The following is a 125,863-nucleotide window of genomic DNA, read 5'->3' on the forward strand; positions in this document are numbered from 1 at the left end:
CCTAGCTAATTCTTGGGCTTCCTGCCACGATTTTCCTCTATTCTGCAATATTTCCATCACACTTGTATTCCACGTTTTCCTTGGTCGGCCTCTCCTGTTTTTCCCTATCGGCCTCGCTTCCCATGTCATTTTAACCTGTCTGCCGTCGTTCGTTCTAAATAAGTGCCCAGTCCATTTTAATTTCTTTTCATGAATTTCTTCCTTTAATGATTTTACTTTTAATTCTCTTCTAATATCTTCGCTACGTCTTTTATCGATTCTCCTAGCTCCTACAATATTTCTTAAATACCTCATTTCCTCTGCTTGCAATCTCTTTTTCGAAAATCTGCTGCAGAGTGAAGATTTGGTCCTGGACGCTATGTGCTAGCCTAAACCCACTTTGAATATCTGCTAATCTAGGCTCTACTAGATTCCGAAGCTTCCGTTCTAGGATAATTTCGTAGACTTTTAATGTTGAACAGAGCAACGATATGCCTCTGTAATTTTCCCATTCTCTCGAATCTCCTTTCTTGCTTTTTTGTATATAGGCAATATTATAGCCGTGTTTCAGTCACTCGGTATTTTTTAGTTTTCCATGTTAAGTTTAACATTTCATAAAGTTCCTTTTTGCCCAATTCTCCCAGATATTTCAACAACTCGGCATCTAATCCATCTATACTTGCAGCTTTGCCTATTTTTCGTTGGGTTAAGGCATCTTCCACTTCATTCATTTGTATTTTATTGTCCCCAATTACATCTTGTTCTTCTGTGGTTGTATAGTTTAACGTTACTGTTTTGCTGTCTGCTATTGTCTTGTCTTTGCTTAAAAGTTCCATAAAATATTCTCTCGATCTTTCAATAATGTGGTCTTCTTCAGTTATTATATTCCCATTCCGATCTTTAACCTGCTGAAGCTTTATATGTGGATCATTTCTCATATTTTTTAGGACTCGGTAAAATAATTTATTGTTATGGGTTCTATTTTCTTCCATACTTTTCACAAAATCTCCCCATGTAATTTGTTTTTCTTGTTTAACCATTGTTTTAACTTTGTTTCTGTGTATTGTTCTCTTTATATTTATCGTAGACCAACTGATTTCTGTTTTGTAGATACAGTTTCCATAAACGTTTCTTCTCTTTCACTTCTCTTTTAATATCTGCATTCCACCAATTTGTCTGTTTTTTCTTGTTGTTTCTTCTTGTAAATCCACAAACGTTTTCTGCCGTTGTCAAGGGTATTTTTTTAAATCTAGTCCATTTAACTTCCACATTGTTTATATGTTCACTTTTATCAATCTGTTCAAACTTTTTTTCTGTTTCTTTTACATACTTATTCCTGGTTTCGATATTCCTTAGTTTGTATGTCCCAATTCTTCCGCTGTAGTTTCTTGTAGGTTCCTGAGTCTTATCAACTTCGTTTCTGCTTATTTTAATTTTTCGTTCTAGTAAATAATAATCACTACTTATTTCTAAGCTTCTCTTTACTCTAACATCTTTGATTCTAGTTCTTGTTTCCCTAGAAACTATGATATAGTCTATTATTGATTTTTCATTGCGTTGGGGAACCTCTCTGGTTATTTTATGTATTTCTTTATGTTCGAAGAAAGTGTTCGTGATGATTAGGTGGTTACCAATGCAGAATTCTAATAATCTTCTCCCATTTGTATTTATTGTTGTTTCTCCTTGTTTTTCAATAGTTCCTTGCCATTTCTTGTTTTCATTTCCTACTCTTTGAATTTGTATCATTGTTTTCCTTTTTAATCGAGCAGGTTACCTTATCCCATTTCCATATTTCATTATTTACAATGATCTTTTGATATCTGACTTTGACGAATTTTCCTTGTGCTCTTTGTTGTTTTGCAACTTCTCTTAATTGTCTTTGTACGTCCCTTTCTTGGGTTGTGCAGTCATCATCTATAAAAATCTTTGTTTCTTTAATATGTCCTAGGAATTTCTTGCTTTTCAGTATTTCTGCATTATCTTTAGATAAACATAGTTCCACTTTACACATTCTTTTGTTTAGCTTGGTTATTTCTTTTATCTCACATTTTGCGTTTAGCAATGTTGTCATTTAACCTCTACTTCTTATTTCAGGAGTTTTATGTTTTTAGTAGTTTCCAAGACAGTTATAATTATATTCTTTTGGCGTTCCTTCTTTTCCATGCTTTCCATTTTATCTTCCAGAATTTTAATTTGAGATCTCATTTGTTCATTTTCCCTGCCTAATTTTTTTATTTCTCCCAGGCTTTGCTTCCATTCATTTGTCATTTCTTTAACTAGAGCTACTAATTATTTTCGCTCATTACGCATTTCTTTTATTTCTTTTGAAAGTTCTTCCATAAAAAACTTAAAGAACCTTAATAAAACACAATAAGGTAAATTCCATGATCCACACCACTGGTTGATTACCTAATCTTCGCGTGACCGTAAAATTCGGAACTTCACTTCTTAATATACTTACATATGAAAAATGAAGTAACATGAAGATACTACGTATATATAAGGATAAAAATGATTTAATGAGACTACTTCATTTCCAGACATGAAAATATTCTTTGTTGACTTTTCATTTTAGTGCTCGTCTCAAATTTCCAAGCCATAAAAAAGGGATTTGTTTAAAAAGTTCTCCAGAGGGCCATTAAAGCTATTGAAGCAAGAATCGCGCTCTGAGAAATTTATCTTATATATTATATTATATTATATTATATTCATGGGATATATAATTTTATGGGAGTATAATTTTATCTGATTTTTAGTAAGGTGAAGTTTACGTTTGGATGCATAAGAAATTACAAGGAAAGCTAATAGGGGAGTGCAATTAGAACGAAAAGATACAATGTTTCGGAAAAAATCAAACAAGGTTATATTTTTCTAAAACTTTTTTTGTTAGTTTATAAATATGTTAAAGTAAACCGTTCTACTCACAAATTTCGCCGCTAATTGTTTATTAATTGTTTAAACAATAACAATTGTTTTGTATAAATAATGTTAAGAATATGGGTGAATTCAACATTTTATTTTGATAAAAAATGTTTTTATTTTAGTTTTGATTATGCTGAACTCGAATCTGACATTACAATTTGCAAATTCAAAATGGCGGATTCAAAATGGCGGATTTTTTCCTAAAAATCCTTAAAAAGTAGTTGTAAAATCCGAATTCTTTTTATAAAACGTGTTTGTTTACATATATGTGGATATTTTTGAGAGGTTGCCGAACCTGAATCAATTTTTTTATTAATTTAAATTATAAAATGGCAGATTCAAAATGGCGGATAACTTAAAAAATGGTTGTAAAAATAATTTCTACACAAAATGTATTTATTTCTACATATATTTATTTTTGAGAGCTTTGATAAACCCAACTTAAATGTTAACATTATAAACTATAAAATGGCGGATCCAAAATGCGGATTTTCTAAAAAGAACATAAAAAAGAACATTTTTCTAAAACATTTATTGTCTTTATTTTTAACAGGTTGTTGAATCTGAATTAAAGATTAAAAATTTAAATTTCAAAATGGCGGATCTAAAATGGCGGATATTTAAATGAAAAAGAAATAGAATCCAATCAAACAAATTTCAGTTATGAGTAAAATACCTATATTTTTCATAATACTGAAAATTGTTATTATGGAAAGTTGTTCAGAATTAAAAACGATGTGTCAATATGCAATTACACTCTTCTAATCGAAATATTGTGAACTATGAAGGTACATATTTATTGCGCGAAATATAATTTTTTTACATACCTCGTATAATATTGATAAAATATAATATTTTATATTTGCATATTAAGTGTTCGACCATGCACAGCTATTTATGACGAATAACTTTCTTCGTAAAATTAATAATAAAACAGTTATCATAAATAATAGGTGAAAATTTAATGATGGGTATAATTAATTTGAAACAATATTAAAAACAAGCTGAAAATGCGAGCATTATCATAACGAAAACTTTGTCTATATACCTATTTAAATTCATAATATAGAAAATTGCTATTACGAAAAACTGTTTAGAATTAAAAATTATGTTTTAATGTGCAAGTACATCATTCTAATTTAAATGTTGTGAACTATAAAGATACTTTACTCGAAATTTATATTTTTTTACATACCTCGTATAAAATTAATAAAATTTGATTCATGATAACTTTTCTTCGTCAAATTAAAAATACAAGAGTTATAAATGAAAATGATGTTGGTATCCATAATTTGAGAAAATTCGTCAAATATTTTTTTCCATTAGAAGGATGTAATTTCATATATCAGAACATACTTTTTTTATTCCAAACCACATTTTAAATAACAATTTTCCAATATTGTAAAATAAATAATACATACATGATAAAATACTTTTACTGATGAACTTTACTTGGATCTACAGACCTAGCGAGTCTCGTAAATTCCACGGCTTTGCGCCACGCTTCACGCAACCGTATTTGCGTACTTGTGCTTTGAGTTGTGTGCGCTGGTCACTGGTCGAGTGGAGTTATAGATAATTTACCAAATTTAAATATAATCGTTTCTACTGATTCATTATTAATATAGTATAATATGTATTATTGCTTTCAAAATATACTTAAATTGTATTTTTATACATTTATTACACATATTATTTTATATAATAATTAAATTCACTATAAAATGTCATTTATATTTTATTAATAGCTAAATAATTTAAAATTTAGTTTGACATTCACGAAGTGTCAAACTCAAATGTAAATAATAACATTTGCTTTGCTTAACAAATTCAGGTTAAAAAAGTAGCCTACTTCCTAATCAAAGATTTCAGCTGACGTTTAGTGCCTGGTAGGAGATAACCGGATTGTGACGTCACATTTTCGATTTTGAGGTCGATTATCTCGAAGACGGTTAGAGATATCAAAATGCCGTTTTCAGATTTGGATTCAGAAGACAAAACTACATAAGAATCCATCGATACGTCTGCTCTAAGTATTGCAGGAGCGGCGACGCAATAACACACAGACTTTTGCAAATTTATAAACGAAAAGTTTCCGTTGAAAAACAAATTTTCGATTAGAAGGATATAATTACATATTGGAACATAGTTTTTAATTCCAAACAACTTTTTTTTATAAAAATTTTCGATATTGTGTAATATAAAGGTACTTTACTCTTGAGTGAAATTCATATTTTTTGACATACCTCGTACAAAATTAACAAAATTTGATATTTGATGGTTGCATCTTATGTTATATACGATGCAGAGTATTTTATGAAGAATAACTTTTTTTCGTAAATCTGATATTAAAAAAGTTATCAATAGGTTCCAGGTTACGCAGACATAAGTCGCAGGTATAAGAGCTAAAAAAAATTTTTTTTGTTGAACATTTATTATTGTTGAAGCTTATTATTAAATGTATTTTAGGTAAGTCTTACAGAAAAAAGTTTTGATCACTCTGTATATACATTTTTTCAGCTGGTAATTTTCGGTTTTTGTATTACATTTTTGTTATCTTTCTTAATTTTCTCTAAAATAAATTGTTTATTTTATTTTTGAACTAAAATAATTCAGTGTTTTTTTAAGATCACATCCTAAGATTTAAAAAATATCAAAAAAATTGTATTAGATTTATTCAAACTTGAGTAATACCGTCTTAAATTGGTGGGAATTCTGTAAAACTACGAAGTTTCCAAAAATTACATTTTTTGAGACATCGTATTATTTGAATTAAATTTTTGAGATTTTTTTGAACAAAGCATCGTTTAGTAAGATTATTGAGAGGTAAGTTGTGCAAATTTGAGAGTTTTATAAGTAAAATTGTAATAGTTACAAATTTTTAAATCATTTTTAAACAAAATTCATGTAAGGCTCACTTTCCGCCTACACCGTACTTATGTCCATATATTTTATTTCTTTTTATTACAACCATAAGATAGCTTATTTCATCTTCTTTCATGTCCAATTTGTAAAATTTCTTTTGATCCATTAGTTCAAGAATTACATTAAAAAACTCAACCATGCACTTCTTCCAACGCTAGTTTACAGTGCGCCAATGTGTGTGAGAAGGGTGACTTTAGCGTTATAAATAAAAAATTACAGCAGCTAGAGATTAAACTTTAGAAAAAACTTTATATAAGGTTTTTTTTGTAAAATTTTCTCAGTTTTTTAATGGTCAAGTCAGTTTTTTTCTAAAAATTATATTTTCGGAGTTATCTAAAAAAACATCTAACTTCGCTGTTCATTAGTTTAATAAAAAATGAAGCACCCACTTCTCGAGTAGAACTTTTTAATATGTTGTTTATTAAACATTTCTTAATGAAATTACAGAAAGTTTTATCTTGTTTGATTTTTTCCGAAGTGAAAATCTAAATGCACTCCCCTATAAAGGAAAAACAAGTAATAACATACCGCACCGGCACAATAAACCGCACACCTTTTTGAAAGATACGGTGAAAACTACTTTGGAAGAAGAGACAAAAATATAATTATAAAAAAAAAGTCGCCTAATGAGGGATGCTTATACATTATACAGGGTGTCCCGAAAAGATTGGTCATAAATTATCCTACAAATTCTGGGGACAAAAATAGGTTGATTGAACCTCACTTACCTATATCCAATAGTGCACACAAAAAAAGTTACAGCCCTTTGAAGTTACAAAATGAAAATCGATTTTTTTTTCATATATCGAAAAGTCTTAGAGATTTTTTATTGAAAATGGACATGTGAAATTTTTATGGCAGCAACATGTTAAAAAAAAATTAAAGTGAAATTGATGCACCCCAATAAAAATTTTATGGGGGTTTTGTTCCCTTTAACCCCCCAAATTTTGTGTACGTTCCAATTGAATTATTATTGTGGCACCATTAGTTAAACACAATGTTTTTTAATCTTTTTGCTTCTTAGTACTTTTTTGATAAGCCAGTGTTTATCGAGATATTTTGAATAGTTGTCGAATCCACCACATATATGTATATGGTTAAGTATGATTAGAGACACCTGTTAATAATCTGAAAATTTATTTATAACTCACATTTTTAGGTATATTTTGAAAAAGAAGCCACATCTCGATAAAAAGTGACATCAAAAAAAAAACTAAGAGGAAAAAAGTTTTAAAAACACTGTGTTTAACTAATGGTGCAACAATAATAGTTTAATTGGAACGCACACAAACATTGGGGGGGTTTAAAGGAACAAAACCCCCATAAAAATTGTAGGTAAACATATTAAAAAGAAGCCGCATCTCGATTAAAACTGGCTTATCGAAATAATACTAAGAGGTAAAAAAGTTTTGGAAACGTTGTGTTTAACTAATGGCACCACAATAATGAATTAATTGGAACGTACACAAAAGTTTGGGCGGTTTAGGGGAACAAAACCCCCATAAAATTTTTATGGGATGGACAAATTCCACTATAATTTTGTTCTAAGATGTTCCTGCCATAAGAATGATACATGTCCATTTTCAATAAAAATTCTCCAATAGTTTTCGATATATTGAAAAAAATCGATTTTTATTTTGTAAATTCAAAGGGCTGTAACTTTTTTAACCTTTTCACTGCGACTAGTTTTAAAAGTAGTATGGTCTCTGGTACGGCTGTTTCATGCCTGTGCTGATCAATCCGGTTGCCGCAGTCAGTCGATGTAGTACTATGGCGTATAAATACGGTTCGCGCAGTGTATCAATACAGTGTATTCAGGACTGTATTTGCAATTTTGTAGAAGTAACTGTTAATCTGTTGCTGTTAGATTCTTGAAAACTAATAATTTGTGGACGTAATAGACCTTATACAACTGATTCAAAATTTTATTTTTGAGGATCTTTCCCACTTTTATTAGGAGTGGCAAAACTGGATATAATATGTTCTGCAATTTTCGGCCCTCATTTGCAATCATTTTGATGTTAAATGCTACACACACAAAAAATCTTAAAAATGCAACCCAAAAATCTCAGATTACTTACTATTATTGTTGTATTTTATTAAATTACCGATCATAACGCTCTTGTAATTTTTTCAAAGTCAATAATACTAGGTTGTTCAATAAGTCTTGCGGTTCGATAAGAGAGGGCGTTGCTACTTACCTAATTTTTTTTGTTATGTTGGTACACTCTTCATATGAACGTATGTGAAATTTTATTTCAATCTGTCAATTCATTATTTTTTTAGAAGCCATTTAGTATCAATGTGTCACAGTATTTTTTACAATGGAAATAATCAAGTATCGTGCAGTGATTGAATTTTTGAAGTTTTACTTCTTTAGGCGCGATTTCATTGAGGGTGAAATTTTATTAATCTGCGCGCATGCGCACATCGTCAGCATGGTATTAGTCGTTATACGGGCTCTGATTGGGTGTTGAAATCATCTGTCAATAATTGTTCAATATGGAGTTTATCGGTAAACAAAAATATTGTATATATTAGTTTTTATTGTTGTGAGGACAGAAATAAAATCAAATTTATAATTATAGTGAGTTTTTAAATAGTTTTGAAAAGCCACAGGTACGTAATTCTAAATGTTTCAGTTGTATTCCAATAAAAAATTATCTTCATACCCATCTATTTGGAAAATGTAAAAAAAAATAATGTAGTTACCTATTAGTAGGCAATGCTTTAATTTACATAATCTGATTACGAACAAACTTTCTACAAATCTTCATCTAATATATCGTTTTCTTACTGTATTTTAATTTGACAAAAATCAAACTAATAATTTGCTTAAATTCATATAAATAAACAAAATGTCAAAAAGTTTATGGTGTAAACGTTTAGTTTGTGTATATTCCCACATGACGTATACGCGAATGTGGTGCAGTGGGAAATCACTTCGACTTTCGTACGGCGCGATAGACGTGAAGTGGGTTCAAGCCCCAAGCAAGTTGTTATTTTTTTATTTTTTATATAGATTTGATGATTGTAAGTATATTATTATATAATTTTTTTCAGAAAATACGTATTTAATTAAAATTTTTGGCAACAATTATTGTTCAGAAATCATTTGTGGCATTTCAATGTGTTTGTGTGTGTTTTATTCTTTTATTTTTTTAATTTTTGGTATTGTTTTAATAAAAATGTTTGGAAAGTAGTAGAGAAACTGTTTAAAGTATATTGATTTCGTTGAAATCATATAATAGAAGTATAACTTCTTATGTGCGTACAAAGTACACACATACTTTTTTTTTATTTTTTGAAGGTTTAAAGGCAAACGAAATTTATGAACGAATGTTAAAAGTGAATACGGACTCTTTGCCTTCAATTATTACTGTAGAAAGTGAGTTAGTCAATTTAAACGTGGTCGTTCAAGCCTTGAAGACGATCCACGTCAAAGACGCCCAAAAACAGCAAGACCACCAGAAATCGTAGAAAAAAACACAGGATATGGTATTGGAAACTCGTCGAGTAACTGAAAACGATTTAGTAGGATCCCTACGCATCTCATTTGGCAGAGTAAGCAATATTTTGGCCGAAGTATTGGGTTTCAAAAAGCTGTGGTCACAATGGGTGCCGCATTTGCTTACAACAGACCACAAACACATCCGAATGCGAATTTTTCAGAAATATTTATAGTCCATTCTTTCACGGTTTTTGCTCTAAATTTTAAAAAACCGCTTGGATTGACATGAAATTTGGCATGCGTATAGCTTACATGTCAAAGAAAAAAAGTGATATTGTGCCGATGTGTGCTTTTGCCCTGGGGGTGACTTTCACCCCCTCTTGGAGGTGAAAAAATATATGTCCAAAATAAGTCCGGAAATGGGTAAACTAACTAATTTTAAGTAACTTTTGTTCTATAGAGCTTTTTCGATAAGTCAACACTTTTCGAGTTATTTGCGAGTGAATATGTTCATTTTTCAACAAAATAACCACATTTTTAAAAGGTTTTTCGCAAATAACTCAAAAAGTAAGTATTTTGTCGAAAAAAACGTTCTTAAAAAAAATATAGCCTATAAAAAAGTTAAAAAAATGGTGTACGCGTTAGGTCTCTGGATCTCGTAGAACTAGAGTTATAGCCAATGAAAAATAGATTCATATTCACCAAATTTCAAATAAAATATTTCGACGTGAAATATCGAAAAAATTAAGCACTTTTTGGGGAAAACTCATTATAACTTTTTTAAAGTGTTTAAAAAGAGCTTTATTTTTGATTTTACAAAAAGTTTCTAGCATTAAATTTAAGCAAGTTACGTTCAAAATAAAGTTGGTCCCTTTTGTTTTTGCAAAAAAAAAATTGGGAAGACCAAACCCTAATTAGCAACTTACATGAAATTAAATCGTTACCGCTCCACAAATTATTTTACTTATGTTGTGTTTATATGATCTGTAAGTTTCATCGATTCAAAGTGCTTATTTTTGAAAAAAATTGGTTTCAAATAAAATTTTTAAAAACTAAAATTTTGAAAAATATGATTTTTTTCGAAATAACTTAAAAATTGTTAGAGATACCAAAAATCACGATAAACAAAAAAAGTCAGATTTGCTTTTCTGAATATGACGCATTTTTTTGTTTTTCTGTTAGACAAAAATTGATTAAGATTTGGTGTTTCTAAAGTTGCATACATTCGTGATCAGTGACTCGTTTAACCCCTTTTAACTACAGCCCTTTCAATAGTAAGGACTTTGAAGCGATGAAACTTACAGATCATATAAACAATATATACACGAGTCAAGAAACCTGTGAAGTCATAACGATTAAGTTCATTTAAGATACTAATTAGGGGGTGATTTTCTCGATTTTTTACCAAAACCAAAAGGGACTAACTTTATTTTGAGTGTAACTTGTTTAATTTTGGTGCTAGAAATTTTTTTTATAAAACAAAAATAAAGATATTTTTAAACACTTTAAATAAGTTGTAATGAGTTTTACCCGAAATGTGCTTCATTTTTGGTTATTTCACGTTAAAGTATTCCATTTGAAATTTGACGAATATGAACCCATTTTTCATTAGCTATAACTCTGCTTCTACTAGGTGTAGAGACGTGATGTATACACCATTTTTTTTTAATTTTTTACAGGCTATATTTTTGTTAAAAATGTTTTTTCGACAAAATACTTACTATTTGAGTTATTTGCGAAAAACCGTCTAAAAGCGCGGTTATTTTGTTGAAAAAATGAAGATATTCACTGCCAAATAACTCGAAAAGTATTGACTTAGTGAAAAAACTCTATAGAACAAAAGTTACTTAAAATTAGCCAGTTTATCCATTTCCTGACTTTCTTTGGACGAATATTTTTTCACCCACTAAAAGGGGTGAAAACCACCCCCACGGCAAAAGCACATATCGGCACAATATCACTTTTTTTCTTTGACTTGTTAGCTATATGTGTGCCAAATTTCATGTCAATCCAAGTGGTTCTTTAAAATTTAGAGGTTTTGCAATATTTTACCGTTAAAGAACGGACTGTTAGGGCGTTTTTGAAAGGATAAAGTAGATTTTGTGCGTCCACTCATCACAATGGATGACACTTGGTCTATCACCATGATCCCGAATCAAAACAAAAGGTAAAAAGTGGTAGAATCTGGTTTTTCGGCTCCCAAACGAGTTTGTGTCCAGAAATCGACAAAGAAGATTTTAGCATCAGTTTTTGGGATGTGAAAGGAATTTTTTTTTGTGGATTACTTGCAAACTGATAAAACAGTACATTCTGGATATTATTGTAAACATTTAGACCAGCTGAAGGAAAAAAAATCGTGAAAAAGAACTCGGTTTGCAAAAGAAAACAATCCGTTTTCACCAGGACAATGCACCGTGTTATATGAGTTTTTTACCAATGGCTAAAATCCATGAATTAAAGTTCGAATTGTGAGAGCATCCACAGTATTAATCAGATTTGGTTCCTAGCGACTTCCATTTGTTTCCATACCTAAAAAAATGTATGCGTGGAAAGCGTTTTTCATCAAATAATGAGTATATAACAGCTGTGGAAGCGTATTTTGCAACCCTGCCTGAATCTCCCTTCAGCGATGGAATTAATAAATTGAAAATCTCCTTGGAATAAGTACAGTCGGAAAAATGAAAGAATACCCATGAACGAACATATAAAACACGCTGTATTTTCCTGTCACCTTGTCACAAAAAAAATTGCCCAGTACATGTAATAATAATTATTACATGTACTTGCGCTGGCCAATTTTTTGTATGACACGGTGACAGGAAAATACAGCGTGTTATGTTCGTTCATGGGTATTCTTTCATTTTTCCTACTGTATATTGATGTTCAGTAAGACTATACTGAATAATAAGGTGTATTTCAAGTCATAAAATTGCGTTTTTCTTATCGAACCTCAAAACTTATTGAACAACCTAGTAGGTTTATCAGCAGCTGTAATTCGCACAATTGAATTTTTAAACTAAAAGTTGATAAACACAATCCTGCATAAATACAGCGAAGGGAAATCCTAAGGTTTTACAAGTAAATCCTCCAGAGTGCGTGCCTGTATAAAAAGGTGCGGATTTATACGGCTCCCGCAGTAAAGTATAAAATTTTTAAAAGAATTGTAAATTTTATCTCTCTTCAATGGGCAACATACAATACGAAAATATTATCTGATTCATACGCTTGCCGCAGCGAATGCCGAAAAAGGTTACGCGTATTTATCCGGTTCCCGTTGCACGGGCACGAAATAATTTTACGTATATATCCGGTTCCCCCAGTAAAAAGGTTAATGAGCACATTTGTACTAAGGTAAGTTAGGTTCAATCGAACTATTTTAGGCCCCAGAATCTGTGGTATAATTTATGACCAATCTTTTCGGGACACCCTGTATAATATAAATAAAATCTACCGTTCCTCTGTTATTTCAAGTTGAATACACCGATTTGAGCATGCACCAAAAAAACAAACTCCTTTCACCTACCATACCTCTTTTTGTATTATAAATAGAAGATTTACTAATGAACAAATTCTCTTTGTTTTTTTGTGAGCTAAAAAATGTTTTATATAAGTTTTTAGTTAGATGCATATTTTTTAAGGTATTCGCAAAAAACTATCCGAAAAGGTGTCATTTTACAATGAAAATGGCCAATTTTAAACTACGCATAACTCAAAAAGTATTGAGTTTAAAAAAAAAAAATATAAAATATTTTTTGCTCAGAAATAGGTTCTCTAGCCACTTCCGTGGTTATTTTGACCAACAAATGTTTCACCACCTTGAAGGGGTGGGAACCGCCCAAGATAAAAAGCGCCATAGCATATAGGGTAGACTTTGTTTCTTAAGCTATTCCCTACTTACTGTGAAAATATCAAGTAAATCGATGTTGTAGGATGGAATTCGGAGCCAAATACCTTCATTGACTGCCCTATATGGTCTGCTATGATCGCGCTTATACAGTGTGAGAGATGACTCATGAGATTATGGCAAAATCCACAGAGAACGACAGTTCTCACCAGTGGCGCACAACACCCCTACAAGCGACACTATATATACACGAAATTTTCGATTTTCTAAACCTGACTGAATTGAAAATTGGGCCAAATCCCATCTTAAAGTTTAGGAAAAGACTCGTCCATCCATCCAGAGAGAACGACAGTTCTCACCAGTGGCGCACAACACCCCTACAAGCGACACTATATATACACGAAATTTTCGATTTTCTAAACCTGACTGAATTGAAAATTGGGCCAAATCCCATCTTAAAGTTTAGGAAAAGACTCGTCCATCCATATGTTACCTCTCCATTTTGGTCCAAGGGTGTGGATTTTACGGCCCTTCCCATTTAAAGCCTGTTTTTCGTTCTCGTCCCCAAAACTCCCAAAAATTTCAAAAATTTAAGCCCGACCTTTGCGGCTTCTGATAGCACAGATCATTACCTTTCCAACGCGCAGTTCGCAGTTCACAGTTGTTTCTAGAGCTCCGAGCGATAAGCACGTAGGTGACCTTATAGCACAGACGTTGACGCGACCTGCCGATTAGCTACAGCTATCCGCTTGTCGCAAGTTCAGCGTGCTGGGTCATACAGCGTGACTCGTTCCGTCTTATAAAACAACCCGCGAATAGTATCGTACCAGCGAAAACAAGAGAAAAAAGCGTTGTAACCTGCTACAAAGGTTACGAAGACGTGTGCGCTGTGATTTTTATCACGGCGTATACCGATCGGTGTGGTATTTGGCTCGAATCGAACAAGTGGATATTCCCGCCCAGGGCTTTTCCACTACCGGTATTTTTCCGTTCAGCGACACACTGTTGTTAGCGTAGGTCGGTGGACTGCTCCGTAAGAAGGCACGTCCACTTAAGCCGTTAGCGTTCAGCAGTTGGTCGTTTCGACGGGAATTGGCCGCGGTTCGGACTCAAATAGTATATCGCGAGAATACACACATCGTGGGACCCTACAGCCTAACAAAAACAGTTTGTACAGTCCGGTGGCCCTACCTAGCTATACATTGCACCACGTATAGCTGAACAGGTGTCTTCAATAAACTCTGACCTTCGAATAGCATCATGGAGACCCGATCACTAAGGTCCACTTCAAAATTGCCCATCGACCCAAACAAACCACCCGACCCCCCAAATATAAACGACACCGACTCACAAAACAATGATAACGAAAACAACGAACTACCCACAAATGACAACGACTCCTTTAACGACATTGCAACACACGACGATTCACATTCTAGCTCTATCAACACGTCTAACATAACTGAAACATCTCAATATAGTACACAACCTACAACAGACGAAGTAATTGACACGTTTCTCAACTCTTTAGACAAAATCTCGGACGACAAGCTGGACCTCCTGATATCAGCACTGCTGAGAGTTAAGGGTTCAGCTGGCCGTTCGACGTCAACAACAAACAATCAAGTAAACAATAACAACCAAATGCTAAATCAACCCACAACCAACCAACCTTCTATCAATACATCTAACAACAATCAAACAAACAACCAAATCACACACACAATAAACAAACAAACAACGCAACCCTTAAACAACCATTCAACACAACCTTTAAACAACCAATCAACACAACCTTTAAACAATCAATCAACACATCCTTTTAACAACCACCCAACACAACCTTTAAACAACCATCATCCAACCAATATTACTACCACTATACCACCTAGGCACCCACTAACCTCACAACCTAACAACAACCAACCTACCTACGCCTCTGCTACCCGTCAAACAGCCTCCACATCCAGTAACGCTATCCCTCAACCTCATCCTAATTCCTTTGAATACATCTTCAATAACATCCCTGTGGAAAAGTGCAATCAGCGTGATTTCCACAGAATAATAAACACCCAAGAAATCCTCCTAAATCAAATTATCCAATGCAGAGTCCTTCCAACACAGATAGCATACCTCACCACCAGAAATCCCATCAATCATGTCGAAATACAGCGCAAAGTGCGTGATAAATTCGGCGACTCCCAAATCACACTAACCCCCAAACACAGATTATCCAACCGCACTCAAACCACCTATAAACCAACCTTCATGATCGTCTTGAAAGGCATAGCTAATTACTATACTGACGATGAAGTCAAAGTCATCCTTTCCGACTTAGGTGTTCCAGTGATCCGTCTCTGGCGCATCGTATCTCGGGAAGGAGTATACACCTCGTTTATTAAACTAATCACAGATAGTGAGGAAAAATATACAGAACTGCTGACAAGAGGCTTTTATCTTGACGGCATTTCTGTACGAGGTGAACTTCCCTTAAACTCTAATCCCATCCCACCCATACCTAAATACTGCAACAGGTGTGCTCGAAATGGACACACTATCCAGGAATGCACCCTGAAACAGTTCCGCTGTCCCACATGCGGTGAGGAACATCGTTCTTCAGCATGCACAAAACAAACCTCACCCAAATGTCCTAACTGTGACGGACTTCATGCGGCTTACTCGCCAAAGTGTCCGTTACGGAAAGAGGCCCCTCCCACTCTCCAAGAAACTCAGCCCATTACTACCCAAAAAAGAATCCCACCTTACACTTTCACCTCCGATATGCAAACCACGCTTGAATTCATTTCCTTACTAATGGTAAACGTCCTCCCAGACCGAAGACAGTCGGTACTGGACTGCGCCAACAACCTCACCTGCTCTATGTTTGGACACACGAGTACTATCGTGGCCCATAACAATAGAGCCACAGTCACATACACCCCACAATTCATTTAAATGGACAGTACAATAGGTGCGGTTAACTGTCAGGGTGCCGGTAGGAAAAAACCGTTCATCAAAAACTTACTTGATACCCACAATATTCAAATACTTGCCCTTACCGACACCCAATTAAAAACCTCTCCATCTTATCCTGGCTATAGCACTCACCACCGTCCAAGATGCCGAATATCTCATGGTAACGGCTTCCTTATTAAATATGGTATACCCTTTTCCCCTCATACTATCCCTATTCAAGTAGGTATTACTGATGAAGATGTCTTGGCAGTTGACATACACCTAAACAACAACACGACGCTGACAATAGTCTCTTATTACAAACATCCACAACAAACACTCTCAGATACACTTCTGGAATATGTCTCTGGGCTGAGCAAGGCGATTATTCTGGGTGATTTTAACGCCAGAAACACGCAGTTCGGTGATACGTTCACAAATGTGGCGGGTAACCTGCTGTCTGATTGTCTCCTTGAACTGCCCATTCACAGAATCAGAAACACTGAACCTACGTTATTTAATCACAATGGCACCTCTATTGTCGACCATGTCATATGCACGTATGACATGATAGACGTATTGGACGATGTTTGCATCATCGGTGATTCTATAACGTCGGACCACCTACCTATACTCATAAACGAAAACATATTAAATCCGAACCAACAGGCACATATACGAGTAATGAGAGACTATAAACATGCCGACTGGAACCTATATAGACACTATCTAAATCAGAATATTCCTCAGTTAGGCAATTTAAACACGCAAGCTGACATCGATAACGATATCACGGTCCTTCAAACACTGATAGGACAAGCAATTGACCTATCAGTCCCCAATCGGGTTATAAACCCAAAGAGACCACCACTCCCTCAACACATAGTAAATCAAATCAAACACAAAAGACGTCTCCTACGTCAATTCCAACGAACACGCGATCCACTTCTCAAGGCAGAGTATAACCGTATCTCGGCTAGGATCAAGCTAGAGGTGAAAAACATGCAAGCGTCACAATGGCGTGATGCCACCGCTGGCTTGGACTAGTCCTAACTAAACAGAAACAAGCAAATCCATCTCATCTAGTCATAAATAATCAAATTATAAATTCAGACCAAGAGAAAGCCGAAGCTTTCAAGACACACCTCCAAAACACATTAGTCACGCCCCACGACCAGAGGTTCGATCAAGACTACTACGAGGTGGTCGAGAGAGATATAGTACGACTGCTCGCAACCCCATTCGATCCACGGTTTCGCCGTGAGCACCCGCTTACGGCACCCGTGAGTCAACAAACATTGGAGGATTACTGCCAAATTGGCAACTCCAATGCACCAGGTCCTGACAACATCAACAGGAACTGCGTAAGACACCTCCCACCGAGCGTCGCACAATATATGACGAACATTGTCAACGCCGCTCTAACTCTCTGCTACTTTCCAAAAGCTTGGAAAGTAGCACACACCATCATGCTCCCTAAAAAGGGCAAAACAAAGACAAATCTAAACTCTTACAGGCCGATTTCTCTACTAAGTGTTCTTGGTAAGGTCTTCGAAAGGATCCTTAAGGAGAGAATCGTTGACTTTACCACCGAAAATAATATCATTCCCTCCTACCAATTCGGCTTTAGAGAAGGTCTGTCCACAAAAACGGCGTTGACAGAAATCGTCACACATATAACTCAAACTCTCAACGACAAAAATCTAGCACTTGGCATATTCCTGGACGTGCTGAAGGCCTTTGATCAGGTTTGGCACGCCGGCCTGACAAAGAAACTCTGGGACGTCGGCATGCCCATTCCTTTCATAAAACTCATTCACTCGTATCTCTCGGATCGCACCGTCATGGTTAAGATCAAATCACTGCTGTCTACCTCTTTTACTCCATCAGCAGGAGTACCTCAAGGTTCCGTGTTGGCACCCATACTATACACAATATACAACAGCGACTTTCCTAACCCTAGAAACACCAATACACTAACATTACTGTATGCGGACGACACTGCACTAATAACAACATCGAGAGATATTCACGTTTTGAATAGGTGTGCTCAAAATCACCTTAACACCGTCGAAAGATGGTGTGGAAGATGGCGAGTAACACTTAATCCAAACAAAACACAAACCATACTATTCAGACACCCAAACCTAAGCGCACACACTACACGTAATGCAGAAGAGAGAGTCGTCCTGGACCTGTGGGGCGAGAGATTACAACTTCGTGACCAGATTGAGTACCTAGGCGTCATTTTTGATAGAACGCTAAACTGGGACAGAGATCTGGCTGAAACCCGCAAAAGGGTGAAACGGAGGGTTAATCTGCTCAACAGTCTCTGTGGAAGATTCGGTCGGACGCATAAACACACACTAACGCACACATACAAAACATTCATACGGCCAGTAATCGAATACAAATCAAACATCTACACATTACTAAACAAACGCAACACAGAAAGATTACTGGCCACAGAACGCAGCATACTCCGCAAAATAAACTACAAACGAAGAGACTACCCATCTAGACTCATACATCATCTAGCAAGGATCCAGCCACTAAACGAGAGAATCTCCTCTCTGAGCAGGAGTTTTACTACAAAAATCATAAACAGCCAAAACATCAGAGCTCAAAACGTCCTTAAAACTACCTGCTCATCCTTTGGTAGTGTATTCACCAGAACACCCAAACGAAAATTACCTCACCTACCAACAAAATTGCTGACTCTTGCCAGCACAGAAGACATCCCTGGTGAATATACTGATATCCTGGAGGCAACTCCACTTTATTTTAGAATTAACCGTTAGATAAATAACTCACTTAGAGTTTTGCCTCGGACAGGGAGAGTTCGGTTTTCTGTGGTTTCCCGTACTCATTTGCAAATTATACCTGTCTTTAGGGAGGATACAGCCACAGCTGCCCTCAACGCGAATTCAATCACTCTTATATACTTAAATATTCAAACAGTCAAATTAAATTTCAATTTATAAAACCTGAATTCAAACTTTAAAACTTTATCATACACACTAAAAAATTTTTTTTTTTTTCAATTTTTCATATAAACTTAAAATTTTGCATGTATTAATAATTTGTTTTAGATCAAAAATTCTGAAAAGAACCGTAGAACCAACTTTCTCCTCTGATTGCTCCGCCCAACAACAGCCTCCAAGCAGTGCACCACCACCAACGGCTCAGACTACCACCAGTGGTCCCAGTGGACATAAAACAACAGTGTCTAGATAAGACATGTCCTGAAGAGGTGTTAGATCACCTAAAACAGGACAAACACACACAAGAAAAAATAGAAAAAACAGAAATGCATCCAAACGACCCACAACGAGACGACCTTTCCAACGCATGTTTAATTTTGAAAATCGGTTATACCATTCAAAAGTTATCGAGCTCAGAAATATGACTCAATTTTTGTTTAAAAAATGGAAAATGTATGTATGTATGTATGTGTGTGGAAAAGTTACACCGATCTGAATTTTTTTTTCTGTGTTTCAAGAAGGTGTGAGGGCCGATTCAGAACCGGTCTAATTTTTGACTTCTGACTACCCGTAAGCCAGCTAGAGGACTAGGTAGATACAAAATAGCATATTTTTTGGGCGTATATATCTTAGGTTCAAGGAAAGACAGTAAAACCGCAAATACACCAAATCAATAGGGTTGAGTTAAGCTTTCAAGTGGCGCCTAAGCGATCAAGCTGAGACATACACACTGCTCGCCATAGCCAAAAAACTGAAAAATTAAACTTTGAAAATTTTGGTTTTTCGACAATTACTCAAAATTTCAACCTACGAATTGCACCAATAACTGAGCGTTTGTAGAAGGACTCAGGACGCGTCTAACAGTGTATACCTCATATCTGGGAAAATTCGAATTTTTAAGTTATAGGCTTCATAAATATAATCAAATCTATTTCTTACGAGAAAAACGGTTTTTCAAGCTCAATAATTCCTGTAATACGTTCAGTTATCATACTCGATCTTGGATGCTGGTCAGATACTACTTGTCAATACGTTTCAAATTCATGTTTAGTGATCAACATCAGGTAAACCGTTCAGAAGTTATAGAGCTCCAAAAGTATAATTAGTCCAGGAACTGAAATTTTTCACTTCGCAATTTTTACAGAATGGATAGATTTGCTTGAAAATTTGACAATAAGTAGTGGATAGTCCACGGATCAAAATCTATATGATGCCGAAAGACGCTTTTACCATGGGATTGTTGCCACCTCATCTCGAGGGTGGAAATTTTTTATTATATTTTGACCGCAAATGCAGGTAAAAATATTAATTATAAGCAAAAAATGTTCATTATACATTTTTTTGATAAAATTAATAGTTTTCGATTTATTGGTTATCGAAGCTGTTAGTTTTATATCGAAAAAATTACCAGAGAACGGTAGTTCTCGCCAGTGGCGCAGAAATACGCCCCCCTACACGCGACACTATTATATACACGAAATTTTCAATTTTCTAAATCTGACTGAATTGAAAATTGTGCCAACTCCCATCTTCAAGTTCAGAAAAAGACTCACCCATTCATATGTCAACCATCCATTTTGGTCCAAGGGTGTCGATTTTACGGCCCTTCCTATTTAGGTCTGTTTTTCGTTCTGGCCCCCAAAACTCCCAAAAACTTCAAAAATTTAAGTCCGACCTTTGCGGCTTCTAACAGTACTGATCATTACCTTTCCAACGCATGTCTAATTTTGAAAATCGGTTATACCATTCAATAGTTATAGAGCTTAGAAATGTGACTTAATTTTTATTTAAAAAAGGGAAAATGTTAGTGGATATATATGTATGTGTGTTTGAAAGTTAAACCGATTTGATATTTTTCCTCTGTGTTTGAAGAGGGGGTCAGGGCCGATTTAGAACCGGTGTAGTTTGTGACTTTTGACCACCCATAAGCCAGCTATAGGATTTGGTAGGTACAAAACGGCATATGCTTTGGGGGTATATATATTCGGATCAAGAAGAGTCAGGAGAACCGCAAATACATAAAATTAATAGTGTTGACTTAAGCTTTCACATTGTGTTTAAGCCGTCAGAATCAGACATACACACGGCTCAGTATAGCCGAAAAACTGAAAAACTAAACTTTGAAAATTTTGGTTTTTCGACAATTACTCAACATTTCAACCTACAAATTGCGCCAATAACTTAGCATTTATAGAAGTACACCAGACGAATTTAACGGTGAATTTGTATTTTTTAGGTTATAGGCTTCATAAGTATGATAAAATCTATTTCCTGTGAGAAAAACGGTTTCTCAAGCTCAATAATTCCTGTTGTAGCTTCAATTTTCATACTTGACCTTAGATCCATCAGATACTACTGGTCAATACGTTTCAAACTCATGTTTACTGATCAAAATCGGTTAAGCCGTTTAGAAGTTTTTAAGCTACAAAAGCATAATCCAATTTACGATTATTCCCGAAATGGTTTATGTAGTTGTAGTGGTTACGACTTCATTTACCGGCCATCTCAATTTTTTTTCAATCTATTTCGAATAAAAAAAAAATCTAGTGTACATTCGATGGACACTAGATCATTTGGGAGATAATGCAACAAAGGTGACCATTTATAAAGCTTGACGTGTAATAGAGGAACATTGCATTCAACTTCATACATTTAATTTATAAATAACTTTGACAAACTCCTGATACAAGAATAAAAAACCGCTAAACGCCGTAAAAGTGAGTGGCGCATAAAATATTCCAGCTACAAAAGATCTGATATGAATATTACGTGGCGCGAAAATGGATTTTCATTTGATGCAAAACAAAAGTCTAGTTTTATTTTAAAAGATTTTTCCATAATATTTGCTAAATTTGAAGTAAACGCGCCACAAAAGAGTTTCAAAATTCAAACTGTATCAAAGTTACTCTTTTGTGGCGCGTTTACTTCAAATTTAGCAAATATTATGGAAAAATCTTTTAAAATAAAACTACAATTTTGTTTTGCATCAAATGAAAATCCATTTTCGCGCCACGTAATATTCATATCAGATCTTTTGTAGCTGGAATATTTTATGCGCCACTCATTTTTACGGCGTTTAGCGGTTTTTTATTCTTGTTTCTATTTACTGTAACTTTTTGAGTTTTTACAGCAACAAGTTTTTTGTCAATGGAAAGATAATTTTGCACTATTTTAAAATTAATATTTTTTTTTCATTTCCGGTACAACTGGAAGCCATATTTTGGGTAAAATTTATTGTGAGAATAGATAAAAAAAGTACCATATATGTTTGCCAAATTTAAAATTTAAGTTAAAAAACTCATAACTCCCTTTCTATTGGAAGCTAAGAAATTTGACTAATGTGAGTCAATTAACGGACAAAACATTAAAGATATATTAAAAAATAAACAAATTTGTTGTATCCATTTTTGAGAAAACCTAGTTCAAAATTATTTCAAATTTTGACGCATAAAATATAGGCAACCCATAACTTTTTCTGAAAAACATTAATATTCTTATTACAGCCCCATCTTTAGGTTATATTATAACGACCTTCTCAAATTAAACCTATCTTAACTAAGTTTTTAGATAGGTAAGGAAATGTGCCGCGTGGGCGGTCGGCCATATTAGCCGCCATTTTAAATTCGGAAACGTCAAATTCCGTATTTCCATTCAGCTATCGATGAGCTAACTTTGCTTTAAGTTTCATTCTGTTCGGTCAAAATTAGCAAATATGGACAGTAAATAACTCCCCGATTTCGCCCCACCCCCCTTTGAGAGATTAACTTTAAAAGCTTAGTTTCTCGACAAACTTCTTTTAAACGTACTTATACCGAATTTCATCCAAATCGGTCTAGTAGTTTTTGCTGGGCGGTGGTGACATATAGTTCGTCCGCTCTAACTTTTACCATGCGGTACGATTAATTTTCAATCAACTTAAGTCAAAACAGAAAGTGAAACGTACGCCGATGTGTGTAGTATATAGTATACAGTATACAAAATGTATATACACATCGACATTCGTTTCAATTTATGTTTTGACTTAATTTGATTGAAAATGAATCGTACCGCATGGGAAAAGTTATAGCGGACGGACTATACATACGTAGGTACATACGTACGTACATATTTCCGACATGTTTTTTATTTGCTTTTTAGACTCAAGGCCACTCAAAACGTCGGGAAAAAGGAAATAAAAATATTTATTTATGAAACAGTTCGTGAACTATGCTTTTTGCGAACGCACGTGATGTTTAGAGCACGAGCGACAGCGGGGCGAGTGCAATATTCCGCGTAAATTTGCAAAAAGTACTTCACGCACAGATTCATACAAAATTTTTTCTACGATAAACAAATAAAAAAACTGTAACTCTTCGTCACTGGAATTCTTTTCTATTCTACAATTTTTGAAACTGTGAGATTTAAAAATTCTAACTTCTTTCAAACCACAAAACTGTCAAAACTTTTGTCGTAATTTATTGCTGACAATGCCATCACCATGACAACGCGAAAGTTAAGAATATTTGATTATATTATATGAAAGTGTGTCAAAAACAGTGCGAAAAAGTAAATCCCATTCAAAATACATTGCTACTTCACGCACTTTTTAAATCCTTTACGCACGGCTATCTATAATGACAGTTTTCACAAACTAAAAACTTATACATAATATGAGCTAGAGTAGATAAATTTTTTTTTTGACATGATCCTACTTTATCTATTATACTACATTTGTAGTACAATAAAGTAAAACAAGATTTCGGAGAGTCAATTTGTTTATAAAAAAATATGACAAAATCTACGGATTTTCCTTATAGGCCTTGGGCCCGCATATACAATTATTATTTATGACCACACCGTTGAAACTTTTTGTACTTGTTATTTGGGTGAAGTCGGACAAATTTTGAGCTTGGCGCATTATGGTAGTGGGGCGTTTGTCTGTCAAGCGGTGACGAAGTTGTCAACTTTATGCAAGAAAAAAATTTATTACCACATTGGTCATTCTATTTGAATCAATGGATTTTATCATATAAACAACGAAAACAATTTTGTCGGACAAAAATATTGGGGCATACGACGCGTCGGACACGCTAAATATGTCAAATTTATGAAAATAATAAATTTATTACCACATGGATAATTTTAACGGTATCTACCATAAAGCATTTTTACAATAATGTGGTAACCTTGTCGGACAATTTTCACGGGGCATATGCGCAGTCGGACGCGCCGAAGATGTCAATTTCCTGAAATTTTTTTATTTACAACCATTTTTCCGACAACATTAGTAGGTTATAAGTAATTATATTCTTAATCAAAAATCAAAGTGTCGGACAAAAATATTGGGGCAACTCGACAGTCGGACAAAAAATTTAATTTTTATTAGTAAACTATACTTTCAAATTATGCTGGGTTCGTGCATCCCTTATCTTTACAACCATTTTTCCGACAAAAGTAGTAGGTTACAAGTAATTATATTCTTAAACAAAAAATGTAATTGTCTGACAAAAATGTTGGGGCAAACGAACAGAAAACTTAATTCTTTTAGGCTATCGACGAGGAGGTATTATCAAAAAAAATTTTAAAACAGAGTTTCTCGGTTACTTTTGAATCGATTTAGCTGAAAATTGGTACACACACTAAGTAAAGCATTTAAAAGGGTATGACGTAGGTCGGAACCCAAAATTTTCTTAAAAAATTTTCCGACAAGAGGGAAAATTTTAGAAAAATTGTGATCTGATAATGTGTGTATATACTCCTTGAACAACGACAAACATCGTTCTGTATTTTTTGCTGGAATTAAAAAAAAATTTTCAGCACATGTATCAGGTTATAAGTAGTTATATTCCAAATCAAAAAATCTAAGTGCCCGACATAAATAGTGGGGCACATCCAAAGTCGGACAAAAAATTTAATTTTTATTAATAAACTATACTTTTAAACTATTCTGGGTTCGTGCATCCCTTATCTTTACAACCATTTTTCCGACAAAAGTAGTAGGATACAAGTAATTATACTCTTAAACAAAAAATGTAATTGTCTGACAAAAATGTTGGGGCAAACGAACAGGAAACTTAATTCTTTTAGGCTATGGACGAGGAGGTATTATCCAAAAATATTTTAAATCAGTTTTTCTCGGTTATTTTTGAATCGATTTAGCTGAAAATTGGTACACACACTAAGTAAAACATTTAAAAGGGTATGACGTAGAGCTGTACCCAAAGTTTTCCCAAAAAAATTTCGGACAAGAGGGAAAATTTTAGAAAAATTGTGATCTGATATTTGCGTACATACTCCTTGAACAACGACAAACATCGCTCTGTAGTTTTTTTTTCTCGAAATAAAAAAAAATTTCCGACACAAGTATCAGGTTATAAGTAGTTATATTCCAAATCAAAAAATCTAAGTGTCCGACAAAAATATTGGGGCAAATCCAAAGTCGGACAAAAAATTTAATTTTTATTGATAAACTATACTTTTAAATTATGCTGGGTTCGTGTACCCCTTATCTTTACAACCATTTTTCCGACAAAGGTAGTAAGTTACAAGTTTTTAGATTCTTAAACAAAAAATGTAATTGTTTGACAAAAATCCTGGGGCAAACGAACAGAAAACTTAATTTTTTAGGCTATCGCCGAGAAAGTAATATCAAAAAATTTTAAAAGAGTTTTCTCGGTTATTTTTGAATCGATTTAGCCCAAAATTGGTACACACACTAAGTAAAACATTTAAAAGGGTATGACGTAGAGCTGTAGGTTCTTAAAAAATTTTCTGACAAGAGGGAAAATTTTAGAAAAATTGTGATCTGATATTTGCTTACATACTCCTTGAACAACGACAAACATCGTTCTGTAGTTTTTTTTCCAATTAAAAAAAATTTCAGAAACAAGTATGAGGTTATAAGTATTTATATTCTAAATCAAAAAATCTAAGTGTCCGACAAAAATATTGGGTCAAATCCAAAGTCGGACAAAAAATTTAATTTTTATTAATAAACTGTCTTTTAAAAAATACTGGGTTCGTGCAACCCTTACATTTAAAACCAGTTTTCCGACAACATTAATAGGTTATAAGTAATTATATTCTTAATCAAAAAATCAAAGTGTCGGACAAAAATATTGGGGCAACTCGACGGTCGGACAAAAAATGTAATTTTTATTAGTAAACTATACTTTCAAATTATGCTGGGTTCGTGCATCCCTTATCTTTACAACCATTTTTCCGACAAAAGTAGTAGGTTACAAGTAATTATATTCTTAAACAAAAAATGTAATTGTCTGACAAAAATGTTGGGGCAAACGAACAGAAAACTTAATTCTTTTAGGCTATCGACGAGGAGGTATTATCAAAAAAAAATTTTAAAACAGTGTTTCTCGGTTACTTTTGAATCGATTTAGCTGAAAATTGGTACACACACTAAGTAACGCATTTAAAAGGGTATGACGTGGGTCGGAACCCAAAATTTTCTAAAAAAATTTTACGACAAGAGGGAAAATTTTAGAAAAATTGTGATCTGATAATTTGTGTACATACTCCTTGAACAACGACAAACATCGTTCTGTATTTTTTTCTCGTATTAAAAAAAAATTTCACCACATGTATCAGGTTTTAAGTAGTTATATTCCAAATCAAAAAATCTAAGTGCCCGACATAAATAGTGGGGCACATCCAAAGTCGGACAAAAAATTTAATTTTTATTAATAAACTATACTTTTAAATAATTCTGGGTTCGTGCATCCCTTATCTTTACAACCATTTTTCCGATAAAAGTAGTAGGATACAAGTAATTATACTCTTAAACAAAAAATGTAGTTGTCTGACAAAAATGTTGGGGCAAACGAACAGGAAACTTTATTCTTTTGGGCTATGGACGAGGAGGTATTATCCAAAAATATTTTAAAACAGTTTTTCTCGGTTATTTTTGAATCCATTTAGCTGAAAATTGGTACACACACTAAGTAAAACATTTAAAAGGGTATGACGTAGAGCTGTACCCAAAATTTTCCCAAAACAATTTCGGACAAGAGGGAAAATTTTAGAAAAATTGTGATCTGATATTTGCGTACATACTCCTTCAACAACGACAAACATCGTTCTGTAGTTTTTTTTCTAGAAATAAAAAAAAATTTCCGACACAAGTATCAGGTTATAAGTAGTTATATTCCAAATCAAAAAATCTAAGTGTCCGACAAAAATATTGGGGCAAATCCAAAGTCGGACAAAAAATTTAATTTTTATTAATAAACTGTCTTTTAAAAAATACTGGGTTCGTGCAACCCTTACCTTTAAAACCATTTTTCCGACAACATTAGTAGGTTATAAGTAATTATATTCTTAATCAAAAAATCAAAGTGTCCGACAAAAATATTGGAGCAACTCGACAGTCGGACAAAAAATTTTATTTTTATTAGTAAACTATACTTTCAAATTATGCTGGGTTCGTGCATCCCTTATCTTTACAACCATTTTTCCGACAAAAGTTGTAGGTTACAAGTAATTATATTCTAAAACAAAAAATGTAATTGTCTGACAAAAATGTTGGGGCAAACGAACAGAAAACTTAATTCTTTTAGGCTATCGACGAGGAGGTATTATCAAAAAAATTTTTAAAACAATGTTTCTCGGTTACTTTTGAATCGATTTAGCTGAAAATTGGTACACACACTAAGTAAAGCATTTAAAAGGGTATGACGTAGGTCGGAACCCAAAATTTTCTTAAAAAATTTTCCGACAAGAGGGAAAATTTTAGAAAAATTGTGATCTGATAATTTGTGTACATACTCCTTGAACAACGACAAACATCGTTCTGTATTTTTTTCTCGAATTAAAAAAAAAATTTTCAGCACATGTATCAGGTTATAAGTAGTTATATTCCAAATCAAAAAATCTAAGTGCCCGACATAAATAGTGGGGCACATCCAAAGTCGGACAAAAAATTTAATTTTTATTAATAAACTATACTTTTAAACTATTCTGGGTTCGTGCATCCCTTATCTTTACAACCATTTTTCCGACAAAAGTAGTAGGATACAAGTAGTTATACTCTTAAACAAAAAATGTAATTGTCTGACAAAAATGTTGGGGCAAACGAACAGGAAACTTAACTCTTTTAGGCTATGGACGAGGAGGTATTATCCAAAAATATTTTAAAACAGTTTTTCTCGGTTATTTTTGAACCGATTTAGCTAAAAATTGGTACACACACTAAGTAAAACATTTAAAAGGGTATGACGTAGAGCTGTACCCAAATTTTCCCAAAAAAATTTCGGACAAGAGGGAAAATTTTAGAAAAATTGTGATCTGATATTTGCGTACATACTCCTTGAACAACGACAAACATCGTTCTGTAGTTTTTTTTTCTCGAAATAAAAAAAGAAATTCCGACACAAGTATCAGGTTATAAGTAGTTATATTCCAAATCAAAAAATTTAAGTGTCCGACAAAAATATTGGGGCAAATCCAAAGTCGGACAAAAAATTTAATTTTTATTGATAAAATATACTTTTAAATTATGCTGGGTTCGTTTACAACCTTTTTTCCGACAAAGGTAGTAAGTTACAAGTAATTATATTCTTAAACAAAAAATGTAATTGTTTGACAAAAATCTTGGGGCAAACGAACAGAAAACTTAATTATTTTAGGCTATGGACGAGAAAGTAATATCAAAAAATTTTAAAAGAGTTTTCCCGGTTATTTTTGAATCGATTTAGCTCAAAATTGGTACACACACTAAGTAAAACATTTAAAAGGGTATGACGTAGAGATGTACCCAAAATTTTCTTAAAAAACTTTCCGACAAGAGGGAAAATTTTAGAGAAATTGTGATCTGATATTTGCTTACATACTCCTTGAACAACGACAAACATCGTTCTGTATTTTTTTTTCCAATTAAAAAAATTTCCGACACAAGTATAAGGTTATAAGTAGTTATATTGTAAATCAAAAAATCTAAGTGTCCGACAAAAATATTGGGTCAAATCCAAAGTCGGACAAAAAATTTAATTTTTATTAATAAACTGTCTTTTAAAAAATACTGGGTTCGTGCAACCCTTACCTTTAAAACCATTTTTCCGACAACATTAGTAGGTTATAAGTAATTATAATCTTAATCAAAAAATCAAAATGTCGGACAAAATATTGGGGCAACTCGACAGTCGGACAAAAAATTTAATTTTTATTAGTAAACTATACTTTCAAATTATGCTGGGTTCGTGCATCCCCTATCTTTACAACCATTTTTCCGACAAAAGTAGTAGGTCACAAGTAATTATATTCTTAAACAAAAAATGTAATTGTCTGACAAAAATGTTGGGGCAAACGAACAGGAAACTTAATTCTTTTAGGCTATGGACGAGGAGGTATTATCCAAAAATATTTTAAAACAGTTTTCTCGGTTATTTTTGAATCGACTTAGCTGCAAATTGGTACACACACTAAGTAAAACATTTAAAAGGGTATGGCGTAGAGCTGTACCCAAACTTTTCCCAAAAAAATTTCGGACAAGCGTTAAAATTTTAGAAAAATTGTGATCTGATATTTGCGTACATACTCCTTGAACAACGACATACATCGTTCTGTAGTTTTTTTTCTCGAAATAAAAAAAAATTTCCGACATAAGTATCAGGTTATAAGTAGTTATATTCCAAATCAAAAAATCTAAGTGTCCGACAAAAATATTGGGGCAAATCCAAAGTCGGACAAAAAATTTAATTTTTATTGATAAACTATACTTTTAAATTATGCTGGGTTAGTGTATCCCTTATCTTTACAACCATTTTTCCGACAAAGGTAGTAAGTTACAAATAATTATATTCTCAAAACAAAAAATGTAATTGTCTGACAAAAATGTTGGGGCAAACGAACAGAAAACTTAATTCTTTTAGGCTATCGACGAGGAGGTATTATCAAAAAAAAATTTTAAAACAGTGTTTCTCGGTTACTTTTGAATCGATTTAGCTGAAAATTGGTACACACACTAAGTAAAGCATTTAAAAGGGTATGACGTAGGTCGGAACCCAAAATTTTCTTAAAAAATTTTCCGGCAAGAGGAAAAATTTTAGAAAAATTGTGATCTGATAATTTGTGTACATACTCCTTGAACAACGACAAACATTGTTCTGTAGTTTTTTTTTCTCGAATTAAAAAAATTTCCGACACAAGTATCAGGTTATAAGTAGTTATATTCCAAATCAAAAAATCTAAGTGTCCGACAAAAATATTGGGGCAAATCCAAAGTCGGACAAAAAATTTAATTTTTATTGATAAACTATACTTTTAAATTATGCAGGGTTCGTGTATCCCTTATCTTTACAACCATTTTTCCGACAAAGGTAGTAAGTTACAAGTAATTATATTCTTAAACAAAAAATGTAATTGTCTGACAAAAATCTTGGGGCAAACGAACAGAAAACTTAATTCTTTTGGGCTATCGACGAGAAGGTATTATCAAAAAAATTTTTAAAACAGTTTTCTCGGTTATTTTTGAATCGATTTAGCTCAAAATTGGTACACACCCTAAGTAAAACATTTAAAAGGGTATGACGTAGAGCTGTACCCAAAATTTTCCCAAAAAAATTTCCGACAAGAGGGAAGATTTTAGAAAAATTGTGATCTGATAATTTATGTAAATACTCCTTGAACAACGACAAACATCGTTCTCTATTTTTTTCTGGAATTAAAAAAAAATTTCAGCACATGTATCAGGTTTTAAGTAGTTATATTAAAAAATCAAAAAATCTAAGTGTCCGACATAAATAGTGGGGCAAATCCAAAATCGGACAAAAAATTTAATTTTTATTAATAAACTATACTTTTAAACTATTCTGGGTTCGTGCATCCCTTATCTTTACAACCATTTTTCCGACAAAAGTAGTAAGTTACAAGTAATTATACTCTTGAACAAAAAATGTAATTGTCTGACAAAAATCTTGGGGCAAACGAACAGAAAACTTAATTCTTTTGGGCTATCGACGAGAAGGTATTATCAAAAAAATTTTTAAAACAGTTTTCTCGGTTATTTTTGAATCGATTTAGCTCAAAATTGGTACACACCCTAAGTAAAACATTTAAAAGGGTATGACGTAGAGCTGTACCCAAAATTTTCCCAAAAAAATTTCCGACAAGAGGGAAAATTTTAGAAAAATTGTGATCTGATAATTTATGTAAATACTCCTTGAACAACGACAAACATCGTTCTCTATTTTTTTCTGGAATTAAAAAAAAATTTCAGCACATGTATCAGGTTTTAAGTAGTTATATTAAAAAATCAAAAAATCTAAGTGTCCGACATAAATAGTGGGGCAAATCCAAAATCGGACAAAAAATTTAATTTTTATTAATAAACTATACTTTTAAACTATTCTGGGTTCGTGCATCCCTTATCTTTACAACCATTTTTCCGACAAAAGTAGTAAGTTACAAGTAATTATACTCTTGAACAAAAAATGTAATTGTCTGACAAAAATGTTGGGGCAAACGAACAGGAAACTTAATTCTTTTAGGCTATGGACGAGGAGGTATTATCCAAAAATATTTTAAAACAGTTTTCTCGGTAATTTTTGAATCGATTTAGCTGAAAATTGGTACAAACACTAAGTAAAACATTTAAAAGGGTATGACGTAGAGCTGTACCCAAAATTTTCCCAAAAAAATTTCCGACAAGAGGGAAAATTTTAGAAAAATTTTGATATGATATTTGCGTACATACTCTTTGAACAACGACAAACATGGTTCTGTAGTTTTTTTTCTCGAAATAAAAAAAATTTCCGTCACAGGTATCCGGTTATAAGTAGTTATATTACAAATAAAAAAATCTAAGTGTCCGACAAAAATATTGGCGCAAATCCAAATTCGTACAAAAAATTTAATTTTTATTGATAAACTATACTTTTAAACTATGCTGGGTTCGTGTATCCCTTATCTTTACCACCATTTTTCCGACAAAACTAGTAAGTTACAAGTAATTATACTCTTAAACAAAAAATGTAATTGTCTGACAAAAATCTTGGGGCAAACGAACAGAAAACTTAATTCTTTTAGGCTATCGACGAGAAGGTATTTTCAAAAAAATTTTTAAAACAGTTTTCTTGGTTATTTTTGAACCGATTTAGCTCAAAATTGGTACACACACTAAGTAAAACATTTAAAATGGTAGACGCAGAGCTGTACTCAAAATTTTTCCAAAAAAATTTCCGACAAGAGGGAAAATTTTAGAAAAATTTTGATCTGATATTTGCGTACATACTCCTTGAACAACGACAAACATAGTTCTGTAGTTTTTTTTCTCGAAATAAAAAAATTTCCGACACAAATCGGGTTATAAGTAGTTATATTCCAAATCAAAAAATCTAAGTGTCGGACAAAAATATTGAGGCAAATCCAAAGTTGGACAAAAAATTTAATGTTTATTAATAAACTATACTTTTAAATTATGCTGGGTTCGTGCATCCCTTATATTTACAACCATTTTTCCGACAAAGTAGTAAGTTACAACTAATTATATTCTTAACCAAAACATGTAACTGTCTGACAAAAATGTTGGGGCAAACGAACAGAAAACTTCATTATTTTAGGCTATCGACGAGGAGGTATTATCAAAAAAAATTTTAAAACAGTTTTTCTCGGTTATTTTTAGATCGATTTAGCTGAAAATTGTTACACACATTAAGTAAAAAATTTAAAAGGGTATGACTTGGAGAATGGAGAAGAAGACACAATGATGAACTCCAGACAATATACGGAGATGAAAACATAGTACGCTACATTAAATCAAACAGAATACGATGGGCGGGTCACGTACTAAGATCAAGTGACGAAAGACTTCTAAACGCCACATTCTGGGAAAGGCCCGATGGAAAAAGGTCAGTTGGTCGCCCAAGAAAGAGATGGAAGGACGCAGTAGCCAGCGATCTACGCAAAATGGGAGTACAGCAATAGGAAATAGCTGCTCAGGACCGACAACAATGGAGGGAAATAGTAAACGCGGCCAAGACTCACATAGAGTTGTAGAGCCAAATGATGATGATGATGATGATGACTTAGAGTTGTACCCAAAATTAATTTTGGGTATTAACTACAGTTACATTATTAACTACTTTTTTTAACTACAGTTAAGAATTTAATATTCACCATTGGCGCGCATACGGGTAATATGAGCCGAAAAATACGTAATTTAATATGAAGTCAAAAATGTATAAAAATTAATTTTTTTTAAATTGTACCAAAACGCCCCATTATTTTTGTCCGACAAGTGATCCAATATGCATTACACATGTAAAAAAACAGTACAAAATAAAAATAACATGTGTGGTAATAAATAAAAAAATTTCAGGAAATTGACATTTTCAGCGCGTCCGACTGCGCATATGCCCCGTGAAAATTGTCCGACAAGGTTACCACATTATTGTAAAAAGGTTTTATGGTAGATTTCGTTAAAATTAGCTATGTGGTAATAAATTTATTATTTTCATAAATTTTAAGTTATTTTTCGGGTGTAACTACAATGATATTATGCTAAAAATGATGGTGTATCGCATATTTAAAATGCGTTTATCTCGAAAACGGTTGAGTTTAGGAAGATGAAAGAAGTATACCTTTTTTAAGTAAAACTAATAAGAAAATAAAAATTTTAATGTCAAAATTATACAGAGTGAGGGATAAAAAAAATTGAACGTAATAAATGAGTGCTGAAAGGCATATGTGGCGCCCTCTGGGCAATGCATAATTTTTGGTAAGGAATATAGATTTCTCGACCCAAGAAACCCGCAGATATAAAATTTCATGTTGTTATCTCATACCTATCAGGAAATATTCAATAATAAATAAAAAAAAAGTTTAACTTTGACACCCTGTATCTCGGCTATTATAAACTTTGTACTGAGGTAAGTTAGCTTATATCGGCCTATTTTAACCTCAGGGACCTGAGGTTAAGCTATGGCCCATTCTTTACCAAACACCCTGTATGCATAAAAATTACTTTTTATTTTAATTGTACCAAAACGCCCCATTATTTTTGTCCGACAAGTGTTCCAATATGCATTACACATGTAAAAGAACAGTACAAAATAAAAATGACATCTGTGGTAATAAATAAAAAATTTTCAGGAAATTGACATCTTCGGCGCGTCCGACTGCGCATATGCCCCGTGAAAATTGTCCGACAAGGTTACCACATTATTGTAAAAAGGTTTTATGATAGATACCGTTAAAATTATCGATGTGGTAATAAATTTATTATTTTCATAAATTTGACATATTTAGCGTGTCCGACGCGTCATATGCCCCAATATTTTTGTCCGACAAAATTGTTTTCGTTGTTTATATGACAAAATCCATTGATTAAAATAGAATGACCAATGTGGTAATAAATTTTTTTCTTGCATAAAATTGACAACTTCGTCACCGCTTGACAGATAAACGCCCCACTACCATAATGCGCCAAGCTCAAAATTTGTCCGACTCCACCCAAATAACAAGTACAAAAAGTTTCAACGGTGTGGTCATAAATAATAATTGTATATGCGGGCCCAAGGCCTATTATATAAAATCAAATACTTTTTAAGCAGTAATATTGATAAGGTAAACGTTTTTATCTTTTATAGCCAATAATGTATTAATTTTGTCATTAAAATATCCACAGTTATGATTATTTATGTGTTTTTCTATCAATATAACCAATCTAAGTGTTAACCGAGTTTTTCCGTATCCGAGGTAGTCACGGTCCCAGTTAACTCGGATAATCGCGAGTCCACTGTATTAAAATTGCACAGCTAAAGAAAGTCTCGGTCATCAAAATTCTTAAAACCTATTTTCCATTCGTTGGCATATTTGATCTAAAATCTGGTAAATAGTATAGTCGGCGAGTCGGCGGTAGCACGATTCGACATCTCAAACATTATCAGTGCGTACCTAGTCGTTTCCTTTTAGGCTCAAAACTTCTTGCCATCATATTATTTGAGCATTTTTCAAAGTCATCTCTTTTTGTTAATAATATCTTTAAATACGCTAATTTTTTTACACAGAAACCAATCTCGTTTATCTTGCATTGCAATACATTAAATAAATTATCTGAGAATAGAAATATTTCTGAAAAAAGCTAAGTTATAAAATAAAATTCAAATAATCTAAACTATCCAAAAATCCTCTCGAGCTATTTATGATTTCTGTATCCCACTTTTCACATTTTCACCATTTTCCAAAACACTAATACATATTTTATAATTTATTTATATAAATAATATTCTATGAATTTATTTATATAAATAATTCAATAAAATCCATCTTCATACTTTCAAAAAATCAGTCAACGAAGCCCGTCATTGTCAAATGCTGGTAAATCCCATTTAAATTCACCAAAAACATCTTCGTATGCAACTGACAAAACTGCTTATAAGCTAAAGATATACCCCAAATTTGAACTCACGGCTCACCGTGTAACCCCGGTGATTTTTACATAGGCTGGAGTCGCTGGAGAGAAGCAACTTAAAAATCAGATTATTATGCCGATATAACTCCGAATACCACCGTAGAAATACGATCATGGTCCGAGTACGGAAGGATGCAGCATGCAGCGCTGCTTATACGAGTATGAGTACCTATTTCATTGCTTTGTTATTTACTGTATGACAAAAATAGAGTAAAATACGTTTGTCTTTTCTTATTAGGTAGGTACTTGCTGCTTGTACTACATAATTAAATATTCTCGTATGCAACTTAAAATCCTGCTTATTATATGTTTGTTCAATTTTTTTTAAATTATCTCAGTTACTCAGTTGGTACGGCATTACTACGGATACCAAGGGAAGCAATGCTTCCCTTGCTTCCATGGACTGCACGCCCCTGCTTGGGAAATTGCAAAATAAAACTAAATTTCGAAAATAAAAAATTGCTGTAACTTTTGCAAAAATGAACTTAAGACTTTGATATTGCATGAAATGTTGAGTCAAATAGTCCACATAATGCACAAAAAATTTCCAGACGATTTGTCAATTAGTTTAAATTTCATTCGATTTGTTTATCACAAAGAGCTTTTTTTGCAATGTTGTTGTTCAGAAAATAATAATGATACAGCAATTCTGTGAAAACCACAGGAAAGGAGAATACTTATATTTTCAACTTATTTAAAAAATCAATAATAAGTCATTTTTACCATTCTGAAAACATTTTACGAAAGTAGAATCATTTTTGGCTTGTAAACAATTTGAATAACCATATTAACATATTGACTAAATCTGCGTTGGGATTTGAAAAGCTGATATATTTTTACACGAATTTTCAAAAAAAAAACCTTTCGCCTAGGTTAATTACGAGCAAAGTTAGCCACGTTATTTTTAAAGATATATTAACCACTATGTTCAAGTTTACTCAAACTTTTACACATAAACTATATACATACCTTGAACTTCAAAATAGCGATAGTTAGGTTTCTTAATTGTTATGAACAAACTAGCTGTGAATTAAATAAAAAAAAAGTTTCTAACTTTGACCGTAATTAACCAAGGTAAATTTTTTTTAACATTTATGTAAAAGTACACATCGAAAACAATGTGATAACTACAGGAGTATTTCCGTTACACCAACAATCAGCAAAATATACGGAAGGATCTTAAAAAACCGAATAGAAGACGAATACAAGGAAATGGAAGCAGAAGAACAAGCAGGATTTAGAGCCGGAAGATTTACAATTGATCACCTTTTTGCAATCGCACAAGTCATGGAAAAGAAAACAGCGATTAACCAAGAGATTTATTTCGTATATTATATTGATCTGAAAAAGGCATACGACAGTGTACCTTTGGTAAAGTTGTGGGAGGCAATGGTGAATACAAATATTAACATAGAAATGTGAAAAGTGAAAACTACCCCTAATTGTAAAAAATTATAAAACAACATTTTAAACTTTAATATTGTCAACATTTGGTTTTTATTAGGTACATAATGATTGTTTTATGCTTTAAGATATACTATCATAATATTTCAACCCTTAAAACCACCCTTCTTGGAGCTATATATAAAAAATTTACTTATCCTAAAAGAATCATTTCGGCTTGCATCGATTTACATAAAAATTTGGGATTAGGATCATCTCACCCTGTACTTCATATTCTATATCATGCTTAAGGGCATTGATTATTTTAGGGGTGTAACCTACCCCTTATTAACAAAAATTATATAAAAACATTGTAAATTTTATTATGGGTACAATTTGGTTTTGATTGGTTAAATAATGATTGTTTTATACTTTAGGATAAAATATCATAATATTTCAACCCTTAAAAACCACCCTTAATAACATCACAATTTTTATAAGTAGATAATTTAATAGATCTATACAGAAAAAAAAGTAGAATTAAAGAATTACAAAAACATTTATTTACACAAAAATACGAATTTACAAATATGTATAAATACAAATAGTTTTTTAGTCATCTTCTAGTATACGAACCGGTTTTGTGGTATTATACATACATTGAAAATGATCCATAAGTGGACTATTCCAATTTTTCAAAAAAATATCGGTTTTCTAAACATAGCTCCTTCATTTTGGCGATAAAAAGTTTTTTCAAAAATAATTTTGTAGGATTTTTAAAGAGTTATAAGACTGTGAAAACTAAATTCTGTAAGAGCCCTTAGTTTTTAATTGGGGTGGGTTTAAAAGAATAAGGGGGTGTTTGCTCGAAAATAGAGGTTTTAAATAGCTATAGTATCTCGCTAACTGTTCACTGTAATGAAAATCTATGCAGAAGGAAATTTTACTTATTCAATAATAAGCTACAATTTAGTATTCCATAATTTTTTTCGTATCTCCAGTATTCGTAACTCCAATTTTTCTAAAATTAGGCCTTTTAAATAGGTAACTTCTTGGGTGTATTGATAATACGAATACAAAGGGAATGACAGAAAGGTGAAGACCAATTTTTAATTAGTAGGGTAGTTAGGGGGTTTTTTTCACTGATTTTTTCATAGAGAATAGCAGGTACCGACTGTTTTGATCATAAGTCCCTTAATTTTCATGCTAGAGGAGCTTCATATTATTATTTTTTGAAAGGTCTAACAGTATACTTGAAAAAAGATTATTTAAGTTTAATTTAATTTGTGTTACCAAAAGATACATTTTTGATATCTACAGTTTTTTTTATTAAATGCATATTTTTCGAGGTATTCTCAAAAAACCTTCTAAAAAAGGCGATTGTTTCGTCGAAAAACTGTTACTTTCAAGCGCGAATAACTCGAAAAATATTAGTTTTACGAAGAAAATTTAAAAAACATTTTTTTCTTAGAATTACTTTTTACATCGATTTACATGGTTAAAATGCAATACAAAATTCCCATCCCCGAGATAGGGTGGCAACCACTCTTGGACTATTCTTGGACTATTCCTTACCTTCTGTGAAAATTTCAAGTAAATCCATGTTGGACGAAAAAATTGCGAGCCAAAATGCTTCACTACCTCGACTATAGAAGGAGGAGAAACAATCAGTAAATGTTACGAATATAAATACCTGGGTATAAAAATCACGGATGATGGAACACTGGACGGAGCCATTAAAGAACGAAACACTCAGGGCAGGAAAGCAATTAGGCTCCTAAACTAAGTACTCTGGGACAAGCAGATAAACAACCAAAACAAGAAAAAGATCTATAACGCCGTAGTGAAAAGCATTATAACATAGAGCTGAGAAGTATGGCATATGAAGGAAAAATCAAAACGAATGTTAGAGGTCACCGACATGGAGTTTTGGAGAATAGCTGCAGGAAGATCAAGAAGAGAACATGTCACCAATGAACGGATACGAGAAATAATGAAGGTCACACATACAATAAATGACGAAATCAACGAAATACAACTACGATGGTTTGGTCACGTACAAAGAATGCATGAAGACAGAATCACAAAACAAGTGCAAAACTAGAAACCGCAAGGTAGAAGAAGAAGAGGTAGACCGAGGAAAAGTTGACAGGCAGGAATAAACAAAGCCATGGATGAAAGAGGTCTGAAAGTAGATCAATGTGCGGACGGAGAGGAGTGGCGAACGGGTATCGGAAGACGGAGAACGTTATAAACCGATAATACAATAATAATGTAAAAGTACCAGCCTTTTAAATCCTAAAGTCTAGGGATGGCGGTTGAACAAAAAACCGGTTTTCGGTTATACCGTTTTTTTTACTTACGGTTTAACTTGGCGGTTATAACCGGTCAAAAACCCGGTTGTTCCAAAAACCTGTTTTCGTTTTTTTAATCAAAAGCAAATACTCAATAGGCAGGGCCCCCGTAAGAGTTACAGGCTCCTGTGTGCAAAAAAAGATTTTGGCGCCCCTTAAGTTACTTTGGATCATGTTTTTTTATTTATTTTTTGACTTTACGTAACTAGGTAAATGCTTAAAATAAAGCAAAAAATTGAACTTTTAGAAGTAATATTCATAGTCCATTCACCCACGGTCGAATATTGTAAAACCTCCGGAGTTTAAAGAACCGCTTGGATTGACATGAAATTTGGTATACACATAGCTAATAATGTCAAAGAAAAAAAAGTGCTATTGTGCTGATGTGTGCTTTCGCCCTGGATGTGAGTTTCGCCCCTTCTCGGAAGCGAAAAAACGTACGGTCAAAAAAGTCCGGAATTGAATAAAACTATTAATTTTAAGCAACTTTTGTTCTATAGAGTCTTTTCATTAAGTCAGTACTTTTCGAGTTATTTGCTAGTAAATATATTCATTTTTCAACAAAAAAACAGGTATGTATTTTATCGAAAAAAATAATCTTGGCAAAAATATAGCTCATAAAAAAGTGAAAAAAAATGGTGTATATATGAAGTCTGTAAACCCAGTGGAGTTGTAGCTAATGAAAGGTAGGGTAGGTTCTTATTCGTCAAATTCCAAATCGAATATTTCAACGTGAAATAACCAAAAAATCAAGAACTTATCGGGGAAAGCTCAACTTTTTTAAAGTGTTTAAAAGAAAGTTTATTTTTATTTTTTTTAGTTTCTAACATCAAAACTAAGTAATAAGTACCTAAGTTACGCTCAAAATAGTGATGGTCCCTTTTTTTTGTAAAGAAAATCGTGAAAATCGCCCCCTAATTGCCATCCCAAATGAAATTAATCGTTACCGCTTCACCACAAGACGCCACAAGTTATTTTACTTATGTATTGAGTATACGATCTGAAGTTTTACAGGTTAAAAGGGCTTGAACGAGCCACTAATCACGAGTTTATGCAAATTTTGAACAGCCATATCTTAAAAAATTTTTGTCCTACAGGAAAGTAAGTTTTAAGATTTTTTTTACCAAAAAAATAAGGAGTCTTTATTTTGAGCGTGCTTTTTTTTAACACTTTATAGAAGTTGTAATTAGGTTTCCCCGAAAAGTGCTTTATTTTTTGGTTCTTTCACGTTGAAATATTCGATTTGAAATTTGACGAATAATGACATACTTTTCATTAGCTACAAATCTGCTTCTACTGGGTTTACAGACTTCATACATATAGCTAGATTTTTTATAAGATCATTTTTTTCGACAAAATACTTACTTTTTGAGTTATTTGCGAAAAACTGTCTAAAACGGGGTTTCTTACGAATGAACATATTCACTCATAAATAACTCTTATAAATATACGCGCAAATAAAGTATTGACTTTGAAACTGTGAAATAACTCTATAAGAACCAAAGTTGCCCAGGGAGTCAGTTTATCCAATATTGGACATATTTTGAACGTATGTTTTTTCACCCCCGAGAAGGGGTGAAACTCACCCCAGGGCAAAAAGCAGACATCGGCACAATATACTTTTTTCTTTGACGTGTTAGCTATCTGTATGCCAAATTTCATGTCAATACAAACGGTCCTTTAAAATACACATCAAAAACAGTGAGTAAATGGACTATTATTAGCATACTAAAATATCAAAATGAAACAAACAGAATAAAATCATAATAAAATAAATTAAAATGCATGACTTCTGACATTTTCTCGCACGACATACGAATCGACAGTAACTGGATGATGTACTAATAAAATTTCGTGTGGATGTATACCTTCTTCTTCTTTAGGTGGCGTGTCCGTATTCAGACGTTGGTCGCCATCATGTTTACTAAATCCCTAAAACCTTTTTCTATGGGCTGCTGCGCGAAATAATTTTTCTACTGTGGTTTCACACCATTGTCTAATATTACGCAACCATGAAAGTTTCTTTCGACCAATCCTTCTCTTTCCCTCCACTTTTCATTGTATTATAAGGCGAAGCAGATGGTATTTAGGTCCTCTAATTATATGGCCAATGTATTCTGTTTTTCTCCTCTTTGTCTCCTATTTATACCTAATCCTATTTAATTTCCCAACTTTTATTTTAAAATTAATTTTTGTTTTTTTCTCCAAATTTTTTTGCAATTTTTAACTCCGGATTTTGGCGCCCCTAAAGGATGGCGCCCGTTTGCATTGCACACTTTGCACATATGGTAGCGGGGGCCCTGTCAATAGGTTATAATGTTACATTTATATTGCACTTCAGTTTGCTCAATTTTCCTCCCGAAAAATTTCCCAACCAATTCAACCAATAAAAATTTTCCCAGGCGCTTTCAAATTACCCTAAAAATGGGCGAAAGTACCCCAATCTCTGATTCGTAGCTCGTTGTAGACGGCGTCGGCGTATATTGCGTTGTCAATAATTGGGATATTCCCAAAAGTGATGATCCTACCGATCTACCGAAATGTCCCTTGGATCTATCAAGTTTAAAAAAAATATCCAAATTACTTATATTTTACTTAAAAATAAATTCGATAAACCAATTTATATTTACTTCTCTATTGCCATCAAAAAATTTCAGTAGGTAATATTTTTTAATACGTTCGTATAATACCTACCTTTTATATCCTAAGAATTATTTATTGTTTAAAAATTACATAATGGAGGTTCCTAATCGGTTTTCGGTATTCAAATTTCTTACAAACAAGAGTCTCAAGTCTCAAGTACTAAGTATAAACAATTTTTTAGATGGTGGTTGGAATATCAATTTCAAGCAGATCACTTACTTTTTTATGTAAATATATTATCATCTAAATCTAAAAATAACTATTCCCAAAATTGTTTCATAAAAGCTGATGTGACACTTTCGTCCAGTTCTCTATTAGTAAATAAAAGTTGAATTATGGTTGTTTGGGTTAATTACTTCGCATATTATTTATAATACATATGATTGAGATCGAAAATAGATAGAAATTTCTTCATTTTTCTCTAAGTAAATTTTTTTTCCACAGGTAACTTTTTCGGTTTTTCACCGGTAATTACTTTAAAAATAAAAAAACCGGTTATAACCGGGACAAAAAAACAACCGGTAAAACCGGTTGTTTCGAATTAAAAAAACCGGTTTTAGGTTATAACCGGTAGGTCTTTAGCATCCCTAAGTCGATTAATTTAGTTTGCAGACAATACTAACAAAGTTATTCAAATTGTTTATAAGCCAAAAATGACTCTATTTTACTAAAATATTTTCGGAATGATAAAAATGACTTTTTATTATTTTTTTTAAAACTTTGAAAACATAAGTATTCTGTTTTCATGTGGTTTCCACAAAATTGCTGTATCATTATTATTTTATGAAGAAAAGCATGCTTCATTATTGCAAAGAAAAGTCTTTTTTTATAAACAAATTGAATATAATGTAAACTAATTGACGAATCGCCTTGAAATTTTTTGTGTATTATCTGGACTGGACATGGACTGTTTGACCCAATATTTCATGTAATATCAGTCTTAAGTTTATTTTTGCAAAAGTTATAGCAAATTTTTTATTTTCGAAATTTAAGTTTTATTTTGCAATTTCCGAAGCAACAAATAATCGTACGAAAATTCAAAAACTGCCATTTTAAACCTTTGTTGATCTACTAAAAATGAATACTCTATCTGATATAAGATATTTAATTACTTATTTTTACCTGTAGCGATTTAAACGAAAAAACTGCCATTTTGACCCTTATTTGTTAATAACTAAAATTATCGTCCGAACTGTAACGGACATTTTTGTATTTATAATGTAATAGGTATATAATAGTGTCCAAAAAATCCATTTGAAACCTGGCCGGTCAAGTGTTCCGAACGTATATTTTTGATATATTTCCCTGGAGTACAATGTGTCTCCGGTTATCCATTTCTTTTCTCTTTTTTTCATCCCTATAATTTCGTTTGCAGTTTTTGCATAATGTCCTTGAAGTTCTTCCATATTTCTTCCACTGTTTCCTCATGTTGGGACAGTGCTGTTCGGTTTAATTTCAGTCTTTTTGTGAATTCGATACTTGTGTTTTCTTGTTTAAGAGCTTCGACATTGTATCTTCTTCTTGTGTTTACTTTCCGGTTTTTGTCTTTGACTAATTTCATCTTTATTTTGGCCCTTACTCGCATGTAATATTTAGTATTCGCCATAAGTGTCTCCACTTAACCTTGTCGAACACTTTACGATAATTTATAAAGCATATGTACAGTGGAATATTGAATTCCCTAGATTTTTCGATTATCTGTCTTATATTCAACAGGTGTTCTCGAGTACCTCTACCTTTGGTAAATCCAGTTTGCTCTTGTGGAATTTCTCTTTGAAATAATGTTTTTATTCTCTCATTGATTATATGTAGCACTATTTTAATTTTAATGGCATGTGATATAAGAGAAATAGTTCTATAATTGTCGCATTTATGGAAGCTGCATTTTTTATGAATTGTTGTTATTGTAGATTTTGTCCAGTCTTTAGGCCATTGTTTAGAATGCCATATTTGGTTACAGAGTCGATGAAGTAATTTTACGCCAGTTTCTTCTGTGGCTTTGAGTATTTCTGCTGTTATCATATCTGGACCTGGTGCTTTATTATATTTGAGCTAAATGATCGCTAGTCTTAATTCATTTTCAAGTATAATATCAGGTTCTTCTTCTACCTCGTCAAAGATTTGGTTAACAGGTTCTTGGCGTTGATCATCTTTATATAGGTCCCTGCAATACGATCTCCATGTCTCTGCTATATCTTCTCTGATTGTTCTCAGAGCTCCAGTGTTGTCTTCAATGGCCCAAGTTCTTTGCATATACTTTGATAGTACAGTTTTTTATCTGCCTTGCATCTTCGCTTTACTTCTTTATTGAGGTTTCTTAAACTAGCTTTTTCCCTTTCACTATGCATACGACTTTGGACAAAGATTTCTTCTATTCTCAATGATTTGAAAGGTTTCATCTGTTATCCAGTGTTTCCGTTGCACAGGATTATTTATCTTTGGATGATCAATTGGTGTTGTTACACAATGTTTAAAAGTCTCCCATATTTCTTGTGATGTTCCGTTACGAATAGAGGGCATTATTTTATGTACTTCCTGGAGAAGGTCGTCCTGCTTTCTTAGTTATATCTAATGATCTATCTGATTCTATCTATGATAAAGGTGGTGACATCATAATTGTATTATAGTATGAGAATAGAAAAATTATATAATTAAAAATATTGTAATAAAGAATTAAATCTATATATCTATAAGCGAGGTTCCTATAGCCTCTGCTGCTTCTCGCATTTCGACCGCCATCTTTTTCTGTCCATCCATTCGTCTTCTTTGATGGCTCTATCTCTCATGATGTGCCGTACATGTTCTTCCCAGGTAACTCAAGGCCTTCCCCTTCTTCTTCTTCTTCTTCTTTGTTGTGGTATATAATTTAAAGCTTTCTTTGGCCATCTATCTTCATTCATTCGTTTGACGTGACCATACCACACTAGTTGTCTCGTTTCAATTCTATCTACTCTGGAATATACAGTTTTTGTCCTCCTAATATCTTCATTCCTGATGCGATCTTATTTGGATATACCACACGCTCTCCTTAGATAATCCATTTCTACTACCTACTTCTATTCTCTTTCTATCTTTTTTCGTGATCTGCCAAACTTCTGCCCCATAAGTCATAATAGGCTCTACCAAGGTACGATAGATTGTCGTTTTTTGTCTTATCTTTTTAGACCATAGCTGAGAGCTTAGAATGTTTACCGCTATTTTACCCTGCTGTGTTCTGTTTTCGATGTCTCTTTTGCCTTCTTTAGATATTATAGATCCGAGATATTTATATTTTTTAAATGTGTTTGTGGTTCTAATTTCTAAATCTGGATCTTCTAATCAAGAATTAAGAACTAAATTCTAACACTTCTATAATATGTTACAATTGAGCAATTAGACCACCGGTTTCGGCAACTGGTTATGATAAATTCATCAATTTTAATGAACATACTTTTTAATTTTTTTTATTTTTGTAATAAAAAAATACATTGTTAATTATACAAAGAGAACATCATTAATCTGTCACAACAATAATTGTTTTAAAATACTACAATAATCATTTATAAAAATATCCGAAGTCTAAATACCAACATTTGAGGTGGCAACAGCGTAGTAGAAGCCATGAGGACATAAACTGAAATATACGGATTCCGCGACAACCTTAAACTGAATAAATATATATTTGGACGCCACCAAAACCGTTAAAGTGATTTTAGATATACAGCAAGCGAACGTGGCGCGCCTGACGGCAACTGCTCCAAGTAATGTGTATATTATTATACAGATAACGTGTCTGAGGACATCCGGCCAATATTTTGTTCAGGCATTGTAGGAAGTGGTACCTTTCACCTGCGATAAATTTTAGAGAAAATCCTCGTGGCAACCGTATATCGGAGTCCACGAAGACCTGGACGCCACGAGAGACTACAGTTTAACATGGGGGGACGTCATGAGAGGCTAAAAATAAATATATATATATATATATATATATATATATACACCCCAGTATGGTTAACTCCTCCTTTCGGAAAGCAGCTATAAGTCGTCTCCCAAAAGGAGTGAGTATATGTACTTTTCGATTTGAGTATATCGCATGAAACACCTTTATGATATGCAGTGTGGAAAAATATAAATCATTTTTTTTTGTTATTTTTTTAATCTACTATTTTTCTCTCCTCCTTACATTGTGCAATGTTTGAATCTTCCACGTGTATAATTACATTATCCATTTCTAACAGGTTTCGGTCTTCCTGAGTATATTTTTGTTACAAAATGCATTTAATAGATTAACCAACCTGTGTTGCCAGATTTAGACGTTTGTCTCGCCATGGCAAAATTTTAAAAGAACTGTGACGTCATGAAATCACCTGTTTGTTCATAGTGATGCGTTTGTTTAAGTTTTATTTTTGATGTTATACCTTTGCTTTAATTTGGTTTTGTTTTGTGGTTTTTAACATTTAAATGAAATGAATACTTGTGGTGAATCTGATAATAATTATTATAAATATATTATTATCTCTGTTTTTAAAATGTTATAGGTATATTTTGTTTTAGTTTAATTGCGTTATGTACCTACTTTTGCTAATGAAAAAGTCGATTTCTAAAATAATATTAATGTCTGTAAGGTGTAAATTTTGTTTATTCTTTTGTTATTTAACTCGGGTTCCGTAAATTTGAATCAACATAACAATAGACCAGGGCGCATCTGTAAAAATATTAGTACATTTGGACGTTGAGAGGTGACTCAATTTTTTTTGCAGATATTGCTTGAAAATAACTCAAATAATAATATTTGAGTTATCCTCCCTCTCAAAAAGGTCCGGAACATTGTTTAAATAATCAAAATGTCAAAAAATGAAGGAAAAATTCGATTTTCTTCTTGGTTTTTTGATTATAACTTTAAGAGTATTAATTTCCGAGAAAAGTTGTATTGACATAAAAGTTGTGTAATTAAATTTCCTACAATATAGAGTTGATTGAAAATTTAAAAAATAGTCACCCTTGTTGAAAAATAGCAATAATTGGGAAAAGACTATACAAAAACAAGTATTCGCATTTTACGTTTTTCAACCATTTATGCTAAACATAGGACCTTCAAATTTCACTCAGAAAAACTATATGATATAGTTAAACAATAGTGTAAATTTCATTAAGATCGGTTCAATAGATTTTGCAAAATAAATTTTGAAATCCAGCTTTCGCAAAAAAAATTGATTTTTTCAAACTGTTACAGGACTGAAAATAAAGTCTTGTCATCGTTGTCTTAACCCCCCAAACAACCCTTTAATCGATTCAACAAAGAGAAAAACGTTGGGAAAGATTAAAATATTTATCGTACCGCAGATATAATTCGTATAATAAAGTATAAGATTAAACTCTTAAAATTCGCGCATTTTGATTATTGAGCTACAACCCCCTCTCAAGAAAACCTACTCATCTTCCAGCCTTAAGAGAGAATTGAACTTAAAATGAATAAAATTATTTTATTTTATATTTTATTTATTATTTTTTAGGAAAAAGTGAAAAATAAAACAGACGCCATTTCCACTTTTTTATTTTTGGCATAAGTAATGACATCATAAATTTTGACCTGTTTATAGAGTTTTTTTTTGACACAGAACGAAATTTATGTTTCTTTGTTAGCAAAGAATTTACTTGTCTTTTTTTTTTTTTATTTTTGAAGGATACAAAATAACCGAGACAGACACACTTGAAGCCTAAATTTTACTGCGAAAACCAGGTAACCGGGGCCCTTTAATTAATCCTTTTAAAAATGTGTTTAAATTTAATGAAATTTTATAGCTAATAAAATTGCCTTTCAAATGGTTTTTGGATCAACCTGATATAATAAAAATTAACGGAGTTATGAAAAAAAAACAATAACATTTGCTTGGAAAAATGTTTGGGAGCATAAATTTGGATGCTATCAATTTCTTCTGTAGCTCAGTTAATAGGTATTTCAAAGTACTTTGACAAGTGTTAAGTAAGTGTATGTTATAAAATGCACCGTTTTCTCGTTATTTAAGCTTGAACGCTTAGATTTGAGTAGGTACTCGCCGAAAAAGAAATATACATTAAATTAACTATTCGCTCCTTGCATGACTCCACAATTTGGCATTAAACATATACACATTTAAAATATTTGACGTTAATATGTAATATTTATTTGCCATTTTTGATTAAATTTGTTATACAGACATATTCTAAGATCCGAATAGGAGGTAGAAATGTACCCACCTGCTTGCCGGATGAAACATTTTTTTTATTAAATTTCATATATAGACAAACTCGACCAGCATGAGTTGTCTATCAAAATCGTGTCATAGCAATCCCTAAGGGGGAGGGCGTAGTTTTTTGCACAAAAAGGGCGAAAATCAACATATTTATTATTGTTAAATAATAAGCATAAAGCAAAAAATATGTCGACAGCATTACCTCAAGGAATGTCTAAAAAAATATACACGCAATTCCAGGTGGGTCGGTCAAGTAGTTCTTGAGTTGCAATGTCTACAGCCTTTGAAAAAAGCAGTTTTGAGGAAAAGGCGTTTAAAGTATTGTCAACTTTTATTTTCAATTTCTTTTTTGTCTGTCAAATCGTCAAATGATGTACACCGGAATATCTTTTTGAATCGCGGAGTAATTTACAAAAGAAAATGAGAACAGCTGCTGACCGTTGTTCTTACGTTCAAGCGTGCTAACGCGAACCTGCTGCAAAGCGAGCCGAAGATAGGGATATTCAACACTATCTTCCTACCTTCGACTCGGTTTGCAGTATCTTCGCGCCAGCGCGCTTGAGCTTAGTGAGAAACGGTCAACAGCTGTTCTCATTTTATTTTGTAAATTACCCCGCGATTCAAAAACATTCCGGTTTGCATCACTATATGTTTTGACAGACAAAAAAAAATGAAAATAAAAGTTGACAATACTTTAAAAGCGTTTTTCTCAAAACTGCTATTTTCAAAGACTTTAGACATTGTAACTCAAAAACCACTTGACCAACTCACCTGGAATTTTGTACATATTTTCGTTAGACATTTCGTTAATACACTTTGTTTTATGCTTATATTTTGTTTAACAATAATAAATATGTTGATTTTCACCCTTTTTTCTGTAAAAAATTTCATTGTTTTGTCTTCTGAGTGATACTAAAAAGTCAAAGATCATTAAAACTAAAAGAAACTTGACAGCGTTACCTCGAGAAGTCATAAGCTAATAAAATCTTTTTGAATTTTTTGTCTACCATGATCCAATGATAAATTCTGATGTCCACCGTTGACTTATTTTTCAATATTTTTTCTTGAATTTTTTTTAAATATTTTTCGAATTATACTTAATATGCTTATTTAATTTAAAAATAAAATTATTCTCTCATACTTTCAAAAAAAATTCAAAAAAATGTGCTTAAAATGTTGATTTCAACCCCTACGGCCCCCCTTAAGGATAGCTATGACACGATTTTGATAGGCAACCCATGCTGGTAGTGTTTGTCTATGTATGAAATTTAATAAAAAAAATGTTTCATCCGGCAAGCAGATGGGTACATTTCGACCTCCTATTCGGATCCCGTACTATTAAGTGTGTTCGCGGAGACAGTCAAGGACTAGTCCACGACAAGTGGAGCATTCGCACTTTAAAATAATATAAATAATACCGTTGATAGATAAATATACACGATATATTTAATATTATTAATTATACAGACAATTAAAATATACGGGGCAGAAAACTTGGTACTGAACGACAGACAAAGAAAAAGATTACAAGCTACAAAAATGAGATAGTTTAGAATAGTGGTGGGAGCAAGAAGATTAGACAAAAGAAGAAACGAAGATATAAGACATGAACTACAGGTAAAATCGTTCAACGAAAAAATTAAAGAAAGACGTTAAATGGGCTGGACACATGATAAGAATGACTGGTTATATAGAAGTGAAAATGGCATGGGAGGCCAAAGCAGTGGATAAAAGCACGAGTGGTACACCAAGCAAAAGCTGGAACACTAATGTAAACGAAATACTGGAGAAAAGAGGAACATCGTGGAAAGAAGCAAAAGTTTTAGCAGCAGATAGGAAGAAGTGGCGGAAATTTGCAGAGAGCAGCATATAACCTATGGGTATAAGAGGCAATCGATTATGTATGTATGTATTAATTATTAAAATACAGGTATATTTACTAATAAACGATAATACATTACATAAATATAATTGGAATTAAAATGCCCATGCGTTTGTCGTGGACTAAAACTCACTATATTAATTTTAATTAATATAATAGTAAGAATAGCGAAATGTATGTTTTGATCTATATTATAGAATTATATGTACACACATCTAAATCAAATGTAAGATTAAACAAAATAAAACAAATATAAAAAATAACTACTAAATCCACTGAAAAACTAGAATGAACACACAAATAAACATAGTTTAATAAACAATGGAAAAAAAACCAAAACCAAAAAAAACAGAAACAAAAAACATCAAAAATAAAAAAAAACACTGAAAAATTATACACGCATTTATTTATGAAAACACTATATAGGTAGTCATAAATAAACGGTGCTAATACTTCAAGATATTAGGCGATAAACGACGCGAGAGACCAACAGTCGAATATTCCTAAAATAGATTTAATTGCATGCAGTGTTGCCCGATTTGCGGAATACCTATGCTATGTAAAAATATAAACATATATTCAGCGGAAGACCTACCATCGGAAATACCTACATTTCGTATACTGCAGTCAATATACGTAGAGCGGTGGCGCCGCCGCAACTCTCGGTCATGTCTCAAACTAAATTATACAAAATGTTAAAAAAACCATAATAAGTCGTCCCCCTAAAAAGTTGTAGAAAGGTGAAATATGATAAATTAAATCGACTTACATTGATTTCTTTCGCTCCTCCATATACTGTGGAGCTATGTCGGTCGGACGACCTAACATATGAAAAATGTCAATGAATGGAAGAGTGAAACATGGTGGGGTATATATATATATATATATATATATATATATATATATATATATATATATATATATATATATATATATATATATATATATATATATATATAAGATGGTGGTATTCTTGACTGTAGATTTATATATCAAGTAGTGACTCTTGAGGATGCAGTCAGTTTATTTGGCCCACAAGACAAAGAAAACTCTTTGACTTACTGTCAAGCTTTCGAATTATATTTAATTCTTTTTCAAGACATCTACAAAATTTATAAATATAAAAATTAAGTAATTACAATGTATATTTTGTTTACTCACTAGTCGTTGAGATTGGTTGAAAAAGTTGAAACTTTACTAGAAGGACAATCACACACATATTAAAATATTTAAATAATTTTAGTCAATCTATTACATTATGTTGTGTCCATGGTTCGTTGTTCAACATGTATGAAGTGTATACCATTTCTTTAGAAGGAAAGCAAAACCAGTAACAATAGTTTTTTTTATAATTACAGTTATTAATTTGATTGATGTAAAGTAAATTAGTCCAGTCAATGTGTCTACCAGCATAAAATGAATTTTTAATGGTGGAATGTACGATAGAAAATCAGATTATGATGTTGTGTCAAATGTTTGTTGATGTGCTAATATGTAACAATAAATGTTACTTAATTTGTCTATATCTGACTTTCTATTTATACATTTTCTATTTTTCTGGATGTGTGTCATTTCTACAAATAACCTTTTCTGTTCATTTTTCACCCTCTCTAAGATTGACGCTTGTGAAAAATTAAATGTATGATTTAGATTAATTGAGTGATCTGCTAATGCACAAGCTTGCGATTTTTTTGTATTAATATCACTTCTGTGGGAAATTATTCTGCTGTGTAATGTCCGAGATGTTTCTCCTATATAAACCTTATCGCAGTCTGAGCAAGGTATTTGATACACAACTTTTGAACTTTCCTTAGTCGTAAGTGGATCTTTAGTTTTGGTGTATAAATGTGCTATAGTTTTAACGTTTCTGGTAGCAATTTTTATGTTTTCGAGTCCTTTAAATAATTTGAGAAGTTTTGGTGTTAAGAATGGAATATAAGGTAAAGATCCAAATGTTTGTGGTGTTGTTGGTACTAAGGTGTCGATTGTTGGGCTAGTGTTTCTTTCTTGGCTTGCCATATTCACTGTGGGTGGTTTTTTATTGTTGGTATTGTCAATCAATGTGATGGAAGCTGGAGAGGTAGCAGTACTAAAAATTAATTTATTAAGTAGTCCTACTGGATAAGAGTTTTCCATTAATATGTTTTTTAGTCTCTTCAAACTCTTTTCTCTATATGTTGGATGAGATATTTTTATTACTCGACTTTTTAGTTCCAAAATTAATTTTATTTTTGTTCTTGTAGGATGTTCAGAATAGTAATTTATGAATCTATTGCTAGAAATCGGTTTTCGATACCATTCTGTTTCAAGATAATAGTCTCAAAACAGAATGGTATCGAAAACCGATTTCTAGCAATAGATTCATAAATTACTATTCTGAACATCCTACAAGAACAAAAATAAAATTAATTTTGGAACTAAAAAGTCGAGTAATAAAAATATCTCATCCAACATATAGAGAAAAGAGTTTGAAGAGACTAAAAAACATATTAATGGAAAACTCTTATCCAGTAGGACTACTTAATAAATTAATTTTTAGTACTGCTACCTCTCCAGCTTCCATCACATTGATTGACAATACCAACAATAAAAAACCACCCACAGTGAATATGGCAAGCCAAGAAAGAAACACTAGCCCAACAATCGACACCTTAGTACCAACAACACCACAAACATTTGGATCTTTACCTTATATTCCATTCTTAACACCAAAACTTCTCAAATTATTTAAAGGACTCGAAAACATAAAAATTGCTACCAGAAACGTTAAAACTATAGCACATTTATACACCAAAACTAAAGATCCACTTACGACTAAGGAAAGTTCAAAAGTTGTGTATCAAATACCTTGCTCAGACTGCGATAAGGTTTATATAGGAGAAACATCTCGGACATTACACAGCAGAATAATTTCCCACAGAAGTGATATTAATACAAAAAAATCGCAAGCTTGTGCATTAGCAGATCACTCAATTAATCTAAATCATACATTTAATTTTTCACAAGCGTCAATCTTAGAGAGGGTGAAAAATGAACAGAAAAGGTTATTTGTAGAAATGACACACATCCAGAAAAATAGAAAATGTATAAATAGAAAGTCAGATATAGACAAATTAAGTAACATTTATTGTTACATATTAGCACATCAACAAACATTTGACACAACATCATAATCTGATTTTCTATCGTACATTCCACCATTAAAAATTCATTTTATGCTGGTAGACACATTGACTGGACTAATTTACTTTACATCAATCAAATTAATAACTGTAATTATAAAAAAAAACTATTGTTACTGGTTTTGCTTTCCTTCTAAAGAAATGGTATACACTTCATACATGTTGAACAACGAACCATGGACACAACATAATGTAATAGATTGACTAAAATTATTTAAATATTTTAATATGTGTGTGATTGTCCTTCTAGTAAAGTTTCAACTTTTTCAACCAATCTCAACGACTAGTGAGTAAACAAAATATACATTGTAATTACTTAATTTTTATATTTATAAATTTTGTAGATGTCTTGAAAAAGAATTAAATATAATTCGAAAGCTTGACAGTAAGTCAAAGAGTTTTCTTTGTCTTGTGGGCCAAATAAACTGACTGCATCCTCAAGAGTCACTACTTGATATATATATATATATATATATATATATATATAATTATAATATACTTGAAGACGGGAAATTATCAAAAATTATCGATTTAATTTAGATTTATGTAGCTTTCTATTGGTCAGAATCTCCTATGAATGAAATAATCAGTAGTAATTGCACAAGAGCTCTAAAATTATTGAATTTTTCCCGAGTGTCACTTTGACAGTTTTAATTTCACGAGGCAAAGGCGAGTGAAATTACTTCAAAGTGTCACGAGGGCAAAAATTCTATATTAATTTTAGAGATTGAGTGCAATTTGTTGCGATTATTTCATGAATAAAAATGTTCAAAACCAAAATTTTATTGTAATTTATTTATGTAAGTACAGATTAGTACAATTAAACACACAGTTGTTATAAATATTTCACGGTTGAAAGTCATCACTTTTATAATTTTTAAAACATTAATTTGTCATTAATGTCACTGAATGTATGTTTTCGTAGCAACGAAGGGCATCTGACATAATATACTTGATGACGGGAAATTATCAAAAATTATCGATTTAATTTAGATTTCTGTAGCTTTCTATTGGACAGAGACAGAATCTCCTATGAATGAAATAATCATATTAATTAACTGAATTATTAATTAAGGCAATTAATTATACAAGTAACAGTTATCCAAGAACATTCAAAAGCCATCTTTAAAGTTAATGATAATGATGACATTGTCAAGTAAAGTTTACATATCCATACCAGTTGATACCAGTGTGAATTTTACAACACGTAATTTGCTGTGTAAAGACAGAAAAAGTAGGGATAGCCGTAAAATATTTGTGAATTATGTACCGATGGCCTTAATTATATATCAGACTGACAAACCCAGAATAAAAAAAGTTTCTATTCAAAAATTTATAGTATACTTTCTTTATATTGTATGTTTTGTTTATATTGTATGGTTATTTAGGTTTTTCTATTTAAATAAAGATCTATGTATCCTATCTATAGCATTACTTTTATCCATTTTCATGTTTTAAGATTCAACCAAATTCAAACAGGCAAATAGCTGAATTAATTGTATTTTTATAAAGAGGTAACTAACCTATAGTGGTAGATTGTAAATGTAGAGATGGTATGCTTCCGAACTTTATGGTTGATCCTCGTCTACCTTTACCATCAGGAATTTTTGTACTTTCGGAAAAGTGCAAATCGCATATTCTATATGATTTTCGAATGTGCGTCAGAGTTTTTCCAGCCAATTTCTGGCCATTAATTTTGGCAATCCAAATTTGACATAACTGCAATATATAAAACCATATTATTAAAATATTATTGTTTATTAATTGAGACGCTTGGAGTAACAGTGGCCTAAGCCAAAAATTGAGCATTTTTAGATTATAATATCAATAAAAAATGGACATGGGTCTTCGAAACCGAACTCCAAACTCTTACTACCGAAAATGGACACGGGTCTCCCCAAATGAGGTGACAAAAAATGAAATGGACTACTTCCTCTGCCAAAATAAACACATCTTCGAAGACGTAACTGCACTTAATAATTTCTCAACTGGCAGGGACCACCACATGCTACGAGCCACAATAGAAATAAGCAAACTAGAGACGCAGAAAGCTAGAAGAAAACCAACGGCTATTGACCGTAGCAGAATAAGACAAAATGCAGAAGAATAGACAGACTTTAAGGGAAAACTATAAAAAAAACAAGTAGCAAAGGAAGAATCGGAAATTAATAAGATTAATGAAGAAATGAAAGAAAAGAGAACTAAACCACCTAAGATATGTACGACAATGTAGTAGTAATAGCAACAAGTTTTGAAGAACTACAAACCATGCTAACCGAACTAACAAATGAATCCGAACAAATAGGTCTAAAAATGAATTTTGCCAAAACAAAAAAATGACAAACACACAAGATAATAGAAACGTAATACTAAACGACATCACAATAGAAGCAGTTAATGATTATATATATTTGGGACAGATAATAAAAACGAATAAGGCAAAACAAACAGCGGAGGTAAAAAGAAGGGTCAGATTAGCCTGGGCAGAATTTGGGAAATTAAAATGGGTCCTAAAGAATAAAAAAAATACAAAAATACTTAAAAACAAGAGTGTCTGACCAGTCCATACTCCCAATTCTAACATACGCCTGCCAAACATGGACCTTGACCAAAACAAACATGGATAAAATAATGAAGACACAAAGAGCCACGGAGAGAGCAATGTTAGGAGTAAAATTAACAGACAAAAAGCAAAACAACTGGGTAAGAAATAAAACAAAAGTCAAAGACGCAGGACAACATATAGCTAGGCTAAAATTGAGCTTCGCAGGTCATAACGCTAGACAAACGGACAATAGGTGGAATACCACGATACAACAATGGAGACCATGGACAGGAAAGAGAGCAAGAGGACGACCCCAGATGAGATGGGGAGACAACATTAAAAAGATCAGAGGAACGCACTGGAAACAGAAAGCACTAAACAGAAGTGAATGGAGGAAACTGGGGGAAGCCTATGTTCAAAATTGGACGAATTAAAGGGCAAAAGAAGAAGATATCAATAAAGGCAGCAACATTAAATCTTCGGATTAACAAGGGTCTACACAACCCACCTCTATATTTGGCTAAATGACTATTGCTCTGAGCGCCTCAATTTAGAACAAGATAATAGGATAATAATTCGAGTTTCAGTGACAACTTACCTCATCATCAATGGGAAACCTATGGAGTTGTGCTGTTTTTCCGTAATTTTTACACAAGGGTACACAACAATAAAACACCATGTTTAGTTTTTTTACACTACAACTACAACACACAAAGTCTTTCCCATAATAAGGTAACTACATAGATTTAAGAACCCATAGAGGGTTTTCTTTAATCTAAGGGTAACTAAATCTAAACTTTAAAAAATAAGGTAGGTAAATAAAACTAAACTTTAAAAATTAAGGAATTAACTTAAATTAAAATTACTAAGAAAAACTACAAGCGAAAGTTAAAGATAACATAAAAATAAAAGCTGTAACTGACAACTACTGTAAACCAGTAAAAACACGTGGAAACCGTGGAAAACAAAATACAAAACAAAAACAAAATGATATTGAAATTAATTGAAAACAAACTGTCTGTCATCAACTGTCATCGTCATCTGTATTACTTTTGACATATTGCCGAGTTAAGCCTCGTTCGATTATTTTATTTGTGACATTCAGGTATGGTGTTAACAAATGATTGGTTAAAGTCTTCGTGAGTGAGATAGGCTGTCATTTCTCTTTATTATCTGACCGTAGTCAAAGTAGCTGCGGCTAAAACTCGCCCTGATGGAATACAGTGTTGCCAGATTTACTGTTACGTTCCGTCACAAATCATCTGTCATTCAAGTCATTATGTCAAGAAAAAATGTGGTTTTGTTTTCAAAATTGTTGAAGTTCTATTTTCTATTTAGTTTGGTTCTATTTTTTAGTCATGAAGTTAAGTAGTATCGTGGGATATTTGAAGTTCTTGGGTACTCAAAATTCAAGAAGTTTTAGAAGGAAAACAAGTTTTAAACTCTGGTCATGTTATTTTGGCTGGAAAAATAGAGGAAAGTTCTGAGCATACCATCAAAATATAATATGGTTTATTCCTTCAGTAAGGTCCAATCCCCACGAAATTAAAGGAACCGTATCTTTCACAAATGGCATGAGCATTAGCCAAATGTTATGTTCTTGTAAAGCAGAAAATAGTGGAAAATGTAAACATGTCTCTACTCTTGTTAAATGTAAGTATAAGGTATGTAAAGTTCCAAAAATAAATGCAATCATGAAAGGAATATTTTTGATTTTACATTGATATTGTTTTAGGGAAAATGTGAAATTAATGGAACATTCAGTACATGAGTTGAAAAAATGTTAACAGATTGGCAAGTGAAGACCATTTTTAATTGATCTAAACATTTATAGAAACAAAGTATATGGTTGATATAAAATATTACCTGCCTGAAGTAACTTGATGTACAAATCAATAGTAACCATAATTTTTTTCCCAGGGCCAGTGAGAAACAATGTGCATTTCATTTCTAAGTGTTCTAAGGAAAGCTTGCGTAAGAATAAATAGATCTGTACAATGAAGATTAACCTAATCTGTTTAACCATCGAAATTATTGTATTGTTATAAAAATAATCTCCATTTCATGTTATTTACATTTACAAACATTAGCCTAGAATTTCATTGTGTCTACATTAGTGGCCATAGTCCCAAACCTCCCCTGGTCAACGGAGGTACTGTCTTTCGCAGATGTAGTAATGCCGGGTTTGATACATTATTGCTAAATAAACTTTGTGTATAGTAACTTTTCACAAAATAAACAGAGTTTTAATAGTTTTCACTGTACTTAAATATTTTTTACATTCAGTGGTAATAACATTATATTTTGTTTTGGTATTTAAATTTACCTAAATATTTATAGAAATATACTATACTAAATTCAAGATGCAGTAGAAATAAACAAACCAAGACACATTAAATGCTACTATGAGCACTCCCGAATCATAATTGATAATCAAATAATGATTTTCAAAGTTTATACATTGTAAGTTATGATTCGGGAGTGCTCCTAATAGTAGCATTTAACTTGTCTTGGTTTGTTTATTTCTACTGCATCTTAATTTTAAATTTAGTGTAGATGTGGCCATCATAGGACTCTTACTTATAGATGCAATAAAATTATTGGTTTATTTTCATTTTAAATGTTATACTTCCAGTATTGTATGTAGTACCTAGTATTAAAACATATATTTTTAATTAAAAATAAAAATATCTTATTTCTATAATGAACAACATTAAATTTACTTCTTGCGGGAGTAGAAAAAAGTTATAGTAAATATTTTTAACTTGTTTAGCTTTTGATGATATTTGCCATATGTTTGTGTAAGACATGTTTAACGAGTAGTCTAAGGGCATATTATTATACTTTGTTATACAAAATATACATAAAATTTTGAAACTTTCAGCTTCATTTTTTCATTGTTTCAATATTAAATCCCAAATTTAGACTCTCCACCATTTTCTCATAAAAAAGTATGTTCAGTTTTTACCCCAGGTAGACCGAAACCACCAAAAAATTGATGTTACTTAAGTTTTTAAGTACTAAAAAAATGCGTTTCATCAGATACACAAAATAAATGCAACTGATTATGTTCGGATAGTTGGGTCCCTCTTAATTTTTATTCCTAAAAACTTTACTATTAAACCAAAGTTTTAGTTAAAAAAAAAAAAATGTTTGCTTCTGTGTGGAGTTACAAAAATAAGTTGAAATGCTATTTAAGTTCGTATTATTTCCTGGTGATCCTCTGCCATACTAATTTTACACTGTTCTTACATGCAAGCATTTGTAAATTAATTTACCATTAAAGGGCGGCCCAAGGTATATTCATCTTAAATGGGTGGTTGTAGTTTTGTATATTTTATTTTCATTTTGTATTATTTTTATTTTAGTTTTGTAATATTTTTAAGAACAAATAAAATAATTATAATTATTCTGAACTGTTGTTTCTTTATCGAACTTCTTTTTTTTTTTTGAAAAAAGTGTCAACAAATCCGTATATTTAAATTCAATATAAATGTAAATTTTATAGATAGAATTTACATAAAACAAGAATTTTTCATGAATGTTTGTTCAGTTTATCTATTCTTCTTGTCTTTTTTCCTTATGCCTATTAGGGTGTCGGATTATGGTCCGTTGTTTCTTTCACCCATTTTTCTATGCTTTTCTGTTTTTGGCTAGGCTTTTCATTTCTTCTTTCGTTTTCCCTCGTACATGTACTATATCCTCTATTTGATCCCTCCAATTCTTTCGGGGATGTCCTCTTCTCCTTTTTGTTGCGTTTCCCATTTCCAGAATTTTCCTGGCCATCCTTTCTGGTTTCATTCTTATGATATGTCCATACCATTCCAGTTGTTTATTTTGGATGTGATATACTATTGGCTCTATTTATGTTCTTCTTCATTTCTTATTCTACCCCATTTTCATTTTCCTGCAATCATTCTTAAGTGTTTCATCTCCATTGCTTCTATTTTTGACTCATGTTTCTTCTGTATTGTCCAATTTTCACTTGCATAGGTTATTACTGGTCTTGTGTTATTGTATTATGCATCTTCCTTTTCACTTCCATTTGTATGTCTTTATGTCCTAGTATAGGTTTATTTAAGGTATAAAATATTCGTGTCGATTTGTTTCCTTCGTTTGCAATTTCAGCGTCTATTTTCCCGTCATGAGTTATTATATTCCCTACCTAGGTATGCATAGGTTGATACTTTTTTTAATGTTATCTGATTGCACTTTATTTCTCTGTTGTTTAGGCCTTCCTTGTTATTTATTATCATTGTTTTGGTTATCTCTTAAGCTTTCGTTTCATTTTTCTGTACGCCTTACACCTTATTACTATTAATCCATATCATGTATTCCTTTTTTGTTCTTCAGTTTTACTACATCCTTCCTGGCTCTTGGCATTTGAACACTCCAACAAAAAAATTATAGACATCAATTTCAATCCTATTCTTTAATTAATGTATGGTATTATATTATATCTCTGTTATTTATAGTCTAAAAACAATCATACAAACAAATATTTGCATATTATACATATTATAATAATTACATACAATTGAACACATCTAAGATGAACGGAATTATCAATCAGTAGCCTCCGTCCTCCATAAATACTGAAATGACTGAAAAAAATGAAAATATTATTTTTTAAATTCTACTGTCCTTGAGTGACTTCCTGAAATTTGAATTGCCCGCCAAAAGTGACATTTCTCTCAGCCAAAATTTGGCAACACTGTATTCCATCAGGGCGAGTTTTAACCGCAGCTGTCAAAGTAATGGGGCAAATTCCCAAGGTTATTCATAATACGAATATACAGGGTGTCTGCGTAACTTGGAACCACATGGGAAACTTTTTTAATATCAATTTTACGAAAAAAAGTCATTCTTTATAAAGTGCTCTGCATAGTCTAAAACCTAAGATGCAATAATCATCAGATATCAAATTTTGTCAACAGTATACGAGGTATGTCAAAAAATATGAATTTCGCTCAAGAGCAAACTACCTTTATATTTCAAAATATCAAAACATTTTATTATGAAAAGTTATTTGTAATTAAAAACCATATTCAAATATGCAATAACAGCCTTCTACTTGAAAAAAAAAAAATTCTGAAATTTTCCTAAATTACCGATTCCGAACATCATTTTTATTTATTAGACATGTGTAATAACTCTTTTATTAATAATTTTAGGAAAAAAAGTTATTCTTAATAAAAATCTGTGCATGGTCTAAACCTCAAGATACAAACATCAGTTATCCAAGTTTGTTAATTTTATGCGAGGTGTGTCAAATAATATTAGAAAGAATTCTTTCTAAATTCAGAAAAAGTTCGGAGCCGTTTTTTAATTATTAACAATGCAGTGCAAAAACGCTTATGCACTGCAAATCTCAAGATTATAACTTAATTCTTGTTCTCTATTTCGCTATTTAAGTTTTTACTTATTTACATTGAATATTAATTTGTTTTGTTGTATTGGGACCATGCAAGTTCGGCAAAGCGACACCTATTTCTACGCTCTGCAACTTTATTGCAGAGGCCATAGCCCAAAGAAATAAGAAGAAAAAATCAGATTCAGGTTATGTTATTAAATAAAACGTAAACAATTGTATGTAGTAAATAAAATTAGTTATTAAAATGCAGTACAGCAAGCAAAATACAATTAATTAAATTTACCTTTATATAATAATTGCATATCATATGCTTCTTTTCATGAGCATTTTTCAGTATGTCACAAATGATAGAAAAAAAGGTAAGTCCGTGATAATACACATTTATGACATTTATTCTAACATGACATTTTAGTTAAATCTGACAGTAGTTGTCACATTTTATTTACAATTTGGCATAAAAACAAATCAATTCTGTTTATTGCATTTATAAAATGGTATTTTCTTTGATTTGTATAGTCTTATAAATTGTACAGATTATATTCGTAGATATATTATATGATTAGTAAATAATTTTTTTTCGATTATAGCGCCATCTATTGACAACTAGAATAAATGTTATAAATGTCACTGACGAAATGTAATCAGAGACATGCGTTTTTTCTGTCACATACAATTTAATGTGTTAGAAAGAAATCGAAAAACTGTGACGCACTGAACGATCCTCATGAGAAAAAGCATATCAATATTGTGGAGTAACATAATTTTTCTTCTTCAATGACAATAGATATGAAATGTACGTCAATTTGACAATTTCAATTGACAATATGAATTATTTAAAAAAGTTTTCTCCGCTATTCGCGCACGATCGTTTTACGTATCCCTTCCGTGTACTTGCACACCGCGAATAATCCACGTTTACAATAATTATTTTTTTTTTTTTTTATTACTCCAATTTATTTAACAATCTGTTCCGTTAGGAACAATCAGTTAAAGTTATGACTTTCTTAGGCTATGACATGTAGGTAAGAATTCCAATGAAAACTTTCCTTTCTAAATTATCAACAAATGTATAGATAGTACTACTAGTAAAATAAAGTAAAACTTAAAATAGTTCTAATTTATCTAAAATCTATTTGGTAAGTCAGTTGGTTTATAACGCTTAAGTCTGCGAACTTCACCCTCCGTGTTTAATAATTCACTCGCGAAATCATTTGGATGCGCACTAAGTCTTTCTTCATACTTTTCACTGTATTTGCTGATTTCTTCTTTGATGCTGGGAACTTTCAGGTCTCTCTCTATTATTGCGTTGGGGACGTACCATGGAGCGTTTACTATGGTTCTTAATGCCTTATTTTGAAAACGTTGTATAATTTCCAAGTTAGAGTTACTGGCTGAGCCCCATAGCTGTATGCCATATGTCCATATGGGTTTAAGTATGGCTTTGTATACCACTAATTTATTTTCAATTGACAGTCTTGAATGTCTACCCAGAATCCAGTACATTTGTTGAAGTTTGAGTCCAAGTTGCTTTCTTTTGGTGAATATGTGTTTTCTCCATGTTAGTTTTTTATCTAGATGTATGCCCAGGTATTTGGTTGTATCTACTTGTAATAATTGTTTGTTGTTTATGTATACTGGTGGACAGCTCTCTCTTCGCATGGTAAATGTCATGTGGGTCGATTTTGTTTCATTAGCTCTTAGTTTCCATTTTTTTAACCATTTTTCTATTTTATTTAAGTGGGCTTGTAAGTTATGCGAAGCTCTTTGGGGGTCTGTGTGAGATGCGATAATACCTGTGTCATCCGCGAATGTTGCGACTGTTGTCAATCTAGTTGTAGGTAGGTCAGCAGTAAATAACAGGTATAGTAAGGGACCAAGTACACTACCTTGTGGGACGCCGGATTTTATTTTAAATAGTTCTGAGCGAGCATCTTGTTGTTTTACTAATGAAAAGCGATCTGTCAGATACGATTTTATAATTAAATAATATTGATACGGAAGATTTTTCTTCAGCTTATGGAGGAGTCCTGTATGCCACACTTTGTCGAATGCTTGGCTGATATCTAGAAAAGCTGCACTACAGTACCTCTTGTTTTCTAGATCATTGCTGATTTGTTTGACTATACGATGTGTTTGCTCTATTGTTCCATGTTTGCTACGAAAACCAAATTGGTGTTTTGGAATTAATCTTGTTTCTTCTATTATTGGTTCTAATCGACGTAGAAACATTTTTTCAAATAGCTTAGATAATATTGGTAAGAGACTAATGGGTCTATATGAGTTCAGTTCTTTGGGGTCTTTTCCTAGTTTTTGTAACATTATGATCTCTGCTACTTTCCACTGATTGGGAAAATGTGCATACGTAAGTATTGCATTAAATATATGTGTTATTGCCATGATTGTTTTCTTAGTTACGTTTTGCAGGATTTTTCCAGTGACTAGGTCATATCCAGGAGCCTTTTTTGGATTAATTTCATCCATAATTACCATTCGGATTTCTTTAGGTTTAAATTTTTTTATTGGGAGATCCATTTGAAAAGGTATATCAAGAAAATTTAAGATTTCATTATCTTCGTCGTTTTGGTCCATGTTGTAAGGTTTAAAGACGTTGCTTAGGTGTTCAGCAAAGGCCTTTGCTTTTTCATTATTACTTCTGGCCCATGTTCCCGCAGAGTCTCTAAGCGGAGGTATTTGTTGTATTGGTCTTTTCATTTTTCGTGTAGCACGCCATAGAGAATAATCTGTTGCTTCCGTAGGTGTTAGTTTTTCGAGGTACTCTTGTACGTTCTGATTCCTTATTGTGTGTAGTAGTCTTTTTAATTCAGATGCTGCTCTGTTATAATTCCTTTTATTGATTTCAGTTCTATTGTTTTGCCACTTTTTACGAAGTCTTCGTTTTTCTATGATTTTTTCTTTTACAATAATTGGATTATCACCTTTGGATTTATTATCGGCAACATTGGGAGTTGCGTGCCAGGCTGCTGTTTGAATTCCTTTTGTTAGATTTGCGACGGCTTCATCAATGTTCTGTGGTGTCTTGAGTGGAACGTTTAGTTCAATGTTCTCATCAAGTTTTTGTCGGAATAGCTCCCAGTTGGTCTTTAGGTTGCATAATTGAGGTTCTTGGTATTTTCTTATTACTTTTGCATGTAACGTCAATATTATAGGAGAATGATCTGATGAAAGATCATAGCTGCTTTCAATTTTTAGGTAGTTTGGGTTAATACCTTTTACGATGAAGAAGTCGATAGCGTCTGGTATTTTCGCAGGATCGGACGGCCAGTAGGTGGGCTCTCCTGTTGCTTTGATGCTTAAATTGTTACCTGTGATTGTGGTCAATAATTCTCTGCCCTTAGTGTTTGTAAGTCGAGATCCCCAATGTGTATTCTTGGCATTGTAATCACCTCCACTTATAAATTTGTTTCCGAGTGTTCCTATGTAGTTAGTATATTGTTCTTTTTTGTTGTTGTGTTTAGGTGGGCAATATGCTGCTGATAGAACCAGAGTACCAGTGCTACTTTCTATTGCTACACTGGTTGCTTGTAGGTATTCTTTTTGATAACTTTCTAATTCATAATGTTGTATACTGCTACGAATTATAACTGCTGTTCCTCCATGAGCTGTATTATCTGGATGGTTTGTGTGGTAGATGTTATATTTAGGTATTTTGAAATAGTTTTTATTGGTAAAATGTGTTTCTGAGACTAGAAATACATCAATGTTATTGCCGATGATGTAAGCTTTAATTTCATGAGCATGTAGACTCAGACCATTGGCGTTCCACTGTACTATCTTTAACAATTGAGTATCCATTGAGAAAGTTTTGAAACAAGCGTTGTGATTAGATTCATGATCGTTCCCATTTGGGTTATTAGATCTCTCATCATATTTTTTAGTTCCGTGAGATCATTTGATTGTGATTGTTGGATATTGGTTGCTCCGTTAGGATTATTTGTTACGTTTTGCATTGTAACAACTTGTGCATATGTATTATCAGCGGTTACTGTGCGTGCACTATTAGTTGTGGTCGCTGTGTTTTTCTGTCGCAGTCTGGGGTATAACTTTTGTTGTAATTCTTTGTGTATTATGTATCCTCTATAGTTTGCTGGATGGTTCTCCAGGCAGTTTACGCATTTGACTGTGTTGTCTTTTATATTTCTAGGACATTCAGATGTTTGGTGAAATTCTGTACATTTGACGCATCTGTATTCTCTTTGACAGAAGTTTTTTGTATGTCCGTACCTTTGACATCGCATACATTGTGGTATTGTTCTTCTAGAGATTGGCGGTTCGAATATTACGCTTGTATTCATGAACAGTTTGGTGTTGTATATATCTTTGTTATTTTCTTTGACCTTTAAGTCGACGAAGAACATTGGTAGTGGTTTTCTTGTCTTGTTTTGTTTCACATTCCATATCTGGACAACTTCATGGCCGAGGTCTTCTACGTTGTTTTTAATATGCTCAATGTTTGTTGAATGGTGGAGGTTCTTTAATACCACTCTAAAACTTTTGTCCTGTTTTGGTTTGTATGTATGAAATTCTGTTTTCTTCTCTTGTAGTGCTTTTGTGATTTTACTATACACTTCTCCTGTATTAGGTTGTAGTTTTATTTGTTTTTCTCCCAAGGCTTTTAATGTATACTGATTGGGACATAATTTTGTTAATAGATCGGTTAATGGATTGATATCTTCTACCTTATCTATGAATATTGGAGGAGGCTTGGGCTCACTTGTTTTTTCTAAATTACCTTCTGTGGGAGGGGCATCATCTTCGTTTTCGAGATTATTAAATATATTTCCATCTTTTCTATTCGAGCTCAGCCAGTAGTCTTTAATAGAGGTTTGTCTTTTAACTCTTGGGTTTTCTTCAGGGCTGCATAACCTTTTTCTGCTGACTGTTTGCCATTCGTAGTTTATATGAGACTGTTGTTGGGATCCACTTGCGGATGATGATATTGAAGGATACGGATTGATTTGGGATGTAGTTTGATCCATTGGTAGCACGATATTTGTTTGTTGTTGATCAGGCACTATCATTGTGTTTGGTGAAATATTTGTGGGCATAAGCTGTTGCTGTTGCGGCATCATGGCTTGATTTGTTATCATTTGTCCATTTTGATCATAGTAAACCATTTGGTTTGGTTGTATTCCATTATCATTATTACTCATTTTGTTCCTGAGGTCACCCTGTATATGGTTCTACTCGTATTTCCATTTTTAATATTAGGATTAAATTAAATTATGATTAAATAATTATGTGATCTATTTGATTTAAAATGGATTCAGCATTTTTTTATACTTTGGCAACTATGTTGACTCAGATCTCTGGCGTAGATAATGACGTGCAACGGTAAGTAAATTAGACGGACTGTCTATTTCGACTTAGATCTCTGGCGTAGATAATGACGTGCAACGGTAAGTAAATTAGCCGGACTGTATATAAGTCATGCTACCATAAATAACAAAATAGGATCTTCCCGTAGCGCAAATACGTCCGAGTTCGCGCATCGCATGACGTAACTGGAGACCGGAATCTAGGAATTATAGTCCAGGCTGTATCGTCGCCCCCGTTAGGTAACATATTCCGATTCGATTTTGTTGCAAAAACTCCCTTAAAAACTTAAAAAACTTCCTTATAACAAATACACAGAGTTCCGGGAGGTGCGCGGTGGAAAATTGTTTAAACAATTTTTTTAAGCAAATTCAAAAAATCAATTTTTTTTAGATTCTTTGGGTCATTATAGGCCAAAAAGGTCTCTAGTAATTTTTCTCTAAAATTGACTGTTGTTGAGTTATACTCGATCTAAAATTTGAAAAACGCGAAAATAGCCATTTTCAAGGCTTAATAACTCGGTTAAAAAAAATTATTATGAAAGTCAAAAAGTGACTGAATCAAAGTTGAAAGTCCCCTCTACATGACCCTGAAGAAATTTTGTCATTATTTTATTAATGAGCTGTTATTTTTACTTGTTAACCATGAGCGATTAAGTGAGGCGGCCGACAATGTGAGTGCAAGTGAGATGCACCATTAGATGGCCAGAATGGTGCATCTCTTTCGCACACTCTATATATATGCAGTTAGCGCTCATTGTTAATAATTAAAAATAACAGCTTAGTAATAAAATAACGACAAAATTTCTTCAGGATCCTCTCTCTAGGGTGAACTTTAAACTTTTATTTAGTCACTTTCTAACTTTCATAGTAATATTTTTTAACCGAGTTGTTACGCCTTGAAAATGGCGATTTTCACGTTTTTCAAATAATCGCGTATAACTCAACAAAAATAAATTTTAGAGAAAAATCACAAGAGACCTTTTTTGCTTACCCAAAAAATCTAAGAAAATTGAACGAATTGAAAAAATTAATTTTTTGAATTTGTTTAAAAAAATTGTTTAAACGAGCTTCATAATGATAATTAAATGCAAGTTGTATAAACGATTTTTTCTATGATCATTCACAACAAAAAATATTTCTATTCAAATTTATTAATTTTATAACGCAAACAAATTAAGTAGTTTGTCATATTGTTTATATATTGACACAGACATTACATATTACCTGAATGCTTACCTCTTAAAATAATATGTTTTCTTATTGGTTCTTTATCATCATCTATATGAGCAAATAGTGTAGGAACAGCATCAGACATAATATGTTTTCGCTTTTTTCCCGTTCCTACAAAACAGGGCTCTGCAAAATGCTTTTCGCATAGCTTGAAGTTTTTGGACAGTGCTTCACAAGATTTATCCAGTAAATCTTCCCTATTACAGGCTCGCAACCACATTTCTATCCTGAAAATATTTCATCATGTAGGTATTGTTTTTTATGGCGTAGACTGGATGTCAATTAGCCAGTCACAACTTTTTCTTAAATCATGTTCATATATACAGAAAGCAATGAGATCCTCAGAGTTCCAATACTGTTGTGAATATTGTTTAATAAGTATTTAATATTACAACGTAGAATGAAGTAAACACTTCTGTTGTATATAGGTATATTATAAATTTATTAAAAAATTTTTAAAATTCATCCACAAGGGAGTGGTTGTACAAAACGTTTTCGGTCAAACTGACCATCCTCAGTGTAAACCTGGAAATAAGTGAACCACTTAGATTGAAATGCAAAAGGGTGAAATTTTGACAGTTAAAAAAGAAAATGTGGTTACTTACGTCCAGTGTACAAGTAATTGAAACTAGCCACTTGAATAGGTGTAAAACCTCAAAATAACATTATTGCTACATTATGAGCTGTATAGTAATCGACAATAAGTCGATGTCTTAAGATTAAAAATGTATCACATGTGGATGTATGTCATCCTTGCTCGGAATTAGCACAAGGTTGTGATCAGGTGAGAGGTTAACAACCAACTGATTAGACAGATTGGTGCCTGAAAATTCATGACAAGATGTCAAAGAAGATAGGTGGATTTCTCAAATGTCAACCGAAAAATTTTTGACAATGTGCATTAATATTTAACTTAATTATTCAATTGTGAATATGCAACTATTAAATTTGTTTGATATGAATTCTAAATTGTAAATAAAGGTTAATAAGGTTTAATGTTTTATTTAATATTACTTACCACCAACTTTTTCTTGTCGTGTGGGATGACAAATTAGGGAGTTACGAATTGTTCGTACTAAATTTGGCGACAAGGGAGATACAGTGTATACGACGAGGTCACTATTTACTCTTCTTCTTCTTCTACGGCACTACAGCCCAAATTGAGCCTTGGCCTCCTTTATTTTTTGCCTCCACCCTTGCCTGTCTGTTTCTGCTCTTCTCCATACACGGACTCCTAAAAGGGCTTGTGCGTCGCTGTTTACTGTTTCCCCATTCTTATCACATGTCCGGCCCATTGCAATCTTTGTATCCTAATGAAGTCTGACAGGGGCGTTTCCTTATAAAGTTGATAAAGCTCGTTGTTGTATCGACTTCTGAAGATTCCGTTTTCCCTCACAGGTCCTAGTATTCTCCTAAGTACTTTCCTTTCGAATGTGTCGAGTTTGTTTTTGGATGTTTCTTTCAGGACCCAGGCTTCACTGCCATAGCATGTTATTGGTTGAATTAAGGTTTTATAGATTCTTATCTTTGTATTTCGGTGGACACTTTTAGACCGAAATATATGGGACAGGGCAAAATAAGCTCTGTTTGCCTGCGTTATTCTCTTCCGTATTTCTCCATCTTCTGATCCGTCGGCATATATTTCTACTCCCAGGTATGTAAACTTTCCAACCGTTTCAATGTCATCTTCACGTATAATGTTTTGTGGGACTATATTTCTTCTCGTCTGTTTCCTGTGCTCCTGTTGATGTTCTACTCATAATATTAATATCATCAGTATAAGCGGCCAGTTGAACCGTTCGGTTGGTCAGTAGATTTCCTCGTCCAGTTTGCATTTGCCTACCGCATACTCCAGTGCCAGGTTAAACAATGTTGGGGCCAGCCCATCTCCCTGCTTTAGTACCTGTGAAATATTGAAAAAGTCTGTCCGGTGGTTTTGTATTCGTACACATGCCTGAGTTTCATCCATTGTGGCTTTAATGAGTCTTATTAGCTTGTGTGGTATTGCCAATTCAGCCAATATATAGTATAGTTTGTTCCTTTTGACTGAGTCGTATGCCTGTTTGAAGTCTACAAACACGTTGTGTACATCAACATCGTGTTCCCATGCTTTGCTTAAGATCTGTTTGACTGTAAATATTTGATCCAGTGTCGATCTTCCCCGTCGGAAGCCCGTCTGATACTCTCCAATAATATTTTCTGCTAGTGGTTGGAGCCGCTGGTTTATAATATATGTGAGGACTTTATATGCTGTACATAGTACAGAGATTCCACAGTAGTTTTTGCACTGGAGTTTGTCTCCTTTTTTATAGATCGGGCATACTATACTTTTCTTCCAGTCGTCAGGTATTTTCTCTTCTTGCCATAAGTCTTTGATGAGAGCGTGGATGTGATTTAGTAGGTGGTTGCCACCTACCTTATATAGTTCTGCTGGTATTTCGTCAACTCCCGGAGCTTTATTGTTTTTCTGGGTCTTAATGGCTTCGAGAACTTCCTCTATGGTTGGAGCTTCTACTCCATTCTCTTCTACGTAGATCATACCCATTTCATCTTCCATGTCTACTTGAGTCCCAAGTAGTATCTGAAAATAATGCTTCCAGGTTTCTGTGACTTTCTGTTGGTCACTGATTATTTGCCCCACTTTCATCTTTACATAGACTTGTTTGAGGTTTATACCCACTTTTTATCTTTTTTAGGTATTCGTAAGCCCCTCTAATTTCGTTGTTTTTGAAATTTTCTTCCATTGTTTCTATTTGTCCATTTTCATAGGCTCTCTTTTTATTCCTACATGTCTTGTCTGCTTTCTGTCTTGCGACTTCAAATAATGTTCATCTTTCCTGTGTTCTTCTTGTTATGTACATTTTGTATGCTTCATTTCTTTCCTCTATTGCTTGTCTGCACTCGTCATCAAACCATGCTGCTCTTCTCTCCTTTCTCTTGTTTCCCAGGGTGGACGCTGCTGCTGTCAGTACTGCTGTTTTGATATTAGTCCATTTGCCCTCTATGGAATGCAGTTCTAGCGTCCTTAACTCATTTGCGACTTCTTGTTCGAACTTCTCTTTACATTCCTGAATCTTCAGTTTTTCCTGGTCCAGTTTGTTTGTTCTTTGTTGTATTTCGTTTCTTATCCTGTTAACTCTGCATCTAAATTTGGTTTATACTAAAAGATGGTCTGATCCACAGCATGCTCCTCGTTGTGTTCACATTGGAGATACTACTGGCTGCCCTTTTGTCTATCAGCACATGGTCAATTTGATTGGTTGTGGTTCCATCTGGTGAAATCCATGTCATTTTGTGTATGTCTTTATGTGGGAATTATGTGAAACTTATAACCATGTTTTTACTGGTGGCAAAATTTATCAAAAACTCCCCATTCTCGCTTGTTTCATTGTGCAGAGAGTGTTTTCCTATTGTGCCATAGAACTGCGGTTCCTTGCCTATTTTAGCATTCATATCACCCATTATAATCTTAATGTCATTTTTTGGCGCATTATCATATACTATCTCCAGCTGTTGGTAAAAGCTTTCCTTTGTATATTGCTCTTGATCTTCTGTTGGACAGTGAATGTTTATCATTGTTAGGTTGAAGAAGTGGGTGCAAATTCTCAACTTGCATATCCTTTCACTGACTGCCTGGAAGTCGATGATTTTTGACTTAACATCATTATCACTATTTACTCATCTGGTAAAAATATGCATGTGTACGTTTTTTAAACGATAAGTAAGGAGTGATTGTTTTGAAACAGATGGCAGTGAGCTTATTTTCAGAAAATTATGGAGTTACTCAGTTTACAGATTAGGACGACGATATATCAATTATTAGGATTAATAAGTTTAATATTGAAAGGTGGAAAAACATTACATTTTATTAAATCTTCCAATAGGTATTGTTAGCAAATAAAAAAAATCAATGTGATTTTCTAAGCCAGTGTTTTTCAATCTGTCGGTTAGTTAAGGGGTTGTCGACTGAAAAAAAAAGTTGAGGTTCTTAAAACACAATTTTAGTGTGAATTTTAGTTTTAATGTCTACCATTGAAGAAAATGTCAGTTCACACAAGTATGAAGTGGCGAATTGCACTAATAATTTAAGAGCTTCCCTTGCCAGCTCTGGATATTGCGAATGCAACACTTTGCGAATAAAATTCCATTGTAAGCATACCATCAGCAGCTAAATCTAGAAAACACTCTTTCATTTTTTTGTTGACATTAGTCAGACCTATTGATGTGTCCAACAAAGGGTTTAGAATCCAGCTACACCTATTGTCAGGGGCAACTCTGGAAAGTATGTCAAAAGTTGTAAATTATGCAAGCTCTGTATAATGCAAGGAATGTGAACTGATACAGCAAAACTGGTCTGTTGCATTATCTTCATCAATCTTCTGAACACATATAAAAGACTCAAATATTTTGTTTTGCAGAGAGGTTGACCACAAACAAATTTTTGCGTGAAAGGCTTTTACTTTATCTTTAGCTGTTAAAATATTCTCTTCTCTTCCTTGAAGGTTCTTGTTCACATTGTTAAGGTTGCTAAAAAGACCTGCCAAAATGCTAATTTCAGGAGCCAATAGGGTCAGAAAAACCGTAAGCATATTTAGATTTTGCATCTTGAAAGAACAGTAACAATTCAGCTCTCAGTTCCAGAACTCTTGTCAACACCTTTCTTTTGGATAGCAAAATGGTCTGACCTCTGGATGATAAAGGAGATTTTGATGAAGCGAGTCCATAGCTTCACAAACAATTCTTTGATAGAATTTACAATTTTTATTACCTCCTTGAGCATATTTATATCAGATGGTACTACCTTAGAGCCTGTCGATGAAGAAAACAGTGTGTCCAGGATATGGTTGGCATTATCGATTTTATTTTGCAACGAGTCCGCTATTTTTGCCACTCGTAGCTTTAACATCATCACTCAAATAGCGATATATTTTTCCTAATCAATATTGTAGTTGCAAGTGCTTTCTAAAAACATATCGTACAAACACTGGCCAGTAGTGCTTGTAGGAAGTGCTTTGCAAAATAAGATTTCTTCCATGATATTCCACCTGCTTCAAAGCGCACGAATACTGCAAACTGTGCACAGTCGGAAACTGTAGATTCGTCAAACTGCAAAGCAAAATGTTGGCTTTTTGGCCTGCGTGAATAAAAGATAAATGTATCAAAATAGGAAACAATTATTACCTAACGTATGTAGTTTTTAATTAAATTATTTCTTTGGCTTTCTATAACACCAGGGGGTCGCCAGAATATTTCAACTTGTAAAGGGGTCGCAAAATCAAAAAGATTGAAAAACACTGTTCTAAGCTATAATGAAAACAAAAATTCATTTCTATGGTATTAAATTGGGGTTTGAGAAAAATACAGATGAATAACGTTATAAATAAAAAACGGTCCATTAATGTGTTGCTAAACAAATTGAAAACTTACCTCTGCTGGTCCTTTGGAAAACAAAAAAGAGATATTCCTTGGCCCGTTTTCGAGGAACAATTAAAATATGCACATTTAGTTCCTCCTCTAGAAGCCATCACAATCACAATTCAATAAAGTAATCAAAAACACGTGCACAAAGTTTTATACAAATATTAATACTAACTAAACAAACACTAATAATCACTAAACAATCAAATTCAAGTTTACAAACAACTGTCACTGTCAGTCAGTTGAAAAAGTGAGGTTAGGTTGCAGTTGCACCACTTATTTAGCGCATGCGCAAGAAAATTGTGTCATATGTTTCAAACGAAACTTTTTACTACAAAAGCGATATTTACTAGGCCATGTTTATTATAACGCTGTGTCTAGGTACACGCTAACGTGTACGCAAATAAAAAAGTTAGGTACACGCGAATTAAACTTCATCAAGCCAGTGACGTCATTATTTAGCGTGCGCAGTGACTTTATATTTTGGTACACGCTATTTTGATATTTTTAGTGTTTGTTGTTTGTTTGATAGAAAATATTTTTATTAAGGAAGGGGAAGGGAAGCAAAACTATTCAGATGTTTTAAACTTAATTATTGTAACAAAACAATATGTATATTATAAAAGTATATATATTTTATTTAGGTTAGCAAAATAAATATTAGTTAACATGATATATACAGAATACTGCTAAAATCATTTTTATACGTAAGTTAATTATACCAGTTTATATTGGTGTTTATTTTTGCTGTGGTGTTTATTTTTATTTATACAGGGAGTTGAACTTGTCCCGATTTTCATAGAAAATTGGTTATAACTTTGTAAATACCCTGTATAACATAATAAACCTTTATATTTTTGTGATATGGAAGTTAAGAAGATTTCGAATATAAAATAAAATATAGGGTGTTCCATTTAAGAAACATAAGTTTGGTCTGCCACCATATTATCGAACGCCCTGTATCAATCACACTAATCAATCACCCCGTATATATTTTATCTTATTACTTCTGCTACCCTTAATCACGAATTTTTGTCTCTTATCTTTTTCATACTGTTTTAGAATGTTGTTAAACTCATTAAAAGAACTAAATAATTGTCCACACTCTATAGTTAATCAAAAAAAAAAACACTAAACAAGTAAAAAATAAGAAAACTCTTTACAAATCAATATTAAAGTTTAAACATAACGCGATTAGACAAATTCTAACCACACTCTGACACTAGCGATACTTACAGATACTTAATAACGCGGCTCAAATTAGCGTGTACCAAAAAACCCAGTCATAGTACACGCTAAATAATGACGTCACTGAGTTGATGACGTTTAAGCGTGTACCTAACTTTTTTATTTGCGTACACGTTAGCGTGTACCTAGACACAGCGTTATTATAAACATGGCAATAATGAAAAGTCACATTCTAATGTTTTGACAGTTCTCTTACGTCAAAAATTTTGACATACGTAATATCGCTTTTGTATATATAGTATTTTTACTCTTAGAATATAAAATAAATCAGGAAGGAGTACAATGCGAAATGACTACGAGCCAGGAAGGAGGTTACAACTGGCGATCAGCTGTCAGATTTGCTTTCTATCTCCAGTGACGTACCTTTGAAAGAGGGAAGAAAAGAAATTCTTAACGATTTTATTACATCTTTGATGTTAAACAAACAGCTACAGATCAAGAGAAAATACGTATTAATATAATATTTTGTTGAAACGTCAGTTAAATAACATTTTATTATACTAATAACTTCAGTTAATTGATTGCATATACAGGAGCTTTACCAGATGGTACGCCTATGCACACAGCTGATCCAATACACAAACACCTTCTACCTCGTTGACAAAAACTTATGAGTCATCCACAGACGTTCAAGATGGCCGGTTCCGCTAGAAATTTAAGGTGTTGTTGATATATGAAAGACTCCTTCCTGTTTTTTTATATTCTAAGTTTTTACTACAAAAGCGATCTTACGTAGGTCACAATTTTTGACGTATGTGAACTGTCAAAACATTAGAATGTGACTTTTCATTATTGCCATGTTTATTATACGAAGTATAATCGCCGCAAAGTGGGCGACGCCTGGTGGCGAAATTGAAAAGCATCAACTCAAGGAAAACACTGACTTTGCCATTAACTTGTGTACATATTTGCGGTCAATTTATGTTGTAATTAACAATAATTTCGACTTAAAAAAACTATTGCAGTGTTCCTCAGTATTCATTCCTATTATACTCTACGTAATGACCTAAATTAACCAATGCCAAGTCACACATTTTGTTAATTTAACGTTTGTAGTAAACGTAGTATTTTTTAATGTTTAAGCAACTGCAAACTTAAATAAATGAATAAAATGTAGTATATATTCTGTACATATAATGTACATTGTTATGAAAAATATCCCGACCACTTCGTAATTTCCAGAACACAATTATTATAAAATAAATTCACCTACTTAGTTTCCAAGTTTCCAGTTTTTATTTAATTAAAAATTGTTATCTGTCGGTGTAAAATAAACTGTAGTGCACCTATTAATTAAATTAAAAACAAAATTAGAAATCCTAAGATAGATTAATAATTTTTAGAACACTGTGTGATTATCGGGGGCCAGATTTTTTTATGAAAAAAAGGTAAAAACAAATCAGTAGTTAGCATCAAATTTTAATGAATGCATACAGATTAAACATAATTTTGAGTCGTCTTTAACTTATAAGATGTCTTAGTTGCAAAACTTAGTGGTTAATTTGGCAAAACACTCCTGTAAATGATTTTAATTAAATGTTTTAGAACTGTGAATTCAAATGACAAAATGAATTGTTTTCCTAGCGTTGTCGTCCATCTTTGAAATTTTGAGCGCCCTCTGTTGGAATTTAATTTTGCGAATAGGTGTAGGTTGTTTCGGGACAATGCGCCATAACGCCACCTAGCGACCTTAGGAAAGCAACACCTTTTAGTTGAGTCCGGGAATCTTTACTCGTGTGCCATTATTGAAAGTATAGGAAATAAGTCGGAAATTGAAATTTACTAAACGCAACAGCAAGTCACTTTTTTCTACTTTATGTTTTTATAAACATTAATATCCAGTTGCACCAACAAAAATAAAGGATTGATTTGGATTGCCAGTTTATTTTAAAATATAATTGTCAAAAGACTCTCAAATTAATAACACACAATTTTTAACGATTCTCCCAAAAAATATCAAATTTTTAACCTTTTTCGAAAGAAAAGAAAGTGTTCTATTTTTATATTTGACGGTATCAATTTAATATTTTTCGGGAGCATCGTTAAAATTTCGGTTTTTGATTGACAGTTTTTTGACAATTATTATATTTTAAAATAAACGGGCAATCTAAATAAAAAATCAATCATTTATTTGTTGGTGCAACTGGACATAAGAATTTTATATTCAACATTGGCCTGCATACAGGGTCATATTACCCGTATGTACGCCAATGGTGAATATAAAATTCTTAGTTGTATGTCAAAAAATGTACAATAACTACGTCTTAAAACCCACCAAATATCATTTGTATATCTCAACCGGTTTTAGGGCAATAAATAAATCGACAGTTTGTGAAAAAAATTCAACACCCTGTATCTCAAAAACGAAGCATTTGCGGACATTATGTTTATAAAGCAAACAGTCATGATTTTTTCATACAGAATTAACCCTTAAAGTTTGTCACGCTTATTTAGAAACACTCTGTACTGGTGAAGAACATGGCTAGCTGTTAAAGTACCTAACTTTTGTATTATATAACATAAGCGAATGAATAAAACCTGAGGCTAGTTAGGTTTTAATTTTAGCATTTTATAAATGCTAGAATAGTTCCCAGGGTGATGCGAACTTTAAGAAAAAAACACAGTTTGATTAGTACACCCGGTATACAATGAAAATTTATCTATTTAGCAACAATATTATTACAGCCATATTATTAATGAATAGGGCTTTTCATTCAGTCATTTGTTTCGAGCTTCTGTCATGTGTCACATAATATTAATATATCTACGTCATACATTATTCATGTTGTTCTGAAGCTATTTTCTTGTGGCATTTTTACACTTTTAACTATTTATTATGGGAAATAAGCCACAATATTATTAAAAAATGATTTTTATTAATGTTATTTCCCATTATAAATAGCTAAAATACATTATTCATATAACCAATGATACAAACCAAAGACATATGACGTAGATATATTAATATTGTGTGACACATGACAGGAGCTCGAAACAAATGACAATCGATAAAGGCCCTATACGCTGTGAGCTCGTACGTAGAGGGGATATTTACAAATTCGCGAACGCCATTAGTGACAAATTTGTAAACGTTTACTGGAAATTTGACATAAATGTCAAAGTGATTAATTTAAAATTAAAATTAAAAACATTAATTATAAACAATATTAGTTGGTCAAAGCTGTGGTATATATTTTTACCTTAAATATACTTACGTTTTAAATACTGAATTTAAGTTTTTTTAATGTTCCGTAATATCTAATTATAAATAATCTATTATAATCTTAGCGCCATTTACACGATTATTGTCAAAGTATCCGAAGTAAGAAATTTATATTTTATCAATAGAACGTCAAAATGATTAGAAAAATCTTTAAAAAATCGATTACAATTTAATTACTTTTTTGCGTTGTAAATATTAAACGAAAACAATTAAATAATAAATTTAAAAATTACCGGTAAAAGTTGAATTAGTGACCGCTAGGAGCGACACCAGCGAAGCTCAGAGCCAATAAGGCTATAACATGGTAAAAAAATCACTTAAATCAGACAACAGGTTTAGGAAATTCGAGACATCAAAAATGACCAAATTTTTAAGTGGATAGATTTTTTGCATCTGAGTGTAATTTACCACATAACTAATAAAACTCACCTTCCCTCCTGTGAACAGTATTGGGAAACAAAGATGGAATAGCATCACATTTCAAGGTGGACTTATTTCTCAATCCAACATAGCGGGCTTTTGATCCAAAATGAATTGTGCAAATGCGGTATGACTTTCGGACCCTGTCCATAGGCTTCACCTTCAAGTCTTCTCTGTCAATTTTATTAATCCAAATATCATAAAGCTAAAAAATAAATATTTTGTTTTTCATATTTTTTGTGAAATAACATTACACAATATGTTTCTAGAGGTGCTTTATAAAAGGACAAATAAACAAAAGTGTTGTAGGAGAAGTTCAAGTACCTATACTAAATTTATAATCAAGATGCAACAGAAATAAACAAACCAAGACACATCAAATGCTACTAGCAGCACTCCCGAATCATAATTTACAATGTATAAACTTTAGAAATCATGATTTGGGATTTACAATGTATATACATTGTAAATTATGATTCGGGAGTGCTCCTAGTAGCATTTAACGTGTCTTGGTTTGTTTATTTCTATTGCATCTTGATTGAAAATTTAGTATAACATTAAATTCGCATAAATAAAAACATTGAAGAATTGCCACATTATTGGCGATAATTTTACTTCCTACAAAACTTTTATCTAATTCTATATCGGCAACAATTCTAATACACATCATAGGTAACATAAAAGGAAAGTAGGACATCTTAAGGCAATTATTAAAAAATAAATAAAACCTTATATCAGCATTATCTACTTACCGCCCTATCTTTTGGAAAAATATGCATTTGAGCATCCTTATTGTAATTATTACAACCATTAACGCAACATTTAAATACCATAATAAAAACTAAATAACAAATAACACGAAATATGTATATCTGAAATTTTGAAATTTATAAGGTTATGGTTATGTGTTGATGTTGTGTCATGTTGTGTTATGTGTATGGAGACCAGTGATGTGGGAGGGATCACTCCCACCCACATCACTGATGGAGGGATAGATCTTACAACCCATTCCGCGATGTTGCCAAATGTTTAATCAGGATCGGAATCCTAAACGCGGCAGATTTAAAAACATGTCATTACACGTTCTAAAATTATTCAATATTTTGTCTATAATGTCCATATTTTCATATTTATTGAATAATCCATTGAATTACTACATCCTAACACTTGCCTTTTTTAATATCTTCTTCCTAAAAGTGAATAAAATGTATTTTTTCAAACTCGATAATTAATTACATTAGAAATAGAGGTATAAAATATAAGTACACATACAGAAGAGGATCTAAATTATGGAATAAATTCATTTTCTCTAAAATGGATGACTTTAGAGAAAAATCCCGAAATAGGTCGATTTTGATTTTTAAATTATAATTTTTTGCCATATATTTCATACTAGTGACGTCATCCATCTGAGCGTGGTGACGGAATCGATGATTTTTTTAAATGGGAATAGGGGTCATGTGGCACTTCATTTGAAAGGGTGTTCAATTCTCTATACAGTAATATAAACATGAATATCATTATTTATACAGGGTGGCCAAAATAATCATTTTTGTATTAAATTAATTGACGAAAAAAGAAGAATGTATGCAATTTATTTAACTCAAAATACATGTTTATTTGGCAAATAAACATTGCTTTTCGCTTAAATTAAATGTTCAAACTGCCAAGAGGTATGTGGGAGGCTGTTTGTGATTTAATTTAAGCGAAAAGAAATGTTTATTTGTGAAATAAACATTTTTTTCTATTTACTGACAGCCGTACAATGTATTTTGGCTTAAATAAATTACATAAATTCACATTCTTCTTTTTGTGTCAATTAATTTAATTCAAAAATTATTTTTTGCTAAGTATATACCAGGAATAAGCTAAATTATTGAATTTACTGAAGTTAAGATGTTAGATAACATTATAAATTTTTTTTGTGTTAAGCTTGTCATACAAGTAGAGCTATAATATATCTCATATCACTCACTACAGTAATGAGTGAGGCTGCATACACGGAACTATAATGTATATTATGGTTCCGTTTATGCAGGCTCACTCATTACTAGAGTGAGCGATATGAGATATAATATATGTATATCTATTATAGTATATATAGTATACCTCCTGGTCAGTAACAAGCTTTATGGTGAAAAAGAAGGATCATTAATATACATGTATCATTTTTTAATTTTTTATTTAATTGTCCTTTGTATAATTTAATTTGTAAATTTAATAAATCAATGAATTTTGTGTCTCTCTTCTGCCCTTTCATTTTCTCTGGCACGCTTGTGTTGTACCCTTTCCTCCTCTTTTTCTATCTGAAGCAATTGAGCTATGTTGAGTATTAGCGTTGTTCTTTCTTGTAATACATTCTCTAGTTTATTATTGGTAGCTTACTTCTGGAACTAGCTTTTTTTATTTTAAGAACGCAGGATTCCATCTTCTAGCTAGATGTTTGTCATATCTGTAACTAATTTTTTTATTTAGAAAAGTGAAAGGTATCTATTAACAAATCAATGCCTCAGAAGCCAATCAGTGTAAGTCAATAAGTGCTTAAAATGAGATACTAAGATGTTTCTGACAATAGTTGCTGACAAATACAGTCGGAAGAATGAAAGAATAGGGCTTTTCATCGATTGTCATTTGTTTCGAGCTTCTGTCATGTGTCACATAATATTATTATATCTACATCATACGTCTTTGGTTTGTGTTATTGTATATACCAATAACGTATGTTGTAGATATATTAATATTTGATGACACATGATAGAAGCTCGAAATAAATGACTGTGAATGAAAAGCCCTATACGCTGTGAGCTCGTACGTAGAGGGGATATTTACAAATTCACGACCGCCAGTAGTGGCAAGTCTGTAAACGTTTACCGGAAATTTGGCATAAATGTCAAAGTGATTAATTTAAAATTAAAAGTAAAAACATTAATTATAAAAAATATTAGTTGGTCAAAGCTGTGGTAGGTATATATTTTTACCTTAAATATACTTACGTTTTAAATACTGAATTTATGTTTTTTTAATGTTCCGTAATATCGTTGATTGAAATAAACGGTAATCTTAGCGCCATCTACACGATAATTGTGTAAGTATCCGAAGTAAGAAATTCATATTTTATCAATAGAACGTCAAAATGATTAGCAAAATCTTAAAAAAATCGAGTACAATTTATTTAATTTTTTGCATTGTAAATATTAAGCGATAACAATTAAATAATAAATTTAAAAATTACCGGTGAAAGTTGAATTAGTAATCCGCTAGGAGCGCCACCAGCGAAGCTCAGAGCCCATGAACGATCACATCAATCAGTCAATCACATATTTTGTATTTGCTGTTTTTTCCCATAAATAACAAACGAGAGAGATAGATTATTAGTAATCTGAATATGTGATTGATGTGATCGTTCATGGGTATTCTTTAATTTTTCCGACTGTAAACTGTCTTTATTTATCATAACATGGGTAAGTAACATATTCATAAATACAACAAGGAAATAATAATATTTCTATATATAATAATAAGTGTTATATCCCATAAGTCATTTTTAGGGAGAATGTGACTTACACCGTTTGACTTCTGAGGCATCCAAATATTAAAATTAGGTTTTATTCCTGTTATTGGGATTCTTCAATTTACCATGTACATTATCCAATCTTTAAAAATATTGTGTTTTGATATACATAGTTGGTTTTTAGCCCTAGTTTACTATTCAATATATCAGTTGGATGGATTATAAATCTGGAGAGTTTTGACAATGATTGATATGTCCATCTAGCCTAATTTTTCAGGAGAGAATTTGGAAACTTTGAATCATGTTTTGCCAACTCAAAAACGAAAAGTAATCAACATAAGAAATCAAGTAATATATCAAGTTCTGCACTACCTAATACAGTAGAACCCCGATTATCTGTCCTCCTCGGGACCGAAGGTGTATTGAAAAGCAGGGATAGTCCGAACATGTATTTCTTATGTATAATACATATGTACATACACATACATATGTACCTACCATAAAAAGATAACAGAAAAAAATTAATATTTCATTATGAGTCTCTCTTTCGTCATATAGAGTTTCTGTCAAGTGATTTACGATGACGCTATTTTGATAAAACCTCAAAAATGCAACTTGGGTATGTAATAGAAAATCGGATAATCGGGGTTCTACTGTAAGTTAAAAGGGGAGGGGACATATCTTTTATACAAAAGATATGTGGGACAAAGGGGGTTTTACCTTCATCATACACATACCAAACTCTACCAACTTGAAGAAATGTTACTAAATAGCATATCAAGCAAATAATCTCATTCTGGCTAAAATCAGCCACAACATCAAGTTTTGCAATACCACTACAGAAATATAGTATTGAATTTAAATAAAAGTTTTCCCCACATTAACAAATTTTTACTACACATAATTATTATGTAAACAAAATTACCACTGCATCTGTTTCATTAGCTAGATTGTCTTTATTTAAACGTGTCTTTGTCTTTTATTTTACATACAAATCAACAGTTTTCCACTAACTTAAAATGGATTTTTCCTCTTGTTCAAGCTCTCCAGTAAATTTTTCAGCATAATCAATGTTTTCTTTCTAAGACAATATTGTTCTCTGATTAAAATATGGAAATGTATTTCTAAACCTTATGACTTTGTATACTTATTTTTTAAGTTGTAATTCTTTGATTTACTTACATTTTCTTCATGCCCTCTTCCAAAATGGAAATAAAAACGATAAGATAAAATCATCTTTGAATCTAATTATGTTAGGTTAGGAGCTGAAATTATAAAAATAAACACAAAAATCAGGTGTGTTCGGAATCCAAACTTACTTTTAAAGCTTATCTACTGGATAACTAACTGAAATATATTATATTATACAAGCAACTATCAAATTAGAAAAAATAGATTTGATTCACTTTAAGAACCTGTAAAGTAAAACAACATATTTTGACATGTTTTTAAATCTGCCGCGTTTCGATACTGCTTAAAAATTTGGCAACACAGCGGAATGGGTTGTAACATCTATCCGTACCTATGGAGACCAGGGTTGCCAGGTCAGTTTTGATGTCGTCAGTAGTTTTGCTTTCAAAAAATCAGTAGGCATCAGTAGATTTTTTAAGCCATTTATAATACTATAAAACCTGTGTTAACGGCCACCTGTTAAAATCGGCCATATCTACCAACGGCCAGTTTTTAAATAACGGCCAGTTTAAAATTCTCCAAACTAATTATATTATGTAGATTCCCTTATATTTATGAACTGGTATCTATGGTCACCTCTATATTACGGACGCGGCCAAGTAACCAAGTAATCTCATATTTTTAAAGCCTTCATAGAAATTTACATAGATAGGTACTATTTATTTATTTGGTCTTTTATATAATATATAGTGAGCGCGTAAAAGTTGAAATAAAATAATTTTTTTGTGAATGGGTGACTTTGGAGAAAAATCCCGAAATGGGTCATTTTTAATTTTTAGATTATGCTTTTTTGGCGTATATAGCGATGATTTTTTTAAATAAGAATAGGATCGTGTGCTCGCTTATTTAAAAGGTTGTTCAATTCTCTATTCAGTGTAATAAACATTATATTGCTTCAAACATTAAAATAATTTTGTATAAAGGGTACAAAAAAATTATTGAATTAAATTAATTGACATAAAAAGGAGAATGTAGAGGTATGTAATTTACTTAATTCAAAATACATCATTTTACTGTTGCCAGAAAACATCAAAAAATATTTATTTGCTAAATAAATATTGTTTTTCGCTTAAATTCAATGTTAAAGCTTCCACCCACCTACCTCTTAAAAGTTTGAACATTTAATTTAAGCGAAAAGTAATGTTTATTTATCAAATAAACATTTTTTTCTCTTTTCTCAAAGCAGTAAAATGTATTTTGAATTAAATTTCATACATTCTTCTTTTAAAATAATAAAAATGTGTACCATTTTTAGTAAGTTTTCAATTTAAAAATCTTTTAGTGATTTTTGATGTTTTTCAATATTAATTATTTGCTATTAGGATTGAAAACTTGCTTCGTATTCGTATTCTTCTTTTAATTTGTGTCAATAAATTTATTTATTTTTTTGGACTCCCTGTATAAATAATTGTAGGTATTAATGTTTATATTCATTAGTAGAATGGCAGAGGATAGGATAGTACGAATATCACGAGATAAGTCACCAAATGAACGAAGAAGTATTGGTAGACCAAGAAAAAGATGGTGCGATATTTTAAACAATTTAGGAGGCTAATATTGAAGAAGAAACAGGCTTTAAAGCCTACATCCAAGAAGGAAGAAGAAGATGTTTATATTACTGAATAGATAATTGAATAACCTTTCAAATAAGCTATTGTTTATTTTTTAAGCAAGAGGAGTGATTCAAATTTACCCCGTAATACTTGTTTCTAATTGGTCCAAACCGCAGGCCAGTTTACTCCACTGTTATTAAATTTTCACACTTACGACATTTATGAAATTTTGGCACTTCTGTCATTTTATAGGTTAATTAAGTATATCGACGATTTTTTATGTTTTCTGCATTATTCCTTTAATTTTTAGATTTTTAGTTTACTTTTATATAAAAACAGTTGTTTTAGAACTCTTCAGAGATGTGTTGAAAAATAAAATAATAAAATAAATCATATTAAGACCATAATAAATTTTATTTCTAAAAATCTTCTTTCTATATTTTCCAGTTTGTTAAATTTTGTAAAATATATTTTTATTATTTTGATTTTTTAATTTTAACCAACCTATACTAGGTACACCACTGGCAACGCCACTTTGACGCAAAAGGTGCATTTTAAACGAGGTAAAAATTAAAAAAAATCGGCCAGCCTGTAAACTATTCACTGACCCTAACTGTACCTCTCTCTATTCATCAGATACACTCATAAATCTTATCCAAGGCAGTTGTTTTTAGAACTCTTTAGCAACGTATTAATCATAGAGTTATATATTAGCATAGAGAGAGTGTCTTTCAGAGCGAAGTGACGGCACCATCTTTTTTATTTGGATTAATGCAGTTTCACTCTTACGCACAGTAAAGCTGCTACAGTTGTCCTCCTCTTCCGTGCCTATATTCACACTGAATGTCATCATAGATTTTCGATACAATGTGTTAGAAAGAGATGCAGCAAACCAGTCCATGAGATCTTGTCGTCAGGAAGCGCGGAAGGTAGGCTCCCTCTATGTTAATATATACCTCTATGGTATTAATATAATATAATATTTATGGATTACCGTTGAAGGCCGACATGATCAACCAAAAAAGAAGATGTATTTGGTTATTTTTCTAGTGACTTTCTTGGGTGTGAATCTGTCTTTTTAGTTTACTCCTCTTAGCAGGGTTGTTAACTCTACGGATTTTTCCGTAGATCTACGGATTTTCGAAATTATTTCGGATTTTCAGATATCGACCACATTTCTACGGATTTTTCAGCTTCAGCCATCAAGAAGCTAAAATGAGGATTTTTTTACTCTTAAGGTGTCATTCTTCTTCTTTTTTGGTCTATCAAGTACCATTCTTCTTCTTTTTTGGTCTGTCAAGTGCCATTCTTCCTCTTATTTGGCCTATCAAGTGTCATTCTTCTTCTTTTTGGTCTGTCAAGTGTCATTCTTCTTCTTTTTTTGTCTGTCAAGTGCCATTCTTCTTCTTTTTTGGCCTATCAAGTGTCATTCTTCTTCTTTTTGGTCTGTCAAGTGTCATTATTCTTCTTTTTTGGTCTGTCAAGTGTCATTCTTCTTCTTTTTTGGTCTGTCAAGTGCCATTCTTCCTCTTATTTGGCCTATCAAGTGTCATTCTTCTTCTTTTTGGTCTGTCAAGTGTCATTCTTCTTCTTTTTTTGGTCTGTCAAGTGCCATTCTTCTTCTTTTTTGGCCTATCAAGTGTCATTCTTCTTTTTGGTCTGTCAAGTGTCATTCTTCTTCTTCTTTGGTCTGTCAAGTGTCATTCTTCTTCTTTTTTGTTTGTCAAGTGTCATTCTTCTTCTTTTTTTGGTCTGCCAAGTGTCATTTTCTGTCAGATTTTTGCACTACGGATTTCTACGGATTTTTGAAGCGCCCTCTACGGAAATATTCAGTTGCGTTGTTAACAACCCTGCCTCTTAGTTAAAAAATAAACTATAGTTATCGGGAGGTTTATTTGACAGATTTACATGTAATCTGCCGGATAAACTTCACGATAACTAGTTATTCGTATTAGAAATAGCAGATAATAAAAGGTAAAAATAAACGTAAACGAAACTATTTATTTATTTTATAACCGAACCGTATTATAACAATATACAAACAGAGAAATTAAGATGTGTCTTATACAACGTATACTTCCAGACTAAAGTAAAAATATCAAACACAAAATTACAATACCCGATGGTTTGGTTGTATCAGTGGAAACACATGGCACATAGTATGTCTATTGAAAACAAAGCAATTATCTCTCAACCCAAGAGTCCCTATGTTTTCTTTGTAGCCACTTGACATCCTTATTAAAGTACCATGAAAATTCTAAACATCCCATAATAGGTACCGACTACCGACTATTTATAGAAATTTAGGTTAAAGTGAAACGAAAGAAGATTAACACGTTGTTGGACGTTGAATTTTGAATTTTTTAGGGTTTTCAATAGAAGTTTCAGTAGATCGGTAAATTTGAGTTCAAATCAGTAGGTTTTATACAGTTTTCAGTAGGTCAGTAGATTAAAGTTCAAATCAGTAGGTCTACTGAAAAATCAGTAGACCTGGTAGCCCTGATGGAGACCTACACAGGTCTCCATAGTTATGTGCTTGACAGTTCTCTACCATAGAGGTATATATTAACATAGAGGGAGCCTACCTTCCGCGCTTCCTGACGACAAGATCTCATGGACTGGTTTGCTGCATCTCTTTCTAACACATTGTATCGAAAATCTATGATGACATTCAGTGTGAATATAGGCACGGAAGAGGAGGACAACTGTAGCAGCTTTACTGTGCGTAAGAGTGAAACTGCATTAATCCAAATAAAAAAGATGGTGCCGTCACTTCGCTCTGAAAGACACTCTCTCTATGCTAATATATAACTCTATGTTCTCTACCCTACCAAGTATGCAACACAGTGTTCATTGCAGATGTAGTTCAAGATGAGCATTGAAAGTTGCATAACAAAAAAATGTGTAATTAAAAAAATAAATAAATAATATTAATATTACTTTGACGTATTTTTAAAGTATTTGTTAAATGATTTATGTTTTTAGGCCATACTCTTTATGCTTTGTTATGTAAGTTAATTTTTCTTTAATAATGTTTTGAAATATAGGGGAAGGAATTTTTCGTAAACTTGAGAAAAAATCTTCCGTAAAAGTTGGCAATACTTACCTCGCTTTAGGGGATTTTGTTCTGAAACTGAAAAGCATCCATTTTGTGAAAAAAGCCAATCTGTCAAAATATAATTTATATATCGCCAAAATAATTAATTATTGTGATTTTTTGGTGTAAAAAGTCTTTAATCTAGTAAAAAGCAAGTTTAGTACCGGAAAAATGGGAGAAGAAAAAGGTATGTATAACGTCACATAAAGTATAACACTGGAAAAATAGTATTTATCCATGTTTTATAGACCAATCAGGTACAAAGTAGGTACTATTATAATTCCTATCTTTTTATGGTTCTGAGAATTCAGTTTAAAAGCTTCATTCAAGAAATAGCTTTAGAACAATATTATAAGCTTTATTTACACTTAGCAAGTTTACTGGCTAAAAGTACTTGTGGCCATAAACTTGCCATGTGTAAACAACACTAAAGTGCACTTGCTACTAAAAAATGCCCAACAAGTACATGTACTTGTATTTGTCGGCAAGCGCTTGCTAGAAGTTGATAAACCGGCTAGTTTGCTTGCTGCTTATCCACTATTTGTGTGTTTTTTGGGAGTCTGTAGAAATTCTGCAAGGTAGGTAAACTATCACCAGTGGCAAGATATTGTAATGTTACTTCTACTCTTATTTTTGAGGCGAAATAGGGCTTCTCATCCATGCTTCAGACTTTGTAAGCTCATGTTCAACTAGTTCTTGAAACTTTTGGTAAGATAATCTCCTAAAATTTATATAAGAATGGAGATATTCAACTGCTATCTCCTTTAACAGCCGTTTTGACCAACAAACTGTCAATACGGATGGAATGGCCCCGTCCCATTCAAACAGTGAAGCGAGATTGTGGCCAACATACAAGTGAGAGGTCCTAGAGAGAGACAGAGCATGCCAGGAAAATTTTTCTACAACTACCACCAGAGTTGCCCAGATGTGATTTTATAAATCCCCTACTTAGAAACCAAAATTCCCTCAAATTAAAGCTCAAACCCCTTGAATTTAAATTTTTGTCGCATTTTAATAAATTAGTAGTCAAATGTAGAGAAAAGTAAACCAAAATTATACTACTAATCAACAGAAGGCCCTGGAAATAATTCATAGGTCCTATCGTCTTCGATTATATGAGAGTGTAATATACAGTTCTATGTATATACGCAAATTTAATTTACCATGACCCCTTAAAATCTCTCATAATTGTCCCTACCAATGATTTCTGCTTAGAAAAATTCCTCTAGACGCTTTAAAATGACTCCAAAATTATGGGAAAATACCCCAAGCTGGCAACCCTGACTATCGCTATCAATTTTTTTATTTACTTAAGATAGCGATTATCTTCTATCCTTCCTGACTATACTCTCATCTTGACCGCATTAAATTCACTTCTTGCCCATTCCATCCGTATTGACATTTCGTTGGTTTTGACCCACCTTGAGTTTTTCTACGCCTTATCCAATCTCTAATCCAAACTCATTTTTCCTATTTTTCTTGCGTTGTAACATGACTATTAAACTCCACATTCTCATAGGCAATTTCACTCGCCCAAACATTGACAACAGTATGCACTAAGGCACTTAAAGATGTTTTCTAACTACTATCAACTATAAACTTGAAAATATGTAGCCGAAAAACCACAGGAAAGTTTAGTAGCTGTATTTGCTTTTAATTCAGTGCCCTAGTTTCATAACCATCTTTCCTAGTCCATATACCTTTTATTTTTTATTTAGATTCTAAAGAGAGAGATCGTAGCAGGGAAAGAAATGAAAAGGATAGAAGGAAAAGATCACGTTCTAGAGAGCATAGGCGTAGATCCAGATCAAGAAGCCGTGGAAGAAGGAGGTCTCGTTCTCCATCTCCAAGAAATAATAAACATTCTTCTGGTTATTCCAGAAGACGTAAACCATCTCTATATTGGGATGTGCCTCCTCCAGGTTTTGAGCACATTACACCTCTTCAGTACAAAGCTATGCAGGCAGCAGGTCAGATTCCAGCCAATATAGTTGCTGATACTCCTCAGGTAAATTATTATTATTATTATGTGATTTAGCATATTACTATTACAGTCGAACCCGCTTATTAGAGTACCAGTTATAGGAATATCCTGGTTTAAGGAATAGAAATGTGAGGTCCCGAAACGTTTCTATTTACTCCTTAATAAATTTATCCGCTTATAGGAAAACGTTTTAATGAATTAATATCGCTTAATCGAATATTATTCAAGTGGGCGAACAACTTTTTATTCATATTTTCCAAAAAAATTAAAATTATGTCTGGTTTATTATATTTTTCAGATAATAAATACTTTATTACACACCAGTTGGACCCTTTTACGAAATACAACAGGCCATAAAATACCTACTTTTACTTGTCTCACAAAACTTGTAAAAATTTCTATTGCAACCCACCTCGTTGCAATTATAAATTTTATTTATTTATTTATTTATATACGGGATTACCCCCATTACAACACATACAGTATAAAATCAATATCTGTAATATCTACTAAACTAGAGTAAAATAAATCTTAATTACATATTAAACAAAAACGAAATATTAATAGTTATCCATTACACATATTATATCTATTACACAAATCAGTTCAAATAAACAAAAAGTACCTGTCAAGCTCTTTTAATCCGATTCTTAAAAGCATCCAAGGAGACACCAAACATTTCCAAGTTATTCTCGTTTATAATTGGTTAATGGTTTATTGACTTCGACAATACAATGGCAGACAAGAATAGAAATGTTCTCTTTTATTGATAACCGCCCTGTCCATAAACCCAACATGAGTTTGAATATTTTAATAATCCGTTTTTTGCCTGCCAATTCATCAAAACAGAATTTGACAAAATAAAGGACGAATATTTTTAACAGTTGTTTCTTTTGACGATAATTTATCAGTTTTCGAAGATACTGAAGATTTAGAACAAAACAATGAAACCACCCAACTCAATATTAAAGTGAAAGATGAGGCAAAAGATGAAGATTTTTTCGATTTTGTGGATATTCCATCCAATTTGGCAAGTCCTAACTGTTTGTAATATTATAAGAAGATTTCTGGAGGGCCAATTCAATGTAATTTTTTCTAATTTGTATAACTTAAAGGAGAAGTAATTTTGGCATATGCATTTTAAATAAGATAATATATACATGTTTACATATTGCACACATTTCATGCTTATTAATGGATTTATGCACAGAAAATGTAATTTGGTTTTTTAATAAAATAAGTTACACTACTGTATCATTGACATAAAAGGACCTAAAATCATATAAATATAATGTAAATGTAGGTACATACATAGTATGTACTATTATTATGTAGGTCTATTCCAGAGATGTAGGTCTATGTAGGCAGGTATACTTATTTCTACCAGCCATCAATGATCGGGTATTAGAATATCCCGGTTATAGGAATATTTTTGCTTGGCACGAAGCCTATTCCAATAAGCGGGTTCGACTGTATTATACAATTATTGTATAATAGTTCAGTCGCCAAGCAAGAATGACACCTCTAAAAATAATACCAACAAGCTGAATTTTGCTGAGAATGTTAATCTTCACTCCTGCTATTGGTTTCTTCTAAAACCACCCTAATAGGGAGGAAAAGATAGAAAAAATCAAATTATGAAGAATCTGTATGCAATAGAAAAAAATTTGTCGGACTAGGAATGTAGCTGAGACAATTTTAAACAATAATGCTGACATACTCAGCAAAATTCAGCTTGTTTGTCTTGTTTTTTGGAAATCAAATTTCTGGTGACTGGACTTGTTAGTAGGTTAATATTGTAAAATTTTTTGAAAAAAATGTAGTCTTTGATTTTTGAGTTCTTTTTATTTTAGGCAGCTGTACCTGTAGTAGGATCAACCATAACAAGGCAGGCTAGACGTCTGTATGTTGGTAATATTCCATTTGGGGTGACTGAAGAAGAAATGATGGAATACTTCAACCAACAAATGCACTTGAGTGGTTTAGCCCAAGCCGCTGGTAACCCAGTTCTGGCGTGTCAAATAAATCTCGACAAAAACTTTGCATTTTTGGAATTCAGATCTATTGATGAGACAACACAAGCTATGGCATTCGATGGTATAAACTTTAAAGGTAATATTTACTTTAAAATGTTTAAGTAATTTTTAAGTAAAGGTGAAGTTATTAAAGAAACAGTAGATTCTTTATTTATTTATTTTACGAGCAAGCCCAATTCTGTAAAAATAAAGAAAATTACATTTTTCAATAGATTATAAATATGTACTATTACATAAATAAATACTATAGAGGTGAAAACAATTACAAAAATATCATGAAAACAAATTACAGATGTTTCACTCAAATATTAAACTTGTAAATTACCTTTAAAAGAACTGTTGGAGTTGTCAAACAGTTGTAAATCGTAAAGGGAGTGAGCTAAATTCAAGACTCTAGGTATAATGAAAAAATTGAATAATTAAGTCTGTGAAAGGGTACGTGAAATGTTTGCACTGGTCTAATGGAGCAAGGGGGTACAGTCAAATCTTATTCAAAGGTTGAGAACAACTGCATACTCCATTTAAGATATTAAACAGTAGTAAAAGGTCCGTTTGTTTTCTCCTCTTCGCAAGAGAAGGGACCTGCAGTTGATGTTGCCATACAGTGTAATCTTGATACGTATGAAGATTAAAAGCAATATAACGGAAGAAGTTATTTTGAACTTGTTCAAGTTTCCTAATGTAGACCAAGTAGTGTGGGGACCACACTGAAGAGCAATACTGAGGTAAGACCTGACCAAGGAGAAGTAAAGAACTCTAAAATACTGGATAAATTTTTAAAGTCACAAGTTGTTCTTTTTACAAAAGCCAACATTTTCATAGATGTTTGAATAACCTTGATGTGAGTATTGAAACAAAGAGAATTAGTCCTTGATTTTATTCACAGTATTGAGCAATTCCTCATACTTTTCAGTATGAGGAATTATAATTTGATGCATACTTTGATGTTGTTGATAGAGGACTCCGCTTATGTGGCATAAATTCGTGCTGAATTTTTTTGTTTAAGTTACTTCAAGTTAAGGTTTGTGCCAAAAAGTGTTAAAGATTTCGTTGGTAGAAAACCTAGGACTTACGAAGTGCAATTGCTTGTTTTAAAGTTTAGAATCCACTGTTTTTTTTTTATTCAATTACATACTTTTGGATCACCCTATATAAGATATTATTTTCTTTCATTGAAAGTTATTAATTTTTTCTTGATGCAGGTCAAAGTTTGAAAATCAGAAGACCTCACGATTATCAGCCAATGCCAGGAATGTCTGAAAACTCCATAAGTGTTCCAGCTGGAGTTATTAGCACTGTAGTACCAGATTCCCCACACAAAATATTTATCGGAGGTCTTCCTAATTACCTCAATGAAGACCAGGTGAGTAAATGGTTGTATTATGTGTGCGAATGGGTTTTGAATGGCAGCAAGTTTACTAATTTATATTCAGTAAATGTGGTAATGTTTTAGAAATGTAACATTGATTTTATTACCTGGAAGATAATAATAATGCTTGAAATACTAAATAGATAACTGATATACAGGTTGGGAAAGAATCAAACGTTGGTATGCTTCTTCAATAGGAGCAACAGAGAGAGAGAGAGAAAGAGAGACATATTTAAAACGGTATAGAAGATATAGGAAGGCCGGGCCAACAAATCAATTTGTTTCATAGGTACGTCTATGTCAGAACAGCGTTGCCAAAGTAGAAAAAATAATATAAGTGTAATATTTTGTAAACGAATATAATAAAAAAATTATTTAAAAGAAAAAAAACTTAAGCAGAAAAATATAGTTTCACTCCTTTTTAAAAAATGTGAAAACATTTAATTACATATCATATTAAAGGTGAGTAATTGGACCTCGAACTTCTGGTTTTAGAATTGCAACTGGATGTACTGTTTTAAAGTCGTCGAAATAGGACAAACGATATATTATTCGATAATACTTAACGATAAATGATACTTAACAAGACAAGAAGAAATATATACTTTCGGTTTCATTGGTAAGGCGTGTCGTTTAATATGTTGCTTGTACTATTTAAGAGAATTTGGTTACAGAGTTGCAACTCTGTAACCAGAACTCCGAATTCAAACATCTCATCTTTAATACGATCCTTGAGTTATAAGCTCTCACTCGACGCATCAAGTTGTGTTTACAAAGTCTCTGGGACCAGACAGACATGGATTGAAATGTTTTTACATTTTTTAAAAAGTAGTGAAAACAATATCTTTTTACTTTTTTCTTTTAAATAATTTGTTTGTTTATTATATTCGTTTACAAAAAATTAAATATATTATTTTTTCTACTCTGTTAATTTCTTTTATTAATTTTCTACTTTGGCAACGCTGTTCTGACACAGACATACCTAGGAATGGTTTTGGTTTAGTGGCCTAGCCTTCCCATAACTTCTATACCGTTTTAAGTATGTACTAAATACATCTCTCTCTGTTGCACCCAATGAAAAAAGTTCATACCAACATTAGATTCTTTCCCAACCTGTTTCGATAAAGTAATAATTTAGTAAATTCACTAGAATGTATGCGATAGTATGAATGCCATTTTCCTCCATTCTTTATTTAGCATTTAGCATCAAAATATGAATATTCTGGGCAACAACCAGCAGTCAGAGTTCTTTGGAAGGTAACAGCCTTTTGTAGCCTTTATTTTTTGTAGCCTTTACAGGTTTACAGGGTTCTGCAGAATCATACGACGAATCAGATATTTTCAGCCTTTTTTCAGATTTTAGAGTGACAGCCAAGTAAAAGCAATATTTTTAGATCACTTTTTGATTTAACCAAACAGTTAATATTTATATCTCTGAGTCTTGTATTGAGTTACTTTCTAATTTTATTTATATACAGATTAGACCAAAAGCCAGGAAACGCATAATTATCTTATTTATATAAAAACCTAGATGCACAAATTCTGCAATATTGAGATTACAAATTCGATGTTTGCAATGTTGCCAGATTTACCATTTGTCTGATATCATTAGTCACTTTGGTTTTTTAAATACAACTCCCTGTATAATATTTGTACATTGATTGAAATCTCTACTTCAATACTAGTTCAACAGTATACAATACTTTCGATTTTATTAGTCAGGAACATCTTAGATGGATCTAGAAAGTGAAATGTGTACATAGAACATTTTTTTTCTATTATTGAAAGCTCTTTTGTGTTCTGCTAGATGTTTTTCAAAGTTTCTGCCAGTTTGGCCAATGTAAGTTTTTGGACAGTCACTATAATATGTCAATTTGTATACACCACTCTGTAATTACTTTTTCTTTTGGCTCTTGTATACTTATTTAAATCCCAAAATTGTGATCTATTTCGTTTTCCATTGGGTAGTCTGTTAACTGTTTGGTAAAATACATTCAGTGTTTAAAAAATATGTTATAAAAATTTACAGGTTTGCAGGTTTTTACAGGAAATGACAGTAAAACAAAATATTTTAGGAAATGTAAATTACATGTTGTAATGTACACCAAGAATTTTCAGGTATTTTCTCTTCCAGTTTTTGTTTCAGCTTTCAGAAAATCCACTCGAGAACTTTTCGATTATTGATTCTTTTCAGCACAAAATAGTACAATGTTTTAATTCAGAAAAATATACTAATCTCGTTCGCTTTTTAGAATAAAATAGTTTAGTGTTCAAATAAGGATATAAAGTGAACCAGAATGCGAATAGACGTGAACATAGTGTGCGCACTAACAGATTTCAAATTATGACAGAGCGCTCAGTCCAACCACTTAGCTGTTTAGGCGAATAGTTTCACTGTAGAAGCGATTTGCGACATTGACAAATTTTGTGTAAAATTTCAATTTTCCAAGCCATAATCGCAGTAATAGTTGGATAGATGGAACGAATAGTAGACTTAAATTGTAGACAAATGTAGATGGAACGAATAGTAGACATTGTGGGTGCAGGAAACGAAGCAGGTTTTGTCTGTAGTTGGTGGATCTTATGTGAGATGGAAGTCCCAAAAAATCGGATGATTACCATGATGATATGAATTTTTCAAAAAAAAGAGGACAAAAATTGTTGAATATTCTACCTCCCAACAGTGTCATCGTAATGGACAACGCAGCTTGTCATAATAGGTAAAATAGTACATTTAAAGAATTCATTCAATATTTGTACGGACCGTGACAACCCTGTAATTTAAGCCACAAATTAATAAATTCTTCATCTCTTCTCTGGTTTGCGCGCAGTTCACGTCTATTGCTATGCTGGACGTACTGCATCTTTATACTGTTCGTTAACTCTATTTTATTATTGAACTGTCGAATGGTTTGAACGTATATTTTCTGAATTAATCAGATGTCATAAGAATTTTTCAGGAATTTCAGATTGATTTTTATTATAGGAAACACATGAGATTTACCAACTTTTTTTCTTCCAATTAAGTAATGTGCAGGATATTATGCACCATTAAAGTTTCATTGAAACATGAATAGAAAAGAATGCCGTAACTATTTTAATTTTTGTTTTATAATATTTTAGGCTGTGAGGCTTATTGCTTTGAATTTTAACATGTCGCAGAAACATGTTTTGATACCATAACAATTCCATATTTTTTTTGAAAATATTAATCTTTAGATATTAAAATATTCGATCTTTGTTTTAATTACATCCGTTGTTTTTTTGTGTGTAAAATCTGCTATTTCTACATTATGAATTGTTTGTCAATAGGCTTTAATATTTTTTTTTCTACAAACGTGTTAAAAATGCAATTTTTAGCACTCCATAGGAGCGTTAAAAATGCTACTTTAAAGCACTAGTGCTTTAAAAATTTTAAGGCACAGCAGTTGAAAGTGAATTGTCAAATTGTGAAACGTCAAAATATTTATATTTCATTTATTAACATTAATATTAATAGTACAACTTGCGCAATTTGAAAAAGGTGGTTTAAAAGTATTTTTAAAATTTAATTTAAACTGTATTATTGCATTTTTAACATGTTTGTAGAAAAAACAAGTTTATGTAACGGTATAATATTTTCGCTAAGAATTTTTAGACATTCCCCTCGAGTGTAGACAACCAGTTCTGCCTTTTACGGGTCATAGGTTTCACGGTTTCAGCAATTAACAAAAATATTTTATTTTATACAATTAATAACGTTTGTAGAAAAAATATTGTATGATATACGTGTCAAAAAGTACATTTTTAAGGCACTCATGCGCCTTAAAATTGTACTTTTAACACTTATATCATAAATAACTATTTTCATATTGATTACTGGTGTTAACTTGCTTTAAATACATTATGTAACTAATCAAAAGTTTTAAAATAAAACAATTAATTATTTACACAATTATTAAACATATCTTAGAGTAAAATAAAAATGTATACCATACACGATCTTAGAGTATATTAGATTAGGTATAAAACATTGATAGTCCCCGTTCTCATATATGGATATGAAGCATGGACCCTAAACAAATATTACTCTCTTATTAATCTTTTCTAAAATCTTTCCCTGCATGATGTTCTGCAGAAGTTGGTATTTTCTCATCATGTGGCCAAGGTACTGTAGTTTTCATTATTCAGTTCTGTTTCTTTTGAAAGTCTTAAGGCAGACACGATTCCTTTAATATACACAAAAAAGTTGCAGGCTTATCCAAGGAGAAGAGTAGGGTATTTGGCAGACAACCAAGTCAAACCACTGTTAAGTGTGGAAGAAAAACTAAACACTTGGAAGAAATATGTAGAAGTAACTTTTGCAGATAAAAGGCAGAATACCATTGAAGACACTAAACAGGACCCCCGATTACCAATAAAAAAGTCACGTTAGCTATTAAAAAAACTAAAGATTACCATCATAAGGGCAAGTACTAACATAAACAGCTATTGGGACCACTCTATTGAAATAAAACAGCGCTTAGGAAAGGCGATGTCAGCGTTTATAATGATGAAGTCTCTTTTCAGAAGTCACGATTTACTACTTGGTACCAAAATCTCTATCATCAGAAGCTATGTATTTTCTACGTAATTATAGGGACTAGAGGCCTGGACACTTTTTAGAGCTTCTTTAAGAAAACTCGAGGCATTCGAGATGTGTTACATACGCATTTGACTAATTTCGTGGGTGGACCGTGTATTAATGTTGAGGTCCTACGGAGAATGGGCGAATGATGCCAAATTATTAACACTATCAAAGAGCGCACACTAGAATATCTTGATCATGTTATGAGGAATGAACAGACATATGGCTTGTTGCAACTCATTCTTCAAGGCAAGGTATTGAAAACCTGAGAAAGTGGTTTAATACATCGACAACTGAACTCTTCCGAATAACCATGCTCATCACCAACATCTGGAACGGATAGGCACCGTAAAAAGAAGAAGGATGAAATATGGACTAAGAAGATGAAAAAACAAGATGGCCGCCGCCGATAAAGTTCGCGGTTTAGATATCCTAAAGAAACTTTGTAAAGGTTGTAGCAAAAATGTAAAATCTGGTGTGTGTTGTGCTAAATGTAATTCAGTTTATCACTCCAGTTGCGCAGAGAGAGCAAAAACGTGCTGCAGTGAAAATATTACTGAAAATTTTCATGCTGAAAAAGGTGATGTCAACCTAACCTCAACTTCAATAGAAGAATATTCTTTAAAAGAAGAAAATAAATTATTAAGAGCAACAATACAAGATAAAAACACTATAATAGTAGACAAGGAAGTCTTAATAAAACTTTTGAATGAGAAAATAGTATCTCTAGAAGAAAAAATGAATCAGTTACAAAAAGATAAACAGATGGACAAAAAACAGCCCAAGGGTAATAAAAACAATAGTCTTGTTGTACCACAGCAATCTACCTTGATTTTAACAAAACAACAAGAGGCTTCAGCAGACAAACATGGACAACTTCAAGGAAACTCTACGAAAATTAATGAGAATGTCATACAAGGTCAGTCAAAAATAAATGAACAAGTTGTTAGTTTAGAAATTATGAAGACACAAACTCAGCTAATAATGAATGATGTGTTAAACATTAATAACGACGAGACAATAAAACCTGATGATTCAAGACTAACTGTTAAGTCTTCACATGAAAATCTTGTAAAACAAACTCAAATTAATAATACAACGAATCAAAATGCTCCATCATCGTCAAGTAAAAATCAACATATGGATGGTTGGGAAACTCAAAGAAAAAGGGGTTTCTTAAAAAATAAACGACCAGCACCCATTCAAGGCAAAAGAAATGGAACTTCCAATCTTAAAATTGCCCCCAGTGTGTCTAGTTATAGTTGGATTTTCTTGTCAGGTCTCACTGACGATTCAACAGCAAAGGATGTGCAATCATACATGCTAGAAAATGGGGTTCAAAATAGTGTCATAGAAAAGTTACGCACAAAGAAAAAGTTCATTAGCTCTTTTAAAATTGGAGTAACACAAGAGAGCGTGCCCACAGTCCTAACTCCTGATTTTTGGCCAGTCGGTCTTTATGTTAGTGAATTTTTAAACCTGAAGAATCTAGCACCTCAATAGATAGGTTAAATAATCAACTTGAAAAAATTGCTTCTGACCAGGTGTGTATAGTGCACCAAAACCTTCAATCTATAGGAACAAGTCATGATGCTCTTCAAGAATTTCTAAACGATGAAAAAAATGTTCTTGCTATGTGTGTGAGCGAACATTGGAAAACCATCGATCAATTGTCCGCATATAATTTGGTGGGATATTCACTGGCATCAGCATTTTGCAGGCAAAATGGATATGGAGGCACAGCAATTTTTTTAAGGAATGGTATAGAGTATGTACATAGAAGTGACATAACCATATTTGGCGATGAAGAATGTTTTGAGTGTTCTGCCGTAGAACTCTCATTTTATAAAAAAAAGGTCATAATCATATGTATATACAGAACAAGCACAAAACCTGTTCATGACTTTTTAGTAAAACTTGAGTCAGTTCTAAATATACTACTGAATGAGCAATGCACATGTTTTATTGCTGGAGATTTTAATTTAGATATAATGAATGTTAAGGACAGTAATGCTAAAGATTTCAGTGAATTGTTGCAGTCTTTTAATTTTGCTCCTTCTATTTTAGAATATACACGGGTAAGTAGGACTTCTCAAAGTTGTATTGACAATATTTACACTAATATAAACGTTTTTGATGCAGAGGTGGTAGGCACTCATATGTCTGACCATACTGCCCAGAAGGTGTCCTTTACTTTGCAAATAAGTGGAAAACTCAAAAAAGTTAAAAAAAGAATTTTTTCAATTACAAATAAAAATAACTTCAAGTCTATGCTTTTTAGTCAAAAATGGGACTCAGTGTTTTTTACCCCTGAATCACTGGTAAATGAGCAATGGGATGCTTTTGTCAGTATTGTTGGGTCTACCTTTGATTATTGCTTTCCTATAGTCTCAGTTCAGCAAAAATGTACGGCAAAAAAAATACTAAAACCTAATCAGCAGGTTGCTGCATGTAAGAATGAGCTAGACATCCTTCTAGTGCTTAGTAGGTCTGACAGGGTCTATAGTGAGGCTTACAAAACAAAGAAGCAGGAATACAATCGTCTCCTGAGCGATGCAAGAAGTGCTCATTATGAAGAGCGTATAAATAACAGTGAAAGCAAATCAAAATGCGTTTGGCAGATTGTTAGGGAAATTAATGGTACAGTTACAGAATATGTCGATCAAACTTCGAATATTAGTGGTAAGCCTGAGGATATTTGTAATAATTTTAACAAATTTGTACTTCATGCAGGTCCTAATTTAATAAAAACTCAACCTCAAGCCACTTTTTCATGCAGTATTCCATATAACACCAAATCTTTTTTTCTTATACCAGTAACTATTTCTGAAATTCTTAATATCATCTCAAAGCTAAAAAATAAAAAAAGTGCAGGTTATGATGGGATCTCGGCGAATCTGTTGAAACATTGTGCAGAAGAGATTGCAGAACCATTGTGCCACATTATTAATAACTCTTTTAAGTATGGTATTTTCCCTAACCAACTAAAGTTAGCTCTAGTGAAACCTTTACATAAAAAGGGAGATAAAACCAAATTGGAAAATTATAGACCCATCAGTTTACTACCGACATTTTCAAAAATTTTCGAAATAGCAATGTGCACAAGACTTATAGCCTTTTTCAATGATGACCACCTAATTGCTGAATCACAACATGGATATCTCAAGGGAAGGTCTGTTGAAACAGCTACATACGAATTCGTGGATAAGATTTTGAATGGATGGGAGAACGGGGAGATTTCCTTGGGAATGTTCCTGGACTTATCAAAAGCGTTTGACAGCATAGATCATCATATTTTGATCAACAAACTAGAAAGATATGGAATTCGTGGCCCTGCTCGGGACTGGATAAGAGATTACCTCACTGACAGACGACAAAAAGTTATTATAACTCGAGAAGGACAACAGTTTTCTTCAGAAGAAGGGAATTTACAACTTGGTATTGCTCAGGGCAGTGTCATGGGACCACTTCTTTTTGTTTTCTACATTAACAATCTTGGTAGCGAAATACTGAGCAGTGAGTCTCACCTTGTAAATTTTGCAGATGATGCAAACTTATTAACATTAGCATCAACGTTTGAGGATCTTCTGAGTATTTCTTCAGATCACTTAAAAACAGCTCAGAATTGGTTCTTAAAAAATAAATTGGTTTTAAATACTGAGAAGACTAACTGTGTTTGTTTTCACACAAAGCAAAATAATGAGATAATTCCAGAGGAGATTGAGTTGGATGATCAAACTGTTGAATTATCAACAAATACAAAATTCTTGGGTATTTACATAGATCAACATCTAAATTGGTCAGAGCATCTGTGTGTTGTTCGCAAGAGAATCAACATGGCATGTTATTCATTACGAGTAATGTCTAAGTATTTGAATTTACAACACCTTAAGACAGTTTATTTTGCAAACATCTACTCAGTGCTCAGATATGGTATTATTTTCTGGGGAGGAGGAACTGATGTTGATAGAGTATTCATTGCTCAGAAGAGAGCAATAAGAACAATGCTCAAGATAAAAGCTCGAAGGACCTGTAGGGGAAAATTTAAGGAGTTAAGATTATTAACTGTGGCAGGGCTTTATATATATGAGTGTTTACTGTTCCTGTTCAAGAATAGGGATAGGTTTACACATTCTGAGCCAAAACACAGCATACCCACTAGGTATGTAGGGCTCAATTTTCCTATACATAGGCTAGTCGCAACAGAGAGAGGACCTACATATTCGTGTATAAAATTTTTTAACAAATTGCCTGTTAGAATTAAATTGCAACAGAATTTTAATATATTTAGAACTGAAATAAAAAGCATTTTATTGGATTTAGAACCATATTCTGTGTATGAGTTTTTAAATCACACATTTTAACTTTTAACTCATAGTATTTGTAATTGTAATTTTGTATGTATATTAGACACTTATTATTCAATTGTGACAATTTGCTGTAAGTATGTTGTTTACAATTTTTTTTAATAAAAGATATGAAAAGAAAAAAAAAAAAAAAAAAAAAAAAAAAAAAAAGATTATACATTGGAGACCGTCTAAGCACAAACGAAAAAGGGAAAGACCATAAATGCAAGAATTAGATGACCAGAAGAAACACGCCTTGTCACAATAGAGAAGCAAGGAAAATAATAGCTCACGGGGGGGGGGGGTAATATTCATGTTAGGGCCGGTTTCACCAACGACAAATAGTAGTTTATTCTATGATTATTTTCGAATTATCCTATGAAGTTATTCGACCAATAAACTGACATTTCTCCATTTTACTAACGTCAAATAATTTAATTTATCAAAAAAATACTTACTCTTCGAGTAAATTGGCAAGTTAACCTGGCTGTAAATATTTAGAAGAAAGTAAATTCCCAGTTTAATTCTAAATTATTATCAAAATTATATTGAAACAAAATATAAACTTAAACGTCTAATACAGTAGGAAAAATGAAAGAATACCCATGAACGAACATATTATAAAACACGCTGTATTTTCCTGTCACCGTGTCACACAAAAAATTAGCCAGCGCAAGTACATGTAATAATTATTATTACATGTACTTGCGCTGGGCAATTTTCTTTGTGACACGGTCAGGAAAATACAGCGTGTTTTATAATAATATGTTCGTTCATGGGTATTCTTTCATTTTTCCGACTGTATATTTTATTCGACGAATAGCTATTCATTGATTTATTTGGTGTTGGTGAAACCGGACCTTATGTTTTAAATATATTACTAAATTCGAGATAAAACATAGTCATAACCAAGTAATAAAAACAGAATTTTAAAATAATTACGGCATTCTTTGTTAACACCAAAAAAAGTCTTAGAAATAAAATAAAACCTGTATTGATATCGTCTTATATATTCTGGTTTTTTGCCCTGTAGCTAGGGTTATCAGCTCGATGCGTTTGAGTCGGTTTCTGCGAACAAATAAACCTGAACACCCTGTGGAAAGTCAAGGCAAGTCACGTAAATATACCCCCACGACCAAGCGTTAATGTCATTTCCTAATTCTGACTGACTTGGAGGCTGTTTCAAAATAATTGTGATGGGGATTATAAATTGTATGTATTGATCAATTACAAACATCTATAATGTGTATTGTAATTTTGTGTGATATTTTTTATTAAAAAAGGCTAAGTACGTAAATCGTTCAGCTAGACGTAGGGAATATACATTGAGAGAATTGTGGCAACTTCACTAACCTGTGTTCGTTGAAGCTTCTGTTTGAGGACGAGCTTTTGGTGCAATAGAGCTGTTAGAACTAATAGAATGATTGAGTTTTGAAGCAAGGCTGTCCATAAATAAATCAAAAACAAAGTTTATTATTAATGAGTTAATAATTTTCTTTAATTTTTAAAATAATTTTTATTTAAAAACTACATAATTTCAAAACTAAACAGTTTTCCCATTCCTTTTGGCCAAAAATATTTAGTTACTACATTGTCATATTTTGACGTTTATTTGTGTCAGTTGAAATGAATTATCAATTTTGAGGTAAATACCCCTTAATGCTAATAACCATATTTTCATCGAGAGAGATCAGTTGCCACAATTATCTCAATATAATACAATGTATGTATTTATGTATCTAAATATATACAATGTCCAGCTGAACGATTTACATATTGTATAATTCCACCAGATTTGCTAGCTACTAAAACTTTAGATTATAGCGAAGCAAGTTACATAGTAGTTGTATTATGATCCAAGATGAATAATTTGATGTAGTATAAATATAAACATATTTTTTTATAATCTAATTTAAAAAAATACTATTCTTTCACATGTTTTTAATGCCATAACGCAGTAAAGTTCACGCGCCGAACGCCTAGAACCGTAAACTATGAAAGTATGAGCAAGGCCAATCACAGTACGATTTGATTTTCCACTAAAATTATTAGTATACTTATTTTATTCAACTTATTTTATTTCTTATGTATTTTCTTAATTATTTCCTAATTTTGATTGTGCCTTAATAATGTATATTGATAAGGCATAGGAGCACAATTTGTCATTGTCATTTCGAGTTCCCATGTTCTCACCAGACGCTGCACAGTGGTGAATTTTGCCGAAAACCTGGCTAAAATGCAAAAATTTAAGTTTATATATTCCGAGAAATTTTATATGAATCTTGCTATGTAGGTTTCGGAGGATCATAAACGGCCGTTGAGGGTAGAACAATACAAGCATATCACATATTTATATTAGTGTAAAGTTGGGATTGAACGAAAGTGGACCGAATAAAATTAAAGTGTGTTATACAATTGAGGCATTGTTAGGTTTTCGTTTAAAACTATAGACGTGTATTATTTTGTTATTTTATAGTGGATGGTATTTCTTGAGGTAAGTGGAGTATTTCAATATACTTTTTAGATTCTTTTTCCTAACATAAACTTTATTTACAACATATTTACAAAATAATGGCAAGAATCTTCAATCGTTTTCTGTTTACCAAGTTTTAAAATAGGAGAAGTAAAAAAGTCAGCTTTGATCAGCAAAGATTTTTTGCTTAATAAATAATTCAATATGTATATAAATATTCCTCAAGAAATCATCTGCAACAAGTTGCAAAATTAGCGGAATTCTTCTTTTTAAAAAACTGTAACATGCTGGAGAATTTCCACATTAAGAGACTTTAATGTTATGGTGAGTTAATAAAGGAAGAACAAAATATGAAGCAGTTGATCCAGAAAATTTACAGTTTTTTTACACAAGAACCAAAGTTTTTTTTTATTTTTTTGCTTTCTTCTTCTTTTTTTAATCTTAAAGTCATTTTACGTTTATATATAGGTCTATCTTTTTGCTTTCTTTTATTTTTATATTTTTTAATAATATTGGTCGTGTGAGTCCAAAAATTTTGCCTTTTTTTTAAATAAAATGCATAAACCATACTTTATATTAAGAAGCCAAAAACAGGTAGGTCAACTCTTAATACGTCTTAATTGTTTGGTAAATGGATCCGATTAATTATAATTATTACCTACCAATGTGTGGCTTCTTAACACAAAGTTTCGTTTATGCATTTCATTTTTAAAAAATTAAAATTTTTGGCTCACACAGCCAAAATTATTAAAAATTATAAAAGTAAGGAAACAAAAACAGGATTATACATAAGAGTAAAAGGACTTAAAGATTAGAAAAAGAAGAAAGCAAAAAAAATAACAAAAAACGGCGGCTCTTGTGTAAAAAACTGTAAATTTACTGGATCAGATGCTTCATATTTTGTTCTTACTTTATTAACTGACCATATAACATTAAAGTCTTTTCATGTACAAATTCTCCAGCATGTTATATTTCGTTAAGGATGGACTTGGCTGCAGTTGATTTTTTGAGGAATATTTATATACATTTTGAACTATTTATTAAACAAAATATCTTTGCTGAGCAAAGTAGACTTTTTTACTTTTCCCTTTTTAAAACTTGGTAAACTTAAAACGATTGAAAATTCTTGCCAATTTGCAAACATGTTGTAAATAAAGTCTAGTTTACGAAGAAAAAAGTCTAAAAAGTATATTAAAATACTCCACTTACCTTCAGTCATAGCATCCACTATAAACTAACAAAATAATACACGTCTATAGTTCTATATGAAAACCAAACAATGCCCCAATATGATTGTATATGTATAACACACTTAATTTTTATTTGGTCCGCTGTCATTTAATCACAACTTTACACTAATATAAATATATGATCTCATAGGCGCCCATGGGCATGGCCACGGCCCCCTAGCTTTTCTGTTGCTTTAAACTAATATATTGTCATCCAAAGTATACAAAATGTAACGTGCAACATCTTCACGTCTGGCCCCTCCCCTAAAAATTTTTAGATGGGAGCCCATGCATGATCTGCTTGTATTGTTGTATCCTTAACGGTCGTTTATGATTCTCAAAAACCTACAGACCAAGGTTCATATAAAATCTCTCAGGTATACCTATAAACTTAGATTTTTACATTTTGGCTAGGTTTTCGGCGAAATTCACCACTGTGCGCTGGGGCTGAATACAAAATCAAACACAAAAGGCCCAACGAATGTCTTGTGTAATTGTTTCCTACTCAAGTGGCTAGCTTACAAAGATACCATCTATTGTGATGTCCGTGAACGAAAATGATTTAATAATATTATTTCCTGTCCTTTGTGTTATATGAAACGACCCATCACTGTTATTAAAATACACAGCCTAACAAATAAATGGTAAATTAATATTTATGTATAATAATGTACTCAGAATCAAAGGTGAATCAGGCTTGCACAAAAGTTTTTATTGCCACTTATAAACATGTTAATTATGCGAATAAAAAGTTTAGTTTTATCTATCTAATATCACTAAGTCTTATTGGATTCGCATTATCGAAATAATACCTTGGAATTATACTGTCCAGCTGTGAAGACAAAGAAATGAGAGATCAAGTACAAAAAGCGGAAATGAGAGTACTGAGATGAATTACAGGAAATGCGATGAGAGAACGAAAGAGGAGCGAAAATATTAGAAAAAAATGTAACATACAGCGTATAAACTAATGGACACCAAATAGAAGAAAGAATGTAATACCCACATATGCAGAATGGAAGAGACCCGTGTGGTCAAAATAGCAGGCAGCAGGAGATAAATCACCAAGTATCACACTACCGCGCAAAAAGAAGCAGAAGAATCAAGCTCAAGGGGGAACACCTGTGATTATGAGATATTTAAGTAAGATTATTTTTACGCAAAGAACAAAAAATTGTAATTCAATAGTTGTAGTTTATTAATAAACTTTTAATAATAAATTTTGATATCACAAGTTACTTACTAAAACAGTTAATAATGTCACTTCGCTTACTTGATTCTGAGTTCATCGTTTCCTGTATATTAATAACAATTCTAATTATCATAAAATATGTAGGTAAAGGAACTGCTTATGTCTTTTGGACAATTGAGGGCTTTCAATCTCGTGAAGGACACTGCATTTGGATTAAGCAAAGGATATGCATTTGCTGAATACATCGATATTACAATGACGGACCAGGTACGTACAACTTCATGTTTAGCAACTTTAAAAATTCTTGTTGATACATATCGAGGGGTTCGAGCAAAAACCCGATAAATATCAAAATTATGAAATCCGGTATTTTCAACGAAAACTTTTCGTTTATAAATTTGCAAAAGTCTGTGTGTTATTGCGTTGCCGCTCCTGCAATACTTAGAGCAGATGTATCGATGGATTCTTATGTAGTTTTGTCTTCTGAATCCAAATCTGAAAACGGCATTTCGATATCTCTAACCGTCTTCGAGATAATCGACCTCAAAATCTAAAATGTGACGTCACAATCCGGTTATCTCCTACCAGGCACTAAACGTCGGCTGAAATCTTTGATTAGGAAGTAGGCTACTTTTTTAATCTGAATTTGTTAAGCAAAGCAAATGTTATTATTTACATTTAAGTTTGACACTTCGTGAATGTCAAACTAAATTTCAAATTATTTAGCTATTAATGAAATATAAATGACATTTTATAGTGAATTTAATTATTATATAAAATAATATGTGTAATAAATGTATAAAAATACAATTTGAGTATATTTTGAAAGCAATAATAGATATTATACTATATTAATAATGAATCAGTAGAAACGATTAGGTATATTTAAATTTGGTAAATTATCTAAACTCCACTCGACCAGCGACCAGCGCACACAACTCAAAACACAAGTACGCAAATACGGTTGCGTGAAGCGTGGCGCAAAGCCGTGGAATTTACGAGACTCGCTAGGTCTGTAGATCCAAGTAAAGTGCATCAGTAAAAAATATCTTTATCATGTATGTATTATTTATTTTACAATATTGGAAAATTGTTATTTAAAATGTGGTTTGGAATAAAAAAGTATGTTCTGATATATGAAATTACATCCTTCTAATGGAAAAAAATATTTGACGAATTTTCTCAAATTATGGATACCAACATCATTTTCATTTATAACTCTTGTATTTTTAATTTGACGAAGAAAAGTTATTCTTCATAAAAATCTCTTCTTGGTCTAAGATTTATGATGCAACCATCATGAATCAAATTTTATTAATTTTATACGAGGTATGTAAAAAAATATGAATTTCGAGTAAAGTATCTTTATAGTTCACAACATTTAAATTAGAATGAGGTACTTGCACATTAAAACATAATTTTTAATTCTAAACAGTTTTTCGTAATAGCAATTTTCTATATTATGAATTTAAATAGGTATATAAACAAAGTTTTCGTTATGATAATGCTCGCATTTTCAGCTTGTTATTTCTGCTGTAGTAAAAACACGTCTCCTGCCACTGGTAATAGTTATTTATGTACCAAGTCAGTAAAGTGACTCTTTATCGAACGAGTCTGATATTACGAGAAGAGCGAGCGAAGCGAGTAACAGACGAGTTCTATAAAGAGCCTTTACTGACGTGGTGCATACAAAATTTTATCGCCAATCATAAAAAACATTAACACTTACTTAATTACATCCTAATGAAAAAAGGGTGTGTGTACTTGGTACGCACGTAAGACGTTATACTTCTGTTATTATGATTCCAACGAAATAAATATATTTTAAACAGTTTAATCGTATTTTTGTTTAAATTTTAAACCAATTTTAACACTTAAAATAAAATACCAAAAATTAAAAATACCGTTAATAGTTACGTTATTGTTTATGAAGTGTAGCCTACCGTAGCGCAGTTGCTTTTCCCTTGATGAATAGTAGAAATTCTAAATAAATATATTTGCTAACAAATTATCATTAATATCTGTCACCGTCCTATATAAATATAATCCAATTAACAAAAACACCATTTCATAATATACAATTTGTATTTGAATCAATACAAAACTAAAAATATTTAAGAATTTTATTAATTTTAGACACAAACGCTCATATGGTATTCATTGATCTTGAGAAAGCATATGATAGAGTTCCTCGAGAGATTCTGTGGTGGGCACTCAATAAGAAAGGAGTCCCTGGTGAATATGTAAAGATTGTGAGGGATATGTATGAGGGAGTAACGACTAGTGTTAGGACAGGTGTGGGAGAGACTGATAAATTTCATGTGAAAGTAGGATTGCATCAAGGTTCTGTGCTTAGTCCGTATTTATTCTCATTAGTTTTGGACCAGATAACAGCGAAAATACAGGGTAACATTCCATGGTGCTTAATGTATGCTGATGATGTCGTGTTAGTAGGAAATAGTGAAAGAGACTTAGAACAAAAACTGGAACAGTGGAGACAAGCTCTGGAGGAAAAAGGTTTAAAACTTAGTAGGACAAAAACAGAGTATTTGGAATGTTCATTTAAAGATGGAGCTACTACAAATAAAATGGTATCTTTGGATGGTGAAATGATTGTAAAAAGCAATAGTCTAAGTACCTAGGATCGGTATTACAGAGTAATGGAGAAATAGATGGAGATGCATGCAGTAGAATTAGGGCTGGATGGATGAAGTGGAAAGAAGCGAGTGGTGTGTTGTGTGACAGAAAAATTCCAATGAAGCTGAAGGGAAAATTCTATAAAACAGCCATAAGACCAGCTATGATGTACGGAACTGAATGTTGGGCAGTGAAAAAGAAAGAGGAACAGCGAATGCATGTGGCGGAAATGAGAATGCTTAGATGGATGAGTGGAGTGACAAAGAAGGATAAAATTAGATATGAGTATATTAGGGGAAGTCTAGGTGTGGCACCAATTGATGCCAAAATGAGAGAGCATAGGTTAAGATGGTTTGGTCATGTTCAACGTCGAGACGTTAACCACCCAATACGAAGAATAGCTGAAGTGCAGATTCCTGGAAGGAGTAGGAGAGGAAGACCAAAGAAGACCTGGGGGGAGACGATAAGGCAGGACATGTTGGTAAAGGGGATTAACATTGATATGGCCCAAGATAGAATTGTGTGGAGAAATGCAATTAGGGAAGCCGACCCCGCATAGGGATAAGGCAAAGAGAATGATGATGATGAATTTTATTAATTTTAGACGAAATAAAAATTTCGTGTGACAGTTATGACGATGGCAGAAAGCTTTTGCATGATGGCCGATATCGATGTTTAATCGATAGTTATTATCAATATTGAATAAGTACCTAATTACTAAATCTGTAAAGTTTTGATTTATGTTTTATGAATATAATTGTAAAATATTTTTAATAATTAAAGTAAATAAATTTTAAGTTCACTCAAATAAATAATCGATTACTGCCATCGACCACTTACATTCAATCTCACTTTATTTTGATTAATCGCGGCAGGTAAAGTAAAATTCTTCTTTCAGTACAATAAAGTGTTACTTTACTGCCGCAAATGGCGTCAAACGAGTACAATAATGAATGAATTTAGTGACGGTTGGCGATAAATGTTATTATTTGATATTAATATTTTTAAGCACAATAACTAATAAAAACCAAACATGGTAAAAACCGTTATTATATATAAAACTCATATTTTTAAATAACACCAACCCGACATATATCTTTACTGATAAAAATACTTTGTTGTAAACATATTTATAATATGAGAATCCGGTCGACTCATTTATCTTCTTTTTCCTGTGTAAAGTTACTAATTTTATTAGAAATATTTCTAAGTTAAAAACTGATAATTAATTTTACAGGAGATGAAGATTACAAAATTGTTCATTGTGACAAAATAGATTCATGCGAAAAGCGAAAATCCGATAAAGAATTTTAGACTATGATAGTTTATTCAATTTCAGCACACTTTTTTCCTGCGAAAACCCAGTAAAAGATGGCATAAATTGACAATTGAATATTACGAAAACAAAAAAAGCGGTTAGAATGGGGCCCATATTTAAAATGAAAAACAAACTCAGAGCTTCCAAGGTACCACAGCAAATCAGTTGTAGTAAATTTAAATTTACTGTAATTTACTATAATTTAAGTGTACTGAAAAGTTGTCTGAAGGCTATTGAAACTCTGTAGAAATTACTGGAGTCTAGTAGTAGTAGTCTAGTCTAGAAAAATTTTTATTTTGTACAATATAACTGTCAAACTAAATTAGGACTAGACTTGTCCCTAAAACTTCCCAAAGAAAGAACGAACATTTAGTAAGAAATGTTTCTTTCCACTAGCTTACCATGAATGAATTCCAGTGTGTCAAAAGTTTTTTAATAAACGCTGTGTATATTCTTAGATGATATATTAAATGCTGTAGCTAACAGTTATTCTACTGGATGATATTTTAAAGAAGACAATAGCGGAAAACGGTAACCAGTTGATAAAATTATCAAAAGATATTGGTTTGAATTAAAAAACTCCTACTCTACGCCCTAAAAGGCTAAAACAAATTTCATTCCAAAAAGCAATCATAGACTTACCGACTTCGGGCAATTTTGTTGAATACCCAGTAAAAATAAGCAACGGCAAATCTAGGGGATTTTTGTTATTGTATGATGTAGTTGGAAACAATGTTATATAAGTGTCAGATGTCAAAAAAAAGTAAAAATGTGTCAAAAAGAAAAATAAATGTTGATTTTGATGTTTAAGTTATTTGTAGAATTATTGAGTTTTCTTTTAAAATAAAACTGACTAGAAGTACTTCGGTGTTTAATTAACATCCACGCAATTCTGCAAAACATCAGGTTATGGCCCAGATCACTTGTTTTGGTGAGTATTTCGCCAGTAAAAAAAGTCAGTGTTGAAGAGCCTGTGTCGGTAGTTTGCCGCGGCCAACGAAAATAAAAAAGAAAAGCTGAAAAAAAGGTGAAAAAGAAGCTCGAGTATATATACATAAAAAAAGAAAAACATAAATCCGAAAAATGGAAAATTCATCGGCTGCGTTGAAACTTAGTGGTGGTGACAACTGGGTAGCCTGGAAATTTCAAACAAGGGTAGTGCTAAAAAGCCGTGGTTATTATGACATAGTAATAGGAAAGTCTGTGAGACCGAGCACTACTGGAGATGACCAAAAGAAATGGGATGCTGGTGATTCAAAAGCACAAGAATTTATAGTAACCAGAATAGAGCAAGGCCCTATGACACACATTTTATCCTGTGAGACCTCGAAAGATATGTGGACAAAGTTGAAGTCTGTCTACGACAAAGAGTCAGAGGTGAGCATTCATTTAATGCAACAAAAGTTTTTTCTCTTGGAGTTTTCATCAGGTAAAAATGTTGCCTCATTCATATCACAGCTTGAAGAGATAAAAAATAAGCTAAAGCAAGCTGGTGAAGAGCTGTCCGATAAAATGATCATGACAAAAATACTTATGGCATTGCCAGAGGAATATAAGCATTTTCGGTCCGCATGGGAATCCGTACCATCTGATAAACAAACCCTAGATGAACTTACATCAAGACTACTTATCGAAGAAGAAAGAAGTAAGTCAGCACAGGGCAGCACAGCATTGGCGATGAAAAGTGATACAAGCAGAGAATTTAAAGGGCAAAAGAAAACCAGGTTAAAGTGCCATTTTTGTGGCAGAGGTGGCCATATTGCGAAAAATTGCTTTTTCAAGAAGAAAGAGAGAGATAATAATAGCCAGAAAGACATAAAAGTATGCAGTCAATGTAAAAGACGAGGACACAACTTACAAGAGTGTTGGTTTAATAAAAATAAAAATGAAAAACAACAGACAAGCAGAGAAGAAAATAAAATTGACAGTAATGCATTCATGGTATATACTGGGAGTAAGAAAAATAAAAATGAATGGTGCTTGGACACAGGAGCTAGCGAACATATGTGCTGGAATCAAGATCTGTTTGAAGAATTGATAGAGATAAGCTATAAAAAACAAGTAAAAGTCGGAAATGGAGAAAAATTACCAGTTAAAGGTATTGGAAAAATAACTCTATGGGCATTTAATGGTAAGAAATTTATAAAGTCAACCCTGTCAGATGTATTATTTGTGCCAGATTTAAAATTTAATTTATTCTCAGCTGGATGTGCCTTAGATAAAGGTTATAAGATGTTTTCAAACAATGAAAAATGTGAATTTTATAATGACAAAGGAGAAATAAGAGCATTGGCAACACGGGATAACAAATTATACAAAATGTTATTCTCACAAGAACAAAACACTGAAACCTTTGCAAATATTTTAATTTCGGAACGCACCCCTAACGAAAACTTGTCTGACGGTCAAGTTCAAGAAAACAGCTGTTTAGTAGATGTATTTTTATCAGAGTGTAATTCTGCAAAAACAACAGAAAGTTTGAGAGTTTGGCACTGCAGACTAGCACATCAAAATACTACATATGTGAGAAACTTTTTAAGGCAAAATAACATTGATTTTATAGACGAAAAATTCGTGTGTGAACAGTGTTTAACAGGTAAACAACACAGAATACCATTCAAGTTAAGTGAATCAAGAGCAAGTGAGTCATTACAATTAGTGCATACAGACGTATGTGGCCCTATGGAAGAAGAGTCTTTAGGGGGAAATAGGTATTTCCTGTTGTTAAAGGATGACTATACAAATTATAGGTACGCGTATTTCATGAAAAATAAATCAGAAGTTAAGAAACACCTTAAAAATTTTATATCATTAGCCGAGAGAGAGACAGGCTACAAGATGAAAACTTTACGATCAGATAACGGTTTAGAGTTTATGAACCAAGAAATAAAGGAGATGCTTGACTATCAAGGCATAAAACATCAGAGATCAGTAGTGTATACGCCTCAGCAGAACGGTAGGGCTGAGAGGGAAAATAGAACCCTAGTTGAATCAGCCCGAACTATGATACAAGGGCAAAAGTTGAATAAAAACTTGTGGGCAGAGGCCATACATACAGCAGTGTATGTTTTAAACCGAACAGGCCCTAGTAGCATAAAAAATGTGACACCTTATGAATTATGGTACAAAAAGAAAGTCAATAATATTTCTACACTCAAGAGTTTTGGTTCTAGAGTATCAGTGCATGTCCCAAAAGAGAAGAGATTAAAATGGGATGCAAAAAATATGTTTGGTTTCTTTATTGGCTACAGTGAGGATGTAAAAGGTTACAAAATATTTGTCCCAGACAAAAATAAAGTTGAAATTCATCGAGATGTCATATTTTTGCCCGAGAAAACCATAGAAATAAAAAATGGGGAGACAGACATGAATAAAAACATACAGATGATATGTGAGGAGATAAAGTCAGAAGAAGATGACAGTGAAGCAGAAGAACCTCAAAATAATAGAGAAGAAAGCAGTGAGAGTGACCTCGAAACTGATAGCAGTATTGAAGATGTGAATGAAATAGAGCAGGAGCATGGATATGACCTGAGAAGACATATAAAAAGACCCTCAAGATATGATGATTATGTTCTGGATGATGACGAAATGAGTTTGTTGACTTTTAGTGATGATGAAGAACCCCAGACGTATGATGATGCAGTGGCCAGTAGTGAGTGTAAAAATTGGAAGAAAGCTATGCAATCAGAAATAAATGCGTTGCTAGAAAATGAAACATGGGAGTTTGTGCAAAGTAGTGATGGTCAAAAAGTCATTGAGTGCAAGTGGGTGTTCAAGAAAAAGAAAAATGAAAATGGTAAAGTAGTGAAATATAAAGCTCGTTTGGTAGCTAGAGGTTTTCAACAAATTGGTATGTGTTTTAATGATATTTATAGTCCAGTAGCAAAATTACCATCAATAAGGATTTTCTTAGCCATGTGTAATACTTTTGATATGAAAATTCATCAAGTAGATGTTTGTAGTGCATTTCTAAATGGGGATATTAAAGAAAATGTTTTTATTTCACTCCCAAAGGGATTTAAAGAAAAAGAGGGCACTATTTGCAAATTAAGAAAATCCTTATATGGTTTGAAAAGTTCACCTAAAAATTGGAATGACAAATTTCATAATTTGATGCAAAATTTGAGTTTTTCAAGATCTGAATATGAATATTGTCTTTATATTAAAGTAAATGAAAAAGGTAGGATATACATTTTGCTGTATGTTGATGATTTGCTGTTGGCAGGTACAAATGATCAAGAAGTTGAGAAAATAAAATACATTTTAAACAAAAACTTCAAAATGAACGACTTAGGTCAAATAAAACATTTTTTGGGTATGTGCATAACTCAAAATTTGTCTGAAGGCAAAATAAAAATTAATCAAACTGTTTACTTAAAAAATGTTTTGAAGAAATTTGACATGTCAAGCTGCAAGCCATCAACAACACCAATGGATAATAATTTTCACCACGATTTTCTCAAACGAGAAAAATCTGAGAGCATAGAGATAGAAAAGAAATGTAGAGTTGCTATAGGATGTTTGATGTATGCAATGTTATGCTCAAGACCAGATTTGTGTATAGCTATAGGTATATTAAGCAGGTATCAAACATGTGCAAGTAACGATTTGTGGGTAGCAATAAAAAGAGTATTGAGATATATTCAAAGCACAGTTACTATGAGTTTGATATACTATAAACATAAATATAAACAGGAAAATTTGATAGTAGGGTACTCAGATTCAGATTGGGCAGGTGACCGTACTGATAGAAAATCTACATCAGGATATGTATTCAAAGTTTTTAATTGCACGGTGTCATGGGCATCACGGAAACAGTCTACAGTCAGTTTGTCCTCTACTGAAGCTGAATATGTTGCACTAAGTGTATGTGTGAGTGAAGCATGTTGGCTAAGATACTTAATGTATGATTTAAAAATAAAACCTGATTATGTAGCGGTTCTAATTCATGCAGACAATCAAAGCGCTATAAGGGTTAGTAGAAATCCGGAATTTCATAAAATACTAAAACATGTTGATATTAGATTTCATTTTGTACGAGATAAAATTAAGGAAAATATTGTTGTATTAAAATATCTTAATACAAGTGACCAACAGGCTGACATATGTACAAAACCATTAGGTTTAACTCTGTTTAAAAAATTTAGAGAGTTGCTAGGTTTAGAATAAAAAAAATTAATTTAGATCTAGGAGATTTACCGTTGAGGGGGGGTGTTGAATACCCAGTAAAAATAAGCAACGGCAAATCTAGGGGATTTTTGTTATTGTATGATGTAGTTGGAAACAATGTTATATAAGTGTCAGATGTCAAAAAAAAGTAAAAATGTGTCAAAAAGAAAAATAAATGTTGATTTTGATGTTTAAGTTATTTGTAGAATTATTGAGTTTTCTTTTAAAATAAAACTGACTAGAAGTACTTCGGTGTTTAATTAACATCCACGCAATTCTGCAAAACATCAAATTTACCAAAGTTATATAAAAGTACCTTTCCAATAAGTGAAGCAAAGAAGACGGATTTGATAAAGATATGCCAAGAAAATATTTTCCAGAAGAGGTGCATGCTTGAATAACAAATTTAAAAACCGGTAATTATATCGTAGATCGAATTCCAGACGTAATGATGTGAGAAGAATTGGAAGAAGACACATTTTACCTTTTAATTTTCTAAAAAGAATGCAGATTAATTTATTTTTGTTGGAATAACATACAATTAACTTTTATTTTATAGTTAAAAAAATTCAAAATAAAAACCAATAAAATCAAATATTATACTCATTCAACGAGGTAAAACCCGATAAATATCACGTTTTATTTTTTTTTTGTAAATAAGTTTTTATAAATTAAACTTAAAATAAATTATTCTAACTAAATATTAAATTCTCTGCCATTTGGCTATAACAAATATTTGATAAAACTTCCTGTGACGATATTAAATCTTCTTCAAACTTCCTAAAATCTTTAAATCGCGATTATCTCTAAACAATGGTTTTGTTAGTTATCGGGTTTTCGCTCAAACCCCTCGATATACTCAAGTCAACAGCAAACTATAATAATTGTACAGAAATATCTGAAACTGCGAAGGGGGTTCAGGTAGCAAATCAAGGAGAGGGGACTTCAGTTAAATGCGTTGGTGGAAAGAGTTAACATACATTTAAAACGCATTGTGCACGAAATCAGTGGTTTTGCGATATTGCCAGATAAAATCGTCGAATAGTTGTTTATTTAGAATACATTGAATATTTCCTGTGTTGTTTGAGAAGCTTTTTCATTAATAAATTGTTTCTTGTTTACACAGGTAAATCATTTTGGGAGATTGTGATTATGCTGAAATGTATTACTAAGTTTTGGCTTCATTATCCTTCAAACATGTGGCTAAAGGTTTTAAACCAAGACCAGAAAACAAAAAAAAAATATTTTTATAATAATTTAATATTTTTTAATAAACATGAATATTACAAGTGTCAAAAATAGGACACTAAGTGCACAGTCCCGTGAAATTATACACAATATTTTAAAATTTACGCAGAAGGAAGCAGAAAGGAATTTTCCGTGAAACAGGTAACTAATAAAAAACCGAAAAACCTTTGAAATCCGCTTGATCTGACAACGTCGCGTAACCAAAATTTTCGATCTCTCTGACCTTGACAGTTTCAGATATTTCTGTCAACCTGTAATTACTTAATCTTATTCCAGCTACTATTTCATGTTCTATTTCCATTTTTAGGCTATAGCTGGTCTAAATGGTATGCAATTGGGAGATAAACGATTAATTGTTCAAAGAGCTAGTGTTGGAGCTAAAAATACTACAGTGTTGCCTGCTGTTCAAATTCAAGTGCCAGGTCTCAGTTTGGTCGGTGCTTCAGGACCTGCAACGGAAGTATTGTGTCTTCTGAATATGGTAAGTCGCAAAATTATATTTTCTTATAAAGGATGTCGACTTTGAGAACCAACAGAGAAAATTTAGCAGAGACATGGAGATTGTATTGCTGGGATCTATATAAAGATAATTAACACCAGTAACTTTTCAAGAAACCCCTGAAGAAATGGAAGAAGAACCTAAATACTCGAGAATGAAATAAGACTGGTGATCAGTAAACTCAAGTATAATAAACACCAGATCCAGATATGATAAATGATAACAGCAAAAATGTTCAAAGCCACAGAAGAAACCGAAATAAAATTGGTATGGTATACCAAGCAATCGCCTGACGACTGGACATAATCTACAATAACGACAATACATAAAAAGGCAGTTTCCATAGATGCGACAACTATAGAACCATCTCCCTTGTCTCACGTGCCAGTAAAACAATGCTACACATAAATCAATGGGACTCTGAAAAGTTTTCTACACAGGGAAATACCCCAAGAGCAAACTGGATTTACCAAAGGTGGTACTTGAGAACACCTTCTAAACATCAGACAAATAATAGAAAACTCTAGAGAATTCAATATCCCACGATATAATTGTTTTATAGATTATTGCAAAGCATTCGCCATAGTCAAATGACAACACTTAAGATTTAAATACCACAACACGTAATTTTGCTTATAACTGAACTATACAAACACATTACTGAAACAGAAGTGCTTGATACACTCTTAATCTAATTCCATCCAAAACAAGGTGTCAGACAAGAATGTATACTGTCTCCACAATTGTTTAACATATATGGGGAGCATATTATGAGAAGAGCGGTCCGCCAGTCTACATCCATGTCATAATCTTAATATTTTGAGGTTAAGTTCTTACAATACTGTCTACTATTCCATAAAACATATTATTTAATAAGTCAACAATACAATATATTAATATTTTATAGGTCACACCTGATGAGTTAAAAGACGAAGAAGAATATGAAGATATTCTTGAAGATATCAAGGAAGAATGTAATAAATATGGTGTTGTCAGAAGTATTGAAATTCCGAGACCCATTGATGGTGTTGAAGTACCAGGTTGTGGAAAGGTATGTCTCTATCTATCTAATCAGCCCTAAACGTCCATCCTTTGATATAGGTCTCCTCTTCCTTTTTCCATGCCTCTCTATCTTGGGCAATTTGCATCCATTTTGACCCAGTGTGTTTCTTCAGGCATCTGACCATCGCATCCATTCTTCGTCTTTCCCTTTTTCGTTTGTGGTGGTATGTGATAACTTCCAGTATTTTTTAATGTACTCTAGCTCTAATGTAGCTCTTTAAAGATGGCGTCTTGGATTTAGTTTTTCTTAAATATCTCCAGAATGCTTCTTTTTAGAAAAACTAAAATATGTAGGTAGGTACACTTATTTATCTTTTAGAGATAAAAATCGACTACATCAATTACAAATTTCTAGTACCTGTCATAGGCGCCCGTTTTGAGTAGGGCAACGGTTATTTTATCGCATAACTTTTTTGTCTTTTAACTTCTAAGCATTTTTAATACTGGATTACTAAATTGTGTATTTTAGTAACAAAAGGTACTCTTGCTTCAAGTCGGCAGGATGCACCGTTTTCTAGAAAAAACGATTTGAAAATTTTTCGTCTGTTGAATTTGAAAAATAATTTCAAAAAAAAAACTATTTACAAAAACGAAAACCGATATGATTTATGTAATAACCGAAAATATATACGGTCATATGCGTCCGTTTTGGGTAGGTCAACGGTTATTTTATCGCATAGCTTGTTTGTCTTTTATTTTTAAGCATTTTTGACACTTGATGATTAAATTATGGGGTATTCCAGTACTAAAAATTACTCTTACTTTAAGTCGGTAAAATACACCGCTTATTTTTGAAAAAAAAATTCAAACTTTTTTCAAATTCAATAAACGAAAAATTTTTAAATCGATTTTTCTAGAAAACGATGCATCCTACCGACTTAAAGTAAGAGTACGTTTTAGTACTAGAGTACCTGACAATTTAGTATTCCTTTGTCAAAAATGCTTAGAACGCAAATACATAAAAGTTATGCGATAAAATACCCGTTGCCCTACCCAAATCGGGCGTCTATGACCGGTACTAGAAATTCATAATTGATGGAATCGATTTATTTTTGGAAGATAAATAAGCGTACCAGTTTTCATTTTTCTAAATAGAAGCGTTCTGGAGATATTTAAGAAAAACTAATTCCAAGACGCCATCTTTAAAGAGCTCTAGCTCCCTTAGGAAGCTTTTTCGGACTAGGTGAATTGGGTTGTCTTAAAATTATCTGAAGAATCTCCGGTCTTCGACCGTCTACAGCAATTTTGACACATGACCAGATTTTGACACGAAAGTTGCGACCATCTTCTTTGACACACTTCGAGAACTTTTGTTGGGTTTTCCTCATCGTGAAACACCCACACAGCTGATTGGCGTTTATTTTCCGGTTCGTAGGAGTAAATCCAAGATTCATCGCCACTAACAATACTATAAACATTTTTTGGGGTTCCTTTATTGAGCCGTTCCAATGTTTTTCGACACCAACTAACGCGAACCGCTTTTTGCTCTTCTGTTAGCAAATGAGGGATCCAACGGGAAACCAACTTCATAACACCCAGTTCTTCATGTAGGATCTTTTAGACCGAGGTCTTTGAAGTGAAGATGCCTCTATCTCTCGGTATGTTACACGGCGGTCATTCTTAATTAGCCAACGAACCAATTGCATCAATGTTTTGCTATGTGACTGCTGTTTTGGGTGGACCTGACCTGGATTCATCGCTGAGACTAGAACGACCACGCTGAAATTCGTAATATCAGCGGGAAATAGTTGACCAGTGTGATGCTTCATTCTCAAACAGAAACCATTTCAACGAGACATTGCTGTTGGGATAATCCTCTCTATAATTGTAAAAAATTATTACTCGAAAATGTTCTCTACTAAGATCTACTTTTCGACTGACTTGCTGATTTCAAAAATTCACTGTATCCACACGACTTGTATTGAAATGAAATTCTGGGTTTATATCAACAAAAGATTGAGGTTACATTTGTGTCAGAAGGTTTTATTGATGGCGCCCTCTAAGGGCTATATGCAAAACTAAAAAGACTTTCTTTCTCCCCTTCTTTGTACCCTATCAGGGTGTCGGATTTGGGATCGCTATTTTAATTTACATTCACCCATCTCTTCAATTCCTCGAGTGATTTTCCTTTAACTTTTCCCGCCTCTACTACTTCTGTATCCATTTTTTTCTTGGTCTGCCTCTTTTTCTTTTCACGATGTTCTTTGCCCATACCAATTCATTTGTCTCTTTTTTAGTTTATTCATTATTGGTTAACTATAGCATATATAACAACTAAAAAGAAAAACCTCGTAATATTTGATTTACACAATAAACTAACTATAGATTTTTTTTATTTATAGGTATTTGTCGAGTTCAATTCTGTGTTGGATTGTCAAAAGGCACAACAAACTCTGACCGGAAGGAAATTCAGCAATCGTGTAGTGGTGACATCATACTTCGATCCAGATAAATATCATAGACGAGAGTTTTAAATTTCGACTTACAACATTTTACTACTAAGAATTATTTACATGAATTACACATTCGTATTAAAATATTTGTAATATCTAAAGTTTGTTTATAGGTATAAATAAAGTAGACTTAGGTTTTAGACCAATTGGTAGTCGTTTCTTTTATTTTTATTTATCATTGATATCCTACTCAGCTGATGCCAAAATAAGAGAGCAAAGATTAAGATGGTTTGGTTATGTTTAACGACGAAACGTCAATCACTCAATACGAAGAATAGCTGAAGTGCAGATTCCTGGAAAGAGTAGGAGAGGAAGACCAAAGAAGACCTGGGGAGAGACGATTATGCAGGACAGCTCACGATTATGCTCACATTCTCAAATTATTCTTGAAAATAATACATGGACATATAAATACAAAACTGGAAGAAGAAATAGATCATAGTCAGTTTGCGTTTAGAAAGAGACTAGGAACCAGAGGCGCGTTATTTGCTTTTAATGTGTTAGCTTAAAGATGCATGGATATGAACGTGGATGTGCATGTTTGTTACGTTGATTTTGAAAAGGCATTTGACAAAGTTAAACATGAAAAGACCAAAAACATAGACAAAAGGGACTTACGAATAACAACAAACCTTCACTGGAATCAAAGAGCTTAAATTGTAATAGATAATGAACCCAGTCCAGAAATTGAAATCAGGAGAGGAGTAGGCAAGGATGTATTATGTCTCCATTACTATTTAATGGTTATAGTGATAGTGAAGCCATTTTTGAAGACGCATTACTATCTCAAAGCGAAGGGATAATAATTAACGGAAGATCTGTTAACAACATAAGATATGCAGATGACACCGTGATTATGGCAAGCTCTGCTGGTCAACTACAATTACTGCTAAGCAAAACAAACAGTTTTTGTGAAAAATGAATATAAAAAAGACCAAATATGTGATAATAACAAATATATAAACATACTTTTGGGAAATGTACCGATAGAAAGGGTTGATAAACACAAATACATAGGAACCTGGATTTCAGACAATATTGATCAAACAACAGAAATCAGGGCCAGGATAGAAATATTCTTTTTCTCATGAGCATCTTTCAGTGCATCACAGTTTTTCGATTTCTTTCTAACGCATTAAATTGTATGTGACAGAAAAAAGGCACGTCCTTGATTACAGACATTTACAACATTTATTCTAGTTGTCGATAGATGGCGTTATAAGCGAAAAAAATTATTTTCGAATTATATAATAATATATCTAGGAATATATTCTGTACAATTTATAAGACTATACAAATCAAAGAAAATACCATTTTATAAATGCAATAATAAACACGATTTGTTTTTATGCCAAATTGCAAATAAAATATAACAACTGTCAGATTTAACTAAAATGTCATGTTGGAATAAATTTGTTATAAATTATAAATGTGTATTATCCCCAACGAACTGTCCAACACTGATGGAATCGCCATGAAGCGAATTTAATGCCTTCAGAATGAGATAGAAGATAATCAGGTAAAGGAGGGAAGATAATCGTCATCGTCAGGGTTGCCAGATTGGGATATTTTCCCACAATTTTGGGGTAATTTGAAAGCATATAGGGGAACTTCTCTAAGCAAAAATGGTTGGGAGATTTTTTGGGGTGAAAATTATGGAAGATTTTAAGGGGTCATGGGAAATTAAATTTGCGAATGTATACATATATCTGTATATTATAATCGAAGAAGATAGGACCTATGAATTATTTCCAGGGCCCTCTGTTGAAAAGTAGAATAATTGTTGTTTACTGTTCTCTATATTTGACTACTAATTTATTAAAATGTGGCAAAATTTTAATTTGGCTGATTTGAGCTTCAATTTGAGGGAATTTCAGTTTCTAAGTGGGGGATTTATAAAATCACATCTGGCAACTCTTAGTTGTAACAAATTATAGTTGTAACAAATCATAGTTGTAAATCATAGTTGTAACAAATTTTACCTGAAAAATTCTCTGTCTCTCTAGGACCTCTCTCTTTTATGTTGCTGGTAATCTCGCTTCACTGTTTGAATGGGACTGGGCCATTCCATCAGTGTTGGTTGACAGTTCGTTGATTATCACGGACTTACCTTTTTTTCTATCATTTGTGACGCACTGAAAAATGTTCATGAGAAAGACTTTAGCAAGAAATACGTTTGTAAAATGAAAACAATTCTCTGCAGTAAATACCTTATATTAGAACTGAGGCTAAGAGCTTTTCGATACTGCTATATGGACATTGAAGCAAGAACACATAAAGCTACAGACCTTTGAAATGTGGTGTTACAGGAGGATGCTTAGAATAGCACGGACACAGAAGAAAACCAACACGGAAGTATTGCGAGAAATTGGCAAAGAATACGAAATAATAAACACAATAAAAATAAGAAAGTTACAATATCTGGGGCACGTAATGAGGGGACAGCGATATGAACTGAACTGGACACTGTACCCGTTACATATGTTCCAAGAAATCGCGACGACAATGTTAAACACACTTGTTCAAATGGTTCCCCCATTTCAAATTGTCTGCTATAAATACTATTTGGGACCGCTACTGGAATTATCGAGAATAAAAAGAACATATCGATGTCTCTTTTTATAGCGGTACCGATGGCCTGGAATATTTCATCCTTTTCGATTCACGTGGAGAATAATCCAGTTCCACGGAACTGGAAACCGGTAATCTCTCTGTGTGTTTACAAAAAGGGTACGACCTCGGCCATTTAAGAGGATCGGTAAAAAGTTTCGGCTCCAATGCTATTTAAATGGTATTCATTTTTTTCGAATCCTGTGAAAACTAATAAGTATTTTTGAGAAATTTGTACGCAGAATGAAAGATTACGTTATTACTATAAGGGCCGAAAGTCCCTGAAAATTTCTATATTTATTTTAATAAATTACAGGTGTGGAAAACTAAGAGAAAATGTAGTGTGATTTTTAATTTCAAATATCTCATTCAAAAGAAACTTTTTATTTATTCTAAGGGACTTTCGGCCCTCGGTAATAATTTAGTCTTTCAATCTATGTTTAAATTTTTTAAAAATATTTATTAGTTTCTTCAGGATTCGAAAAAAATGGACACCATGTCCGTGGTGATATTTTCCAAATCGAACATTCGCTATCTTTGTCATACAACGCATTTGAGTCGAACAGAATATGGTGACAAGACAGTGACAATTTTAAATATTTGACATGGCATCGGGAATATTTTGAGTTGTTGATTAAATAATATTGATAGTGTATTTGATAAATCATTGATTTAAGACGTAAACTTAATAAAAATTTATTTATTGTTTATTATTTATGGAAGATTCAAGCAGAGAATACACCAGGATATATTCTGTGATCCAAGTATTTTGTTGTTAAAGATGTTGAAAATTGTAAGCGTTCCATAGTAACAATATATTATAAAAAAAGAATGTGTGTGTGTGTACTTTGTACGCACGTAAGAAGTTATACTTCTATTATAATATAATTTCAACGAAATCAATATACCTACTTAACAGTTACAATACAAAAAATTAACAATAATTACCAAAAATTAACCAAAACTTAACAATGCCAAATATTAAAACAAAAAAAAAAGAAAAAAGTATGAATCGTCCGGGAATTGGACTCGCAATCTCGCGATTTCTCGATCTCTGGTCCAATGCTCTACCAACAAAGCCATCAAGGTGCATACTACTGACGTTTCAGATATACATAATTACACATCACGGTGAGAAGTGAAATATAAAAATAGATGTTTTATTATTTTACGCCCAAGGAAGACAAATCCAAAGACACAAAATTATAATAAAAAACCTTTTAAACCACCTTTTTCAAATTGCGCAAGTTGTATTATTAATATTAATGTTAATAAATGAAATATAAATATTTTGACGTTTCACAATTTGACAATTCACTTTTAACTGCAGTGCCTTAAAATTTTTAAAGCACTAGTGCCTTAAAGTAGCATTTTTAACGCTCCTATGGAGTGCTAAAAATTGTATTTTTAACACGTTTGTAGAAAAATATATTTAAAAACACTAATATATTCTTTCCACACCTTTTCTGGACTGATACATACATGAATTAAAACATTTAGTAACTAACTCCATACTGCCTGTGTGCGCATGCGCGCAGATCAATAAAATTTCACCCTCAATGAAATCGCGCCTAAAGAAGTATAACTTCAAAAAATCACTTTATCACTTTTCTCGATTGAGTATTAGTTGTTGTTGTACAGTATATAAATTATTACAATCACTGAATACATAGTGAAAAATTATCATATTAATTAACTGAATTAATAATGCAATTATACAAGTAACAGTTATCCAAGAACATTCAAAAGCCATCTCTTTAAAGTTAATGATGACATTGTCAAGTAATGTTTATACATATCCATACCAGTGAGAATTTTACTAGGTACACGTATAATTTGCCGTGTAAAGACAGAAAAAGCAGGGATAGCCGTAAAATATTTGCGCCTACACTTTGCGGCAGTTTTTGTAACAATTAAAACTAAATAAATTACGTTAAAAATCATTAATAAATTAAAAGACCGTTAAATAATAAGGCAAAGCAACAAGAATCGATAGACATAAGGTAAATAATATTGGAGTTTATATTAGTGGAAAATTAAAAAAAAACTAACTAGTACCTATATTAGAATAACTTATAAAATAAATACCAATTATTCATATTTGTAACAAATTAATTTCTACGAATCCGGTCCTGCTCAATATAAAAAATTATACATTTTGCACTGCGCAATAAAATTGAAGGAAAATTTTATATTTAGATTTTTTATCATTGTATACCAAAATATCTATTACGAAAAGATTAAAATATATACCATAATAAAAATAAATGTATAGTTTTTTGTTTATTAGCATTTTATTAGTATTTATAATGTCGTTTGAAGGCAGAATTCGTTAATGATGATACAAAGTAGTTTTGTACTACAC

At 32.4% G+C, this 125,863-nt stretch overlaps 4 protein-coding genes and 2 long non-coding RNA genes across 7 annotated transcripts; 3 read left to right on the forward strand and 3 right to left on the reverse strand.

Moving 5' to 3' along the window:
* Positions 1-50,913: 50,913 nt before the first annotated feature.
* LOC126888375 (uncharacterized) lies at positions 50,914-52,200 on the reverse strand. Its single transcript, XM_050656572.1, has 2 exons — positions 51,098-52,200; positions 50,914-51,039 (listed from the first exon to the last, which is right to left on the reverse strand). Exon 1 carries the CDS (start codon positions 52,070-52,072, stop codon positions 51,392-51,394), a length of 681 nt encoding a protein of 226 aa, XP_050512529.1. The 5' UTR covers positions 52,073-52,200; the 3' UTR covers positions 50,914-51,039; positions 51,098-51,391.
* Positions 52,201-52,263: 63 nt separating this feature from the next.
* LOC126888376 (uncharacterized) lies at positions 52,264-53,574 on the forward strand. The gene is made up of 2 exons (XM_050656573.1): positions 52,264-53,404; positions 53,463-53,574. The coding sequence occupies exon 1, from the start codon at positions 52,429-52,431 to the stop codon at positions 53,107-53,109; it is 681 nt and encodes a 226-aa protein (XP_050512530.1). The 5' UTR covers positions 52,264-52,428; the 3' UTR covers positions 53,110-53,404; positions 53,463-53,574.
* Positions 53,575-56,983: 3,409 nt separating this feature from the next.
* Positions 56,984-59,079, forward strand: LOC126888377 (uncharacterized). The gene is made up of 2 exons (XR_007699529.1): positions 56,984-57,327; positions 57,399-59,079. It is a non-coding gene; the product is annotated as an uncharacterized LOC126888377 (long non-coding RNA).
* An 8,507-nt stretch (positions 59,080-67,586) lies between these two features.
* LOC114328728 (52 kDa repressor of the inhibitor of the protein kinase-like) lies at positions 67,587-78,854 on the reverse strand. Of its 2 annotated transcripts, XM_028277672.2 has the most exons (3): positions 78,665-78,854; positions 77,922-78,117; positions 67,587-67,830 (listed from the first exon to the last, which is right to left on the reverse strand). In XM_028277672.2, exons 1-3 carry the CDS (start codon positions 78,743-78,745, stop codon positions 67,826-67,828), a joined length of 282 nt encoding a protein of 93 aa, XP_028133473.1. In that variant the 5' UTR covers positions 78,746-78,854; the 3' UTR covers positions 67,587-67,825. The 2 variants fall into 2 exon arrangements, with proteins under 2 accessions (XP_028133473.1, XP_028133471.1); XM_028277670.2 differs by lacking the exons at positions 77,922-78,117; positions 78,665-78,854 and adding an exon at positions 73,031-73,235.
* Positions 78,855-80,077: 1,223 nt separating this feature from the next.
* On the reverse strand, positions 80,078-82,594 carry LOC126888378 (uncharacterized). The gene is made up of 2 exons (XR_007699530.1): positions 82,349-82,594; positions 80,078-80,370 (listed from the first exon to the last, which is right to left on the reverse strand). It is a non-coding gene; the product is annotated as an uncharacterized LOC126888378 (long non-coding RNA).
* A 4,688-nt stretch (positions 82,595-87,282) lies between these two features.
* LOC126888374 (splicing factor U2AF 50 kDa subunit-like) lies at positions 87,283-121,034 on the forward strand. The gene is made up of 8 exons (XM_050656571.1): positions 87,283-87,451; positions 88,983-89,272; positions 91,102-91,360; positions 92,487-92,647; positions 106,644-106,766; positions 117,182-117,355; positions 118,281-118,424; positions 120,778-121,034. Exons 1-8 carry the CDS (start codon positions 87,436-87,438, stop codon positions 120,907-120,909), a joined length of 1,299 nt encoding a protein of 432 aa, XP_050512528.1. The 5' UTR covers positions 87,283-87,435; the 3' UTR covers positions 120,910-121,034.
* The last annotated feature ends 4,829 nt before the right edge of the window (positions 121,035-125,863 follow it).

This window comes from Diabrotica virgifera, chromosome 7 (assembly GCF_917563875.1).
Source record: "Diabrotica virgifera virgifera chromosome 7, PGI_DIABVI_V3a".
NCBI classification, from domain to species: Eukaryota; Metazoa; Arthropoda; class Insecta; order Coleoptera; family Chrysomelidae; genus Diabrotica; species Diabrotica virgifera.

What these genes read in the sequence shown, in the direction of transcription:
- LOC126888375 (XM_050656572.1), bottom strand. Translation starts at nt 52,072, where the DNA reads ATGGAAAACTCTTATCCAGTAGGACTACTTAATAAATTAATTTTTAGT.
- LOC126888376 (XM_050656573.1), top strand. Translation starts at nt 52,429, where the DNA reads ATGGAAAACTCTTATCCAGTAGGACTACTTAATAAATTAATTTTTAGT.
- LOC114328728 (XM_028277670.2), bottom strand. Translation starts at nt 73,128, where the DNA reads ATGGCTTCTAGAGGAGGAACTAAATGTGCATATTTTAATTGTTCCTCG. An exon ending in TTTCCAAAGGACCAGCAGAG is followed by an intron (nt 67,831 to 73,030) that starts GTAAGTTTTCAA and finishes AAATATTTTCAG; the next exon opens with GATAGAAATGTGGTTGCGAG.
- LOC126888374 (XM_050656571.1), top strand. An exon ending in CGATGGTATAAACTTTAAAG is followed by an intron (nt 91,361 to 92,486) that starts GTAATATTTACT and finishes TTCTTGATGCAG; the next exon opens with GTCAAAGTTTGAAAATCAGA. An exon ending in TATTGTGTCTTCTGAATATG is followed by an intron (nt 117,356 to 118,280) that starts GTAAGTCGCAAA and finishes AATATTTTATAG; the next exon opens with GTCACACCTGATGAGTTAAA.